This window comes from Chrysemys picta, chromosome 10 (assembly GCF_011386835.1).
Source record: "Chrysemys picta bellii isolate R12L10 chromosome 10, ASM1138683v2, whole genome shotgun sequence".
Classification (NCBI taxonomy): domain Eukaryota; kingdom Metazoa; phylum Chordata; order Testudines; family Emydidae; genus Chrysemys; species Chrysemys picta.
Window position 1 is genome coordinate 19,374,783 of NC_088800.1, and position 118,009 is coordinate 19,492,791.

Here is a 118,009-nt window from a genome sequence, read left to right on the forward strand (position 1 = left end):
AGCAAGTTTGATATAACGCAGTTTCACTAATATGTGGTAGGATTTTTTGGCTCCCAAGGACAGTGTTATATGGAGGTAGGTGTAATTGTTCTTACATGGTTCCCCTAAGGACACCTATGGGGCAGATCAGTGAGAGGGAGAGAGATTGATTCCTTCCTTCCTGCTTCAAAACCTACTGTGTTGGGTGGAGAAAAAGCAGCAACAGAGCCCCTGGCATGTATGTAGGGGGCAGGGGGGAATGGAGGAATGCAAGAAGCTCCTGCTTTGTGCAGTAAGTTTGACCTATCGACAGAACAGCATGCCCTAGTTACATGTACTTAAATTAAGGGAAGGTAACCATTTTAGTACTACCCAAACCATGAATGCCATGAGCAAACTAATGAATAAAGGAAGTCTCATCTATCAGTATTGCACACACAGCTAAACTTCCCCTTTCCTGTCATTTTTTAAATCTGGCTCTAGACTTGTCTGAACTCCAGTCAGGATGAACAGAGGTAGAGAGGCCTGTTCTGTGATTAGTGCTGAAACTAGAACTTCCTCTAACTTGATAGGAACTAGATCATGCTGATGGGTGAATGACAAACTATTAAGTCACTTAACTAAAAATAGGTTATTTATTCTATGCTAGATAGATATCCAGTGTTTTGAACTGAAACACCATTTAGATCACTAGTCTGCATATGCAGACTAACAGATGTCTTACAATAACAGAAGTTTAAATGATACATTTAATATTGGAAGGTATATAGCAGTTATTATGTAGCTCCTATTGTTTCCATGCTGACTAAGTGTACAAAGTAACAATCAGATGCAATAGGCTTTAGTAAGTAAACTTACATAGAGTGGGATCTTAAAGAGACACAATCAGTTATTTAGAGTTGGGTTCAGACTCACTCCTTTGTGTTACGATACTCTCGTATGGTACCTATCATCAGTAGAAAACTATCATTTCCACCCCACTGTTCCACCATTAACCCCAATGACATTTTAGTAACAAGACATCTTACATTACTTTTAAATTCAAGGTTTAATTTTCACCAGAAGCAAAACCTGGTCTTTGATAAATCAAGTACAATATCCACAGAAGTATGTGCTATTATTTTTGAGAGAACAGGTGTGTGTTTTTAAAAGTTGTTCCTTTTCTTAGACTTAGTTCTGGCCAGTAAGCAAAGTTGATTGGATCATCATTTGAAACCAAGATGCATCAGATTTCTTATAGGAGCAGGACCTCCCCAGTAGCCTCTAAGGGGTGGAAAAACAAAGTTTTAGCCACTGTATACTACATAAATTAGACAACCTTTCATTGTAACTGAGTAAACTTTACTATTGCTTCTAGCTAGCACCACAACCATTACAAATACAATGCTTCAAGTTTTCTTTCAGGGAACAGGGGTCTTTTTGGATATAGTTTCATGGGTTTACTAGTAGGTTGCAAATAGATGAGCAGGAAATTAAGGAGAGTTCTAAGAGCATAATGGGGTTTCAGTATTGGTAATGTTTTATCACCAGCACTGATTTGGGGAAAACAATTCTTGACTGCATAAAATGCTTTGGATGATCAGAAACAGTCTTGCTCTTTTAATGATATTAAAAGTCAGAATATTTAGTATTGCTGGATGTGTCAGCCAAAGTAATTCAGATATGTTAGATCGGGGTGGCCAGCCTGAGAAGGAGCCAGAATTTACCAATGTACATTGCTGAAGAGCCACAGTAATATGTCAGCAGCCCCCCCCCCCCCCCACACACACACACACCAGCACCTCCCCCTCCCTCTCAATCAGCTGCTTTGGTGTGCAGGAGGCTCTGGGGCAGCGAGGGCACTATAGGCTCAGGGAAGGGGGCAGGAAGGGGTGGAGTGGGGGCAGGGCCTGTGTCAGAGCCAGGGGTTGAGTAGCGATCCCCTCTGCCCCCCTTGGCACATTGGAAAGTTGGCGCCTGTAGCTCCAGCCTCGGAGTTGGTGCCTTTACAAAGGAGTCACATTAACTTCTGAAGAGCCCCATGTGGCTCTTGAGCCATAGGTTGGCAACCCGTGTTAGATGGTGGTGACATGAAATGGAAGCATTCTGATGAACATAATCTGCTCATTTTAAACCACAGTACAACCTGCTGCATGGGTATTGTGTATGTTTTGAATGGGATCACCTCAGAAGCCAAAGTTAGTTTGTATACATTGGGAGTACTTACTTTAGTAATCCATTCCAGTAAAGAAAAGGCATTAGATCAGCTTTCATGTAGTACATGAGTAGTCTCTCCTTACTCTGGTCAATGGGAAACGTTTCCAGAGGCTGAGAATTGTAGTCAAATTCTGCTAGAATCACTCTATTGTAGTCTGTTACAATGGGACAGGAAGTGTATCCATCGTACTACAATGAAAGGTATCTTATCATCATGTACATTTTGCACAAAGTGCTACAAACAAGCTCTACCTAAGAGAGTTTATCCAAAAACCACTTCAAAGTGAATGCTGAGCTTGTGAAACTGTAGTTTCGCACTAGAAACTGTAGTTTTCAAAATCATAACAGATGCAGCAATTAAAGTTTCTCTATAAAACACTGTACCAACAGGCCTCAACCCTGGATCTAGAGCAGGAACCATTCAATCCTTTTGGTGCTGCCAAAAAATGGAGGTAGTTAATGACAGCATGTTTGTGGTTGTGAGGATATTTAACTACCTTTTCCTCCCTCACTACGAATTTGAGCCAGTGGTCGCTAGACAGGAGCTTCTGTTCTCCCTCACACAACAAGAGGACATAAAATGTAACTGTGGCAAATTCAAAACTCACGAAGGATATACTTTTCCAGTCCAATAGGTAATTAGACTGTTGAACTCATTGAGACCAAGACTTTAGCATGATTCAAAAAGAGATGGGACATTTATATGGATAACAAGAGTATCCAGAGAGATATGGTGAATGCTAACAAATCTCGGAAGGGTATTAAATCTCAGGTCTTAGACTGAAATGAAGGCACAAGCCGATCTCTATTTAGGGTTCTTGAGACAAATTATTTGCTGGCCTCAGTCTGGCCACCAACTCTTGCTGGTGGCTGTTTTCACACTCTTTTCCTAAAATTCCTAATTAGCTTTAGGAAAAACAATTTATGCACATGTATACATCCAAATAATTGTAACGTATTTATTCCTACCTAGTAAGTCTTTATCACTTTTTAAAATAGACAAGTATCACTTTTCACAGCAGACTTACTGAGCCCTGGCAAGTCTGGGGACAAATTAAGACCTGGATGGGGGGGAGGGATGGAGCCTGAAGCCACACGGCTGGGGGACAGAGCCCCAAGCTGCATGTCTGGAGAACTGGTGCCTGGGGCTGAAGCCCAAAGCCTGAGCCCCACCATCCTGGGAAGGTGGGGAAACTCATCAGCTGTCTGCTCCTCCAGCTGTATCGGGGGGTGGGGAAGGTGGCAGAGCCCAACCCCTGCTGGCAGCCCCAGCAACCAACACCAAGGTGGTGCATCCAGAAGCAACAGGGAGAGGAAGAGGCTGCTGCTTTGTTGCCCCCCAAAAATCACACCCCAGGAGGCTGTGGCTGCAAGAAAAGCCCCTCGTGGCTGCATTTGAGAAACATGACTAAACTTTTCAGGGGCGGAGATTATCTTTTCTGTGTTTGTACAGTATCCAGCACATGGACCCCCTTCTTTGGTTTTCCCTTAGGCACTACTGTAATAAGTGGAATAAATAATGACTATTAGAGAACAGGATGAGACCTAATGGGGGGCGGGGGGGGGGGGGGGGGGGAAGCAGCAGCTTAACAGCTGCCTACAGTGGGAATCTTACACCTTCCTTTGAAGCTGCTGCAGCTGGCCACTAATGAAGACTGACAAACCTCCCAAATGCAACAGGCATGTCTTTGCCTTCTAACATCAACATATAGCAACTTGTATATTCTATCAAAAATAATGTAAATCCTACCAAAACAAGACATTCCATTGCTCACAGTTCTCCCACAGGGAGTGGATAATAGAGCAAACAACATATGATAGTTGTGTAGTCTATAAGCTATAAGTCTGTAGCTTAATGCAGTGCTTGTAGGCAATCATACTACAGTGATGAGCAGTTTAAGACATAAGAACGACTGTACTGGGTCAGACCAAAGGTCCATTAGCCCAGTATCCGGTCTACCGACTGTGGCCAATGCCAGGTTCACTCCCTCTGGGGCACCTAACAGGTAATGATCAAGTGATCTCTCTCCTGCCATCCATCTCCACCCTCTGACAAACAGAGTCTAGGGACACCATTCCTTACCCATTGTGGCTAATAGCCATTAATGGACTTAGCCTCCATGAATTTAGCCAGTTCTCTTTAAACGCTGTTATAGTCCTAGTCTTCACAACCTCCTCAGGCAAGGAGTTCTACAAGTTGACTGCGCTGTGTGAAGAACTTCCTTTTATTTGTTTTAAACCTGCTGCCTATTAATTTCATTTGGTGGCCCCCATGTTCTTGTATTATGGGAATAAATAAATAACTTTTCCTTATCTACTTTCTCCATATCACTTATGATTTTATATACCTCTATCATATTAGTCTCCTCTTTTCCAAGCTGAAAAGTCCTAGCCTCTAATCTCTCCTCATATGGGACCCATTCCAAACCCCTAATCATTTTAGTTGCCCTTCTCTGAACCTTTTCTAGTGCTACTTTATCTTTTTTGAGATGAGACCACCACATCTGTACGCAGCATTCAAGATGTGGGTGTACCATGGATTTATACAAGGGCAATAATATATTCTCCATCTTATTCTCTATCCCTTTTTTAATGATTCTTAACATCCTGTTTGCTTTTTTGACTGCCGCTGCACACTGTGTGGACATCTTCAGAGAACTATCCACAATGACTCCAAGATCTTTTTCCTGATTTGTTGTAGCTAAAATTAGCCCCCATTATATTGTATGTATAGTTGGGGTTATTTTTTCCAATGTACATTACTTTACATTTATCTACATTAAATTTCGTTTGCCATTTTGTTGCCCAATCACTTAGTTTTGTGAGCTCTTTTTGAAGTTCTTCAGTCTGCTTTAGTCTTAGCTATCTTGAGCAGTTTAGTATCGTCTGCAAAAACTTTGCCACCTCACTTTTTACCCTTTTCTCCAGATCATTTATGAATAAGTTGAATGGGATTGGTCCTACGACTGACCCTTGGGGAACACCACTAGTTATCCCTCCCCATTCTGAGAATTTACCATTAATTCCTACCCTTTGTTCCCAGTGTTTTATCCAGTTCTCAATCCATGAAAGGACCTTCCCTTTTATCCCATGACAACTTAATTTACGTAAGAGTATTTGGTGAGGGACCTTGTCTAAGGTTTTCTGGAAATCCAAATACATTTTGTCCACATGTTTGCTGATCCCTTCAAAGAACTCTAATAGATTAGTAAGACACAATTTCCCTTTACAGAAACCATGTTGACTTTTGCCCAACAATTTGACTGTGTATAATAGAATTATTGGTCAGTTCAGACATCTTTTTTGTTCATTCTTCCTACTTAGTGAGTCAGTAAAGCAATTGTATCGTTGGGGCTAGACTAGGCTTTGTGCACGGGGGAAAATTTAAGCTTAACACGCATTGTCAATTTCTTTTTAAAGGGTCTTTCTTCCCCGTCCACTATGCCGCTTGTAAGCCTTTAAAAAAAAAAAAAAAAAATAACCCCCCCCCCCACCAAATTACGAGATTCTTGTATAAATACTAGTTAGTTTTAGTATCAAATAATAAGTCCCCTTAATTATTTTCAGTTTTCTTGGATTCTCCATAATTTTAAGTATTCTTTTCCCAGAAAGGCTTAACATAATAGTGGTTTCAGGGTAACTGACAAGGTTTTGAAGTTACACTAAGTTTTTTCTTTCAGTACCTTTCTCCTTTAGAAAGTCAACTTAAAAATTCAGGAGTGAAAAATTGTAAGACTGGATGGAGAAGAGTGGTACCTGTCTGTTCTTCAGCACCTGCTACTGAAGACAGGGACAAATATAACTAAACTAAGCTGCACATGAACAATTAAAGTGCTGTATTTTAAGAGTACAAACACCTAAAATATAAGCAATACTCTCTACCCACTTTTATTATTAAAAAAAAATAAACTGCTGGAGGATAATTCTAATAAGGCAATTTCTTAGAAACATTAAAATACCTTTTTAGTTGGCAATTGGCTCTTCATTACTGAAGAAATTGTTTTATCAAGCACTGCAGACTGGGCAGCTAAATAAGAGATAAAAAGTTAGTTACACAACTTTGGCTACATTGCAGTTGAAGCATTTTCCTGCTATAAATAGTATTTACACTATAATATGATGACAATAATACAGTACATGGAAACTATTGTACAATTCAGTTTGTTTAGTAGAATGGGAATAATTCAGGTGGGGTGTTTTTTTAGGTTGTATATTCTCCAGTATAATAATCTAGTTGGACTTCTTCACATTTGTTTAATAAGTTTTTTTTCTAGTTATTTCTACAACAGATAAGATATTGGTGCATGTTAGTGAAGTCTGAACTTCATGTTTTGGGGAAAAGGGAGGGGGAGTGCCAAAATGTTTTGGAATTAGAGAAGTTTCATACTAAAGTTCCAGCAGGCTGATTATATAAAAATATTGTATAATGTTAAAAAGGGAGCTGTGACAAGCTATGGCAACATTGCCTGTGCTGAGTTAGTTCAATACACCACTCATTTTAGGTGCACATTTTTCTTATACCAATAACTACAATTTTAGTAGCCTTAATCCATTTAATTATTGTATTTCCATATTCTACAGCCACAGTATTTAACATTCAAATTTTAACTATGATAGGCATATGCCTAATGTCCATTTTGTACAGTTCAAATTCAGGGACTGCAAGAACAGAACATGGGATCATTTGACTATGAGAGTCTTAGCACTCAGATAGCATATGCATGTACTTTGAGATACAATAAAATGTTGCATAACTGAAGATTGAATAAGTGAATTAGTGTTATGTTCATTTTCCATAGCTTGTCACACTCCATCTCTGTGCCAGAGACACAAATAAAAACTCAGATCAGAGGTGTGGGGTCTGAGAGTGCTGGAATTGCATGTTAAGAACAGTTGAAACCTGTTATCCGCAAAAAGAAGAACAGGAGGACTTGTGGCACCTTAGAGACTAACAAATTTATTAGAGCATAAGCTTTCGTGGACTACAGCCCACTTCTTCGGATGCATATAGAATGGAACATATATTGAGGAGATATATACACACACATACAGAGAGCATAAACAGGTGGGAGTTGTCTTACCACCTCTGAGAGGCCAATTAATTAAGAGAAAAAAAAACTTTTGAAGTGATAATCAAGCTAGCCCAGTACAGACAGACAGTTAGATAACAAGTGTGAGAATACTTACAAGGGGAGATACAAACATTGAATCTAATGGCTCAGCCATTCCCAGTCCTTATTCAAACCGGAGTTGATTGTGTCTAGTTTGCATATCAATTCTAGCTCAGCAGTTTCTCGTTGGAGTCTGTTTTTGAAGTTTTTCTGTTGTAATATAGCCACCCGCAGGTCTGTCACTGAATGACCAGACAGGTTAAAGTGTTCTCCCACTGGTTTTTGAGTATTTTGATTCCTGATGTCAGATTTGTGTCCATTAATTCTTTTGCGTACAATTGTACATTGGCCAAACCGGACAGTCTCTACGCAAAAGAATTAATGGACACAAATCTGACATCAGGAATCAAAATACTCAAAAACCAGTGGGAGAACACTTTAACCTGTCTGGTCATTCAGTGACAGACCTGCGGGTGGCTATATTACAACAGAAAAACTTCAAAAAACAGACTCCAACGAGAAACTGCTGAGCTAGAATTGATATGCAAACTAGACACAATCAACTCCGGTTTGAATAAGGACTGGGAATGGCTGAGCCATTACAAACATTGAATCTATCTCCCCTTGTAAGTATTCTCACACTTGTTATCTAACTGTCTGTCTGTACTGGGCTAGCTTGATTATCACTTCAAAAGTTTTTTTTTCTCTTAATTAATTGGCCTCTCAGAGGTGGTAAGACAACTCCCACCTGTTTATGCTCTCTGTATGTGTGTGTATATATCTCCTCAATATATGTTCCATTCTATATGCATCCGAAGAAGTGGGCTGTAGTCCACGAAAGCTTATGCTCTAATAAATTTGTTAGTCTCTAAGGTGCCACAAGTCCTCCTGTTCTTCTTTTTGCGGATACAGACTAACACGGCTGCTACTCTGAAACCTGTTATCTGTAGTCCATATTGTAAGTTTTGGGAAACAGCATTGTTACTTTGCAAATAAACAAAAAACTTTTTAATCACTACAAGCCAACAGTACTTTGTCAGAAGTTTCTCTCTTACCACAAGGGTTAAGTTGGTTTTCTGAAAAATGGTCCAGCGGGAACATGCAAGTTAATTTTTTTTTTGTTTTGTTTTAAATTGTTACCTTTAACCATTAAAAAACAAGACACTGAACTATACCTATAGCTGCAGCTGTTTTTGATGTTGGAAGGTTGGTGCAGTCTCCAATACCAAACACATTGGGGTATTTCTTGTGTTGCAGAGTTTCCTTATCTAGGTCTAACCAGCCAGCTGCATCTGAAACAGGACTGTTCATGAGTACATCAGGTGGTCCCATAGGTGGTGTGACATGAAGCATTTCATACTGGGCAGAGAAAGAAACAAAACAGCTAGATAAATGGAATTCAATGAACAGGATTAAAATTGATACCCTTATTATAGCAGGTCAGATCTGCATTGGGATGAGGGGGAGAAGATTAAAAAGAGTGGGGGAGAAAAGGCTCTTTTGCCTTGTTACAGTCAAATGTAAGGTTCAGCTTCTAAGTATTTTTGAGTGCGTCCTTGCTACGTGCTTTAAGATCGCTAGCCAGTTACTGATCCACTCCAGCTGTGCTATTCACAAACAAACAATTTTAGTCAGAGCAGAGCTTCTTTTAACCACTCAGCTACATCTGCTGAGAGTGCAGATCCTGCTCAGAGTTTTGAGGGAAATGACAATATTACCATTTTAGCTGGGATAGCCCCAGTTTCTGTTTCCATATTTGAAGTTACTCACTTTTCTACATTCTGGGAGGTGGAGGGGAAATCTCAGTATTTAGTATTTCAGTGGACAGTAAATAGTGATGGCAAAAACAGAAGAAGACCAAACTAAAGGCCTGAAAGCTTCTATATTACTGACCTGATAAACCTCAGTCACTCCAGGTGTGTCCAAATTCTCAAATACAGCTTCTTGTTTGTCTGCTCGAACCTCAATGAGATTGCATTTGTAGTTAACAACAATATTCCTAGCCTTAATTATCTCCAGCAATCTATCAGCATACTTCTGAACAGTAAAAATTGATCCAAGCGAAGTATTGAAGATGATGTTGGCTTTGGATCGTTTTCCTGTCTGGGTAGAAAGAAATTAATTTCTAACAGTGAACAGAGTACAAAAGCAGTAGAACTGGATAGCAACACTACACTATTGTAAATGAGAGCATATACTGTGTAACTAGCAACTGTTTTGAATTTTCATATATTAACATTCAAACACTTAAAATGTGTATTGGAGCCACACCATCTCAAGGTTTGATCCTCTCAGTTATCTGGTCAGAAAATAGGTAAGTATCTTCTTTGGGTGAGACCTCCCAGGAGGGCATTGGTGCCACGTGAAGTGGGGTAGTAGTCGTTTATTGGGTATCACTATTATTTGACTGAGAACTAAGCAAGTGCCCTAGCACAGAAAAAGGGAGCACAGCATTTTGGATGACATGCAAAACTGAGGGTTTAAATACTTGTCTATTAAAGGTCCCCTGGCACGGTTAGCCTTAATGTCTTGGCCAAACACCTATCTGGATATTGCATTCTGTCTACATAAGATTCCCCTTGTACTTTCAATTGGGTACAATCATATTGTTTGCTTTACTTCCTAAGCTGTGTGGTGTGTATTTTTAATAGCTAGTGCATTTAAGTGGCTCCTGTCAGGGTGGGTGTGTGTACTATGCACACTGCTCTTGGAATCCCTTAACATGGAAAGTGTTATATAAATACACAGTATTAAATCTTTAAAATACCTGTTCTATGTACTAAACATTACAGACAAGATCCTTGTCCTGCAATAGCCCCTTTGGTACCACAAAGCTTACTTTACTAGCCAGCTGAGTATTCCCACAGCATGGGAAAGTCACCAGGCCAACTCTACACCACCCCTCCCTCTCAGCCACCAACCTGGCTGAATGGAAGGGAGCATGGTGACAGTGCTTCTGCACTCCGTCTATTCCAGGCAGCTAGAAGGCACCAAACTGGAGCCCATACTAGCCAGTGCAGATTAGGGCAATCCTGACACTGCTGTAAGTTACATTGGGGACTGAATTGGGTCTCTGCTAGCCACAGAAACACGGAGCCGCAACGGTAGCTTAGAACATTCGTTCCTCGGCTGCTCTGAGCCCTAATGGTCTGTTTCATATTGACAGACGCTCAGAAAAGTTGATCTGTAAACCAATTACCTTATTAAGATTTAAGTCACAACATCTTTTTCACCTCAGGGCTTATTTTTGTCATAATTACAACATGATCCCCATAAAATAAGTCTGATCTCTAGCAGTGGTAACAGGCATCATCAGTAGGGGATGTGATGAAACACATACCTTTCTCAAGTAGGCCTCTGACAAGTACATGATTTTCTGAGGAGCCCCTCCACATTTCACTGGAGTGTTTGGAAAAGTGAAGATGGCGTTTCCTTCCTTGAAATCTTGCAAAGCCTTCCAGGTTTTCTCTACTGTGTGGACTGAATAATTGGAACCTATTTTAGGATAATTAAAACCCTCAGGCAAACCTTTAATCTACAACAAAACAAAAGCTTTTATTAAAACATAGCTGGAACAAATTGATGTAAAATCTTCCCTTGTCTTCAGATATTTTGTAATCTATAACAGATCATTTGGGAAACCAAAGTTTTAGCTGAAGGTAGAGCTATTTTCCACTGCACCCACAGACTGCTTAGTTTTTAAAAGGGGCTCTGTCAGGGGGTGAATCCCCTAAACTAGTTTTTGTGAAAATAAGCTGTACAAAGCAAAAAGCCCAGTATTAATGGTTCCATGATTTTTTTAAAGAAAGTATAACAGTTGTAATCATAAACATTGCCAGCAGAGTGCGTGTGTTATATAAAATACTGTATCACTGGGCTCGTGCCAAGAAGGCATGCATGTTCACTCTGATTTGCAATCAACTCCCTGGGACCACTTGCAGTGTGTTAAATTACACCCACACACACAAATCCTTGCAGGATAGGGGCCTCCCCATACCTGTCTTGTGGGCTTTAATTTTAATCATGATTTTATTATTTTTAAACCCAAATAGTTTGCTATCTAGCTATAAATAAGTGGTGACTGGTTTTGCCACACTGCACTTTCCCTGGGTATTCATTGTACTTGTCTTTATCAGGTTGTGCTATAGAAGAGCTAACAGCAAACATTGACAATCATTAAATACTGTGCAGTTTGGTTTCAATAGAACTAATCTCTGTAGGAGGTAGTTGACTTTAGATAAGCAACAAGCTGCTTCTCATTCACAAGTGATGGCTCAAGTAATTGTTTCCACTGTACCTTTAGAACTACCAGAGCTCCAAAGAATAGCATTTTCCCATTTATCAGAAGCTACGCCACATGCTCACCCAGGCTTAGGACAACAGTTGACACAGATCCCACATATGCCTCCCACCCCAGTATCTAGGGGACTCAAGGCTTTAGGCTGCGCTTGCCTGATACAATGTAATGAACTTTAAGAAGAAAAAGTGGCACCGGAGAAAGTCCTTGCGCCAGATTTGTTACCAGCGCCAGTGGAAACTACTGCACCCTAACACTACCACTTTCCCCAATGCTCCACTATGGAGGGCAGATTTAAGTTCCAGAATAGGCTCTATGATGCCACCCCCCCCCCCCCATCCATCAGCAGAAACTGCCCCCAAAATGCAATGAATCAATGTCTTGCTTGGGAGGCCTTGCCAATCTTCCACATCTGGCCCGGGCTAAACAGAGTTGCAGGCAACTGCACCACTTGCAAACCCCCTCTTCAGGCAGAAATTCTGCCAGTAGGGGCCTGAAGGCTGGGTGCTGCTGATGGAAGCTAGACTGCGATTCAAGCCTCTTTTCTATATTAAATTATTGGACCTCTTGAGATCCCTTGCAGTCCTACATTTTTAGGATTCTATAGTTTATTCAGCCAGCCAATCAAGAGTTATTTCTGTGTGTGATCAGATTTGTGTAGAAAACGTCTCTCTGTGGAAAGGCACAATGGATAAATAAGATGACAGCTTTGCTATGTGATTAGCGAGAGGTTATTTATGCTGAATGGTTTGAGAATAGCCCCAAATTGGAGCCCCTACTATCCAGTGCAATTTAGAGCCTCTATAGACAGAAAGACATGAATATTCATTCGTTACTGCGAGAACTAGTAGACACACTTTATATACTGTATTGAAAAGCCACTAAATTTAGAGGATCACAAAAGTATATAGTGCAATTTCTATGCAATTAACACCAGTAAAAATGTATTTGGTTTAAAGCGAATACCTTTTCGTAATGCAGTTGAAGCCCAAGGGCAATTATCAAATATTTGTAAGATATCTATAGTATAAAGAAAAAAAAAAAAACAGATGTCATTTATACATAATGAACTTTGCCTCAAAAGGTTAATTTAAACAATCTGACAACTACTAATGAACACTAACTGTGAAATAATGCAAGGTATGGAAAACAAACCAAGCCATGTATTATAAGCCATATGAGGTAAATACTAAAATGTGGAATGATTAAAAATGCATCATGAAATAAACAAATTACACTGAACATCCAAAACATTTACTCCATTGTTCAGCAAGGTAATTACTCCTTATTTTGCAGTATTCAGTTCATTAAAACAAGTGCTGAAAACATGCTGGTACTTGCTACCTGGAGAGAAAAGCATCTATTGATCTGGAGGGTTTTGTTGTCCTGGTTTTTGTTTTAAATAAATAAATAAACCCACAGAAGCAATTGTTATCATACTATCAGTGTAACAAGTGTTTTCAGTACATTTTCAGGACTTGTTGGATAGTGTAGAGTATCCGTTTCATGGCACCCATACAGGATGGGAAATTCATTTTGTATTTATGGGAACCCTTTGGAGTGGGAAATCAGAAGTAAGTTTCTCTGACACTATCTTAAGGCTCACGGATATCCATCATTATCACGGTTACCTTTTTGTCATCCGCTAAATGGATGCAGTTCTTGTCTGGATCCAACTCTGTAACACTGGATTTGATCCATTTTACACCTGAAGGAATCACGCTGGCTGTCGGACGTCCAGATGTTGCCAGCTGTTTTGCACCAGCGCCAACTAGTGTCCACATGGGTTGATAGTAATGTTTCTGAAAGAAAACTCATCTCCATGAATCGGCCTCCATTTCACAGCTGACAGGACTGCAGAGGTAGCTCACTGAGGCCCAGGGAAAGGGAAAGTAGGACAAAGTGCCTCTGATGATCCCCTATAGTGATAGGGGTATTGACTGCCTTTGGAGGGAGTCTGGAGCAGACAAGGGCTGGCTGTGATGCAGTGCATTAGGCATGTAGCCATGGAACCCAAGAAGATATTTCACTTCATAGAAGATAAACTCTTCAATCAGGTCATGAAGTTCATAAACATAAGGGCAAGATTGAGTAGTTGCCCACTAATCTATTGGTTGCACAACCTAGCCCTAAGGGTGAGAGTAAGGTGACTAGATGTCCTGATATTATTGGGCCCATTGTCTTATATAGAATACCTATTACCCCCCAAGGCCTCCTCCCCCAATCCAATTTTTCACACTTGCTATCTGGTCACCCTAGGTGTGAGGCTTCTGGCTTCCTCTCTGAAGCAACAATAAGTTGCTTTTTGATCATTTGAACCTTCAGCTAGAAGGTCGGTCACATTTTGTTCCTAATGAAAGAAGCTGTATAGACAGATATGTACTTTGTAAATGTCGCCTCATGCATCATAGTTAAAGGCAGTTTTTTATGGTGCATTACACAGTATTCTCTTGCTGGGAGACCAGCGTGGATTTTAATTCTAAATTGCATAACAGAGGAAAGGAGCAAGAACAAACACAAACCAGCTTTTCAACCAAGGAAAGCTAGTACCTCATTCTCTAATTTTAAAAGGATTTTTACCTCATTTGGTTCAACAACAGCCACGTTTTCAGCTCCCACTTTCCGCTTCATCCGAGCGCTCATGGTGATTCCACCACTGCCCCCGCCAAGCACCAGCACTTCGTAGTGATTCTTAGCAGCACACCTGGATGCAGTGTGCATTTGGAAATAGCCCATTTTCTGCACTCCCGGCCTAAGCAGGTGTACAAAAGAACGGACACAGAAGCAGGTGGACATCACTCCCATGTTTGACATCTTCAGTAAGTATGAATCTACAAGATAAGGAAAGGCACTGGTGAGAATGAAAAGAAACAAGGAAATGAATTATTGTTGGTTGGTAGTGGATTCTAGAGTTCACCATAATTGACTGTGTTGTTTTAAATATTATAAGCACCACCCAGAGCATGGGATAGGTGCTCACAGAATATATATTTTAATAACCAAATAAAAAACATACAAGCATTTTATTTTTTCTTACGTGCTGAGACTGCTCAGGCTTCACAAACAATTACACCGGGAATTTCCGCTTTTATGCTGCTTTTGGGATGTGTGTGTTGCTATCAACTCTTGCAGGAGAAATGAAACACTCAGCTTGGGTCTTGGCGATGAAGAAAGCCGAGGGAATTCAGTGGAATGACAGCGTGGCCCTTATCTGTTTTAAGATCCTAAACCTATTATGTATTTTAAAAAGTTTCAGTTCCCTGTCTACAATCACTTTTTAGCATCTAGGTCAACAAGTTATTGAGATGAATGTTACCAGATACAAAGTTCAAACCTGTGACCATCCACTCCTGAAATGACTAAAACAAATGTGAATCAGAATCATAAAAGACAGTGTTCCAGTCTAAAGATATGGCAAGTTATAGAGCATTACCAAGATTTATCTGATCTTTTATTGCAGTTAACCCAATATCAATATACATGACTTTAACCAAGAAAAAAAAAAGCCAACTATGAGAATTTTTCTCTATAAGTGCAACACCCTTTGATATTTTGCATCTAGTAAACAGATGGGGGGGGAACCCCTTTTAAATAGTTTAATCAATCATTTATAACCACAATTTACTTTTTTTTTTGCTCTGCATATTAGTAGGAAACATTTTGCTATTCTAAGCCATAAAGTTGGTGACAGCAGTGTTGCCAACTCTTACAATTTTAATCACGTCTCAATATTTATTTATAAATATATCCCCAGCTCCTTATTTATTTAGCATGTGCACAGTTATCTAGCCAAGTGATGGCATCTTCAGTGGCGTGATGCAGTTCTTCTAGGCCACCGCTGACTGGCTGCAGAGACCTTGCCCGGTCCGGAACCTGTTCAACCGGGACCACTGACAGGGCAGGTCAAAGTCAGGCAGGCAAACTGTGGGGTCGGTGACGAGGGACCAGTTGGGGATTATAACAGATATCCATTCCTTGCGCCAGAGTGTTTCCACCCTAACATATTGGAGTTCAACGATGCCTGTGACCCAAGGTAGCAGGACCCGTGATACCTTCACGAGCAGGCCAGTGTGCCATACGCCGCTGTTAGATCGATGAAAACAGCACCTGTTTTCAAGTTTCTCTGGAAGCCATTTTCAACAAATGTGGTCAGCACAAGTACTTGGTCAATGTGCAACGGCCTCAGCAAAAGCTCCTGAAGTCATGTCGTAAGATGAAAATCTCAGCATTCATTTTTAAAAAAAAGGGGGGGGGAGGGCTGGGGAGCAGGAGGAGTATGTTTCTGGCCACTCAGCGTTGCAGAGAAAAGCTTGAAAATACAAACCCCAAAGGCTCAAAACCCAGAAAGCAAATAGAAAAAAATATAATAAATGTTGGGTTAATATTTCATGACTTTCAAATGCTTGGAATTGGCAATACTGATCCAGTCACAGTCTGCAAGAGATAACACCGCGTGCTAATAGTTTTGAAACAGAGATTCACTAATCTATTTGCCCTTGAAAATATCCTACTTTTTTGAAGGAAATTGAGATTTTCCCCATGGATAACAAAATCTTATCTCAGATTTTCACTTTAAGTACTGTAGATCTCGGTTTGGGAGATTTCAGGGACTACATAGTTACTACTGGGTGGTATATTTTAGGAGTCTGATTTGCAGAAGATTTTCAGGTCTCAGAGAGAGAGAGATTCACTGGAATAATAAACCCTACTTTCATTTTACAGGACTATTTCCTGTGCGTATGGCACAAATAGCAATTTTAAAAAGTGGACTAACAACCCAAGTAAGGGGGACAAATTGTTTTAAGCCTTAAAAGAAAAAAAAGATTACCTGGGAGTGGCAGTTCCTGTTCTCTCCAAGTCACCAAGGAGGATTACAGGGAAAACAAAGTTGTATAACTTCCTGATAGAATGCATTTAACTGGGAATCCTGTTTCTGGAACATCATGAACTCAGCATATTTAGACTCTACGTTTTTTAGGATCCTTGTACACAAATAGTAGCCGTGGGTTTGCTGGATATATTTGTTAAGTGGTAATATCCAATATATATTTTTCCATCAGGGAAAAGACCAATTTATGTAAGTTGCTGTGTAACGATAGTGTTACCCTCTATTTAGCTGAATGGAGTTTAGGAGGAGAAGCAAATTTCTACCCTCTTCCCCTCCCATCCCCCAAAAAATCTTTTCTAGCTCTAAAAACAGAAAAGTGTTTTACTTTTAGTCAGACATGTCCTACTAGATTAAAGTGTAATATTAACATATTTTCATATTGTTATAGAGACCATAAATAGAAGAGGATTCCATAGATATGTACTGTGTATTACCAAGTGCAAATCCATTGATGCTATTTGTGATCAAGAGTCTAAAAAGAATGGAGTTCATGAATAAATGAATGTGGGAGAAATTCCACAAGGAACTGCAGAAACAGACCCTGGCTAATAACATATCAACCCTAGGATTAGAACACTGGCAGAAACTAGTGGCGAGCAACGAAACAGAGGAACTGCACAACACATGCGACAGATGAAACTAAAGCAACAGTAGTCAGACTACTTAAAACCTACTGAGCTGGAAATTTAAAGGACATATTACTATTTGCTGAAGTGTAATCTGCGTGTTTTAAAAACAATTTGAAATAAGCTACTGTAAACAAAATATTCAACTTCGCACAACACATCAAGAAAGCTACGATTTATGTACCCCACCAGAATTTAATCTGCACCTTCAAGAATGCAGTATCTAAAATATTTGAAAATTAATTTCAAACTCAATTTTAGATAAAGCTATTCTATTTCTGCCCCTTATAGTGCAAAACTGCCTAGTCAAAGAAACTACTCATTGCTTTATACTTCCAGTTTTAAAGTAGCTGTCACTCTAAGAAAAATGAAGATCTATTTTAACAGTGTTTTTAGTAAGATTTTAGAATGTCTTGCCTGCCTTTTCTGTAGTTTGTCATTTTGCTGACATGTTTTTTGTCACTTACTCAAATACAGCACATTTAGAACCATTACAAAATCTGGGTCACAATCTGAATTGTATACTAAAACTTCATTTCTGGTAAACTCTACTATAGTTGTACTAACAAAAATGTTTAAACAGCATTGACATGTGCTCCTGGGAATGTTTTTCTACAGACTTTTAGAAATCTCAAAACAATAAATATTCCTTAAAGCTTAATTATGCTGCTGATGTACCATAATAAATTTCCCCTTGACAGTTTTGTATTTTGTTTCCCAATTTTATGATACAAAATTAAACAAGAGGGATGAGTCTAAGAGAAGCTAGTTCATATGACTGATGGAAACAAGACATTTGTCTCTGCACTGCTTAAATAGCTACAGGCTTTTGGAATGCACTGATCACCAGAAGACAGTAAAGCTCAGTGGATATGCTGAACTTCCATAAAAAGTTAATGTTTGAAAGCCCCACCGGTGAGCTAAGACAGTATGAATAATTAAACGGCAATGCGTTTTCAGGTCTTGAGAGGAGCAGAAAGGGGCAATTGGTCTATATTCAGGATTTTAGTTACTGGGAAAATAAGATCATGACTGTGAGAACTGGACTCTATTTGTCATTAGAAAAGTCGCTCTGTGTTCTAAGGATTGCAGATTTCACAAGTACCATGGAGGAAAAGGGGTTTGTTACCGTATGGGCCTCCCCAAGGCTACAGCATGCCAACCCACATCTCTCCCAAACTGTTACATCTCAAGCTCCCCTAAAATTGCTTCAGTTAAATGATCCCACTTCTGGCCACCCCAAAATGTCTTAACATTAGGCCTATTCCTGCTGCCTGACAAGGTTTGCTATCAACACAACAGAAACGGAGGTAGCCTCTTAGTGCTGCAGCAACTGGTTTTCAGAAGAAACAGACTAAACAATTGATCCTGCAAACGCTTATTGATGTAGATACAACTTACTCATGGGAGTAATAAAAATACCTAGACCTTCATCAGAAAATCCCAAAGTACTTCACAAAGGAGGTCAGTATCATTAACCCCATTTTACAGATGGGGAAACTGAAGCACAGAGATGCAGTGACTTTCCCAAGGTTACCCAGCAGGCCAGCGGCAGAGTCAGAAACAGAACCCAGCTCTTCTGAATCCCAGTCTAGTGCTCTATTCACTAGGCAACACTGTTCCATTTAAAATTATCAAGACCCCACTGGTGTGTGGCCTTTTCTTTGTTTTTTGTTTATTTAAAGAACCCCTGGTTTACAAAACCAGTGCTCTAACCACCCCTACGGTATGGTAGTCTCAGAACTACTCCCACCAAGGTCATTCACAGGAGCCGAGGTTTACAGGATTGGGCCCTAGCAGTTCTTCCTTCCATCGTTTTGCAAGGCAAAAGCACGGCCTCTGAAAGGTAAGAGGGGCAGAGGGCACAAATGCTATCTTAACAGTGAATCAAGGGACACATTCACACTCGCATAATACTGTCAGTTTACGCTAAACATTATGTCTGCCCCTTGCAGACATATGCAGCCATTTAATAAGTATTCTGAATATTGTATCTAAGGCCTGGTCTACCCTACAAGTTTAGGTCGAATTTAGCAGCATTAAATCGAATTAACCCTGCACCCGTCCACACAACGAAGCCATTTTTGTCGACATAAAGGGCTCTTAAAATCGATTTCTGGATCTGATCGCTGTATGGGGAGACGAATCTGTGCTATCGGAACTCTGTTCCAAAAGACAGAATGCCAAAACATTTTAAAAAAAAAAGTCTCCAAGGCCATGATGGACAGACTATAGGCTGAGCAAGTGCAGAATGGCGGTTCACTCTACTTCCCTATAAGTCAACCACCCTCCCCTCTCCCCTTTGATCTCTGCTTGCAGAGGCAATAAAGTCAGTGTTGTTTCAAATTCATGCATTCTTTATTACTTCATCACACAAATGGGGGGATAACTGCCAAGGTAGCCTGGGAGGGGTGCGGGAGGAGGGAAGCAACGGGTGGGGTTATTGTACGGGCACCCCCCTAGAATGGCATGCAGCTCATCATTTCTGCGGGATGTCTGGGGCTCTGACCCGGAGCGGCCGCTTGCATCTGTGGTTCTTTAGTAGGCTTGCCTGATATTCTAGGCAGCACTGAATCTCTATTAGACAAAACTTAAGAGCATAACCTGGGGAGTCATTCCCATTTTTGTCTAGTCACCCCCGACCGACTTCACGGAGGCTGGCCAGGAGCACCCATGACAGTAGCAGATGGTACAGTATGATTGGTAACTGTCTTTGCTAACTTGCAACGGCAAGAAGCTGCAGCTGTGTAGCACTGTAATACGCATCTGTCAGCAGCATCCAGTAGACATACGGGGACAGTGAAAAAAGGCTGAACGGGCTCCATGCTTGACATGCTATGGCGTCTGCTCGGGCAATCCAGGGAAAAGGGCGCAAAATAATTGTCTGCCGTTGCTTTCACGAGCGGGGGGGGGGGGGGGGGGGCGTTGACTGACGCCATTTACCCATAACCACCAGCAACAAATTTTTGGCCCCCCATCAGGCATTGGGAGCTCAACCCAGAATTCCAATGGGCAGCAGGGACTGTGGGATAGCTACCACAGTGCACGGTTCGGAAAGTCGACGCTTGCCACGGTTCTATGGACACACACCACTGAATGAATGTGCTTAGTGTGGATGCGTGCACTCGACTTTATACAATCTGTTCCCAAAAATCAACTTCTGTAAAATCGGAGTGATTTTGTAGTGTAGACATACCCTAGTACTCCACCACCACCCCATATGCACTAGCTAATCCACCAAAGAGCGAACAACTCTAAACGACATGTTTGGTATTAATTCAGTATCATATAAACAGAGATAGGTCCTTTAGGAAGGCAACAAACTGGTCCCTGGTATCAAAAAGGCCGAGAAATGTAAACTGTCAAGGAAATCTCGGGGACTGGCCCCAGTCCATGGATCAGTGGTTGAGAAACCCTGCTAGAGGAGTCCTAGCTCAGGACCGAGGAATATCTTCCAGCAACAAACAGAACATGCAGAACACAAAATGCGTAAAGTCATCATATTTATAGAGTGGATAAATTTCACATCAACAGACTGCGTGGGCACTGTCTGTCAGAACAGCTAACAAACACCATCACAGAACAAATACTTCTGAAGCAAGCTGTGAAATCCAGGGGAACTCAGGGATGACTACGCACCAGAAGAATTACTACTTTATGTGGGGCAACCAAAGGTCAATTAAAAAAAAAAAATAGAAGCACTAACTTGATTCAGAAACAAAATGAAGAGATCTGCTGCACAATGAAGAGCCTGCTAGAAAGGAGTGCTCTCTTAACAGCTGGCCACTGATTAACACTGTTAGGACAGAATGCTGATTCTACACTGTACACTCAGCTCAGATTACTGAATTGTACATGGCACACTCCTATTATCAACATTCATTAATCTTGTGCATACTAAAGCCTGCCTCTGTGTGAGAGTTTTCCCTATAGCTGGGGTACTTAACCCTAGTCACATACATGTCATCATAAACATTTATGGGTGGTAGTCTGTAAGAGCCAGCACCCGGGAAGGGTAAAGATGAACAGAGCTACTCTTCCTGTCCTGATAACTGACTCCCCTCCCCCATTCAGGAGCTATGGGCCTGAATAGGAATATTACACATTCAGAGTTTGTAATAATCTCACAGCCACAACCTCCCAATGAGCCAACACACCAAGGTCTCTGCTAGGGTTGCCAAGCCTCTAGGACTGTCCTGGAGTCTCCAGGAATTAAAGATAAATCTTTAACTAAATATTAGGTCGTGTAATTAAACTTCCAGGAATAGATCCTACCCAGGCTGGCAACCCTAGTCCCCGCCCGCCCAGGGCTGGCAGTTATTTCACAATAAATTACCCCTCCCGGGATACTTTGCAGAGACTGGGGGGAGGAGATACAATCCTGGCCAACGCTCCCTCTGACTCAAACAGGTCTAATGCCCCAGGCTGGGAGTCAAACGCTGCTGGGCAGGGCAGGGCGCTGCCCGAGTGGCACACGGGCTTTGCACGCCATGACCTCTGCGGAGTCAGGTCTTCCCCGGGCAGTTCGGTTGCTCCTTTGCAGCGCAGGCCGGGTCCCGTGGGGAGGTGAGGGGCGTGCGCCACACACCTCGCAGCGCCCCCGGAGCCTGCGGCCACACAAGGCACGGCGGGCGGAGGAGATAGGGGTGGCGCAGCTGCTTTCTCCCTCCAAAGTCAGGCAGCGAGTTCAGCGGCTGCAGGGCTGGGCGAGGGGCCCGACCCCACCCGGCCCGAGCGAGAAGGAGCCCGGCGCCCTGAGGGAGGGGGAGGAGTTTTCACTCTGGGCAACTTCCAGCCGCCAGCGGGCGGAGCCCTTCCCCTGGCTACAGCCTTCTCCAGGGCAGCGTTAGCGGGCTCGGCCGGCAGAGCGGGGCTCCCCCAGCTACGAGCGGCGCAGGCAGCTCCCGCCGGCCCAGCACAGACCCCTACACCCAGAGTCCCCCGTGGCGATAACCCCGCCAGCCCCGGCCGGGGGCGCTCCGCGCAGCTGTGCGCGCTCGCTCGGGGCCAAGTCCTGGAGCGCGGCCAGCGCCGGACACAGGCTCCCATCAGCCCCTGGCCTAGCGGTACTGTCCCCACCCTGCCCCCCGCACTCGCCTGCCTATGGCGCTGGAGGAGCCCTGGATGCCCGCCCCAGCTGCGCAGCGCCGACAAGCTTCTACCTGGTTCTCCGCTGCCCCCAGCAGCGATCGCCTCTTATTCTTGCGCAACACGCGCGATCAGCTGGGAGGGGCCGGGCCAGGATAGCCCAGCTGCGCGGAGGCATTTCACAGCCGGGCCGCGGCGCTGCCTGCCAACGCTCCGGCCCTGCACGGGGTGGTGAGGACGTGAATCCAACAGGCTCAGGCCCCGAGCCGGCGCGTCCACCTGGCTCAGCCCACGGGCCCTTGACAGGGAGCGGGTAAGCGGCCCCAAAGCCAGGAGCTCTCCCGGTGCGGCAGTGCGGGGCTGCACACCCTGCGTGCGGGGCGGTTGTCAAGTGCTTTGGAGTCCGCGGTGGCAGGTGCGACCCACGGAGTGCGACAGCTGGAGGCAAGGAGTATAATGCAGGGTAATAGTGCAGAGCTGCAGCGCCAACAACTGCCAGGGCCTCCCTGAGCCTTTGAACAACGTGCTCTCCAGTACCACTGCACGCCGCTTCCTGCGAAAAACCTCCCCTCCCCTGCTGTTAAATAAAATACAACTGACCATCACTGGAGGAGAGGTTTTGCTCTCAGGAGCAGATCGGAGTTATTCTCCCCTCCACCCCTGCTTTCATGACTTCCTTTTGCCCCTACAAGCACACAGCTTTGAAATGCTTCAACGGCCACATAAGGTGAAACTCATTTCAGCTTTGGAGAGGTTATTCCCAGCTGCTCTATAGTTCAACTATCCTGGAAGCGCCTTTGTGCTGGAGCTGTTGTCTCCTCAGTCTTGCATTAGCGCTAACCTTTAAATGAATCACCCCATCATGCCTTTTGGTAAAATACATGAATTAAGCTTGATAAGAAGTGTCAAGAAACTACAATGCTAAGGGAAAGCAAGATCTAAATTGTAATTAACCAGTATCCCTGTTAAGTTAAAAACTGTTCTGTGAAGCTTTGGGCTGAGGGGAGGATGCATCTTGTAAGTTGACATTGCATTTTACTGAAGCCCATTATTGCCAGGCATGTCTACATTTGAAAAAAAGACACCTTCTAAAATTGTAGGAAGCTCTTCTCTTACCCTCTGCCCCATTGTCTCCTTTGACTTGCTTCTGTATGCCTCTTTAGTGTCAAGACATTATGAAATTATAATAATCAGTTGTGTTTAACTGTATGGGCAAAAGGAAGCCAGAAAAGTTTAGGGGAGGCCTAATATGTAAGGAAGTGATAATTCATCAGCATATGAGAGCAAAATACCCCTTAAGCAACCAACAGGTCCTAAGCTGATGTCAGTCTGTCTCCTCAGTATTGTTCTGACTTTCCCCTCTTGGTGCTAGGTTTTTGCCCTCTGTCTAGAGTCTGTTCAACTGCTGCATTGAAGCCCAGAGATGAATAAATCGTGGCTGGGGAGAGATACAGCGAATGTAACACTGAGGCAGGCCTCAACTGGTCAGAGATCATAGGGCTGTTCCAGTTTACTCATGCTTCTGGAAGAGGAGTAGATTAAGAGCTGGAGGAGAGGAGTATGAAAAAAAGGTTTTTTAATTGGTTAAGCACCCTCTATCCTTAACCATTTGCCATGGAATCACTGTACATGTAAATTCAGGGCATTTTAAAAAGGAGCCAGGCACATGTCCCGATTAGCTGTGGTTTATGCATATTTAGACGCAGCTTTTGCTATAGGACATGAATAACCTTTTCATCTCAGAACTACATCTGGTACATAGGAGTACTGCAGTTTGTGTCACTCCCACGTGGGCAGTCAGGGTTGTGAGTTCAATTCTTGAGGGGGCCATTTAGGGCTCTCGGGCAAAAATCTGCCAAGGATGGTACTTGGTCCTGTTGTGAAGGCAGGGGACTGGACTTGATGACCAGTTCTGTGAGATAGGTATATCTCCATAGTGTTCTGAGCTCTTTCTTGTAGTTTGTATCTTATTTTTGGTAACTTTGAGCTTCTGCTTGTAGAAAGGAGGCTCCAGATGCTTGTCACAGCTAATGGCTGCAACCAGTTATCGCAAAGTTAAGCAAAACAGCATACTCCTCTTCTCATGAATGTTCTCTGCCAGGTACAGAGGACGTCTGTGATTAGCTGTAACACTAAAGATTTTGGTTGATATGCTGCAATTTTGCCTGCTTTATAAACCTATATTGTACAAAATTAGTAAATGGGATTTTTTTAGCAAAAACTAAAAGAAATAAACCCCAATAAACATCTTTATTTATATCAAGTTGCTATTAAGTTTGATGGAATACAAGTTGCACTTGCAATTGACCAACCTTCTTTGTATTTTGCATTTCTCTGGTCTTTTGCAAGATTCTGGGGTTCTATTAAACTGTGGGACTACAGTGTATGAATTCCCATATGAAACCCTTATCCCCCAATAGTCAGTGTGCATTCCCTCAGGTACCTACTAGAACCAGAGCAAATTCTTGCGGGGCTTTTTGTTTTTTAAGCACAATAAGCTTCTTTTTTCAGCTGATTGAACTATCCCTAGTTCCAGCCAATGCATGGCTCTTCTTGATAAGAGCAATACAATGCTTACGAAAGTATTGCCTGCCCCAAAAATATCAGAATGTGTAATCTCTTCTACTTTGCTGATACATTATCTGTTTTAAACTTTACAGGTTTTAGTTTTCTATCCCCATGCATTCCCCTTGCTCCCTTTTTAGTTAGTCTAAAATGAACATTTTTAGCGGCACAAGTTTCTAAGACTTTCCTTGTGATAAATTCAAAAAAGAACCTTTGACAGGTTTATTTTTTAATTGGTTAAGCACCTTGTACCCTTAACCATTTGCAGTGGAATCACTGTACATGTAAAGTGAATGATTATTACTGAATTTATCAATTATGGCTTCACTAATTTTACTCTTTTCATTAACAGACACTTGAGAAAAAGAGAGAGGAAATGTTCACACACGCCCATCCTCTCCCTTAGACTAGGAATGTAAGATGCCCGTGTCTGCTTAGACACAATTATAAAAGCTTGTCTCTTTCACCAATAGAACTTGTTCAAATAAAAGATATTACCTCACCCACCTTGTCACTGAAAAGGTAGTCATTCTCTGCCTTCTGGTCCGAAAGGACTGATCTTCAACTGTATCTATTGGGAAAAGACTTCATTTCCCCAATACAAGGATAGTTTGAGAATTAAGTCTTTTATTCTGCGCCTCCCCGACATACCTGGGTGGGGGTTTTCCCACAGATTTTCCCACTGGGCATTTTACTATCTTAACAAACAAGTCATTTCAAATTGGTATGTGAATTATTCTGATTGATCAAAATGTTTCTAGAAGCAGCAGATATAAGCTGAGCATGAAGAAAACACTTACCTCTAGCAGTAAAGGGAAACTCTTCCAGCAGCGAGTGTTGCCAGAAGTGGCTGGCAGTTGTAGTGTCCTAGCAGGATTAGTGTGCAGGCTGGAGAGGGAAAGACTGATGTATGTCTGGCCTTAACACACTGCTACATTGTCTGGGCACCTGATTGGCTGCAGTTGGACAACTCCCTCACAGAGACTGGTCCCCTGACTAAAGCTGCAAGTGAGGGCTAAGGCTATGTTCATCATCCCTTTTCTGCCTTCCTAGGGAGTCCAGACCACACACCCCAAAGAGACTGACTGGCCTGATGTTCGTATTACCCAGTTCCATAGAAAAATTGGGTGAGGTTTAGGAAAAACGGGTTTCAATTTAGTTATGAACAGATGGTAGGTTACATTTGCAACCACCTGTTGCAAATGTTGTTGGATCTGAGATGCTGCCCCATAGGAGTATGCAATCTTTGAGGATAGGAGGCTCATTCATCCCACTTTAGCCCTACTTTCTCAGGGACAGCTCAGGATCTGCACAGCCAAATATCTCTCAGCAACATGTGCCTATCCCTGTGGTATAATTTTCTAATATGAATAGTTATAAATTGTGCCAGTCCATAATACAGAAGTGGGAGAGGAAAGTATGTGTTATTTCCCATTCCTAAATAAGTCTAAGCTTAAATTGTGAGCTCTGGGAAGTGCCTAGCAGAAAGCAAGCACTACCATAAACAGATTACAACAACAGGTGGAGATAGGCAATGGAGAAGAAAAGCAACCGTGAAGTCATGTCTGATTTCTTCAAGTCTTGTTTCTTTATGGAGAAATTTAAAATACACTTCTTCCTGGAGGCCTCTAAATTGCAGCAACTCCCCATCAAAAGTAGAACTAACAAAAGAGACAAATCAGGAAAATACACAAAATATAGTAACAAATATGTTCCCAAGCAGGCTACCAATGCCATCCTCCATCCACTTTTGAAGCTTAGGAGGGCAACAAACATGGGTGAGCAGTTAAATTTCTCCATGCAGGTATGAAAGATCATGTGAGGTATATTTTATTTGTAGTTATTTTTCCTAAATTTGTAACTAGACTCAGGAGCAATTAGAGAGATTGCCAGTAGTAAAACCACCATAACTGCCACAAGTGTGAGTCATTTACTTAATTTAAATCTCTTAAGCACTTAGACTTTGACTGGAATTTCTTCTGTGTGAGCCACCCTCTTCCCACCAATAAACAGAACTTGCACTCTAAACTGCACTTTAAAAATATTGAAAAATCATTCATGTCCTACAGTTACTATAAGAAAAGATGAACTAAGACATCTCTTTTCTACACCATCTATAAATCATTTTAACCTGCAATTATAAAGCAGAAATCAGAACAAATTAATCAAAACAAAACAAAAAAACTCCACAAGGAAAAAAAAGGCCCAGAATCTGTCTCTCTGCAAAATACTTATACGCGCATATTTAGTAACTGAAGAGTAACCTGATCAGAAATCATTTCCTTTTACCTCTAACCATGTGGTCCACATTATACAGTGTGTGAAATGCTATATCACACAAAAGTAACAAACTGACAACAAACCTCAGATCAACTAATCTATTAAAATTTCATTGATAAAACAAGTTTTGCATAATTTTAAAATAAACAATTACTGGGCTTTTCAGAATATCTGATGCTCATTAACTAGAGACTATTGTAACATACACAAAGAAATCAGAACTTGGTTTAAGATTAAGTACAGCTTTAGTGGGTTTTAAAATTTCATGTCTCATATTTCATTAATAGCGCAGTATAGGCCTGCTTGTGTTACCACTTAAATCCATATCAAAACTCTGATTGACTAAAATGAGATTAGGGTCAAGTCCAACATGTAATAATTTTGTTGATATTCAACTAACTTGTTTGAACATGTGATGTCAACATCACATAAATACAAATGACTTACGTGACTAGTAGTACGAGGCAGTTGGTAATATAAGTGGGCCTACTGCAGGGTCTGAATCTGTTGAAAACCAGACACATGCCATGAGACAGAAGTATTTATATGCGGAGCAGCTAATTAATATATCTTGAAGCTATGGAACTCACAATTGTGGACTCAGCAAAATATAAAATCCCTGCTGTGGGAATAGATGAGGTTAAGCAGCCTGAGGATCTCTAACTCTATTACATATTTAACCTTAGGGAAGGGCTTCAGTTTAAAGTTCTGGCCCTGGTTATTGAACCCCTAAAATCTATAGTTACACCCTATCTGCCCACATACTGGCCTGTATGATGACTGTATTTGCTGAAAAACAATTGTAGCCATCACTTTCTTAACTGGAGACTGGTTATTATTACATCAGCTGATGCTTATGGGTCATCTGAGAAAAAGAGCTACTAAAATCTCAGTAAAATCAATCATAATTAGGAAGAGTAAATGAGAGAGCAGGGTAATCTCCAAACAACGTATTTTAGATTTCACATTTATGCATTGGGGTATTAGCTTCAAGTTGCTGGCATCCTCGTGCTCACGTAACAAATAGTGCCTTTTATATAGAAATGTATGGCTAGAAGAGACCTTGGGAGGTCATCTATTCTAGCCCCCTGTGATGAGGCAGGACCAAGTATATCTAGGACCCTCCACTGTAACCTATTTCAGTACTTAACTATCCTTATAGTTAGAAAGTTTTTTCTGATATATAACCTAAATCTGCTTGCTGCAGATTAAATCCATTACTTCTTGTCCTGCCTTCTGTGGACATGGAGAACAAGTGATCACCAACCTCTTTATTAACAGCCCTTAACATACTTGAAGACTTATGTCTCCCCTCAGTCATCTTTTCTCAAGACTAAACATGCCCAGGTTTGTTTGGTTTCTAACCTTTCCTCAAAGGTCAGGTTTTCTAAAACTTGTATCATTTTTGTGGCTTTCCTCTGGACTCTCTCTGATGTGTCCACATCTTTCCTAAAGTGTGACGCCCAGAACTGGACACAGGACTCCAGGCCAAATCCTGGAGACTTTTCCCCAGGCCAAGTCCTTTAGACTTTGCCAAATCATGTCAACTTCCACTGACTTCAAAAGGGACTCTCTCCAATTTGTCCACAGTGTGATGCCCAGAACTGGACACAGTACTCCAGCTGAGGCCTCACCAGTGCTGACTAGAGAGGGACAATTACCTCCCATGTCTTACATACAACATTCCTATTAATAACACTCTCCACCCACCAAATATTAGCCTTTCTTGCAACTGCATCATTGCCTCCTAGCTAATTTGTGATCCACTGTATCCACCCATTTCCTTTTCAGCAGTACTTCTGCCTTGTCAATTATCCCACATTTTATATTTGTGTATTTGATTTTTCAATCCTAAGTACAGTATTTAGCATTTTGGAGGGGTCCTGGACCCAGGGTCTCCCACCAGCCGGGGGATGCCCTAACCATTGGACTACCGAATCAGTCTTGCTCTCTGACTCAATGACTATTTAAGTATTTACCCACACAGTCATTAGGCCAGAAAGCAAGACTGATTTGGTCTGACTCACTCTCTTGATAAGAGGGAAACCCCACTTCAAATCCTTTCTCCCCTTCTCACGGGAAAGTGGAAATTGAACCTGGGTCTCCCTCATCCCAGGCAAGTGCTATGATCACTGGGCTAAAAGTTATAAGGTGGGCAGTGCCTTCTCTTCCTCTTCCACCAGCTAGATTTTGAATAAACCCAATCTGGTAGACCACCTCTGAGCATGTCTACCAGCCTGGGCCCTGCCCACAATTTAGGCAGCTGAATGCCTTTCTTCCCCTAGTTAATGAATCACTCTAGGGCCTGGGCTTAGGCAGGAGATAGGTGTTGAGGGAGGCAGCAGTGTAGGTGCTTGGAAACATACACACCTAGGGAACTTTTACTTTGAAAACCTGGGCACTGGCTGAGTTTAGATGCTGATGAAGTTTGACAGGAGTTTTGTGGATTGCTGTGGGGCCAAAACTGGGATTTAGGGTAGATCTACACTTACAGTAGCATGTAGAGTACAAGTATCAGGGGGTAGCCGTGTTAGTCTGTATCTACAAAAACAACAAGGAGTCTGGTGGCACCTTAAAGACTAACAGATTTATTTGGGCATAAGCTTTCGTGAGTAAACCTCACTTCTTGCTTTCGTGAGTAAAAACCTCACTTCTTCGGATCCATCCGAAGAAGTGAGGTTTACTCACGAAAGCTTATGCCCAAATAAATCTGTTAGTCTTTAAGGTGCCACCAGACTCCTTGTTATTCATGTAGAGTACAGACACGGGATGCTCAGCTAGCATGGGCATAAATAGCACTGTAGTTGATGATGCACTGGTTAGGCAAGTAGAGTACAGGCACACCACAACCCTAGGTATATACCCTTCGTGTCTCTACATGCCCAAGCAATACCTCCCCCATTCACACTGCTATTTTTAGCAGTGTAACATCCCTCACTGCAGTGAAAGACTCCAGCTGCCAGGAAAGGCTCTGGGTGGGGGGAGGAAGCGGGGAAAGGCTCTGGCAGATTCCTTCTACCTCCTGCCTGCCAGAGCCTTTCACTGCAGCATGTAGCTACACACTGCAGCGTGGCTGCAGGCTGCTTTTCCCTGCAGAATGTAGCTACGTGTACCCTACATGCCACCAAAAGTGTAGACAGGGCCTTAGGTGCCTGAGTGTCTCTGTGGATCTGGGCCCAGAAATTCAGACCAAATGGTGCCACATAAGTCACCTAAAGTTGGAAAAGAAAACCTGTTAATGATGTTTGAGGCACTCCAATGATTAGCAGAAGTTTGTTCTAGAATCAATATATGAAACCCTTTGAAAAACACTGCAAGAGGGAGCCAGAGTCAGGACAAAGGCAAACCGTCATGATGGAGGTCTCATAGTAATAATGAATACCAGTCATTTATAGCAAAAACATATTACTGAGGAATGACCTCAGTATTGAACTGAGTGAATTAGTACATTTATGAATAACTTAGATACCACTTTAGAAAGAGGAAAAACCCAAGGAAGGGTGCTTTATTATGGCTGATGTGTAAACAGCTTTTTCCAATTACATGTACTGTAGGCAGGGGATCTGAGATTAGACAGTGACTATTAGAGTCACAAGTTTTTTGGATTGATAATGAGGTCTTGTCTACTCTAGAAAGTTATGTCAACAGAACAGTGGCACCGTACCAGAGACCAACCAACCTATTTTGGTAGAATGCGCTCAGACTCTGCCCCTTGTGGCCACACAGCTCATGTTGCATCACCAAAAGCACACTGCATTGTGAGCAGGCATACCACTGCCTCCATGTTGCCTTCAAGTACACTATTTTGGGGGAAAATGTTGCTGTGAATTAGGGGGGGGGGGGGGAGAGTCAAATGTTTCTCTCTCTCTGTTATCTCTAACTCATCTGAAACAATACCAATGTAGCTCCCATCAGTTCTTCCTTTACAATCCCTTCTTGTTCATACCTCAGTCATTTTTCACCTCAACTGTTACAATCTCCTCCTCTCCGGCTTCCAAGTTTCCCACCATGCAGCCTTCTATCCAAAATGCTGCAGCACAAATTATCTAGCTATCCCAACCTATTTATGGGTATCCTTTTTTGTTCCAAATTCTGACTCTTTCTTTAGACTTTCAAAACTCTGTCCCTGCCTACATCTCAGTCCTCACCCCCTAGTATTCCCCCCAGCCTTCCCATTACTGCTCTCTCTAGTTCTTATTCAGAAATTGGTTGTGTGTGGGAGGGCCCCTGTTCCCACATGGAACCTGTTGTTGGGGATGGTCTTAGTCTCTTTTACTCACTCACACCTTTGTAATTTTTCCCCCCATGCCACCCTCTATGCCTAGAAAGTAAATAGCTTCATCAGTTTCCTTCAAATCCTTCATCAAAACTCATTTTCTTTCAGCTAGTTTCCACCACCCTCAATTGTCAGCTGCCACTCACCCCAACTTGCCAAATAACTATGATGGAAGTCAAAATTTACAAATTCAGTAATTGTATCACAATCTCATGATATTTGGTGTTTTCCATGAAACCCCAGCTCCTAGAGTCATGGGATTGTAAAATTTTCAGCATTTAAAAAAAAAGATGTTTACCTCTGATAGTTGTAGAGGAAAACTTAAAAATATAAATCTTAGATCAAAACCCAGAACACCCCCTCACACACACCCCATTTATTATTTTTTAAATCTCATGATTTTTGCACATGCCTCATGCATGGTTTCTGAATATTTGAGATAGGTAACACTGGGAAATTGGCAGGTTTATAAAAGTATTTATGGTTTCTTTTTGTTGCTCGGCTATTTTTGGCTAAGGGGAGATTTTTGGGAATTTAAAATACTGTGTATTTTAAAATATATATAAATTACAGCTCCCTAGAGCCAAAGACAGTTACTCTATTTTGATTTATGTAAAAATACAATACAGGCATTTAGTCAAAGGAGCTATACCACAATAAACACTCACATAAGAGCTTTTCTTCCTTCCTCTTCTTTTGCCAACTCACACCTTTTCTATTCTCTTCCTTGGTTTGGTGACATTATTTGCAGGATCAGGCTCTATATTAACACTTACTACTAAACCGTTCTTACTGGCGTGGATAGTCCCATTAGTTTATCTGATTACTCTCTCTCCTATGGTCTTGCATGCACACACTGTTAGCCTCAAATTCTGCAGAGATTTATTGATGTGCTTAATTTTACTCATTGAAGTCAATGAAACTACTCACATTAGTAAAATTAAGCATCTGAATAGATTTTTGCAGGACCAGGGCCCTAGCTGTTGAATTTTAGAATGAACTTACAGAAGACACAGCAATGGTAGGACATGAAGTACTACATATGCTCACTACGTGGCAGTAAAGTCTGTTTACAGAAGCATTATGAATTAAGTACCTTCTCAGATACTGAAATTCTGAGGAGTTTAAAAAAAATTATTTGAAACCTTGCAAACAAATGTTACATTGATATCAAAGTTGTAATTAAGAGGAAAGAAGTGAGAATAATTTACCTGAATTTTAAAAAAAGCATCAGTTTCCCTTAATTATCTTTAAGGAAAGAAAGGAGACAAAGTGCAAAGTCTAGTTGTGAATTAAAAATTGATTAAGGAAGAAGAAATTGAGCAAAAAAAGGAGAACAGTGGGGTACTCTAGGGATTGGTAAATAGGAGCAATGTTAAGGGAATTTTTTACGTCTACCATTCGCTTCTGTGATGATACTCTCTAAATGTATGGACTCCTCAGAAGATAAAGGCTAAAGAGCAATTGAATAGCTGAATGAAGACATGCACCTGATGTACATTAGTAGTTTAAAAAGCAAATTGGATACTTGTGGCAAGTAATAAAATAAAAGCCTTGTATAACACACAAGTTGCAACAATTTAACAGTATGGGTTTCTAAAAAGATAGTTAAATTGGTTGCATCCCCCTAGCATAGCAGGTTCACATTTATACCAATAAAAAGGTGTTTATCAATACAGATTTTACCAAAACACACTCGATATAAACAAATAATCAGTATAACTGCATACACAATGTGGGGTTGTATTGATTTAGAAATTAAAAGTTACAAATCAGTCCAACTTTGTGTTTAGACAATGTCCACAACACATGCAATTATACATCTTCAGAGTGCTTCACATATGTTAATCTCAACAGGTTTGTGAGGTAGTCAAGTAGTATGATCCCCATTGATGCAATTGAGAAAAAGACACCCCAGCACACACACACTTACCATAAGGATGATGGAAAAAACTAACTAGAATTTTACTTGCTTATAAAAGGAAAGTTTCTTGCTCCAGCCAAGTAGAATTTTGCAAGGCTGAGCTCTAGAAAAAATGGTTAGGTTGGATATTTCCTCTCTCTGTCATATTGGTTTAACTGCAACAGGACAATTTGAAAAAGAAAACCCCATCCATTAATAAAGAGATTTTACAGAAGTCTGGGCAAAAATTATTACATTCCCTGTGAAGATGCAATTTTGTGAGGCATAATTCTCTGCTCTACAGGATCTGAGTTACAGCTCTGACTAGTATCATATTTTTTTTTTAATTTCTATGTAACCAAAGTTATATCAAATTCCACACTTTTCAAAGTTTCCATTTATCCTATTTACCCCACTATATCCGGGGTCTTTGTTTAAAAAAAAGTCTCAGCTACTTATTTGCTGCTTTTTTCCTTTTTGGCAGTGGATGGATGTCCAGTACGTTTTTACTTTTCCTCTCTCCAAGTGCCATTGAGGTTCTTCAATAAAACACGGTCAGGTTAACTTTCTTCAACAGATGACAAGTTAATCCAAAATGATGAACCATGTAAATTGCTTACTCATTAATTTCAATGTTTGGATTTCTCTATTCTGCATAATAGAGAACAATCACAATTTTTTAAAACAATTCTTCACTATTAGAAAGCTACCATAGCCTGAAACAATGTATTTTTCCCCTCTACTAGGGAGCAAAAAAAAAAAAAAAGTTTAGCAGAGGAAGTTAATTTTGATTTGGATGTGTGACTGACGCATCTAGTTTCCTGCTATAAAAATAGTTCTTATTAAAGTGTATTTTCAAAATCTAATTGTGCAATACATTACAAAATAAAAAAGAGGTTAATATTTAAAATTATTTAATTTATTTACACTGTTTCAAAAACGGATTTTAGCATTTTTGTACATATTGTTTTAGAAATGCATTAAAAAAACCCCACACAATATAGGTCAACAATTCTCCTGCAAAGTCAATTAAAAAAAGACAAACAAAAACACCTGCCTGAATTTTTTTAATCTATTATTGCTACAAGTATCTACTTAATTACTGCAACTGAAAAATTAAGAGAGTTTTGTCCCCTCACCTCCTTGTTTACACTATGAATTGGATGGCACTTTACATATAGTTAGTTTTGCTATTTCCCTGTTTGAGAAGGTCATTCACATAAGAAAAAGGAAAACCATTTAAAAAATAGAAACATTTAGTTGTAACATCATAAATATTGAGGAATCAGGGCAGGCGTATGTAGCATTTGAAACTACTTTTAATTATTTTTTAAAAACCAATTTGATTTCAAGCTGGCATCCCTTTAAATGTCTTGCCATCCATTTTTATAAATAGCTTACACAAAGTTTACACTTAATCTTACTTACTTCCTGATAAGCAAGTCAGCTCAGATGACAACATATATTTTACTAATATTGATTCAAAAGGTACAGATGTAAAATAACTACTTTGTTTATCTAGACTGTTAAACAGTGTATATATTCATTTGAACAGGAGGCTGTACCAAATTCTATAAGAAAACAGTTACACATTCAGAGAAGTTGTAGTTAATCCCCACCCCACATTCACTTAAGAGCATCCCCGATACAATTTTTCAGTACTAGTTGTCATCAGCACTGGTAAAAAAATTTAACCATGTGAAGCAGTTTCTCTCATTTAAGTCTAAGAGTTAAAACTGGGTCAAATGCATGAAATAATATTACACTGCAAGAATTTTTCCTAAAGATGTAAATGAATTTAAAATAGTGTCTATTACATAGAAAGCAATGAAATCTACAGCTTTTGAATCCTTTGAGATCTGTTTAACAATACAACTGACTTGGCTTCATAATCTCCCTCTCTAACCCGTACCTTAGTTTCAATTACTTTGGTCTGAATCACGGCCATCCAAGAAAGCATTTATCCAAGCACAAGGGCTGGCAATTCCATTATAGGATCACTCTTGTACCATGCATGCATTGTTATGCCAATCTTAATTTAACATGTTTTTCACATTCATCCTGTCGGGCTTGGGGAATAGTCAGAGGTGATCATCTCAAACCATGTAGTTATAAGATCCAAGGAAGATTGCTGAAATAAAGGGAGCTTCACCCAAATAAACTGGGGCCATCAGCCTAAGTGTGTGGAGGGAGTGGGGGGGAGGAGGGAAGAACGGAGGAAAGAGTCCCAACATAAGGAGGTCATTTGTACTTCTCACGCATGATCAGTAATATCATATGGCTTTAACACTCAGTTATATAGCAATTGGGGGAGGGAGATCCACTATACCTAACTGGCACAGATATTTGTGACCTGTGGACTCAACAAGAAGACAAAGACATCTGAATTGAAGCAACCTCAGAAGGGTACAGAGCTGCGGATGTCCCTGGATCATAACTGAACTCCCAAACTGCACCAACCACATTCAACATTTTGTCTGAAAGAATACACAGCCTACTATTTCTTATCCAATATTTCAAACATCAGAAAAAACAAATGGAAAATTAACAGATATGTAATTAAAATTATGACATTTAAATTCCTCTGCATATATCAAAACTAAATTTACATTATGATTAATATCAAATAGCATAGCATTAGAAAAGAAGGCATCCTGAATGGCTGAAATGGAAAAGCGGCAATTTACCAACTGGTTCTTAGCATTCTGGAGTTTATAATACTGTACAAGAGACTCTTTCCCCAGTAACAACTTTAGCTCACCAGTATAACAGAGTCTGCCTTAACAAGTCCATAGAATTTAAAAATAATTAATTTGGACAAGTTGATGTATGCTCAGCTTTCATGTCCTTCTAGCTGGTTTTGCTGTTAACTGTTTCTCTCTTTCAAGTTCCTTCTCACGTTGCTGTTCTCGTTCAAGTTCTTCTTTCTGTTTCTTTTGCTGCAGTTTGAGTGCTCTTTTCTGAGCCAGAAAAAAAAAACCAAAGTTAATCAGAAGGTCTGTGGTTTTTGGAACCTAACTTAAATGCAAGACACATGCACACATGACTGAGATCTTGCCAAAACCCTCTCAGGCCCTCTTAATCCAGAGGACCCCTCCCTCTTTCTTACTATCTTCTTTCCCTGCCCTTTACCCCAGGCCCTGCATCGTGAGGATGTATTTAGGGGAGGAACGAACTGGATTCCTCCAAATCCCACTATCACTGCTCTTTAAGAACACCAGAGGAGTATATACTATGCAAGTTATTGCCTCCACAGAGGACTTAATTTTTTGCTGGCTAAGGACTAAAGGACCAAATTTAACAGCTGAATGAAGTCAAACATGCTATATACAGCAGCCCACCAGGTTGGTAGAAGTTATGCCATTGTTGGTGTTATACTAAAGGATGGAGAGGCAGAAGAAATTCTCAGCCTCAGCTTTTAGACAGAATCTAGCTTTTCTTAATAGTTCAACATCACCAGTGATGCTAGCATACAAATATATTTTAACATAAGGAAATTTAAGTGAAGGTTAAAAACAGCTATGGTTAGTTTCAATGCCATTGGAAATACAGGGTAAACAAGTTTACACAAAGAGAGGGGATATAAAGAACCAGGTTTTTCTTACAAATTCCTAATGTATTAAAAATACTGATTAAGAGTATGTGATAGTATGCTGTTAAAATTCTACATTGATAAGCAGCGGAAACAAGGAAGCAAACTCACTCCACTCACTTTTAACTTTGATGTCTTTTCATGGAGCATCATCATCTCTTTTCTAATATTCACTAGCTTGCTGTGATAATGTTTAGCTTCTGAAAACTTTAAAAATACAAGACAGTGGAATGGTAAGATTCAGTGGATCAAAATGTTTCTTAGTCTGGAGTATAAAGCTATGCCCTAAAACAGCAACTTCAAAAACAGGCTGAAGACCAGTCAGTTTGAGACTGGCTTGAATATTTTAGGGTCTTAATTCTAAATACTTAAAACAATTTTAATATAACTACTATGTATCAAAGGGTACAGATTACTATAATTATGTAAATATTCATTAAGGTAGAAGAAAGCATTTTATCACTTGCATGCTCATTAGTTTTCAGTTTTATATCCCAATGTGGCTGAAGCTTAGCAAGTGCTAGTCGTAAAATACAAGCTCTTATGGTTCCACACTTAATTAATTCTCAAGCCTACCTTATAATTTCCTGAAGTTCTTACAAACACAAAGTTAGCTTCATACGTCACAACTGCATATGCAATTTCTATAAGACACTGTCACTTGCCTTAAACTATGGCAATCATGAAGTACAGCTGTGAATTTTTGTTGTTGTTGTTAGAATATTCCCTCAAGTTACCACTAACAAACTCAAACTCAAAAAATATGCAACTAAATTAAAGGACCAAATGCTGGTCCCTGTGCACAGCCTGAGTAAATGTACGAAAGTGAACCAGAATCCTTCCACCAACCTGAGGAGTAGGACACAGAGTACCATGGGTACCCAATGGCTGCTCCTGGAGCCTCAGTAGCATATGCAATCTTTATGCACTGATTTTGGCTTCTAGATTTATATAGCTGGACCGACTGTCTATGCCTGCTAATCCCTCATCTGCAGGCCAGTAAGGGTATGTCTACGCTGCAATAAAAGACCCATGGCAGGGCCGCAGCTGGCTTGGGTCAGATGACTTGGGCTCACAGGGCTTGGCCTGGTGGCTATAAAATTGCAGTGTAGACACTTGGTTTCGGCCTGGAGCCTGGGCTCGGAGACCCAGTTAGTGGGCAGGGTCTCAGAGCCCAGGTTCCAGGCCAAGCCCGAAAGTCTACACTTCAATTTTATAGCTTCACACCCCACGCATTGCAAGCCCACAGCTGACCCAGGCCAGAAGTCACCATGTTGCAGATCTTTTATTGCAGTGTATACATACCTGTACAGACTTGAGCAGTTCTCCACGTTCTCCTCTTTCCATTTAACAGAATCATGTTGGTTCTGTTGTAATTTCCAATTTACAAAGAACAGACTTATTGATGTAATGATTATTAGTAGTCTATTTATAACATTTTCTCTGGGGATGAAAAACAATACATGTACATATAAATTTTTTTGTTAAAACATAGGCAAACTTATAATAGAATACACTTACCAAAGCATTGATATCAAGAATGGAATTGCATTCTCTGAATTTTGAAATTTCTTGCTCTAATGTGTCTAGTAACACTACTTGATTCTGTCTGAAACAAAAATACAAAGACTTTAAGACACACATCAGAAGTCAGATTAAATCAGTGGTTCTCGAACTGGGGCCGCCACTTGTGTAGGGAAAGCCCCTGGCAGACTGGGCCGGTTTGTTTACCTGCCCCGTCCGCAGGTCCGGCCAATCGCAACTCCCACTGGCCGCAGTTTGCCACTACAGGCCAATGGGAGCTGCTGCAAGCGGTGGCCAGTACATCCCTCCGCGAGTGGGAGCTGCGATCGGCCAGACCTGCGGATGGGGCAGGTAAACAAACCGGACCGACCCACCAGGGGCTTTCCCTACACAAGCGGCGGCCCCAGTTTGAGAACCAATGGATTAAATAGACTATGTTGGATTTATTAAAGAGTACTCACAATTTTGAGTTTTACTACTGTTCTCTTCACTGAAATCTTAACATACTGATTGTTAATGAGGATATAATGCCAGAAATAAGTTGTATAAAAATCAACTTTCCAAGAGAATTTTTCAGATTAACTATTTCGTTTGTACTAAATAGTTTTTCCCGCATATTAGTAGATGAGGAATAATCAGGAAACCTACAGAAATAGATAAAGGAACTGAGTCTTTGCAGATTTTTTTTTTTAAACTGACATTTAAATGAATTCTAATTAAACAGTTATAAAGGACTTGCTATCTCTCTTCCTGTTACTAAAATGTTCTTGTGCACTATTTGGAAAATTCTAAGCACAGCAAAGACATTTGCTGGAAATCCCAACAGTGTCTTAGAGCAATGCACACGGAGGGGACTCTTATAAATGTTAAGCAATGAAACAAAACAGTGTATGCTAATTAAAAGTAGAGTCTGGGAGTTTCATACCTGCAAGAAAAAAATTAAAAATATCTTTCTTGCAATCACCGTTTTAACAGAACATCTCAAATACTGGATTTTTTCTCCAAATAAAGTTGTACAGCACAAGGTTATATCTCTCCAGAAAAAGAATGAGCACTTAGAAAGTTGATGTGTCTTTTGCTGTGACTGGGTGCATGGATTTCAGTGCTTTAATTTTAAAATTGTCCATCTTAATGGCTGGCAATTCTTTTAAAATTATACTTATAATCTGCAGAATATACACTCACTGTTCAAAGTGCTGCACTCAAAGCACAGAAAAGTCTATTTTATATGTAAACTATACTACAGGAAAATATATTCCACTTACACAGAAGAAGGGAATTTGACTGAAGAAATTCTAGAGAGGAAATGCATGTATTAGAAAGAGTTGTTTTTTTTCAGTTTGCTTACGTGAGCTCTTGGAGGGCTAGTTTTGATCGCTGAAGATCAGGTAAATAATGAGAAATCAATCCTTCAGTTAGTTGCTCCACAGCTTTCTTATCTATAATAGCCAAATCTTCTATTAGTCCCTCATCTGGAGATGCCTCACAGGAATCTGTAACAAGAAGTAGCCATCTTAAACTGCTAAGAACTATTGCAATCCCTTTAGCTGTTAGTACTAATGGATTTTCTATTTTGAAATAAAAGTTGGGAGTCTCAGCAATGGAGTGTAAATTGCAGTTCCTTGCACTTCATCAAGTGAGTAATGCTCCTTTCACCTCCCTACATGATGAGGTTTCAGTTGCAAAATCATGCCATGACAGAATACAGCAGACGAGTGAGATTTCAACAAAAACGTACACTGTGCATACAAGCCGCTCTAAATCAAGTAAACCAATTCAGACATGCCACATGCTCTTCCCTCACAGAAGTCAAACATACACAAGAAAAGGAAGCATGTCCACTTGAGTGCAGCTTCCCGAGTTCAAATTCCCAATTTGGACGCTCAAACGTTAGAGAAGAGCCAGGCAAAAAAGACCCCTCCATCCCCAATCTCCATGACAAGAACAACAAGGTTTGCACGATACAATACAGGGGCCGCCGCGATGCTAGCGATCAGTAGCCGAGCTCCGTGTGGCCGCTGCTCACATACCCAGCGCGGGTCCCGTCTGCCCCGGGGCGGCGGCCTCCAGCAGGAACCCCTCCTTCCCCTCGGGCTGCTCCATGGCGCTCCTCGCCGCTGCCAGCTGAGGGCACAGAGCGACAGCAGCATGAGCGCGATCCCCGGCAGCCGCTGCCTCCTCCCGAGGGGGGGCACCGAGGCTCCCCGCCCGGCTGCGCGCGGCCCCTACCCCGGGGCAGAGCCCATCGCTCGCGCCCCGCGGAGAGAGGTTGGTCCGGCCGGAATTTGGCTGAGGGGCGGGGCTCCACGGGGCTCGGCCCGCCCCTAGGAGTCGCGTGCGGCGGGGGGCAGGCCCCGGTGTCTGGTGGGAAGCGGCTCCTCGGCTAGACCCTGGAGGGCCTGGCGCGGGGAGGGCGAAGCGGACGGGGGAGGCTCTCAGCAGACCCGGGAGCGCAGCGGGGGCTGGGCCCACCTAACGAGCCTTCGCGTATTGTGGGGTGGGGGCAGTCCGGCACCGCGGCGCTCCGACCCGCTGAGGCAACCGCGCCTCGGCCCCTCCTGACCACAGAACCCGACACAGCGGTTGAGCTCGGAGAGGGGAACCGTCCACTACCCCGGATGTAGATGCGAGCCGAGCCCGGAAGTGACCCCGCTCCCAGAGAGGTAGTCAGTCACCTGACGCTGCTGGTTGCTAGGACGGGACCCTTAGCAACAGCGGGAGATGGGGTGGTCCAAGGCCCAGCACTAAGCGTGGGTGTCGCCTGTCACTACAGCAGATGCAGTGTTCAGACACATTGAGTTTCAAGTTGACGGTATCGCAGGTCTTGGGGAAGGTCCAGTTTTCAAATGTCAGCAGCACAGTCCTTTGCTGTACAGCCCTGTACATGAGCCTTGGAGGCATCCCCTCAGACTCCATTTTATTGCAGTGGAAGCTCAGGATGCTCTGACCCCTGGAAGACGAAGTAGTGGAACCATCACAGACCTCCACCTAGAAACAGAAACAAAGTGCAATGGGGAATAGAGAGAGTCTTCTGAATCCTTTCTTAGTAGATGGGGATAGGTTTCTATGGCTTCCTCTAAAGCAGTGGATACTCAGACAGTGGTTCAGGAGCCAAATTAGCAATCAAATTGCCCAAAAGAGCCACATTAGTATGAATGACAGGGGAAATATTTAGGTTTTTATATATTCTCACAGCAAATAAGTTACCAACTTACATTAGTAACTTGGTGTAATTGGTTAATAACACTAAAAGCATCCTGAGTGCTTAATAATTAAAATCACACCATGTTTTAATATCATGTGTTGCAAAGAGCAGCAGGAGACATATTAAAGAACCACTTGTGGCTCAAGACACAATCTGTGTATCACTGCGCTAAAGCTTGTCTTCAGGTACAGTGCTACGGCTACACTGCTGGAGCACTTTAATGAAGATGCTACTACATGGTGTTAAATGTTAATCCACCTCCTTGGGGCAGTAGCCATGTCAACAAGAGACTCTCTCCCATCCATATAACACTGTCTATGCAGAGGGGTTAGGTCAGTCTAACTAGAAGTTATACCGATATAGGTCTATAGTGTAGTCCTGGCCTAAGATTTTTCTCCCACCGCACTATTCTCTACACAAACTTCTATTTGTAATTACCAAAACAAATGCAAACTAAATTTTGAGATTATTATTTGTAGAAAGCAAATTTGCTTGTTCAAAAAAGTAGTATCAGCAAATTGCCATGTCAGGTACAACCATTATGGAATTTGAATAAAGGAAATGAGAAACAAGTGGCTAAATTCGTGGTTGGCCCCAGGGCTAGCTCCACAAAGGGGACTTAGGTCATGGCTACATGGGAGGGATGGCTGCTAATCAAAAGCTTTTTGATGCACATCAGGTAACTTGCGATACGCAAGTTGCACTAATTGTGTTCCCACAGAATGCTTGTTCCATTTGCAATTTGCATCACTTAAACACAAGGTGTTTGCTGCAAACTGAGGGCATTGTATTCTCCAGGGGCATCCCATTGTCCTTTGCTTCAGTGCTGAGCAGTGTGCATCCTCCTGGGACTGTTTTTGCTTTGAACTGTGCAAAGCTAGGCAGGTTCAAATTTAAAAGAAAAATCCCATATCTCTACCATACTACCCCATACTCTGTCCCATACTTCCTTTTTGGGCTGGCTCATGCTATTTTCAAATTGCTGTCAGTCAGTATGGATCCAACAATGCTCCATGTTGCTATGGTGACAAGTGCACATATGCTGCTTGGTTGGTACTACAACGCTCAGACCTGGATGAATTCTGCATTGGAGTTGGCCTGTTGTACCACTGAGCAGATGATGTGGGAACAGGAAAATATTCTACAGCAGCAGCTCCTCCTGGGCAGCAGGAGGATACTCCGCAGTCCTGGCAGCAGGATGAGGCAGGAAACACTGAGGTGTTGGAACAAGAGGACTGGTTCCTGGATCACATATACACCATTCAGCACAGTTGCTGGACCCAAGAAACCAGTGTGGATTGGTGGGAAAGGATTATTCTGGAGCCCTAGGGCGACCACTAGTGGCAAGAGAACTTCAAGATGGGGAGAGCTACCTTTCCTTGAGATCTGTGGAGAACTGACCCCGGGGTTTCCGTGACAGCATAGCAACCTGTGATGCACTATACGCACGGAAAAATGGGTCGCCATTGCCACCTGGAAGCTTCTCCCTCACCCCAAGAACGTTACCAGTCTGTAGCCAACCAGTTTGGCCTGGGGAGATCAACTATTGGGGCCATTGTCATGCAGATCTGCTATGCCATTGATAAGATGCTGTCTAACTGGGTCACAAGGCTCAGAAGATTATTGATGGCTTTGCACGCATGGGGTTCCCAAACTGTATTGTGGCAACTGATGGTCCCCTAGTGCCTATCATTTTCCCCACATATACAGTCCGGGCACTTAATTTATAAACAGAAAGGGTTATTTCTCCATGATGCTCCAAAGATGGGTTGACCACCATGGCAGGTTTACAAACAAATGCAGGGTGGTCTGTGAAGGTCCACAATGCTAGGAACTTTCAGGACTCAATACTATTTAAACTAATGCAGAAAGGACTGTTTGCTCGCAGGAGCACTATAGACATTAATGGTATGGAGGTTGGTCCAGTTATACTGGGAGACTTGTCTTATCCCCTGATGCCCTGGCTAATGAAGCCATACACCAGTGTCTTGGACAAAAAGAAGGAACATTGTAACTATCACCTGAATAGCTTCAGAAAGGTAGTTAAGTCATTTGGCCATTTGAAAGGCAAATGGCTCTGTTTATGGAATAGGTTGGAAGCAACAGAAAAAAAATGTTCCAACCATTATAACTGCATGTTGTGTTTGCACAATATTTATGAGCGCAAAAGGGAAAACCTTATCAATGGGTGGGAGGCTAGGGTGACCAGACAGCAAGTATGAAAAATCGGGACAGGGGGTGGGAGGTAATAGGAGCCTATATAAGAAAAATACCCCAAAATCGGGACTGTCCCTATAAAAATCGGGACAGCTGGTCACCCTATGGGAGGCTGAGGTGTGGAGACTTGCTCAGAGGTTTGAGCAGCCAGCAAAGCTCCCATAAAGAACACAAACACATGGGAATGCTGTCAGGGATACCTACTGTTCATATTTTGATGTTCGCTCATGGGCAGGTGGTTGGCGGTGTTGGGATACAGACTTTGCGAGCACTGCAGTGTTGTGTGTGGGTGGTTGAAATTTAACATTCCCTATTTGCTTCTGCAAAACCCTATGAATGATTTCAGCATTATTTAAAGGATTTTCTGTGTTAAATGCAATGATGACTCACAAAACCATTTGCCATACATCCATTATTATGAAAGAATTAAAAAAAAAAAGTTAATTAAACCAAAGGAAAAAAAATCTTTGTATTTGGAAGTACGTTTAACAAAGCAGTATTCTTAAGTAACCAGCTATACACAACCCTTCAAAATCAAACACAAATCAAAGTGCAACAGTAAGAACATTTCAAATATAACTTTTTTTTGGGGGGGGGGCATAAAGTTAAAGGTCATATATGTGGAAAACCCTGTAGAGCACAGATTAGACTCCTCAGCCATCTTAAGTCTCATCAATGAACTTTTCCCTGGCAGACATCATCCTTGTATCAAGGGATAACTGACGACAGCACATTAGGCAAAGGGAGACTTGAACCCAGTTCTCCCACATCCTGTGGGACTGGTCTAACTCCTGGGGCATGTACACTGGCACCACCACCAATGGCATTTTACATGTGACCTGATCTGTTAGGCAGCCTCTGAGAATGCCTTACTGGATCAGGCCCTGCAGGAGACAGGTGGGGCAATGCCTAATTTGAGAATCCCATTGGGGTTTAGGTGTGAGCTAGGCATCTGGACTGAGATGGCTGTGCACACGCCCAGCCACAGACTTTGAGGTGTCCTAAGAGACTTTATTAGTGGAAACTTAGGCACCCAGAGAATTTAGGCACTTACAAGTTTAGGCGACACTAGGCAGGTGTTAGATCTGGATTTTGGACTTAGGGGCCTAAAGCGGTACAGACCTAGCTCTGTATACTCTCTGCACAGGGGACGTCAGAGTGTCAGAAGCAGGCAGAGAGCCTTCCAGGAATGGGATGAGTGTGACCTGGGTGTTCCTGTGCCCCAACTGCCTATTCTCCAGCTGTCACAAGACCCATAGGAAACATAGCAGTCATGCACAAATTAAAACGGCCTTGCCAGCTGTCCCTATTGCTGTCCCAACCAACAGGGGACAAAATGTCTCCCAGCAGTTCCAGCATCAGTAGGGTGCAAGCCTCCTTTATCCACTGCCTCCTCCCCCACCCCCATGCTCTGCACCAACACAAGGATGAATTCCATCCAGGGTCACTTCATGGATTGTTTTCATTAAAGAAAAGTCATCTCATGATTCGGAAATATTCTGAACTGTGACTATTCAATTGATAGTGCAGCTTTTGCTCACTATGCAGTTCAAATGACTGCATAAGAAATGAAAACGTTCCATTTAGCCTTTTCACACAGTACATATGAATATCTACAGCAGGAGTGTCTTCCAATTCACATCAGGAAAGGCTTGATTTTTTCCCATATGTTAAGGAACCAATGTTATAACAAAATTTGCAGAAGCCTGATTTAATCTCCTGTGATAAAATCACTGGCAATGAACAGGTAAATTTCTCTTGCTGGCACTTAAAACGGCAGATGCTTTTGAGAAATTGATGAATTGCTAATTAGAGATTTCAAGTGGTCATAATAAGGTTGGTGCACTTACAAAGTTTCTTGTGGTTTGAAAGCTATTAGCAGTTTCTGCCACATTCTCCATTTTATGTAATCTTCAAATGGGCGAATTTTTCAAATTTTTTAAAGCTTGACCACTGTACCTTGCATTTATACAACACTTTTCAGCTTCAAAGCACTTGACAGGGGACATGTCAGAGGTGTCTGGAGCAGGCAGAGAGCCTTCCAGGAGTGGGATGAGTGTGACCTGTCCTCATCAATCTAATCAATCACTTATTGGCTTTGAATATGCTATTTGAAACCACTCCTTCCTAATAAGGCCCTAGTGACCCGAAGAGTCCTGCCTCTGGCTCCTTTGGAAGGATTAATTCCTTATACCGTCATAAAGGGTGATCCCGCTTTCTAGAGCCGTCATGAATCTTATGGCAGTACCACGATATGTGTAAAAGTGATATGAAGTTGTTTAACATCAATGTAGAAAGCTGGGAGGAGTGCACAGAATCCTGTTCAATCTGGAGGGAACACCTGGCACTGGATGCAGTTCAGCCTGAAGCAGCTTGGATCCAGAGGATGAAAGCAAAGCGAGAAAGAAGAAAGCAGTGTGCCGTAATCTTGAATTCCAACTCAGACAATATATGGAGCTGTAAAACTTGTAACAATCTGTGTTGGTCTCAAATTGGGCTTCTCAGCCATAAGCAGATTCATCAGGACCTGACTAGACCTCTTACATGTATACTATGGTCCAGCGGATCAATGGTTGCTATACAAGTCCTTATATCTGCAAATCAACCCACAAATTTTTAAGACCACATAGTACGGATTACCACAAGGCTCAATCAGTACCTATCCAGGGGTGAAAATAACGTAAAGGACTTACCGGTACTCTGGAGTCCTTATGAGCGGGCGGGGCCTCTACCGGAAGAGGCAGGGCCTTTAAGTCCCCAGGCACTTTAAATCAGGATTTAAAGGGGCTGGGGCTGTGTTAGCAGCAGCTGGGAGCCCCGGGCCCTTTAAATCACCATGGGAGGGGGCCCTGGCCTCTGGTAGAGCTTTAAAGGACCCGGGGCTCCGCTGCAGTAGCAGCAGCCGGGAGCCCCTAGCCCTTTAAATCACCTCCAGAGCCCCGCTGCCACTACCCCAGGGCTCCCGCAGCGGGGCTTGGGTGGTGATTTAAAGGGCCCTGGAGGATAGCAGCAGTGGGAGCCCCAAGTCCTTTAAATCGCCACCCGAGCCCCGCTGCTGGAGCCCTGGGGTAGCAGCGGCAGCCGGGGGCTTGGGCGGTGATATAAAGCATCCAGGGCTCTGGCTGCCACTACTACCCCGGGCCCTTTAAATTGTCCCCGGAGCCCTGCTGCCGGAGCCCTGGGGTAGCGGCGGCGGGGCTCCAGCAGCAAGTTAAAGGGCCCAGGGCGGTAGCGGCAGCCGAGCCCCTGGCCCTTTAAATCACCGCCTGAGCCCCGCAGGGCTGCCCCGGGGTGGGGGGAGCAATTTGCCCCAGGCCCCGGGCTCCACAGGGGCCCCCACGAGAATATAGTATTCTATAGTATTGCAACATTTTTTAATGGATGGGGCCCCCAAAATTGCTTTGCCCCAGGCCCCCTAAATCCTCTGGGAAGCCCTGGAGCCCCGCCGCTGCTACCCCAGGGCTCCGGCAGGCTCCGGGGACGATTTAAAGGGCCCAGGGCGGTAGCGGCTACCGGAGCCTCGGACCCTTTAAATTGTTCCTGGAGCCCTGTTGCCGGAGGCCTGAGGAGGCAGCAGTGGGGCTCTGGTGGCTATTTTAAGGGCTGGGGCAGTAGCGGCTGCCGCAGCCCTGGATCCTTTAAATAGCCACCGGAGCCCCGCCGCTGCTTCCCCAGGGCTCCGGCAGCAGGGTTCTGGTGGCAATTTAAAGGGCCTGGGGCTCCAGCCACTTTAAATTTCTGCCAGGGGAAGCCAATCTGCCCCTCTGTACCTATCCCACCGATGCCATTCAGGAACTTCGCGAGGGAAAAAGTTGGGTATTTGAATCATAGGATTGGAAGGGACCTCAAGAGGTCATCCAGTCCAGTCCCTTGCACTCATAGCAGGACTAAGTATTATCTAGACCATCCCTGACGGGTGTTTGTCTAACCTGCTCTTAAAAATCTCCAATGATGGAGATTCCACAACCTCCGTAGACAATTTATTCCAGTGAGTGCTTAACCACTCTGACAGTCAGGAAGTTTTTCCTAATGTCCAACCTAAACCTCTCTTGCTGCAATTTAAGCCCATTGCTTCTTGCCCTATCCTCAAAGGTTAAGAAAAACAATTTTTCTCCCTCCTCCTTGTAACAACTTTTTATGTACTTGAAAACAGTTATCATGTCCCTCCTCAGTCTTCTCTTTTCCAGACTAAACACACCCAATTTTTTCAATCTTCCCTCAAAGGTCATGTTTTCTAGACCTTTAATAATTTTTGTTGCTCTTCTCTGGACTCTCTCCAATTTGTCCACATCCTTCCTGAAATGTGGCGCCCAGAACTGGACAAAATACTCCAGTTGAGCCCTAATCAGCGCCGAGTGGAGTGTAATAATTACTTCTCCTGTCTTGCTTACAACACTCCTGCTGGTACATCCCAGAATGATGTTCACTTTTTTTTGCAAAAGCGTTACACTGTTGATTCATATTTAGCTTGTGGTCCACTATGACACCCAGTACTCCTTCCTAGGCAAAGTACTAAAACAAAGAAGTCATTAAGCACCTCTGCTATTTCCACATTTTCTGTTACTATTTCCCCCCCTCGTTGAATAATGGACCTACCCTGTCCTTGGTCTTGCTCTTGCTTCTAATGCAGGGGAGGGCAAACTATGGCCCACAGGCCAGATCCGGCCTGTCAGGCTTTCAATCCAGCCTGTGAGATTGCCAGCCCCGTGGTGAAGTGGGGCTAAGGCAGGCTCCCTTCCTGCCCTGGCTGGCACCACTTCTCTGCCAACCCTGGGCAGGGTGGGGGGGGGGGGGGGGGAAGAGGGCTCCATGCGCTGCCCTCGCCTGCAGGCACTCCCCCCCTGCAGTTCCCATTGGCCAGACACAGGGAACCACAGCCAATGGGAGGTTTGGGGGTGGTACCCGCAGGTGAGGGCAGCGTCTGGAGGAGCCGCCTGCCCCACCACACTCCAAGGAGCCACTGCTGGACATGCTGGCCACTTTTAGGAGTGGGCGCGGGATCACGGCAGGCAGGAAGCCTGCCTTAGCCCCACTACGTGCTGCTGCCACTCTGGAGCCACTCGAGGTAAGCAGTGCTGGGCCAGAGCCTGCACCCTGAGCCCCCTCCTACACCCTGCACCCCTCCTGCACACCGCCTTGCCCTGAGATCCTTCCTGCACACCTCACACTGCACCCCCTCCCACACCCCGCACTCCCTCCCGCACCCCAACCCCCTGCCCCAGCTCTACATTCATGGCACTGCATACAATTGCTCCACCCAGATATGGCTGTTGGGCCAAAAAGTTTGCCCTCCCCTATTTTAATGTATTGTTCTGTATTCTAATGTAATGTTGCTTAATATTACTTTTATTAACAGCACTGGTGATTAATAATGGTAAAATAGTCTACATATTTGTCTTCACTTACAGATCACTATTAAGAATTGTTATGTCCTCAAATTAAAAACTTTCCCCTTTGTGCTTCAAAAGGAGTCCCAGAAACCTGAAAGACAACACCAGAAATCTCATCCGAAGCCAAGTGAACTATATGATTTAAAAGATTAAACAAACAAGTTAGTTTTACTGCTGTCAAAGATTTACCAAATCATTGTTCCATGGGAAGAATAGGCAAGGCTTTCTTCCAACTAAAACAAAAGCATGAAAGTGAAGTTAAGTGAACCCTACAGCTTGGAATTTAAACTCTTTCTTAGATAAAGTTAACAAGGACAATTACTTGCTGGCTTGATTGTCCAATTCGAAAAGTTGCTACAAGAAATTCAGAAGGACAGAGTTAAGGAGTGAATTGAGACAAATTTAGTAAGAGCACTACCGTTACTATCTATTCAAGACTGAATTTGAGGATCAGTAAATGTATGCAAAAATACCAACCCCCTTCCCCATGACACACAAAGTTCTTTTCTGTTTCAGTGAAGGATCTTTGTGTGTGTGTGTGTGTGTGTTTTAATACAGTCCACCTCACTCAAATGTTGTAAACATACAGTTAACCTCAAAAGGTGCCTTGTGTAGGGAGACCCTTTTAGCTAAAATTTAGGAAAAATCTTGTTCTTTTCATCTCACTTACTGAAGATGCATATGACAGATTAAATTAAGAATAATCCTTATTAAAAGTGTGCATACTTGTATAGCTTGGGAACACATTTTGTTCAAACTCTGTAGTACTTATTTTCGAGATAAAATAGTTTTTCTAATGTTTAATATGTTTTAATTTAATGTAGTGAATATAGGCTCCTTCTGAAGGCAAAAGTGACCAATTTTCATGGATGTTAACCACTAGGTTAAACAGCTCAATTCTTCTCCTACTGAAATCAGTGAGTCCAACTCTCAAAGTCCCTACATTTTACTTTGATTTGACTGGAAATTTTGCCTGAGTGAGGACTGATGAGTATATAGTGAGCAAAGTCTTCAGGATTTGGCCAATTGGGAGTTTTAACATTGGCTTCAATAGGAAAGAGGAGTTGGCTCTGTGTCTGCCACTAAACATAATGAATTCAGATCCTGTTGTAGATGCAATTTCATTCATAGCTCTTCATGTCTTTCTTCTGTCAATTGTTTTGCTGCATTTTCAACAATTAATTTTGCTATGCAAAAATATTCTACATTTAAAACAAAACATTTTAAAAACTCATTGCTAAAGAAGCAAAAATATAACACATAGTATTAGGCTTTTATCCTGCAAGTGACTCCACACAATTATCCCCCCTTTGTGATTCATACAGGAATTTCCCTATGCTGAGAGAATTCCTAGGTTTCCAGTTCAGTTGGATTTGTGGCCCTTTTACACCAGCACAGCTAACATGGGTTTGCAAGGAGTCCTGAATCCTAACCTGATCCCTCTTCCAAAAGCCCATGAACAACTGTGTTCCAGCCTGACTCCTGTATTTCATGTCCAGAGGTCTTACATTCCCTCCCTTTGTTCTCCACACAAAATTATGATCTTCCATGTCCCATTTCCCATCCTCTATGCCTCCTGGCCATTCCTGCACCGCCAGATCTTATTACAATTCCAGAGTCCCCTCTGTACCACCAGATCCCTGCCCAAGAGATGTGATACTATGTAAGTATCTCTCTTGATCTACACACACAATTCTTTATATCTCTTACTTCTCCAGCAGGTGTGCAGGGCCTCAGCTGTTAGAACACTGGCATGTTTCAGACTGCTAGCCACACAAATGCTTACATATTTGTCAGTGCAACAACAGAACATTAAGTCAGCTTTTCACCTGCATAGAAATTTCTGTTCAGATGTTTACATGCATCTACATTACTTATAGATTCTGGGTTTTACTTTATACATAACTATGCACAAATGAATTACAGTAGCTTTCCCAAAAAGGACCGACTGAAAGACTGGAGCAGTCATACACTCCGACTGAAAGACTGGAGCAGTTATCTTGAGCTCTACAGCAAACACTATTTTCTTTCCTTTGACAAATTGTGTTCTTGGAACTAAATCAGATGAGTCTGGTGGATGATTGTATCTGTACAATCCATGTCTGTTGGATAGAGATAAGGGGAAACCACATGAAATGTAAGACCATGCTTTATTTTAAGGGAAATTTCAGGGACACACCATTTCCCTTAGCATATCATGTATTTTTCTCTCACATGTACATTTCTACTGCCCTCATCTATACAATGAAATTATCATAAGCTTCGATTTAATGTTTAAAATGGTACTTATCAGTTTAACACCTTTGTTTTCTGAAATCAATTAATAAAACATTTATATATATACACACACAATTGAAATTAACTTTAATTTAAAGCTCAGACTTAACAGACTCAATATTTAGCAGGTTTCTTCAATCTGCCCAAGTCTGTTCACAAAGAGAAAATATTTTTTTTACTACTGCATTTGAAGTAGAAATGGACGTAAGTTCTGCAAGTTAAGAAACTGGGAGAACTAGAAATGGTCTAATGCTCGAATACAATCAGACTCCTGAAGCATGCACACACACTCCACTAATCTCTCCATGCACAATATTGCTTGTACAAACAATCCATATCAAGCCTTTTGTCAAGCTTCAACTCTTCAATAACACTTACAATTTCCTGGAAAAAGTCAGCATTTTTTCTGAGAAAGTAGCTGAATCAGATTAAGGTGGTTTTGTTCACTGAAATCAAAATATGAAGTACCCCGGTAATATATACCGCTGAATGAAATCCATTTCCATTTTTTCTGCTTTACCATGATTTGTTTTTAGATAAGATTTACATTTATGACTAAAGAATTTGTCATCGATCCTTTGTTATAATGCATTAATTGAAGAGTAAGTTATGTCAGACTCCAGCACATACATGACCAGATTGTTCTAATTTTAAGACTGTATCATAAAAAATAAGTTTTAAGAACATGATGAAAAAATATAAGTAGTATTTAGTCACTAAATATCTCTTCATCATCCCCATCTTCATCATCCTTCAAAATTGTTACTGGGCAATCCTCACCAAATCTATACAAGTAACTTCTAATAGCTGGAAAACTTTAAGATCCTTTCAACTACAGGTATGTAATTAAGCATCTTGTGAGGACATAGTGTTGAATAATGGAAATGTTGAGGTAACAAAATGAAATATCTCCTGTAGTCTGGAAACTCTTGGCAAAGGAGGAAAAGTGATTGCGGCCAATGGGGGTGGGGGAAATGGCGGGAAGTGGCACAGGCCAAGAGATGTACTGGCCGCCGCTTCCTGCTGCCGCCATTGGCCTGGGACGGTGAACCACGGCCAGTGGGAGCCGCAGTTGGCCAAACCTGTGGACGCGACAGGTAAACAAACCGGCCCGGCCTGCCAGGATGCTTACCCTGGCGAGCCACGTGCCAAAGGTTACCGATCCCTGATTTATAGGCTGCTAAGCCTGAACGGAAATTTCCAGAGAGCTCTGGTAACTTTAAAGCCTCCAGCTTAAAACTGCCTGGCCCTGCCAGAAGTTACCACCATATTTCAAAGCCCCACCCCTTCCCCTGTGTACAGTACTCAATGACCATTTGCAATAAAACATATTAGTGCCCATATGTGGCAAGCATTAGCTCTTTACTTGGTTCATCAATGAACTTTTTCCCTTTCCAGAAGTTTTCTAAATTCTTCCTAGCATTCCCTTATCTCTGTTAGAAGTGGAAAAACAGAGGCGTGGGGTGGAGATAAAATGTGATATTATATATTCAGAAGTAACAGGCGGAGTCTCAAACAAGAGACCATATCCATGATTTTTATTTCAGATGTGCAATTCACTGCAGTCTTAGCATGACACAAAAGGAGAACTTTTTTTTAGCTTTGTGGTTAGGTTTTGTTAAAAGACTAGGTTTCTTCAGGCTGAATTCTACACTGAAAACAAGGTTTAAATCAACAGTTACATTGCTTAGTGCTGCTCTGCAAAGGTTTGATTCAGCCTTCCCTTACTCATGCAATAAATCAGTGAAATAAGGGAACTAAGGGATGTCCCTTACAATAAGGGACAAGTGGTCACCCTAACAATTTCCCATTATTTTTGTTGATTTAACTGTTTTCTACCAATATAATAATAGATAAATTAACTCCTACCACCTTTCTGAAGTAAAAGAAGAAATAACAGGTGGTTTATATATTAAAAAAAGCCCATCCATAAATATCTAGACACTCAGATTTTTGCCATATTAGGAGGGAGGGGGAAAAAAAGTCATCTCAGTAAAAGCTTATATGGTCAAAAATAATAATAAAAAAAAACATTTGGAAAGAACCTGTTTTTTACTTTGAAACTCATAATCCTATGAGTGACTGTTGTTTTTTTTAAACACATTTTTATTTTTCTCCTCCACTTTTCCTGAACAAATTATATTAATAGCATGTTCTGAATACAAAGTAACCTAACTAAAGATGAAACTCAAATATGTTCAACAAAAAGATAGATATTACTTTAAGTGGTTTTACAAAGTACAGATAAAGTTATTTCTGGAGATACAACAGTTTAATAGTTTACCCCAGTCCTCTCCCTCTCCATTTTAGAAAATATTACCAGATTCAGAGTGAAAACAAATTAAAGTCAGACAGAATCAGATCTTAAACAAACATAAAGTGACATTAATCTGACCCATAGATTGAAACATTTATACACTCACTCTTTCCATTCAGTTATTTTTGTAAACCTGACCTTGGATGCCCCCACTGAAACCAACATACATGCAGTTAAAGGCTGAAATATTTGAGTCAATTTACTGCATTTCCAAAGGATTCACTTTAAATTAGCTGCTATCTTTTCCAAAAGCATTATTGGTTCATCCACATTTACAGCAAGAGTGAGCAAGATCGATTTATATCCTGCCAAGTAGTTATCACTCTTAGCTGGAAACAAGTATTCTGTCTGAAAGTCAAATGGAACTAGGATGGGTCAGCCTTATCACTTCATTGTCCCAAAACAAAGTTGATCTTCTGCCTCACTTTTTATAGAGCCACTTTTTTTGTTGTGTTTTGCCACACTTGCAGCTACTGGCCCATACTTTCCCAATCCGCCACACACACTAATAAATTTGTATTCTTTCATTCAAATTGAAAGTAAGTTTTGTTCTTCAAATCTCTATTTCTGCTTTCTGAAGTGTCAATTAGTTGTGCACAGGTTTCCCATTAATCATGTTTTTTAGGCCTGAGAAAACTGGAGAACATGATAAAGCTTATAAAAGGATGAGTTTGTGGGTCAAATTCGTGACTGGCATAGGAAAGAACAACTCCCTTAACTTCAATGGAGTTGCGCCCACCCATGACAGCAGTGAATTTGAATTACTTTCTACAACTTCTCTTTGCTCCCCTGCAATGCTACTGTAGCTGGTAGTTTTTCTTTCTGAAGAAAGGCCGGTTTCTGACAAAGGTTTTCTTGTTGTCCTTAAATGAGCTGGCATATAGCTCAAAGATCACCTCCTTTTCCAGTCATGTGTTTATTTATAAAAGGCCTGGTTTTATGGCCAATTGGCATTCATTCGCTAATTATCAAAGTTACTAGCTTTGTCTTCCCTAGAAAAAGAATATCATTGAATCATCTGAGAAATATTTTGGAGTTAATGTGTGTTCTCTAGCTCCTTGGGCTAATCTGTCTGTTACCAATTTAAAAAACCAAACCAAAAACCAATATATACACTAGAGTGAAAGGAGTAGCCCCCTTTTTGCAAGACCTGAACACTGTCTACACATCCAATTGTTTATAACCTTTCATGTAGCTATGCAACAAGTGTTAAAAAAATTACACTATCCTAATTCTGGGCATAGATGCCTGTAGCACACCTCAGGTCTACACACAACATGACTGCTTGTAGTGCACAGGCATTTGCTTCACTATTTGCATTAATCCTGCTCTCAGCAAGGTTAACCACCATGTTGTCCTCCATGTATCAACCCTCACTGATGTAGTGCTAATGTAGACAGCAAGTGTTGCCATTGCAGCTGCATGTTTGGTCGTCCCTGTGCAATCCCAGAATGGTTTGGCAGCGGTCTACAATGTAAGAGAGATAATCTCCCTACATCCCAAAGGAAATATGACCAAATCTAAAGGAATGAACAGTCTCCTAGAAAATCTTCACAATCAGGAGTGATCTGCACATAAGAAAGTTGAGGCCTGTGTCTCAATAGACCTGGGACATCACTTGGCTTCCTTCTTGCCTACACCATCAGCTTAATTACTTTGAAGTAAGTACTGTTGAATTTCAAAAATGCTTAGTCAGGAAAGAAAAAAAAGCTACTATTAATGGACAGATGGTCAATGGCAAAAATCTCTCTCTCTCCCTGATTACTTTCCTAGTTCACAGGCAGAGCAGTGATTACATAAGTAAGCAGAACGTTACTTTGAGTTCGATTTAAACAAAGAAAATACTGTCCAAAGGGTGATGATGGCCTTGCCTCCCATGCTCAAAAATGGACTGCTAGAAAACTCATTGGTAAAAAGCTGCACTGAATACAAATGCTTATCTCTAGAAAAATAGTCAAACATTTGGCAATGTTATAGATTGGGTTCAAACCCCTTAAAAATGGATGAGTTTAACAAACACCATTCATTCAGGTTAAAAGTAAGAAAAAATAGCAGGCTCCAAGACAAAGGAACACCTATGGCCACTCAGGAACTCTAATGATTCAGGCATAGAGGTTTTCCCTGAGTAAGTTTCCACTGGAGGTGTATGTTTAGGTGGGTGGGACAGACAGTAACAGGAGAGAGAAGGAAGAGAGTCAGAAGCAGACACAGCCTGCAAGAACAGTAATGTGGCCCTGAAATAAAGCGGACAGAAAGATTTCTGGGGTGAGGGGGTAGAGTGCTGTTTGTAAAGGTAGGCTTGGAACAGCGAACAAAAGAGCCATCTCCTGCTATTTGGGGATTCCTACTATGTTCAGAGAAACAGGAATCTGTACATTCTTTGTACATAAACAAGATTGCAACAAAAAAATAAATACATAAATTTTTTTAAAAAAAGCCAGGCTCCATCAATTTCTGCTCCTCACTGGAGCACCTGCAGAGCCCCGAACTTCGACTAACTACTCAAGTCAAAAGTGATAACAGTAAAGAGATACCAAGAATTATTTGGTTAGGTCTAGACAGATATGTAGGTGCTTGGGGACAGGGATCTGGAGGTACAGAGGGGAATCTTGTAGTACCTGGAGGTGCAGGAGAGGCCAGGAGGAGATGTTGAGGATGGGAAATGGGTCATAAAAGAGAATTGTAATTTGTGTGGAAAACAGAGGGAGGGTAAGACCTGTCTATAGACATGAAATACAGAGATCAGGCGGGACCACAGTTGTTCAAGGGCTGTTAGAAGAGAGATCAAGTTAGGAGGTGGATTCCTGCTGGCCCTCTTACAATGGCTCTATTGGTCTAAAGGGGCCATAAAGCCAGCTGAACTGGTAACCTAGGAATTTTCTCAGCATAGGGAGATTCCTGTATTAATCACAAAGGACGGACCATTGTGTAGAGTCAATTGCTGGGTAAAAGCCTGACACTATATATTTATTTTGCTTCTTCAGCAATGAGTTTATTTTTTAAAATTCTGTTTAAATGCAAAATATTTTTGGATAGCAAAATGAATGGTTGAAAATGCAGCAAAACATTCAACACAGAAGAAAAAGACATGAAGGGCTATGAATAAAATTATGTCTACAACAGGATTTGAACTCACTGCTTTTACTAACAGACACTGAGCCAGTTCCTGATCCTATTGAAGCCAATGTTAAAGCTCCTAGTTGGCAAGATGGAGATGCCTGCGTGAAGTAAAGGGGTTAGAATGGCTCTAGCCACACCTATTCTTGGCTCCTTGTGCCAGCAGCATGTCAGAGCCTGGTGGTGAAGAGGCTGGAGGGCAAGTGACCAGTATTAAGATATCAGCCTCTGAGTATTGTGCACAACATAATAAATGACAGTTTCAACAACACTGTTATTGGTATTTATACTATACAACTGACATATCAGTACATAACATATTGATGTTCACATTTCTGATTACAAATTAATAGCTTTATTTATCAAACCTTGTACTAGAAGCGAATTCTTCTGTGATGGGTGGCACTTACTTCTTGAGCACCTCCTTGTGGCTGGGTGCTGTACTGCAGTCCTTTTCCCACTCCTGGGGTCCCCGACAGATTGCTAACCGACCTTGGTGAGTTCTTCAGTGGTTTGACCCTCCAGTCAAATCAGAAAGTTCCCAGGCACCCCTTCTGGGACATTAAAGAGTCCAATAAATGGACAGAATATTTGCCCTCGCTAGGGTCTTCAGCCCCAGCTCTGGGCCCTTTAAATTCAGCCCTTTGGTTGGGTTCCCAGCTAAGCCCTGTCCCCTCCCTGAGGTTTATGACACTTCACCTAGGGGTGGCACTGGAACCCAGACCCTCCCACTACTCCAGATACCAAACTAAGGGCCCTATGCACAGCAGCCACGTACTTCTTACTCCAATTCATTGTTGTTCCTTTCCTGGGCCTCTCCCTACCAGACCACTTTTACCTCCAGACCTATGTCAGTGCAAGGATCATCAGATTCTTCTCTACCTCCAGGCCACAGAGGAGCCCCTTTCTTCTCTCCTCTGGTCCCAGAAGAAACAGATCTGCTAACCTCCCCCACAGCTCCTTTTATCTGAGCCTGCTGGGCTCTGATTGGCTGCTTCTGTGAGGCCTCTCTAGGCAGGGCTGGAGCACCCTCTTTTGCTGCTCCTTTCCTATCACTTCGCTGCTTCCTGGGGCGGGGGAAGTGGAACTGCGGGACATCCTGTAGGGAGCTGCAAAGGCCAGGTGCACCCCACCACAATTTCCCACATAAACCATTGGTAAAGCTCTAATCAGCTTCAAAGGGAAGAAGCTCAGACCCCTTATTCCTTTAAGGAGAGTCAGGAAAGGGGTGCACATAGCCTTCCCCAAACGTACCAAAACATGAGGATATCACTGTGCCTGATCATATGAACAGGAATGTGAAATAGAATGTAAACAACACTGCCTTTATTGCCACAAATACTAGAAAAAAAAGAAACCAGATAGATGCAACAGTCAAGAAATTTTTGACATGATGTCAGACTTCAGTACTGTACACTCTAGTCATCTCGAATAGAACTCTGATATGTGCAAATCTCTCAAGTCTTCTGGGCTTTTTAAAATTCCACACTTAAAATAAAATATAGGCTTTATATATAATTATCCCTTATGTAAAACCTACTTGTGTGCAGATCGTGTCGTATAGTGGGCTTGCATATAAGTAACTGGTTATATAGCAACAGAAAATATTTTAGTTTTATGTTGTGCCGTTTATAATAAAAATCTTTCAAACCACATTACAAATATGTGAAATATTAATGAGTATGCTTACCCAGAATTGCCATTTTCCTATCCACGTAGTCGCTAACCTTACAGCTGATCAGATAACAAGGAATAAATTGCATAGATGTTTGCAAGATTGGGAGAAACTAGAACCACACTGCTGACTAGCAAGTTCCAGCACTTTCACTATAAATGAGATTGTACAGTTATCTTTTGGAAGTGCTGGCAACAGGTGCATATTAATTTAACAACAGTATTGTGGGGTTTTAATCTATGTGGGCTTGCAGTAGAAGACCCTGATTGTGCAAAGACTTTAGTGCATGTCCAGTGCCTAAAATTAAGCATGTCTTTGAAGGATCCAGGCCCAACATATAAAGAAGCACAACTAGAGAAGCACAACTGTATTTAAAACTATAGCAATAAAATAACATTGCCCTTCTACAAAAACAACAAGGAGTCTGGTGGCACCTTAAAGACTAACAGATTTATTTGGGCATAAGCTTTCGTGGGTAAAAACCTCACTTCTTCAGATGCATAGAGTGAAAGTTACAGATGCAGGCATTATATACTGACACATGCAGAGAAGGGAGTTACTTCACAAGTGGAGAACCAGTGTTGACAGGGCCAATTCAATCAGGGTGGATGTAGTCCACTCCCAATCTATTATAATAGATGAGGAGGTGTCAATTCCAGGAGAGGAAAAGCTGCTTCTGTAATGAGCCAGCCACTCCCAGTCCCTATTCAAGCCCAGATTAATGGTGTTAAATTTGCAAATGAATTTTAGTTCTGCTGTTTCTCTTTGAAATCTGTTTCTGAAGTTTTTTTGTTCAATGATAGTGACTTTTAAATCTGTAATAGAATGACCAGGGAGATTGGAGTGTTCACTTACTGGCTTATGTATGTTACCATTCCTGATGTCCGATTTGTGTCCATTTATTCTTTTGCGGAGGGACTGTCCGGTTTGGCCAATGTACATGGCAGAGGGGCATTGCTGGCACATGATGGCATATATCACATTAGTGGATGTGCAGGTGAATGAGCCCTTGATGGTGTGGCTGATGTGGTTGGGTCCTCTGATGGTGTCGCCAGAGTAGATATGGGGACAGAGTAGGCAACGAGATTTGCTACAGGGATTGGTTCCTGGGTTGGTGTTTCTGTGGTGTGGTGTGTAGTTGCCTACCCTAGTCACGAGCCAGCAGCATGTTGACCAAGGGCGCAAGGCAGAGGCCCAGCGGGAGAATCCCCGTGTGTCGCTAGCGCGCGGGGGGCGGGGGGATTGGTACCAAGCGGGGCAGAGCAGAGGCGGCGGCTGCAGCCCGCGCAGACCCCGCGTCCGGAGCCAGGAATGCGAACAACGCGCCCGGCCAGCCCCCGTTCAGTGCCGCTGCGCCGCCCCTCGGCCACGGGTGCCCGCGCACGCGCACTGCGTGACCGGCGAGTCAGCAGCAAGCCTGGTTGTCTCGAAAGCAGGAGAGAGGCAGGGAGAGATGCAGCTCCCCGGAGCAAAGGGGTGACCGCCCGACGCCGGCTTTCCCGGGGGAGGTGCGGTTCCTCCCTACGCGGGGGTTGCATGCTCCGGCGGGAAAGCCCAGCTCCTGGTGGGGGTTGTGGTTCTAAGCTGGCTTTGCCCGGCCCCGGAGCCGGGGGCAGAGTGCAGGTATTTCTGGCGAGCTGTTATCACTTACAAGGGACTCCAGAGAATGACCTGAGCCAACCTCCGAAGGATCGGAATTGCGTGGGGGCAGCAGCCATACAAAGGTACCGTTCGATTTCTGTATAGTAGCTTCCCCCCCTGTATATTTCAGCCATATAAACCCGAGAGTCTTGAGCAACAGTTATTCCGCGTTTTGCATAATCTTAAAAAATGACAGTGTAACAACGTGTTACAGTCTATTCTGGGTTTAGAGTCGGTCAGTATCAAACACGTCTTTGCTACTGTAGTCCCGGCTCTGTGTTCAGCTGCATAGCGAGTAGGCCAGTGGGCATGAAAGTGGCTGTTTAAGATAGATTATTTTTGTGCTCCTATTAGCTGTTTGGCATCCTGGAGGGGGGCTGTCCAGCCTAAGGGTTAGTAGAGCTGTCTTGGAAGAGGGCTGGCTTGCTTTAGTAGGATTACCTGGAATAACCTCCCCCCGGTGCCTTTTAACCTGAATTTCTATCCATTGATGAACTGAACGTGTTACTCTGATTTCCTCAGGCTTGGAGGAAATGTTCTGAATGGACGATTAAATGAAGCATTTCTGCCTGCAAGGGGAAGTAGCATGAGAAGAATTTGCTGTAGCTAAAAAGCAACACCCCGCTGGGCTCCTGGCTCCAGCTACTATGGCCCAATCCAGGGTCTGGAATAGCATCAAATCCATGCTGAGAAAGAACGATGACCCCTTGTTCTTGAACGACTCCAGTGCCTTTGATTTTTCAGATGAAGTGGGGGAGGAGGACTTCCCCCGGTTTAACAAGTTGCGAGTTGTGGTTTCTGATGACACTGCAGATGCAGCTCCGGACAGACCTGTCAATGGGGCTCACCTAGGTCTGCAGCCCGATGACGACTCCTTGCTGGACCGGGATATTGCTCTGCGGAGCACACAGACTAGCTCCCCCAGGACGGACCCTTGTAGCAATTGCAGTAAACAGAGGGAACTATCAAAACAGAGGAAGGTGAAAAAACAGCTGACCCTGGCTGCCGTTCTCTATCTCTTCTTTATGATTGGAGAGCTCATAGGTGAGTTGGGCTTGTTTTCTTACTCCGTCAAGGGTTAATGGAAAAATGCCTCGGTGCTTTGTAGGACTTTTTTTTTTTATTACACAGTTGTCCTTTAATTATTTGCTAAAGGAGACAGTATATCAGTTACTGAGACGCACAGATTTCAGCAAGTCCAGAGAGTGCCCACAGGACAGAAAGTCAGCATGCAATTAGCATCTAAGGAAAGAAAGAGTTTAAAGGGACACTGCCAACATTAACTCTTCCCTGGCTGATGTTTATAAGGATCTTAACAACAAGGAAGAAACTGACTATTTGAAATTAACAATTAAATTGTCCATATGCTGTTAAATGAGGAAAAATACAGATTCCCCCCTCCCCTCAACTTGTTTCAATTATTGCCATCTTTTTACTTGTAATTATAGTAGGTGCAACATTTTCAGAGAAATGTAATTTTTTCAAGTTAATGGTTCTCTTTAATAGCAGAATACCAGTGTCTGTATAAGATTTTAGGGCCTTCAAACCTTGTTATTTATGGTCTTAGTCCCCAAATACAGGAATATAATTTAGTTCTACCATTGAAAGGGGAAAAACTCCTCATGAAACTGAGTTATAGATAAAGATCAATCACTTACAGCTTCCTGTTTTGCTTCTCCCTACTGGACTAACAGTATCTACACTAGTCTAGCTATTTCTGTATCTTAAACCAGGGGTTCTCAACAAAAATTTTGGTGGCCTCAGTATGCGACCACCAACTCTTGCTGGTGGCCGTGCTGGCTATTTTTCCTAAAATACTTAATTAACTTTAGGAAAAACAAATAAATATGCACATACACACATCTAAATCATTGTAATTTATTTATGTAGGTTTTTTCCAGAGTCAGTAATAAAAATAATTTACAGTTGTCTCTATTCTTTACTGGGCCTAAACAGAATAGAAACACAAATAAGATGATTTGCATGTTCTTGTCTTGTTGTTGTTGTTGTTTCTTTTGCTTTTTTGGTTGCACTTTTTTTTCTTCTAAGACTTGCTAGCTGGTAAATCTTCTGCTGGGTAAGGTGATATTTGTATGTTTGTTAATATCACTTTTCAGACTTACTCAGCCCCGGCAAGCTCTGGGACAAATTAAGCCCTGGATGGGGAGGTGGGCAGGGAGGCAGCAGGGCCCAGGGATGATGGCGGGGCTGGTGAGCCTGGGGCCGGAGCCTGAATCCAGAGCCTGCCACCACATGGACGGAGCCCGCAGCCCTGTGGCCAAAGCCTGCCCCCTCAACCCCAGGGAATGTGGGGAATTCACCAGCTGCCTGCACCTCCAGTGTTTGTGTCTCTGGAGGGGGCCTTGGGAGAGGGACCACTGCTTTGCATGCCCCCCCTTTCCCCTCCAGCCCAGGAGGCTGTGGCCGCAAGAAAAGGCCCTGGTGGCTGAATGCAGCCACTGTGGCCACATTTGAGAAACACTGTCATAATAAGCAACATGAAAGTCTCTATAGTATATTGCTTAAAAGCAACAAATGATTTTGAGCTACTCTGATCATATGATTTACTGAAAATTCCAGTATACTGTTAATAGTTGGGAGAAACCATATTGATTTTTCACTACAAAATTACTCCTGTTATGGATTCATTCAAAACAGTAACAAACTCATTTTCCAAGTTCAATTTTTATTTATCTCTGACAAGCTTTTTTGATATCAAAACATGTTATCGCCTGCAGTTCATGTTCAAGAGAAACTAAAACAGCGTGATACAGCATTCTGTAAATCTAGAAACACATGGCTGTATATTACAGTGGCGCAGCAGCTCCAGTATAGTTAAGGTTAAGGCCAACTTTCTGTTTAAAGCTTGACTATTCTAAGTGCTCTAATATCTGGACAGTTACTTGGATTCACTTACAGTGAAAAAACACAGTGCAAGTAAGAGACAGGTGCTGCCTGCACCTGCCCTGTGCTCAAACACTGAGCCTGTTCCCCCAACAGAATACCACACAATTCTATATTGAAATGATGCAGACTGGAACCTCAAGGTACACATGCACCTCCTTCCATTGATAACATACATGGGGTGATTCAGACCCAGATCTCTGAATATCACAGTCACAGCTCCATGACACTCCTCAAACTAATCGCCAGATCTCCTCATATCACAAACACACCTCTACCAACCTGCTCCACCGGCTGCGTCCACCATTCATTACAGCTACACCTACAACTGTGAAAGAAACTAGAATGCATGCAGATAATTCCCAGTGGCTATTGCCAGCTCCAGGCAGAGTTAAGGTTGTGTGGGCATCTACCTTAATTCTGTATTTTCTGGTTTTCAGAAGTCTGAGTTTTGCTGAACTTGAGATTTTGGAAGGGCACGAGCTATCATTAGGCATCTTTAACTCTGCATTAATGAAGGTTTTTTTTGCTATTTATTCTTGGAGAGCTTATTGTGATATAACCATGAAAGAAACTCTAAAGTTGAGAGTCTCATGGCTGTAGACACAAAGCTATTAAAAACGACATCACCAATATTTAATCATTATTAAGAAGCATAGTATTTACCTTCTAATCACTATTCACTTTTCATTTAAATAGCACAATGTACTACCATGTCTTTTGGAGTTGTTCATGCCCTTTAAGTGCCTACTTGGTGCCACTTAAACTCTTGAAGAACACGAAGTATTTCTGCCATCCACTTCCCCCTGACTTGTTCTAGTGCCACTTTGTTTTCAAAAGTGGGGAATGTTATGATGTTAGTGCATCAATGTATCTATCAGTCATTAGACTTTCAGATGCGCTGAACTGGGTTTTAACTTGTGACCGCACAACTTCTTGTAAATACTACTTCGTAAATATTGTAATTTCAATACACAACTGTAAATCTGGAAGCATGAATTAGTTATAATTTAAATTCACTAGTAAAAGGGAAAGTTAAAAACTTTTGAAAGTACAGAAACTGATGACTCAAGGGACAGGTAATAAACAGTATAGCGCAGTGGTTCTCAAACTTTTGTACTGGTGATCCCTTTCACATAGCAAGCCTCTGAGTGCACCCCCCCTTATAAATTAAAACCACATATTTAACACCATTATAAATCCTGGAGGCAAAGTGGGGTTTGGGGTGGAGGCTGACAGCTTGCAACCCCCCATGTAATAATCTTGTGACCCCCTGAGGGGTCCTGACCCCCAGTTTGAGAACCCCAGTATAGAGAACTTGCTGCCATTTGTTCACCATTCAAATTCATTTCAGTACTGACAGAGTCTGCTGGCTGTTCAATGGCTTCTGTGAAATGAATTAGTGGTCTCAGGAGAGTTGTTCACATCATTAAACTCGCTTCCCTCTCATCCGGTGAGGTGGTCTCCCAGGAGAGGTTAGTGTTACATTGGGGAGCCAGAAGTTAGTACAAGATGGGCAGTGGCAGTGCCTGAACTATGGATAAATAAAGAGTTTAATTTCTGACAATCTGGTACCTGTCAAGAGTACTAAATTCATTATTAAAAAAAAAAAAAAAGGTTGGAAATTGCTGTGCCATTTTTTCCGTGATCAGCATAGCCATGGCTTTCAGGAACATTTTATCTGTATCCTGAAGTTTTAGCTAAAACAGAGGTCCCAAAAGTGTAGGGTGCCCCCCTGTAGAGACATGCAGAGGAACACTGGGAGGGCGCGGCAGGGACAGGCCTGTACCCATGGGGAGCAGGAAGGGAGCATAACCCAGCTCCTCCCCACCCCCTGCTCTGCTCCAGTCCTGCCCCTAGCCACGTCCCAAGCTTCCGGCCCTGCACCTGACCCTGTCCCCAGGCTCAGTGTAGGTCCACACCTGGCCCCTGCCCCAGTCTTGGCACCTGTCTGTGGCTCTGTTCCCAGCCCAGGGACAAGACTAAGGGGAAGGACAGGGATGAGAGTGGAGTTGCAGCTGGCCATGGGTCCAGCTGCTGGCCCCCACCACAGCCCAGCTGCAGCTCCGCTTCTGCCCTCGCTCCCAACCTCGGACCCTGGCTCGGACCCACTCCCGGCCTGAGACCTACCCACAGATGCGGCCCCAGCCTTGGCCCTTACCGTTGTCTGTGTCCCCTATCCCCAGCCATGGCCCCACTCTGGGCCCCAGCTCTGGGGGTGGCAGGGGAGGCACACAGGTGTAAGAGGGGTGTGACCCTCAAAAGTTTGAGGATCACTGAGCTAAAAACAACATTTTAAAAGCAGGAAGATTAAACTTTCCTTGATTTAGCTTTCTAAAAATAAAAGTGTAGAAGATGGTGGTGGTAAAGCAGCTTCATTTTATACAGTGGAAATTGTAATTAATGTGCCATAACAACTACCTTTTGTTGACCTTATACCTTTGAATAATGACTTTATCTGCACTACATCTGTGGTGTATTTGACAACGCCATTGTTCAAACTAAAAATATATATATACTTTACCAAGCTTCTCAGGGAAAAACTAGGAGAAAGTCCATTTGTCAGACATACAGTAGATACTTGACATTTGTTATCTACTCCACTTAGTTTAATTAGAGGCCTTATCTCAGGAGCACATGGTAATGGCAAGCAGTGACCTTGCCCTTTAGCTTCTGCTTCAATGGTTAGTCATTGATAAGACTGCCACAATCCATGAACTAATTATGGATGAAGCTCTTAACTTTGAACATACACCTCTACCCTGATATAACGCGACCCGATTTAACACAAATTCTGATATAACGCGGTAAAGCAGTGCTGGGGTGGGGGGGTGGGGTGGGGGGCAGGGCTGCGCACTCCGGCGGATCAAAGCAAGTTCGATATAACGCGGTTTCACCTATAACGCGGTAAGATTTTTTGGCTCCCAAGGACAGCATTATATTGAGGTAAAGGTGTATTAGAAAGACCTGGTTGAATGACAACCTGCCCTGTCAGTTGGTTCTGCTTTTTCTGACTGTGTTTGTGGTTTGGCATGATTGAAAGGTGAATTTGGCAGAGTCTGATCTCAGGTGTAGAAAATGCCTCATCACAAGGACAGATTGATGTAGTATGAGACTCCCGGGATAAAATGAATTTGGGAATTTTGGCTATGTACCAATCTCACTACTCAATGGAATTCCTGGCTGAGCTTGTTGAACCTGCTACCGGAGTCACTGACTGACACCCAGATCCTCAAAGGCATTTAGATGCCCAGCTCCCATTGATTTAACCTTTGAGGATCTGAGTCTGAAATTTCTTCATGGGGGTGACTTCAGTATCATTCACCATGCCTCTTGTGGATTTGTTTGAGACTTCCTGGCTTCTAAGTGGTGTCTGACTCAGCTTATGCTCATGTGTACACCACACATCTGATTTAGAGACAGAACTGGAAATAGGGTGGATTTAAAATAAAACTACACCTTAATCATGATCAGATCATCATTGCTTTTTGCTTGAGATCAGAACTTTTCTAAGCTCTGTCAAGGTGGTGGATCTTTCCAACTAAGGTACTTAGATGGCCCCCATCTTCATAGTAGCTGAGTACCTCACAATCTTTTGATTTATTTATCCTCACCTCCCTTGTGGGAAGTATTATCCCCATTTTATAGATGGTGCACTGAGGCATAGAGACACTAAGTGACTTTCCCAAAGACCCCAAGAGTCTGTGGCAGAGCAGGAAATTGAACCTGGGTCTCCCAAGTTCCAGGCTAGCCCCCTGAACAATCGGCCTAATTACCTTAACCAAACTTCCTCTCCTGATCTGTTTCTGTGGCCCATCCTCTGGGCCTAAAGTTTCAGAATATTCTGAGGAAATTTAGTCATCTGGGGAGCTTTGTATTTGATCCTATAGGGTATTAAAGCTGTCTGTTTTCTGTGACCTTTGACACACTGGGATTGTGATCAGATTTGCCTTTGCAGCACCCCCTTGTGGCCCATCAGGGCACGACTCACCCAGCTGCATGTCTCTGTAGGTCGGTTCACTCTCTTCTGCAGGGGTTGATGTAGCAGTGCTTTAGCCATCTGGCCAAGGCACACATCAGTCCTTTTGGGATGTTAAGGTCCAAACAAAGTCAGGAAAAACCACAACTCAAAACCAGGCTCATCCAGTGAACCTTCAGCAGGATCTCACCCATATGTTTAGAGCTCATCTTCAAACAATCAGTATTCCAGCCAGTCTCCCAAGGTCTGGTTGTTCCTTCTGCCAGGAGGCTCAACAAACCATCAAGCTATCTCAGGCTACACTACAGCTATTGTTGGCATAATTTATGTGGCTCAGGGTGGGGGTTTGAATAAATCACCCTTCTGAGCGACATAAGTTACACCAACATAAGCGCTGGTGTGGACGGTGATATGTCAGCGGGAGAGCTTCTCCCGCCAACATAGCTTCTGCTGCTCGCGGGGGCTGAAGTAATTAAGCTGACAGGAGAGCTCTCTCCCATCGGCGTAGAGCAGTTACATTACAGCCTCAGAGGAATTTGTCTGATAAAATGATGAGCAACCAGTGTGGGAGGGAAGCTAGATTGGAAGTTGGATCTCCAACTTAAGTATAGAATGATCAATACCACCACCAACTATAATGTACGCTATCTGTGCGTCCGTGTATTTGTAGGTAAGTATAGATTTTTGTTGTTTTTGTTGCTCAGGCAATCAACCAATTTGTAAGCTTTCCTTTGCTATACCTGGCCCCTAATGGTCTGTCCAATAGGATCCTCAGGTTTTCCTGTAATGCAAATTTTTAATATTACACGAAGACCAGGCAGTGAGAAATGATGGAAACAAACGAGCTCGTATCTGAGATATTTCATTTCTAAAACTGGAGATTCAGGCCTGCAAGGGGGCATTTTATATTTGGTGGAAGCTGCAGGTTCAAGGACAATTTCAGGCTGCTCCCAGAGCAGTGGGGAAACCTGACCCATTGCTGAACTGACACTGAAGACATAGTCTCTTTTGAGTGCCTGTGCAGAACTCCCATTAGCATTGTGTATGAAAGGAAGACTACATCTTTATTAGGTTAACCCCTTCCATGCATCTATTACAGATATTGACATCTGCTTCAGGGCAAATTGATCATTTTGACCTTCTCATCTGAGGAAATTTATCTCAGCACAGCCCACAGTTATGACAAGGGGGTTAAATTACATAGAAATGGAAAGAAATATTTCAGAATGAAGGGGTTGGCAATGGCTGCTGAGACAGGGAACAATGAGGCTTAAGATTTAATGTTAAAAAAAGGAGGACAGGCTGAATTTCTTTGCCATATAGTCATTGGAGCTCTGCCCATGTTTCAAAATGTCAAAAAACTTTGCAGTCTTGGCTTAATAAATTAATCAGCTGATTAAACACACACAAAATAACAAAGAAAAGACACTAAGCTACTTTAGGCCTGATCCTGCAGAACCTTATTCAAGCAAGTGGTCTCACTGACTTCAGTGAGACCACTTGCGTGAGTAAAGCTTGGAGGACTGAGCTTTTTCCACTTACCTAATCGGTTTAAGTATTTATACTGTATTTATCACCATGGTAGCTTTAAAAAATAGCATGGCACATTGATTGCAATGGGAAAAACCACCAGCTCCATTACCACACTTCATTACTTGCTCAATGCACCATTCTGAATACACTTTGTTGTAAACTACACCCAAAGGATGTTTTGCAGAGTGGTTCATATCACATGCCCTAACTTTTCCAATTCCATTTCAGGTGGATATGTTGCTAATAGTCTAGCAATCATGATGGATGCACTTCATATGCTAACTGACCTCAGTGGTATTCTTTTGACTCTGCTTGCTTTGTGGCTGTCTGCAAAATCTCCCACAAAAAAGTTCACCTTTGGATTTCACCGCTTAGGTACGTAACTGCCAGAGTTTACTGTTATAGCAGTGTTGTAAATGATAACTATGAGGAAAGTTTGACTGCAGAGCTGTAGTGTAGAGCATTAAATAACTATCAGAAATGAGGTTATGTAAATCTAGAAATTTTAGGGGCCTGATTCTTATTTACACGAAGGGCCCTTTACAATGCTCTGTCCATAGCAGGCGGCAGAGAGATGGCTATGCTGGTTTTATGACACCTGGGAGTTTCCCTAGGCAGAGTGGCACAAAAGTGACTGACGGGGGCCCATGATTTGACCTGGTCCCCCCAGCCCAAGGTTGTGTTACATTGGTAGCCCTTCCTGGGAGAGGTTCCACTGCTCCTACCTGTGCTGTAGCTATTTGTAGGTTCAAATCGGAGACTACGTTGTCCTTGGCTGTCAGACCGTAATCTTTCATGAGAACTAACATCACTGAAAAGTTTAATAAAATACCCAAAGTGGCAGGCATGTCTTTTTTTCCCTTTCTTTATTACTTTGCTGTGAATTCAGATGAGTGATGTGGAGAAGGCTCTATTTCTGTTGGTAGTATTTTTTTAATAACTGTGCATTAGAGGCCTATTTAGGAAACTCATGCCACAGTGATTATTTCATGTTAAATTATGTAGGAAAAGTACAGCCTTTTCCTTGCAAATAACTCAGCATAGTGATGCATCATCACCTGAATAAGAATCTTCCAGTCTAAAGACTTGTCTACAGAGAGTATGTTGAACATATATGGCTACTGAAATAGCAGCATTGATGTATAAAGCCTTCAGTTAGGTCTTCACTTCAAAGAATGTATTCTTAACATGGGGTAACTAACCCCAGTTAGCTGACTCAGGGTAAAATTGCAGCAAAGACAAGGCAATTTTTAACTTGGGTGAGCAGCTCAAGTTAAAGCCTGTAGGGGAGCCTAGAGTTGAATTTGAGATGCTAACACAAGTTAAAAGCCGAGTTGTTATGTCTTGGCTACTATTCGAATCTGGGCTAGCTAACCCAGCTTAAGAATGCTTTCCCCTCCCCCCCCCCCCCCCCCCCCAGTGATCACGTAACTTTGGTGGAGACACAGTGCACTTGCAGGGATGCTGTTAACTCCAGATTGAAACTCAGGTAGACTAAGGCCTGGTCTACACTGGGGGGGAGGATCGATCTAAGTTACGCAACTTCAGCTATGTTGAATAATGTAGCTGAAGTCAGCGTACTTAGATCGACTTACCTGTAGGGTGACCAGACAGCAAGTGTGAAAAATCGGGACGGGGGTGGGGGGTAATAGGAGCCTATATAAGAAAAAACCCCAAATATCAGGACAGTCCCTATAAAATCGGGACATCTAGTCACCCTAACTTATCGTGGTGTCTTCACTGCGGTAAGTTGATAGCTGAGGCTCTCCCGTCGACTCCGCCTGTGCCTCTTGCCCTGGTGGAGTCCTGGAGTTGATGGGAGAGTGCTCAGTGATCAATTTATCGCTTCTAGACTAGATGCAATAAATCGACCCCCGCTGGATTGATCGCTGCCCGTTGATCCAGCGGGTAATGTAGACAAGCCCTAAGGCCTGAAAGGATTAAAGGAAAATCCAGAAGGATTTAACATCACTTCTCTTTTAATCCCAACCTGGTTTCCATGGAACTTGATGGCAAAACCCTGTTTACTTCAGTGGGAACAGAACCTTGTGTGGAAATGGAATCTGGCAAATTCAGAGTTAAGTTTTTAGTGCTTGACTTAGCTCTTAGGAATGAAAGTTTATTTAGCTTTCTGTCAAGTTGGTTCTGATGAGTGGGTGATTTTACAGCTTGTATTCTAAATGCTGCTTGTTGCTCCCAAGACATGGGCCTTGCCTAAGGAATCTAACAAGGGTAGGACAGGAAATTTATCCTACAAGCCAGTGACAAGGCTCAGAGTGGATGTGCAGCCACTCCATTGTCCATAGCAATAGTGGCTGTCCAAGCAATTAGGACCCCTGTGCACCCCTCAGTTTTGAAAGATTAAGTTTAAGATGACGAAGTCTATTGAGCCAAATAGACTACTCCGCTGGCCCATCACAACTCCTATCATTATATCAATGTTATCTGTATTGCAGAAGCACCTGGAGGAGCCCCATGTGCTTGGTGTGGTACATACACACAGTGTGGTAACAGGCAATCACTGTCCCAAAGTGCTTACAATCAGTGGGCCAGACTTACTTATGCTGAGTCGTACTGTGATGGGGCGAGACTCACCGGCACAGCACCTCCTGCTGGTTGTCCAGGGAATTAGCTCTTTTCCAGCTCCGGAGTGCCCTTTGCCAGCTGATGTCTCACCTGCCGCTGGCCTTTGCCCAGGGGTTCTGCCCACCGCAGCAACCCACAATCTGGGTCTCCCCACCCAGGGGAACCCCTAACTCCCACCTTGCCTCAGTGGCTACTGCCAGTCACCATCTAGCTCCTGCTCACTGGGCGGACTGCAATCTGTAAACCACTCATCATTGGCAAGGGGGGTTGGACCAGCTGCCTCTGCCTATTCCTGGGTCACCCCTCTGCAGCCCTAGTACCCTTGAGGGCCCTTAACTCAGCCTGCAGCCTGGGGCTTAGGTAGGCTGGAGCTCCCCAGCTCCCTCTGCCCTTCCCCAGTACTGTGCCACCCTCCTCAGCTTCCCAGGCAGCCAGGGCCTTCTCTCTCAAGAGGCTAGAGAGAGCAGGGCTGGCGCAACCCATTAGGCGACCTAGGTGGTCATCTAGGGCGCTACAATTTGGGGGGCGGCGACTGCGGCGGTATTTTGGCGGCGGGACCTTCTGCTGCCTCTGTGGGGGGCGGCATTTCAGGACCTTCCGTCGTCTAGGACAGCAGAAAAGCTGGTGGCGCTCCTGAGAGAGAGAGAGTTTCAGTCTCTGCCCTCAGCCCTCTTATAGGGCCAGCTGTGGCCTGATTGGGACATGGCCCCAACTGTGGCTGCTTCCCCCAATCATTTCGCCACCACAGCCCTCTCCAGGGCTGCTTTAATCCTTTCAGGGCCAGAGCGGGGTGACGACCCCGCTACAGGTACCTTACTTCATGAGTAGTCCTATTGACTTCAGAGGGGTTCCTTTGGAAAATAAGGCACCACTCACTGTGAGTGATAGTCACCACAATCTAGCCCTAAATACACAAGGCACACAAAAAGAGTGTGAGAAAGGAAGTGTTGACCTGTTTTACAGAGGAGGACGTGATACACAGAGAGGTTAAATAACTTGCTCAAGATCATACAGGAAGTCTGTGGAAGAGCTGTGTCTCAGTCCAGTATAGTCTTGCCAGGTATCTGGTTTTTCACCGGAATGCCTGGTCGAAAAGGGACCCTGGATGCTCTGATCAGCACTGCTGACCAGGCCACTAAAAGTCCAGTTGGTGGCACAGCGGGGTTAAGGCAGGCTCCCTGCCTGCCCTGTCTCCGTGCAGCTCTCAGAAGCAGCTGGCACATCCAGCTCCTAGGCTCAGGGGCGGCCATGGGGACTCCACATGCTGCCCTCGCCCTGAGTGCTGGCTCCACAGCTTCCATTGGCAGAGAATTGCGGCCAATGGGAGTTGCGGGGATGGAGCCTGTGGGGGTGGGTAGCGCACAGAGCCCACTGGCCCCTCTGCCTAGGTGATGGACATGCCGGCCACTTCTGGGAGCTGCCTGAGGTAAGTGCTGCCTGGCCAGAGCCCACACCCCGAACCCCCTGCCCCAGCTCTGAGCCCCTTCCCACACCCAAACTCTCTCCCAGAGCCCGAAACCCATCCCACACCCCAACCCCCTGCCCCAGCCCTGAGCCCCTTCCTGCACCCAAACTCCCTCCCGGAGCCTGCACCCCACACCCCCTGCCCCAGCCTGGAGCCCCCTCACACCCCAAACCCCTCATCCCCGGCCCCATCCCAGAGCCACAACCCCAGCCAAAGCCCGCACCCTCCCTGCACTCCAACCGCCTGCCCCAGCTCTGAGCCCCCTCCTTCATCCTGAACCCCTCATTTCTAGCCCCACCCCAGAGCCCGCACCCCCAGCCGGAGCTCTCACCCCCACCTCCTGCCTCAGCCCGGTGAAAGTGAGAAAGGGTGGGGGAAAGTGGGGAAGGGGCCTCGGAGAAAGGGCAGGGCAGGGGCGGGGCCTCTGGGAAGTGGTGGGGCAGGGGTTGGGGCAAGAGCGTTCAGTTTTGACTGATTAGAAAGTTGGCAACCTAGTCCAGTGCCTTAACCACAATACTATCTTTCCTCTCTACTCCATGCTACTGGGGAGAGAAGAATCTCAGAGAACTCTCCTGTGTGCATGGGTTTTCCTATACAACCTTTATTTCCCTGTGCAGCAGCAATTCTGTTGTGTTGAGGACCTTCCAGGACCACAGAGGAAAGGAGACAACATTTGTCCTAGTATGTGCTACATATTCTTGAGTTCTAATTCTGACTCTGATATGATTCTTTCTGTGGTCTTGAGCGAATTACTTAACATCTCCCTATTTTAGGCATCTGTAAAGTATAAGAATTATTTACCAACCTCAGGTGTTGGGAGGATTAATTAGTTCATGGTTGTATATAACCATGAAGATGAAAAGTGCTTTTTATGTTGTAACTGTATTAATTAATAATGTATGATTGCAGGTCTTGAATTGTAAACATTTTAACAGGAACTTTAACTTTTTATGCTTTATGAAATATCAGGCTTTACTATTTCTGCTTTACTGTGGTTTAAAATACAAGCTTTTACGATGAATTCCAAAGTCTATTTTAGCTCAGTACTTACATAATGTAATGAAGTTTACAATTCATATTTCAGATTTTATAGCAGTAGGTAGCAAATTCATTAGCTTCATCACCTAACCTTACAGCCCTATGCCATTAATTAGTCACTCAAGCAATACTGCGTAATACGATACAGTAGCAAGGTTCATTGGGGTTCTAACAAGAAAGGGTTTGCCAGCATTTCCATTAGAATCATTTCTTTCAAGAGTTTTTAATTTTGTTGTATGAGTTACCTTTACACTGAAACATGACCTTTCAGGTTTGTCCCAGAGCACTTTTGGGGCAATATGAATACACACAGAAGTCTCTTGGGTACTGTTTTGAGTTATTAAGCCTCATTTAAAAAAAAAAGTAAAATTTGTTCAGAGCTTTTGTATGCACTTAGAGCTCAAAAACTAATGTGTATATAGAAAGTGACCTGAGACCAACCTAAGACAAGAATGAAGGGTCAGAGAAGTTCATTTTAAAAAAATGGAAAGCTATTTTTTTTTAATCATTTTCTTGAAAATATTTGACAATCCTGGAAACTTTCACTAAAATTGCTCTGGGCTCAGCAGAAGACTTGCATCTCATTGGGATTTTTTTGCACTAGCAACAAATATTTGAGAGTTTATGTAGCGGAAGAACAATTGTGGCTCAGGGATTTTTCCACAGCTTTTCCATGGGAGCTTAGTTGGCTCTAACTCAATTATTCTGCTTTCAGCTTATGTAATGCTTCTCATTCAAGGATTTCGAAGCACTTTACAAACATTAATTCAAGGAACCTCAGAGTACCTCTATGAGTGATCTAAGTATAGTTTTCATTTTACTGCTGGGGGCACGTAAGAGGTTAACATATACAGTACAAGGATTTACTTGCTTAATCTGAGGCACCCAAATTTGATCATTCTGTCCTAAGTGCCCAATGCCACACAAATCAGTTGTAGAGCTGGTAATGGAACAAGAGATTCCCCAGCTCTTCATGATACATTCTCCTAAAAGTCTTATACATGTAACCCTTGTGCCCATCTAAGTTGGCAGCAACAAGGGCCGGGTTCTGTATCTAGAGGTTCCGTTTCAATAACGCAATGCAAAACCAGCTCGAGCCCCCACCCAGTGACCTGGGACAATTACATACCACCCCCTGGGCGCCTCTAAGAGGCAATACTTCCCCTCTCGCAAGCACGGAGTCTGAGTGTAGCAGAAAATGTTTAATAACATGAGGTAAACAACATCAGCATTAAATTGGAAAAACACCACAAACAGGATTCATAACACAAACCATGAGCAAAAGACCCACCCCAGCAAATTGGGCTGTGTCCTTTCCCTTTGGTTCTTGAATCCAGCAACCCAAAAATCACCCAGAGTCCCAAAAGTCCAACAACCCCCAAAGTCTCTGTCCCTGGTCAGTGCAGCCCCAGAGTAAAATGGGGGCACACAGGGTGTTAAGGGGGACCTTACGTGATCCAAGGCTGGCTGGCCGTCTCTCCGTGGGGTTCCGCCGCAGCCTTCACCACGAGGCAGTCCACTTCCTGCTGTCCCACGAGCTGCTCTGCTCTACGAGCTGCTCCGCTCCGCTCACCGACCTGTGAGCTGCTCCAGCCGTCTCCGCAAATGGCTCCGCTCACCGACCTGTGAGCCGCTCCAACCGTCCCTGCAAACGGCTCCGCTCGCTGTTCCTTGGGCCGCTCCAACCGTCCCCGCAAGGCTCCGCGCCGCTCGCTGCTCCTCCAGCTGTCCCTGCAAACTGCTCCGCCAGCCACTTAGCAATATAGCTTCAGGCTCCCCCACTATTTAACACAGCTCTTAATAACTTTAGCTCTTTTGTGATTTCAGCTCTTACTGATTTCAGCTCGTAGTAGGGGAAGCACCAGTGCTGGTGCAGCATTGGCCTAAAGTGAATTCATCTTAGCAGCCTGTAAGTAGACTCCTAATGGAATCAAAGTTAGCTCTGACATTCAACAGTGGAGAAAGGAGATGGTGGAATTGGTGTTTCAAGCCCTCAAAGGGGGGCCATACCATCAGGTACAAATACCTGTCCCCATCCTCTCCCCATTCACTGGGTTGTGGAACCCATGTCCCTTGTCTAGCGAGTGCTACTTAGGTGATGGTGAGACACTGTGTCATAAAACAGTTTCATTGTCCTTGATTCACATAATCAGGGTAACAACACTTTATTCCTCCTGCCCCAATAACAGAGAAACTGGGGATCCCACCCCATCCAAAGTAACCACTATCAGTTGCTGTTGTCTCATGCCAGGCGGGTGGGTGTGCCTATGCAAACAAGATCAGCCCCTGGAGTTCTTTTCCACACTTGCCATAATTCACCACCAGATGTCAGGGTAGAGCTCATCCTGACTCTGCTTATATACATTAAGAACCTTGTTATCAAATAATTTAACCCCACCATTAGTCTGAATTTCATGAAAGATATTATATAGAGAGAGCAGCGAATAATAAAAATCCAGCAAAAGAGAGTGAGCTTCACGGATTCTGAATAGAAAGGACCCTTTCCAAAAAAGCTGAAAATATACATTCAAGCCATCTCATGGCTTCTTAAACTGATGCACTCTGCACTTATTTTTTTAGCTCTGTACATACATCCGAAGATGTGGGTATTCACCCACAAAAGCTCATGCTCCTATACGTCTGTTAGTCTATAAGGTGCCACAGGACTCTTTGCTGCTTTTACAGATCCAGACTAACACGGCTACCCCTTTGTTATTTTTTTAGGTTACCTCTATAGATATTAAAGTAGGCAACATTACAAATACAATTAACAGTATTTCTAAAACTCCAGCTTTTAGAGCTCTGAATTTCCAATACTTGAGAGAGCATTTTCATTTGTAAAAGGATTCCAGCAGCATCTAGCACATTAGCACTATTGATTATCTGTTTGCATTTCAGAGGAAATTAGCACTGCTATCACCTATTCCAACGCTATTTAAATGCAGAATGTATGTTGTGTTTTAGGCTTAATTCTCTTTGCAGCAATGAAAAGGAAGTGGATAAACTCAGAATCCTAGAATGGTTAGAAAAATGGGGATGAAATATGGACAGAACATGCAAGTTTGGAATGGGTTACACTAGGGGTTGGCAACATTTGGCACGTGGCTCGCCAGGGTAAGCACCCTGGCGGGCCGGGCCAGTTTATTTACCTGCTGACGCGGCAGGTTCGGCCGATCGCGGCCCCCACTGGCCGCGGTTCGCCGTCCCGGGCCAATGGGGGCGGTGGGAAGCAGCGGCCAGCACATCCCTCGCCCGCGCCACTTCTCGCCGCCCCCATTGGCCCAGGATGGCGAACCGCGGCCAGTGGGGGCCACGATCGGCCGAACCTGCCGCGTCAGCAGGTAAATAAACTGGCCCGGCCCACCAGGGTGCTTACCCTGGCGAGCCGCGTGCCAAACGTTGCCGACTCCTGGGTTACACCTTTAAAACCAAAAGTACTTCAGTTTATCCATGATTTAAGTGGAAATGTCCCTTTTCAGCTAACTGATTTAACCATAGATAGAGAATTTGACAACTCTCCATTGCTGGTGAGATTATGTCAATAGTTACTGAATTGATTGATCCATTTAGACAGTGCTTGGTTAATTTAATGAGAAATGAAGGATTGCAGCCAGATCAAATTTACATTGCCAGCAAGAAAGGGATCTCATTATAATCTGTTGCCAGGAAAAACACTGGTTTCAGGCAGCTACAGAGAAAATTGCTTTGAATTAAAACAAAAATAATAAGTACTCTGCTGGTGTATGGTAATGGAATGTGATTCATATGCCAACATTTCACATGACTGACGAATCTATGAAACTATGTTGTTTTAAGGACATCAACATGAATAATTTGTTTCATAAAGAACTCCAGAAATTGCATGGATAACTCCAGGATTTTTTAAGATGAGTATCTTTCTGAAATCATCTGAGATCATGATGGCTGCCTCTCAGAGCCTGGCTAGAGCTTTATAATACTGATTCTTATCCAGGCAGTGATAAACTGAACAGCTGAGTGCGTTGGTTTGAGTTTCTTCCTGCCAACCTGATTTTAAAATTCAGCCTATGGACCAAGTGATTCTGTTGACATCAAAAGCTCTTTCAGAGGACACTTTTTACTATCATGTTGAATGAGTAAAATTAAGACAATTCCTTGGTAGAAACAATACATTCTGCAGCCATCAAAGAAACATTGTACATGCTGACAGATCTAAGACATGGGGAGAACTGAGGCAGCTGTCAAATGCCAACACAGAACAACACTGTTGAAGTATATTATGCATCTGAGGCTAGAATTTTGCTCCAGCTGTGAAAGAATCCATAGCAACATGTGTGGAACACAAAGAAATAACAGCTACACGTCTACATCTCGAAGAACAAATGAATATCAACTCTGATCTTTGAGGTGTTGATACAGAAAGATAGAGGCTCTGGTAATTAACTGACAATGAGATTTTATCAGCAGTCCTGAATGACATTTTTAATTATTACAAATAATAATGATACAAATCATGCATACAGTCCTGCAGATTTATATGCATTATAGGCTGGTCTGGTGGCGCCATCTCTTAAGATTTTCCCAACACTACCCATTATAAGACCCCGTTTTCAGTTACTTATGAAACTTTGCCAGACTTGACCAGTTTTCCATGCCAGGGATCTGCCTCAGGCTGAATATTTTGCAGTAAATAAAGCCTGTGGCCATACACTGAACAATGAGGAGAAAACAAAATACTGAATAGCTGATTATTAAGTGAACACCATCCATCCTGTGCACTGAATTAGGCAGAGGTCCTGTGGAAAAAAAATAGCATATGATCATGTTATTAAAGATTGTATTATAATGCATACAAATAAGGATGGCAAATTAAGATTGCACAGGCAACTTAATTCCCCAACTTCTGAGTGCTTGACTTTGCAACCTTAATAATGTTCTTTTAACCTAGTTATTTTGTGTGTAACATTAAGCTATCTTTACTGACAGTCCAAGCTCCTTGAGCAGGTAATAACATTACAAATGAACATAAGAATGGCCATACCGGGTCAGACCAAAGGTCCATCTAACCCAGTATCCATCTACCGACAGTGGCCAATGCCAGGTGCCCCAGAGAGAGTGGACCTAACAGGCAATGGTCAAGTGATCTCTCTCCTGCCATCCATCTCCATCCTCTGACAAACAGAGGCTAGGGACAAGGAAGAGGACAAAATTATAACAAAATTCCAAGGAATTGTGAAGCAGTGGATTGCTTCCAATAATATGTAACCTGGCTAGAGTTAAATTGTCCATCTCCCCCACAGTTTCAACCAGTTTTTAAGAAACAGTTTAACTTTGCTGTAAAAACTGTTTTGCTAATATAGTTATGCAAACCTGTGTGGATGGGGCTTAGAATGTTCAGCTGTTGTTGAGACCAAGCAATTATGTTAACAGCAAACATATTTTAATAACAATGTTTAAATCCCGTTTCCTAATATGGGAAAAATTGTCGTACAGATGGTGCCAAAGTAACACAGGTTGTTTACAGTTTCTGTTATCAGGGAATCAGGAGGAACAAAAAAAAAACCCCAAAACAAAACAACAACAACAAAAGAATGTAAAGAACAAGCCTCTCTCATTGAGTTCTTCATGCTGTAGTTACAGTAACATGCAGATATTCTAAAAACTGCCTATGTGGATCTTATAAAATGCACATTCTAAGATAATCAGCTCCGTGTTTTATAGGCTAGTTGAATTACAGTACCTACACACTAATTGCTCCTCCTCCGAGGAAGTCCCCCAGGCAGTTACACCAGTGAGGTTCCTCTGTGCAAGGCTCTGTGTAGGAGCATGCAGACACTCTATGTGGCAGAATGCTGAGCGGACTCCTCCATTGGATAGATCCTTCCATCCTCTTCCCTTCCTGAGAAAGAAAGATGCATCAGGACCCACTGAAGCAGTCTCTGTGGAGTGGCTGCAGACACACTTCATAGCTTCAGTGTGCAAGGAGATTTTTCTCTCTACATCCATCCAGTGCCTGGCTACTTGGCTACTTCTACAGCATGGTAGACTTCCAATATGGTTAAACAGTTTGGGCTTACAATTTAGACAGGAAAGAACTGTGTCCCTAAATTATGCTACAGCCTTCAACAGCTTTTGATTCCTTCCTCCCTAGTCCCCATCAAGGCCCTATGCGCCAAGCCCTGCTGCTCACACTCAGTATTTGGGATGTGAATTTGCATAAAACAGAAATCTCTAAAGGGTCCCCAAACCCTAAGGAATGGGCCTTTCAGTAACTTATATATATTAGAGCAAATTTATTTTAAAAGTTGGAAATGCTACTTCAAAATCTTGCATGATATTTGTTGTTTGGGATTGGGGCCTGATGCTCCACTTTCTTGCATCCTGTGTGTCATTAACACTTTCGTAAAGCGGCTGTATAATGTCACCAGATCAGCATAGCAGTGTTTTACACCCGCTTTGTACAGGCATAATCATTACAAAAGCTGCCAGGCACTGCAGAATCAGGCCCTTTGATTCATGTGTTTGTTCATTTTTTTAATTTTCTTTTGATTTAGAGTAAATGAAAAGCACTCATATACAAACTCTGTAGGCCCTGCCAGTTATTTAAAATTACAATACCAAAATGCAATACAATCAAGGTTAACGATACTCTTATCTCTCTGAAAAGTAGAGATTCGTTAGCCATTAGGTAACAGCATATCATAGGAAATACAGCAGATTCGTTTAACACTTTATAACAAGACTGTACAATAAATAATATATACACAGCTCTCAAGTGTTTTGCTCCCAGTATGTATTCTGATTTTGTACTGTGCTGCAGTGACTATCATCTTCTTTTGTCTTTGTCTCTATCTAAAGCACAAAACTGTGCATATAGAAATCTTTAAAATTATACAGCACCAATTAATAGTTCATGCAAAATATTCAGGTTGATAGAGTGTACATTTAAAAAGTAACTGTGTCTAGTTTACAAACAGGTCAGACTTACGGTTTCAGAGCTCCTACCTTTGGCTACATTGGATCAGGCCTTTATCTGCAACTGCATTAGGCACAGCTTCCAGTTAGCTTGGGAATCTCCTGAACCCACCTAGACATTTTGACCTAAACAGAGGAAATATATTTCCAGGAACAAAGCTGACATGAGAGAGTGTATTACCTGATTAGCACAAATTGTTCTGTTTGCTGACTGTATCTTCTGAATTTGACTTGATTCACAACATATTTTAAGGCATGAGAATCTACTGAAAATCAATTATTGCCTGGTAAAAAACAACAAATGAAATTTTAAATAGGATATAGTAGATCTATAAGTCACTCTTATAATGTTGTTCCCTTTTTGTTTGCAGAGGTGTTGTCAGCCCTTGTTAGTGTATTGCTGGTATATATCCTAATGGTGGTGTTCTTATATGAAGCTGTTCAAAGAACTATCCATATGGACTATGAAATTAATGGAGATATAATGCTCATTACAGCAGCTGTTGGCGTTGCAGTAAACTTGATGTAAGCTTTGTTTCCCTACATTGATATTCCTTGTATACATTTACAAAATATAATATATAGATGAATTCATTCACAGTCTGTAATATTTATTTTTATTGAATCAGTCTCAATCACTTGGGAATTTTATTTGTATGCTAGCGTGGTTTGTTGGGTCTCTTCATGCTCCCAAAATGAGACATGCAGTAGTAATGATTGTAATATTTTTCTCCATCCTTTGGTCATAATATTTATAAATCGCCTCACTCTTATTCCTTTTCCTTTCATTTTCAGAATGGGATTTCTACTGAATCAGTCAGGTCACCTTCATTCCCATTCACACTCCCAAGTACCTGCATCAAACACTCCTAACACAGCCCACGGGCACACCCAGGGACACAGCAGCCTTGCAGTGAGAGCAGCATTTGTACATGCCCTGGGGGACTTGGTACAGAGTATTGGTGTGCTTGTAGCTGCGTACATCATACGTTTCAAGGTAGGACGTTGCTAGTCTTTTGTGACTGTGGACATTTCTTATGTTAACTCCTATACTAGATTAAAGGACCTTTTTTATAAGATAAAGAAATATTCAGTGTTAGTTGTTGTTTTTTAGTAATATAAATTCATCCAAAATGAGTAAAGATTAGACCGCTACCATGCACATATTTTCTAAATATTCTTCAACAGAATATAAAATAAAGTGAGAGGTAAAAGTGGCTGAATCTTACTGGACCAAGTCTTTTTTGAATCTTTACAAGAAGCCTATTTCCTTACATATTCTTAATCTGTACCTTGCAGCCAGAATACAAGATTGCTGACCCTATCTGTACTTACATATTCTCAATACTTGTGGTTTTTACAACAGTCCGAATCATACGGGACACGGGCGTTATTATACTGGAAGGTAAGATCTGTATGAATTCTGTGATACTCTTATTTAATTTTACATGTCAGCTAGCAGTGAAAGTTACATTTTGTGGTAATGGCTAATTCTTTGTTATTTCTCTGTTGTACAAAATGTTCACTCAGTATATTTAAATCATATTGAATAAGTGATCACAGACATCATGGTCCAGATTCTTGGATGGGTTACAACCATTTACATAGCACCACAAGCAGAACCTGGCCACAGAGCCAACTTATCCAGCCATCAGAGGATTGCCCCAGTGTAGGGGGATTATTAGTGGCACAGAGGTGTCTTAATGGCCCTATGCCTTCCCTGCTGCTATATAGGGGGCATGGCTGTGGCTTCCCTTTGCCCCACTTTTGTTTAAGCCGTTGGGGTCACTGGGAGCTGGTATAACTTAGAGCAATCTTCAGGCTACTTTAACTTATGCCAAATTGCTAGGTGTCTGCCTGGCACACAGCTTGCCCAGAATTTGGAAGGCAAAATTGAAATTTGCAGCACCCATTCATGCTCCCTCCTCCAGCCCCAATCCTGTACTATATGCTTCTCTGCCATAGCCAAGCATCTGACTTCACATTGTACTTTAACTTGAAAATTAAATGCTTACAAAACACAAAGAGACAAACCTGGATCAAAAAGCTGTACACACAGGCTGTGTCTACACTAACCCTTTCCCCCCTCAAATTTCCCACCATGGTTATTGCACCATTGGTGCAGTTCTACTGGTGATAGCAACAGTGGAAGCACAGGTGTAGATTGATCATTGCTTTTTAACTATTATGTCTTCTTAGCCTGTGCAGAGCAGATCTAGACAACATGGTGGTTAAAATGCCAGCAGCCTCCAGTGCATTGTTTTAACTAGCAGTTCGACTGTTACTACCCCTAGTGGAAATGCAACTATGGTATCAGTGAGGGAAGTATTAGGGAGAAAGGGCTAATGCAAACATGGCTGTAAAGTTGCCGGGTATCTGACACTCTGCTTTGTTGAATTATGGTTCAAGTCAAAAACTCTGAACAGGGCCTCACCAATCTTGATTGTCAAATGTTTTTTCTTCCTTAATAAATAAATAAATAAATAAATAAAATAATAAAAGGTTCATCGAGAGGGCAAAAATGGTGAACTGTGCCTACAATTAAGACATCTCAATTAGTTCCAGGTTAGTGGTGTTGAGATTTAGCCAAAGAAAATAGATAAGACAACTAACATGTATATCAGATTTTACTTTTGAATTCTAGTTGTTCGTGTAGGCCGCCTGAGGGTACGTCTATACCCAGCCGCTAGTTCGGCGGCTGGCAATCGAACTTCTGGGTTCGACTTATCGCGTCTTGTCTGGACGCGATAAGTCGAACCCGGAAGTGCTCGCCGTCGACTGCAGTACTCCAGCTAGACGAGGGGAGTACCGCGGAGTCGACGGGGGAGCCTGCCTGCCGCGTGTGGACCGAGGTAAGATCAAACTAAGGTACTTCGAACTTCAGCTACGTTATTCACGTAGCTGAAGTTGCGTACCTTAGTTCGATTTGGGGGGTTAGTGTAGACCAAGCCTGACTGTGATGAATATATGTCTGAATTAACTATATTATTACAAGTGATGAAAGGTACTTTTTAGATCTCGTGTACTTTTGGGAACTTTTTGCACTCCATTTTAGCAACTCCAAAAAGGTAGATATGAATTTGTATTGGTTTGTTCTATCAGAGACCATTGCTAAACATCAGAGTCTGTGGGGCTGGGTAGGTTTTCAAAATACATTTAACCTAAGCCACACTGTTAAAGTGGGAATATTAAATTTAAAACATATGTGATTACCTAATATTAGCAGCTAGATTCTATTTTTTAATATAGATTTAAAAGTTGGCGGAGCAGTCTAGTGGCAGCACAATGTGCGGGATTAGAGTTTAGGCCCAGGCTCCTTGGGGCAAGAAATGCAGCAGAAACAGCCATCAGGCACTTACTTATTTAACAAGTAAGCAACTTTGCAACAGCCTTCACCAGAAAGGTCAATGGAGAGTTACTCACTCTAGAGCTGCTCTTTGCATTTAATAAATGTGAGACAGTCTCAGGGCACGTCTACGCTACGGGGCTAAGTTGACCAAAGTTACGCAACCACAGCCACGTGAATAACGTAGCTGGAGTCGACGTACCTTAGGTCGACCTTTTGCGGTGTCTACACCGTGCTGTGTCAATGGGAAAAACTCTCTTGTCAACTACCTTATGCTTCTCGTTCCAGTGGAGTACTAGAGTCGACAGGAGAGGGATCGGCGGTCGATTTAACGGGTCTTCACTAGACCCGCTAAATCGACCCCTGATGGATGGATCGCTGCACATTGATCCCCGGGTAAGTGGAGACAAGCCCTTAGATACTGAGCTCTCAAAAGAAGAGATACTGGAACAGGATCGGCAACCTTTGGCACGCAGCCAGTCAAGGTAAACTCCTGGCGGGCCAAGCCAGTTTGCTTACCTGCCGCGTCCACAGGTTTGGCCGATCGCAACTCCCACTGGCCGCGGTTCACTGTTCCAGGCCAATGGGGCTGCAGGAAGCCGTGGCCAGCACATCCCTCAGCCTGCAGCCCCTTCCTGCAGGCCCCATTGGCCTGGGACGGCGAATCGCGGCCAATGGGAGCCGCAATCGGCTGAACCTGTAGACGCTGCGGGCAAACAAACTGGCCTGGCCCGCCAGGGGCTTACCCTGACGGGCCGCATGCAAAAGGTTGCCAATCCCTGTACTGGAACAAACTAGTTATTTAAGTTGCGACAAGACACCAGTTCCAGAGATAATTCATATAGGAATCCTGAAGGAACTTAAGAATGAAGTGGCTGCATTGCTAAATATATATAATTAAAATCAGCTACTGTACCATAAGACTGGAGGGTAGCTATATTATACGTATATTTTAAAAAGGTGCTAGGGATGGTTATGGGCATTATTTTAATAGTAAGATTATTGGTTGGAAAAATATAAAAATAGCATTAGAAAAATATAGAGTTATAACCATCTACAGTAGATAAACATGGTAGGGACAAAACTACGTCTTGTATAAAAGAAAATCATGTTTCTCTAACATAGTTTTTTTGAGAGCGTCAACAAAATAGTGGATTACTTCTACATATTGATGGGTTCTCAATTAATTACAACCCTTGAATTGAAAGACAGAGGAGTCAATGGAAATAGATTAATGAAAACATTGCTCAATCCTTGTCATCCTATTTGTAAAAAGAGAGCAGAAATAGAAAAGGTTCAGAGAAGAGGAACAAAAATGAATGAGATCCATGAAAAAACTGGTCACACTTTATATTAAGCTTCCATTTATAGTTTATGAAGTATTAATACTCGATTAATAGATGTTTTACTAAATGGTTAAATTGGTTGTTATAAAGTCCAACAGATCAAAAGTTTTTTGTAATCATGTCTTATAATCATCTCTAACACCATCTATACTCCTCATGTCTGTAACATGTAGAGCTGGTTAAATTTCCCAGTGGAAAATATAATTTTTGTCAAAATTGAAAGCTTTCATGAGAAATTGTTCATTCTGGCAATTTTTACAATTTTCTAGTTGTGAGAATCATATTGAAGAATTTGTTTCAAGTTGAAGTTTTGAAATTAAGCAATGCTTTTTCTTTCAAAAGGTGAATTTGAAACATTTTTTCATTTTAAAGGGTTATTTGAAAATAAAAGTTGTCATTTCAAGAGGAAAAAATGTTTCAACACGTTGAATCATTTTGATCAAAAATGCCAACATTTTCATGTTGACATTTCTAGTTTGAAATTTTTGGAATTGTTCATTCCATGTATTTTTTTTAAATATTTTGATTTTCCATTCTGATTCAGAACAGAAACAAAATTTTGAAATGTCGAGACTTTCCATGAGACAAAAATTCCAGTTTCTGACTAGTAACGTGTTCCTAGAATGTTAGTAATCATTTATTAACCTTTATAAATTATTTACGAATGGAATCTTAATATAAAGTGTGACCAAAAAGCTTCCATAGTAGGTTAAAAAGGCAAAGAGTATTTAGAAAGGCTATTAATATGTGGCATGTTGGATCTGTAAATTATTTAGTGACTGGTGTAGGAAGGTCATTTGGTGCTTCTATTCTTTTCCCCCATGACATGATGAAATTAAAAGGCAGCAAATTTCAAAAACCGATAAAAGGAAATATTTTTTATACAACATATAATTAACCTGTGAAACTCACGGTCTCAATAAGATCTTGTGGCAAAGAACATATTAGGATTTTTAAAAAAGGATTAGAAAGTTACATGAATAATATCTGCAGTTACATTAGCTAGAATGAATATTTATAAGTGATATCAATCCTCATGCTTCCAGATGTAAACATCCACCGACTTCTTGGGTTGGGAAGAAACTTTCCCCAGAGGTATGTTATTGCATAATTGTCCACCATGAGGGGGTTTTACACCTTCCTTTGAAGCATCTGGTGCACAGCACTGTCACATGAAGGATTCAGAGAGGGTTGGGACAGTTACCTGGAGAACAAGAATATCCAGACTAATGACAGTAAACACAAAAAATGAGTTTTGGAAGGGATGTGCTTCAAGATCTAAGCCAGTCTCTAGCTAGCAGGAGGTAGAATGAGACTGTCAGGGGTGACTGACTATTCCATAGATGCCTGCCTTGGGGTTTCTTACATTTTCCTCTGAAGCAACTGGTCAAGGCAATTCTTGGAGACAGGATTCTGGACTGGATGGACCCAGGTCTGAGCCAATAGGGCAGTTCTGATGTTACTGGACTGGAAGGATTACTGTCCTGATTCAATGTGGCAATTCCTATGTTCTTTGCTGATAATTTAGATACCACTAGACACTTTAAATGTTACAAGAACTGTTTGTTTGTCTTCTTGTGACCTGTCATAATATTTTACTTTGAAAGTCAGTGTGTATTAATTAGAAACAATTAATTTCCCCTCATTCTTATACTGTAGGGGTTCCAAAGCATTTGAATGTGGACCGAATTAAAGAAGACTTAATGAAAATTGAAGATGTTTATTCAATAGAAGATTTGAATGTTTGGTCTCTCACAGCAGGAAAAACTACTGCCATAGTCCACTTGCAATTAGGTAAGTAACTACATAGTATAGGGGGGGGAGGGATAGTCTCCTAAACCCAGGGTTCTGAGTTCAATCCTTGAGGGGGCCACTTAGGGATCTGGAGCAAAATCACTACTTGGTCCTGCTAGTGAAGGCAGGGAGCTGGACTCAATGACCTTTCAAGGTCCCTTCCAGTTCTAGGAGATAGGATATCTCCATTATTAAATACCTACAATGATACAGCTATAGATAAGATTTAGCTGCAGAAAGAACTTTGACTCTGTCTTTATGTTTCTGATTAAATTGAGCTGTGATGTATGCATTTTGGGAACAAGGCTTTTAACTATCCTTTGCATAGAAAATGGCTTGCTTATAAAATACATAAAACTTCTCCTATCGTGGGTATATTATAGAGAACTGTGCAAGAAAACTCACTGCTGGAAAGATCAGGAGCAAATACCGTTTGATCAGATTCATTAAAAAGGAAAAAGTTGATGCTTTTGCACAGATTGTTTGCTGGCATAAAAAAACACAGTTTTCCCACAGTAGGCGGTAAAACAACATAAGATGCTTTGTATAAAAAAATCAATACAGACCTCTCTAGGGGCTTCATGCTACCCTCCCAAGCCTGATATTGCACCCAGGGAAAAAAATAGTGGGTGCTCAGCACCCACCAGCCATATCTATTTGGCAGCACCCCCGATTAGCTGATTGGAGGGGCTGCCAAACAGCTGTTTGGTAGCTGGGGGAGGGGCGTGGGGGAGGTGGAGAGCAGCAAGTAGGCAGGCGCCTCGGGGAGGGGGCAGAACAGAGGCAGGAAGAGGCAGAGCAAGGGGGGGCACAGGGGAGTGGGTGGAGCCTTGGGGCAGAGCAGGGATGGAGCACCCCCAGGGAAAAGAAAAACTCAACGCCGCGGCCTATGTGCAACACTGTTGTAAGCCTATGAGCAGAAATTCAGTGCCTGGCCAGAACAGCCTGATGCTGGTACAGGTTTGCTAGGTCTCGGAGTGGCTGGTAAGACCGTATGCTGTGCCTGTGTTTTTCCAATGGTGAGGTTGCAAGTGAAAGTCAATGCCAGAGACAGAAGCTGCATTTTGTATCTTTGCTGTTCTGTTCTCTCCCCTTTTGTGTGTGTTTGTCTTGTTTTGTCTTTAGGAAACGGGTTCAGACTTTAACAACAAGAGCAATGACAGCTCCAGCCCATCTTAACTAACTTCTTTTCCTCAAAAAGGACAGTTCTTACCCTCTTTGAAACTATCTTAAAGACTGTCAAACAAGGGCCCTTTTCCTTCTAAAAACTTTATCCAGCTAAAGGGGAAGGGGACAAGGGATGTTGTTAAAATGAACACCTTACTTAATATTTTACCTTTCAAATGCTTTAACTATTTTTCTTATTTTTGGTGTCTTTCATAAAAAAGTTTAAAGGATTTTTAAGGGTGTGTTTCCCATGATATTAAGCAGGCTGAGGTCTCTATATACCAAACCGTGAAGCTTGTTTAAATCTGTTTAATGTTGGACAGTGACTGGGCTATGTTAACACCATTACTCGTTGGGCACATATATTTCAGCTAAATTGAAACAGCAGATATCTGTCCAATACAACACATGAGGGTTTATGTTTAGCAGCTATGTAAAATGTTATATAATACAGCAGTAATGTATTTATCATATTAATCCCTTTTTGTATTGTCCATAGAAAGCATAGACAAAAAATCTTTATCTTTTTTGGCTGACTATCAGATTCTTATTTTTATCAGCGTTAAGGATCTGAGTGCAGGATCAGGGCTGAAGGGCACACGATAATGGGGCAATCATGCCAGCTGTAATGCCTAGATTGTCAGATTTTTGAAGGATGACATGTATTGATAATTTTCTTCCTTTTCCAGTTCCAGGAAGTTCACGTAAATGGGAGGAAGTTCAGTCCAAGGCCAGACACTTGCTGCTGAACACATTTGGAATTTATAAATGCTCTGTTCAGCTTCAGAGTTACAAGCATGAAGTAAACAAAACCTGTGCAAGTTGTCAGAGTTCCAGTGCCTAATTTCATACATTTTGGGAACTGCTGCCTTATTCTTTATCTTGTAGTCAAAGACTAAAGAGCAATAAATGAAAAACTAACATGATTGAATGGAATCCCTTATGTGTGGAGTTGTACCAGTATTTGATGCCAGAGGGAGAACTGGTACTGCAAAAAGTGCAGGAGGTACCCTACAGATAAATGTATTTGCTCTCTCTCGCTCTGACCAATTTATTGTCAGTTCGATATGATTTTCAGACAAAGATGTTTCCACAATATTGTTTACAGGTTGTGATATGGCTCTGCAGATACCTCATCAATTACACTTCAATATTGTCCTTTGTCAATTGTGTACCACTAATGTACCTGTGTTCCAAATGGAGCATAAAGAATTCAGTATTTGACTTAAAAACTTTTAAAAAGTTGATTACGTCAGGGGTCCATAACACTTAAAGATCCCTAAAGTAGTTATACAGTATTTTTGTAATACAGTTTTTAATATGTTATCTTGGAAGGTGGTGCGTACAGTGCTAGCTAAACCATTTGATAAACTGTCTTCAGAAAATTGCCAAATATAGAATTTACTGCACCCATACCAGACATTTAGATTTAATGCAGGCATTCAAAGGTCCAAATCAAGAGGTCCTTACCCAGGCAAAATTTCCATTGTCTAATTAGAGACGTCAGAACTGGACCCAAAATATTTTAAGTGATCAGTTATCTTTCATGTATTTTAGTATGGCATGTATACCTTAGAAGCACTTATTTATTTAATAAAGTTTTGACTCTTAAGATGATTTTATTATTAATGAAATTGAATGTGTAAAACTTTTTAACTTGATTCAAGGGCCAATTAATTAGCATTCATTCTAATTAGAATTAATAAATGTGCTGTAGGAAACATTTTTCATGAAATTGTGAAAAGAAAATTATAGAAACTATGTAACTATAAGGATACTGTCAAATAATCAGACATGTAACACACATAGATATTCTAACAGGAAAGTAGAGAGGAGAGATTTCAGATATATTCCCCAAATTTAGAATTTTAATAATCTGTTAATTTCATTTTTGCATTTCCTTTAGAGAAATACATTCTGTGCATGATGTATGATGTTCAGGTTCCCATGGAACTGAGTCTCACAGGCTCTCCATAAATCCTCTGCACTTTGACTTTATAAGGGGCAAATTTAAACTCAGTCTCTCTGATCTGCCTGTGGTTACAGCCACCATGTATCCTCCTCACTGAAGGCCGGAAGAATATAGACTGCAAAAGCTGAAAAGAAAACCAGAATTTGGCCTCAGATCTCTGTTGCACTTTGATCTCTATCCAGAACTTCCACTGACATCAATAATAGTTCTGTGCATGTATCAGAAAAGATAACTTTTGCCCTACATTGACAGCTTTGCTGCTCAGCTGTAAATACCAAGGCAACCTACTGTTTTAAGACCTGCTACTGTTTCATATTTAATTTCATCAAACTGATTTGTAGCTGCAATTAGGATTAAAACATGGCTTGTTTGCTTTCTCTTGAGGTAGGGAATCAGATGATAAAATTTCAGAGATACTAATTAACAGCACAGTATTAGTTTGGACAAAGTGCACATAACACTGGATTATGTTTGTATTTCTTCCAACAAAGAGGGGGAATGCGACAATACAGTATGCCAGCACCTTCAGCTCAGAGGTAGAGTACCAGTGTCTTTGGGAAGCTAATGCTTCAGTACATACAGTATATCACCAGTAAAGCCATATCACAATTTATGAAAAATTGTGTATCCTTTCCATAAGAACTTTCTGAAAACCAGGTATTTTGCACATACTGGCTATTCAAGTAGGATTTTATGAAGTTGCGGTTTACAGTCAATGTAGTTAGAAGTTGGAGTATGATAAACTTGTATTGTATTTGGAGTTTTTTATTGTAATGATATACTATACATTTGTTTAACTGAAAAAAGCAGAAATATGTTGCTTTACTGTGGGATTTATTAAATCAGTTATTAAACTACACATTGCTGTCTTATAAAATATTTATTCATACTGCTGGCTCTAGCCTATTTCTTTTGATTCCCCTTGCAGTTATGTTTTGTAGTATTCCTTACATGAAGTCGTAGGTGAACTCAGTTTTGAGGTACTATATTTAGATCACTGGCTCACTTCCTTATACAGGGTTGTCATAACTATAAAGGGAAGGGTAACAGCTATCCTGTGTACAGTACTATAAAATCCCTCCTGGCAAGAGACTCCAAAATCCTTTTCCCTGTAAAGGGTTAAGAAGCTCAGGTAACCTGGCTGGCATCTGACCCAAAGGACCAATAAGGGGACAAGATACTTTCAAATCTTGGGGGGTGAGGGGGAGGCTTTTGTTTGTGCTCTTTGTTTGGGAGTTCGTTCGCTCTTGGGACTGAGAGGGAGCAGACATCAATCCAGGTTCTCCACATCTTTCTAAACAAGTCTCTCCTATTTCAAACTTGTAAGTAAATAGCCAGGCAAGGCGTCTTAGTTTTACTTTGTTTTCTCAACTTGTAAATGTACCTTTTACTAGAGTGTTTATCTTTGTTTGCTGTACTTTGAACCTAAGACTAGAGGGGAGTCCTCTGAGCTCTTTAAGTTTGATTACCCTGTAAAGTTATTTTCCATACTGATTTTACAGAGATGATTTTTACCTTTTTTCTTTAATTAAAAGCCTTCTTTTTAAGAACCTGATTGATTTTTCCTTGTTTTTAGATCCAAGGGGGTTGGATCTGTATTCACCAGGAGTTGGTGAAAGGAAGGAGGGGGAATGGTTAATTTCTCCTTGTTTTAGATCCGAGGGGGTTGGATCTGTATTCACCAGGAGTTGGTGCGAGAAAGAAGGGGGGATGGTTAATTTCTCCTTGTTTTAGATCCAAGGGGTTTGGATCTGGGTATTCACCAGGGAATTGGTGAAGGTCTCTCAAGGCTATCCAGGGAAGGGAATTAGTTTTGGGATGGTGGCAGCGGACCAGACCTAAGCTGGTAGTTAAGCTTAGGAGTTTTCATGCAGGCCCCCATATTTGTACCCTAAAGTTCAAAGTGGGGATACAGCCTTGACAAGGGTCATCACCAGTCTTTTGTCTTCCACCATGTAGTGCTTATGCTTTTAAAAACACACACATTAAAGGTTGTTCTGTTATCCACACTTTCTTTTAAGTACCTAGCAAGACGATTTTTGGAACACTGTATTTAGTTTTGGGCCTCTTGTTAGCGGAGCAATATAGAAAAAAATGGAAGGAGTGATAGGGGAATGAGCGACAGGGGATGGATCACTTGATGATTACCTGTTCTGTTCATTCCCTCTGGGGTATCTGGCACTGGCCATTGTCGGAAGACAGGATACTGGGCTAGATGGACCTTTGGTCCGACCCAGTAGGGCCATTCTTATGTTTTTATGTTCTTAAAAAAGCAACAAAAGGCTAGAATGTTGATTCCATTGTCCCATCTCAGGGAAACTCTCAAATATAAATTCCTGTAGCTCCTTCTAACTAAACTCAACTATAATAACTGAGTAGGGATCACTAGATGAAAATTTAGATTTGATTGTCCTACCTCCAGATCTCTACTTTGTCCTTACAAAATACTCAGGGTGAAGGGCTTTCTCTTTTATCCCTTTGTATTTCACTCGAGAGAGCAGTGTATTGAGGGCAGCCCATTATTAGCCTTCAATAATGTAGTTATCCCAAGGAAATAGCAACAAATCTATTGTATTCCTATTTTTAATGCTCAGAACAATGGAATAAATTAAGCACAATAAAAAACATCAGAGTAGGGATGTATATTACAGAAGGTAACTGGGATGTTCCCTGGAGATACCCAGGACTGTAAGGTACCTTGCTACCACGTGCCCTTAGCATGAGGAAGATCTGTCTGTTTCTGCCAGGGGTCAGTTCCCTGACAACCTTGGCTGCAGGCAGCTCAATTGCTCCTTTCTCAGCCCATGCAGGCTCCGCTCTCTCTTTACAGATTAACAATTGGTACACTCCAGCCCCCTCTCCCCCCCAAGCATCCCTTTGGGGTGCCCAGCCCCTGTTCCACTGGACACACAGAATTCACAGATCTGCTACTCCCAAGGGAAGAGCACACACGAGCTTATCCATTTCACCTCAGGACACAGCTCTGCTTCACACACAGCACTTGGATTTATTTAGAGAGAAAACAAGGATAAGTTTATCTAACAAAGAGCAGAGAGCCAAATGTTAGCAAAACAGATCTACTGGAAACAAAGGGTTCATAAAAGATACAGTCGCTTTAAGCATTCTAGAGCTTAAACATAATGAACAAGAGGCCTTCTTGTCTAATAAGGTACTGATTACCCCGACGTCTTTGCACAGCGTTTTTCAATCTGGATGAGTAAGGCCCTCCTTTCAAACCCACAGGTAGCTTGTCTGTTTTCTCTCCAGATGGAAGGAGGCCTGGGCATCTTTCTGCATCCTAGATAAATTAGATAAGTCTTTTGTTCTTTACCTGTATACAGGGTTCCCTCTTTTCTGTTAATTTCTCTCTTGAAATCCCTATAATCTCGTCATTAGCATTTAACACAATAAGCAAATTGACTTCAGTTGCAGGACACAATGGTCAGCTAGGGAGATAATGTCTTCCACAACTAGGGTGATCAGACAGCAATTGTGAAAAATCGGGATGGGGGTGGGGGGTAATAGGAGCCTATATAAGAAAAAGACCCAAAAAGCAGGATTGTCCCTATAAAATCGTGACGTCTGGTCACTGTATTCCACAACCTGTCTTAAGGCATGCTACCTCTAGGTGACCGGCCTTTAAATTCAAGGCCTTAAGAACATAATTTCCAGTATATATCCACCTATCTCCCTACACATACATTTGCACAAAGAATGTATCTGCACACACATTTCACAAAGATTATGATGACCAGTGTGACACAGGCTTTCAGTTAGGATGACCAGATGTCCCGATTTTATAGGGACAGTCCCGATTTTTGGGTCTTTTTCTTATATAGGCTCTGTGATGGGTTGGGTCACAGAAACCCCCTTGGGAACTGCCAACTGATGTGCCAAGACTACTTCTGCCCCTGCTTTCCTGCCCTGGCAGATTAGGACTCCAGCACCCTGTCTTGTTGAGCCAGACACACCAGTCTGCTCCAACACAGACCCAGGATCTGAACCACATGCCCCAAAGCTGCAGACTTAACTGAAAGCAACTTACAGAAGTGTTCCTGTCTTTAACACTCAGATGCCCAATTCCCAATGGGGTCTAAACCCAAATAAATCTGTTTTACCCTGTATAAAGCTTATACAGGGTAAATTAATAAATTGTTTGCCCTCTATAACACTGATAGAGAGATATGCACAGCTGTCGTCCCCGCCCCCCAGGTATTAATACATACTCTGGGTTAATTAATAAGTAAAAAGTGATTTTATTAAATACAGAAAGTAGGATCTAAGTCAGGGGTTGGCAACCTTTCAGAAGTGCTGTGCCGAGTCTTCATTTATTCACTCTAATTTAAGGTTTCGTGTGCCAGTAATACATTTTAACGTTTTTAGAAGGTCTCTTTCTATAAGTCTATAATATATAACTAAGCTATTGTTGTATGCAAAGTAAATAAGGTTTTTAAAATGTTTAAGAAGCTTCATTTAAAATGAAATTAAAATGCAGAGCCCCCCGGACCGGTGACCAGGACCTGGGCAGTGTGAGCCACTGAAAATCAGCTCGCGTGCCGCCTTTGGCACACGTGCCATAGGTTGCCTACCCCTGAGCCAAGTGGTTCCAAGTAGTAACAGACAGAACAAAGTGAATTACGAAGTGAAATAAAATAAAACGCAAATCTAAGCCTAATACAGTAATGCAACTGAGTACAGATAAAATCTCACCTTCAGAGATGTTTCAATAAGTCTCTTTCACAGACTGGACACTTTCCTAATCTGAGCACAGTCCTTTCCCCTGGTACAGCCATTGTTCCAGCTCAGGTGGTCACTAGGGGATTCCTCATGATGGCTCCTCCTTTGTTCTGTTCCACCCACTTATATATCTTTTGCATAAAGTGGGAATCCTTTGTCCCTCTCTGGGTTCCCCCCCTCATTCTCAATGGAAAAGCACCAGGTTAAAGATGGATTCCAGTTCAGGTGACATGATCACATGTCACTGTAAGACTTCATTACCCACTTGCCAGCACACACACATACAGGGAGACTTACAAATAAAACAGAGCCATCTGCAGACAATTGTCCTAGTTAATGGGAGTCATCAAGATTCCAAACCACCATTAATGGCCTACACTTTGCATAATTACAATAGGCCCTCAGATTTATTTTTCATATTTCTAGTTTCAGATACAAGAGTGATACATTTATACAAATGGGATGACCACACCCAGTAGATTATAAGCTTTGTAATGATACCTTACAAGAGACCTTTTGCATGAAGCATATTTCAGTTACATTATATTTAAACTCATTAGCATATTTTCATAAAATCATATAGAGTGCAATGTTACAGGTTCCTATTACCCCCCCCCATCCGATCCCGATTTTTCACATTTGCTGTCTGGTCACCCTACTTTCAGTAGACACCTTACATGACACTCTAGTGAAGTAGGATGCAAATACCAGACTCAGGGTATCCCTGAAATCCCTATGCACCCCCGTGCCCTCTGCCAGCTGGCATCAAGAAGTTCTTGGGTCACAATAACATTTTGTATATAAGAAAAGCCATAGAAAATAATGCTAAAAAAACTTGTTTAATTTGCAAACCAAAACTGTCACGAGCATGAACAGACACACAGGGCCTGACTATCCTTTACACAACTCTGGCACTGTGACGGGTGCCATACGTTGGATCTGAATTATATTTATACCCACTGTAAGATCTCGTTACACTGCCATGGTAATGTAAAGAAACCTTATTGTAAATGAGAATCAGCCCCAGAATCTCTCAATCCAAAAGACCAGTATACCTACAAAGAACGACTGGATATCCCAATGATTACTTCTAGTGCTATCACAGGAAGATTTGTACAGCATTAGCCACCACAACGTTGCATGCAAAATCCTTCCACCACCACAGTGAGTGGAAACACATCTGTTCAGCATGAAGCCAGTCGCTTGCCAAACTCCATGTCAGTTAGACAAGTTTAGAGCCTCCGGAGTCTGCATCCCTATTTTCTGGGGTGATGCTGGGAGGTTACTAGCCTAGTACATAGCTAAAATTCTATTATGGTATTGTACGGGGAGACTTTGGCAAACCAGTAAAGTGCCTAAAACCACTATGGCTTATTGTTAAAAAGCAACTTAGTCAGCAAGCTGTAAATTGGCCAGTCAGCAAACTCAGCTTGACCAAGGCAGGAGGGGAGGGGGTTTTGGGGTGCCACAGAAGGGGCAGCTTGACCCCACGTCCTTCCTGATAAGAATTGTGTTGAAGTTGCTGATACATGCATTTTAAAAGAGCAGGAATGTCTATTGGGATCTCAGAGCTGCAGACTCTGGAAAAACCCACGCCTGGTTAATCAATAATCAGAAGGAACCTCTTGCTTGAAACTGCTTACTTGACAAGTTTTCTTTAAGGGACATGTCATTGTATTACTAATGTATAAATAAGGGGGGGAAAGCGTGAGCTAGGTGGGACTCGTTTTGGGACTGGTCTCTCCCTCTGGATGCATCTCGTGTTCCCCAGCGGCAGACGGGCTGCCACTGTGCCACTCGAAAGCCACACTCAGCTTTGGTAATTATCAAGGGTTGGGGGTGTTTTACTAACTTGTTGCAGACGTGTGTAAGTGCTTGAGACTAGTAAAGTTTAGCTTTAAGTGAAAGCACTCGTGTGTTGTCCTGTTTGTGCCAGCCATCTATCGGTCGGACGGCCATGTCTCCCCTGATTTATTTCCGACACCTCCTCGCACAGAGTAAAGTTACCAAGAGCTCTGGGTTGAAAGAACCCCGGGTAACAGTATTACATATATCTATATCCTTGTACAATGGACATGCCAGAAGATTTATTACTGCATGAATCTTGCTGCTTTCCTTCTTGGGAGTACGATACAAAACCATGGGGAGGTTATTCCATCTGTTGGGCTGGAGTAACCTTTGTCTGACACCACCAACCAACCTATACGCTTGTCCAACATCCTGCCAGCTAATGAATAAAGTGGGACATGACATTAGCAAGATCTTGTCATATTTTTGTGACATTAGGTAAGAGTGGCCATTCCTATCACTGAAAGTCTGCTTCACCTATCTTTTAGTGCCAGCTTTAGGGCAAAATTTGCTCAGATCTGCATTGTGGGTGCCTTATTCACACAGTATTTATCTCTATTACATATCCTGCACTTACTCCTTATGCAGAAGTTCCACATGTGAAGCTAGTGCAAATGCAAAAAATGCTCTCCCGTGCAGATTGGAGAAAGGCGTGTCCTTAAAGCACAACTTCCTCTTTAACAAATACATTTTACTTCAAATGCAGAAGGAATAGATGTAAACCTTCATTCAACAGGGCATAAACCAACCTCTAACTGCCTAGCATTGGGGAAAAAACTTCGCCTATGGGCTGGTTATTCCAAACTGTTCATTCCTTCCTCTGAGCATAAATACTGCTCTAGTTGGGGCCCACTGTGTGATCCAGGAACTCCCATGTTCCTGTGGAGAAGAATGAGAACACTGATGTCTCTCTCCTATGAAACTCATGATTTATTCCAGGGTCTTTCCTATCCTAAGAAAGAAATGGAGAGAAATCTATCATTTTCACCAAAGTGATGGTGGTTTCACTGCCAAGTCTAAAGAAAGCATACAGTGTTGTAGCCCTGTTGGTCCCAGGATATTAGAGAAACAAGGTGGGTAAGGTAGTATCTTTTATTGGACCAGAGCTCTGTGTAAGCTCGAAAGATTGTCTCTCACCAACACAAGTTGTCCCAATAAAAGATATTACCTCACCCACCTTGTCTCTCTGTCTAAAGAAAAGTATTTAACAAAGTTATACGCCCCATCCACACCCTCATGTTATTGGGTTAGCAAAATCAGTATTAAAAACTATGGGCCCGAATCTCCTCTCGCAGTTTTACTTCAGTATAGTTCCACTCACGCAAAGTCACTCCTGATTTACAGTAGCATGACTGAGAAATTAACCAGGCTGGTATCCTAACATGAAAGACAATCTAATGTAGACTGGGCCTTTTGCTCAGTCATCAGGCTGTCTTCTCTTGTTTGTAACAACTCTTTTATTGAAAGAGCTTCTTGGCGGTTAAATTATCTTTTAAACAGTTCTGCAAGTGGTACTGGATGGATTAGAGGGTTGGTCATAGAATACAGAACCTTTAATATCTGGGTCACCAGTTCAAAGCCAGTCGGTAGTAACCAAAGGTTGCTATTAGGGCTGTCAAGTGATTAAAAAAATTAATCAACAATAGAATACCATTTATTTTAAATATTTTTTGAGGTTTACTACATTTTCCAATATATTAATTTCAATTACAACACAGAATACAAAGTGTACAGTGCTCACTTTATATTTATGTTTTATTTCAAATATTTGCACAGTAAAAAACAAAAAATGTATTTTTCAATTCACCTCACACAAGTACTGTAGTGCAATCTCTTTATCATGAAAGTTGAACTTAGAAATGTAGAATTATGTACAAAAAAACCTGCATTGAAAATAAAATAATGTAAAACTTTAGAGCCTACAAGTCCACTCAGTCCTACTTCTTGGTCAGCCAATCACTCAGACAAACAAGGTTGGTTACAATTTGCAAGAGATAATGCTGCCTGCTTCTTGTTTACAATGTCATCTGAAAGTGAGACCAGGTGTTCGCATGGCACTGTTATAGCTGGCATTGCAAGATATTTATGTGCCAGATGCGCTAAAGATTCATATGTCCCTTCATGCTTCAACCACCGTTCCAGAGGACATGCTTCCATGCTGATAATGGGTTCTGCTTGATAACGATTCAAAGCAGTGCGGACTGACGCATGTTCATTCTCATCATCTGAGTCACATGCAACCAGCAGAAGGTTGATTTTCTTTTTTGGTGGTTTGGGTTCTGTAGTTTCCGCATCAGAGTGTTGCTCTTTTAAGACTTCTAAAAGCATGTTCCACACCTCGTCCCTCTCAGATTTTGGAAGGCACTTCAGATTCTTAAACCTTGGGTCGAGTGCTGTAGCTATTTTTAGAAATCTCACATTGGTATCTTCTTTGAGTTTTGTCAAATCTGCTGTGAAAGTATTCTTAAAACGAACATGTGCTGGGTCATCATCCGAGACTGCTGTAACATGAACTATATGCAGAATGTGGGTAAAACAGAGCAGGAGACATACAATTCTCCCCCAAGGAGTACAATCACAAATTTAATTGACGCATTATTTTTTTAATGAGTCCTCTGGAATGGTGGCCGAAGCATGGAAGGGGAATACGAATGTTTAGCATATCTGGCATGCAATACCTTGCAACGCCGGCTACAAAAGTGTCATGTGAACACCTGTTCTCACTTTCTGGTGACATTGTAAATAAGGGCTTGTCTACACTGGCAATTAACAGCGCTGCAACTTTCTCGCTCGGGGGTGTGTGAAAAAACACCTCCCCGAGTGCAGCAAGTTGCAGCGCTGTAAAGCGCCAGTGTAAACAGTGCCCCAGCACTGTGAGCCATGCCCCTTGTTGAGGTAGTTTTTTTAGAGTGCTGGGAGAGCACTCAACATGCACACAAGGCATGTTAAAGTGCTGCTGCAGCAGTGCTTTAGCATTGCCAATGTAGACTAGCCCTAAGAAGCAGGCAGCAGTATCTCCCATCAATGTAAACAAACTTGTTTGTCTTAGTGATTGGCAGAATAAGAAGTAGGACTGAGTGGACTTGTAGGCACTAAAGTTTTACACTGTTTTGATTTGAGTGCAGTTATGCAATGATAGCAGTGAACCAGAGTCTGCATCATTCACCTCACACATGCTTCTAATTGGCATTTATGCTGAATGTCTCAGCATCAAGGACAAGAACTGATTGGGCACAGAGACAGAAATAACCTCTCATCCTCAGAACACAATGAGGCATACTGGCAGAAGCTTGTGTGCAGGCTGCATTGCTGCTGTCTATGCTGTACCTCTCCTGGAAATAAAGGGCTTCGCCAGGCATGGCTGTGTCCTGGTAACTTTCATGAGTATGATGTTCTATCAGAATTCTTTGAAGGGGTCAACAAATGTGGACAAGGGTAATCCAGTGGATATAGTGTACTTAGACTTTCAGAAAGCCTTTGACAAGGTCCCTCACCAAAGGTTATTAAGCAAAGTAAGCAGTTAAGGGATAAGAGAGAAGGTCCTCTCATGGATCAGTAACTGATTAAAAGCTAGGAAACAAAGGGTAGGAATAAATAGTCAATTTTCACAATGGAAAGAGGTAAATAGCAGGAACCCACAAGGATCTGTACTGGGACCAGTTCTGTTCAACATAGTCATAAATAATCTGGAAAAAGGGGTAAACCGTGAGATGGCAAAATTTGCATATGATTCAAAATTACTCAAGATAGTTAAGTCCAAAGCAGACTGCAAAGAGTTACAAAGGGATCTCACAAAACAGGGTGACTGAGCAAAAAAATGGTAGATGAAATTCAATGTTGATAAATGCACAGTAATGCACATTGGAAAACATAATCCCAACTATAAATACAAAATGATGGGGTCTAAATTAGCTGTTACCACTCAAGACAGATCTTGGATAGTTTGGATTGTGGATAATTCTCTGAAAACATCTGCTCAATGTGCAGCAGCAGTCAAAAAAGCTAACAGAATGTTAAGAGCCATTAGGAAAGGGATAGATAACAAGACAGAAAATATCATAATGCCTCTAAATCCATGCATGCAGATCTCATTGCCCCATCTCAGAAAAGATATATTGGAATTGGAAAAGGGACAGCGAAGGGCAACAAAAGGATTAGGAGTATGGAACAGCTTCCCTATGAGGAGAGGGACTGGGACTTTTCAGCTTGGAAAAGAGATGACTAAGGGGGTATATGATAGAGGTCTATAAAATCTTGACTGGTGTGGAGAAAGAAATGTATTCCTTCACATAACATGAGAATGAGGGGTTGCCCAATTAAATTAATAAGCAGCAAGTTTTAAACAAACAAAAAGGAAGTATTTCTTCAGACAACATACAGCCAACCTGTAGAACTCTTTGCCAGGGGACGTTGTGAAGGCCAAAACCATAACAGGGTTTAAAAAAGAACCAGATAAGTTTATGGAGGATAGGTCCACCAATGGCTATTAGTCAGGATAGGCAGGGATGCAACACCGTGTTCCAAGTGTCCCTAGCCTGTTTGCCAGAAGCTGGGTGTGGATGACAGGGGATGGATCACTTGATGATTGCCTGATCTGTTTATTCCCTCTGAAGCATTGGCCAATACTGGAAGACAGGATACTGGGCTAGATGGACCATTGGTCTAACCCAGTATGGCTGTTCTGGTGTTCTTATGTTCTGATGTTCTTGTGCCAGCAATGCCCCTCTGCCATGTACATTGGCCAAACTGGACAGTCTCTACGTAAAAGGATAAATGGACACAAATCAGACATCAGGGATGGTAACATACAAAAGCCAGTAGGAGAACACTTCAGTCTTCCTGGACACTCAATAGATTTAAAACACTTCATCAAAAAACTTCAAAAACAGACTTCAAAGAGAAACTGCTGAGCTACAATTCATTTGCAAACTTAACACCATCAATTTGGGCTTGAATAGGCACCTCCTCATCAATTATTGGAAGTGGACTACACCCACCCTGACTAAATTGGCCTTCAACATTGGTTCTCCACTTGTAAGATAACTCCCTTCTCTTCATGTGCCTATATATATTTATGCCCATATCTGTGTTTTCACTCCATGGATTTGAAGAAGTGTGTTTTTTACCCATGAAAGCTTATGCCCTAATAACTCTGTTACTCTTTAAGGTGCCACCGGACTCCTCATTGTTTTTGTGGATACAGATTAACATGGCTACCCCTCTGATACTTGATGTTCTTATGACATTCATACCCAAATACTTAAAGAACCTATTACATAAATGAAGATGGATTGATGACCTGTGAGACATGCCATAGATCTTGTTTTAAAAGAGATTAATTTACCTTGGTTTGCAATCAATTCTGGGAAGTTATTTCCTGCAGATGTTTTATGCCTGAGTCAGTTAATCATTGTTTATTTTCACAACAGATTACCTGAAACCTCTTCTGGGTGTGTCTCACCTCCTGCTTGGCAGTGGTTAACACCTACTTTGTTATGTCTTTATGTTTGTTCAGCTTGCTATAAAAGCTTCTCAGAAATAGGTGATCTTTCTTTATGCTAGTCTGTTCTGTTCTTCCCTTTAAGAGTATATCATCCTGGGCCTGATTCTCATGGGCATTAAGGCTCCTTCACACCACTCTGGCATTGTAAATGAAGACACCCACTTTAAGGCCCCTACACACTGCCAGAATGGTGTAAATGAGAATTGGGCCCCTGGATCTAAATCCCGATTCTTCCTCCTGCAAAGCTTTTCTAGAATCCCACCTTTGCAGTCTGGAGGACTAAAATGCTTGTCTGGATCCTTGTCAGCACCATCTTGATGACTGCACCCTCCTCCACCCATCCCCCCTCCACCTAGACAAAGTGGAGCTACCAAGATCATCCTGCACCCTATGGTCCTGCTACTGGCTCCTCATTCTTCACCGCATCAAGTTCAGGCTTCTTGTTTCACCTTCACGGCTGAAGGCCCTGCATAACTTGTCCCCTCTCTGCTTATCTGACCTCTCTTGTATCACACCCCGATCTCCTCTTCACCATAGATGCCAGCCTGGAGACCTGTTTGTCTGCTCCTTCTGCTGCTGCTCCTGCACTTTCTCTTGTGCTGCGTAGAAAACTCCCTTTCTGAGCTGGTCTGGAGACCGCTTCACCCTCCCCATTCAACCTCCTGACCCCCAACTCGCTTCCTCTATGAGATCTACAAGAAACTAATCATCTAGGGGAAGATGGTCAAAGGCACAAAGAGGACTGAGATACCCAACTCCCCTAGAAAGTCAAGAGCATATTGCAGCACTATAGACCTTTGAAAGTCTCCTTCCTGTTTACTGCTCTAAAGCAAATCCCCAGAAAGCAGTTTTCCCAGAGCACACAAAAGCCTTGTTGGAACCTTCCAACATTAGGAACCTTCGTTATTTTAAGTGTTTAAATGAGAGCTGAACTCACTGGTGGTGGGACAGTGTTTCTGCCCAGCCTGCTAAAAGCTGAAACTCACTAAGAGACTGACCTGCAGAGGTCACAGCAGAGAGGTGGCAACAGTAGATAACGGACAGTCAGCTGGCGGGAACAGCGAACAGTCAGCCTGCAGAAGCAGCAAACAGGCGGCCGGTGGGAGTGGAACGAGCGGCTGGCACGACAGCCAGAAGAGAGGGACCGGGGCTGGCAGAGCAAGCCAGGTGCCTTCTTCCCCGGTGTGACGTTGTGCAGTCTATATGGTTTTATAAAAATATAAGTGAATGTAATGTAACTGGGATATGCTTCATGCAAAAGGTCTCTTGTAAGGTATCATTACAAAGCTCATAATCTACTGAGTGTGATCATCCCATTTGTATAAAGGTACCACTCTTGTATCTAAAACTAGAAATATAAAACATAACTCTGAGGGCCTATTGTAATTATGTAAAGTGTGGACCATTAAGGATGGTTTGGAATCTTGATGACTCCCATTGTCTGCAGATGGCTGTATTTACCTGTGAGTCTTCCTGTATATGTGTGTGCTGGCAAGTGAGTAATGAAGTCTTGCAGTGACATGTGATCATGTCACCTGAACTGGAATCCATCTTTAACCTGGTGCTTTTCCAGTGTGGGGGGTGGAAACCCAGAGGGACAAAAGGTTCCCGCCTTACTGAGCCACTCAGTAATCTTACTAAAATTGCGTGCGCCCCCTACTGTCTTTTTACTCTCATTGCACCATGTCTGAATCTAGCTAGTACACTCCTCAGTATGGGACTCATAGACACTTATTTATATTGGGAGGGGTCTATCACACTTCTGGGAGCTGCTAAAAATAATAAACAAACAAACAATGACCCTTTCTGCTTTGTTATGTATATAGCAATGAGCAATATAGCCTCTAGAACAGTGGTTCTCAAACTTTTTTTTCCCCACGGACCACTTGAAAATTGCTGAGGGTCTCAGCTAGGGTGACTAGACAGCAAGTGTGAAAAATGGGGACAGCGGGTGGGGGTAATAGGCACTTATATAAGACAAAGACCCAAATATCAGGACTGTCCCTGTAAAATCAGGACATCTGGTCACCCTAGTCTCAGCGGACCACTTAATGGTCTTTCCAATTGTTGTTTGTACCGTTAGCTATTGTAAAGAGCTTTGGATAAAAGCGCTATATAAAAAAACCCTTCATAATAATTAAAGTTGTTTTGTTCTACAAATAAAAGCACACAACTCATATTTTAATATCAGTAGTCTTACCTTTCTAATGTGATGGATGTGCCCTCTCTCACAGAGCTGAGGCTGGGAAGGAGTGGGGGGGTCTCTCCCTCTCTCCCCCACCACAGCAGCCACAGAGCTGAGGCTGGGAAGGAGGGCTGTCTCTCCCCGGCAGCCGCAGCCCTGGAGCTGGGGAAAGTTGCCTCTTTCTCTGGCCGCCGCAGCCCTGCACATCCCAAATTCCCCCCACCCCCTTTTTTCACTCCACTGCCCCCTCCCACCTACTCCCTCTTCCCCCCAAGGCCACCACCTCACCTTACATGTGCGTTTTCTCCAGGGTCCAGGCACCTAATTAGTGGAGCTATGTCTGCGGGACTCCACTAATTAGGTGGGTGGCCCTTCATTCTCTTGTGTGCGGCTGCCCAGGCACGCTCCTTAGAGGGAACAATCCGCAGACCACCTGAAGGGAGCTCACAGACCACTGGTGGTCTGCAGACCACAGTTTGAGAACCTCTGCTCTATAAAGAGGGCCCCAGTTCAACAATCACTGCCAGTCTGGATCTCAGATTTACATCTCACCCTAGAGAGCACTTCTTTCCCGTTCTCTGGCCAGTTACTATATTTTTGCTTTTTCTCCATCCTGTTCTGTTCAGCACTCCAATGAGAGGGCAAGAGAACGCAGGCAGTTTGCTCTTTTGAAAACAGCTGGTGATAGCTGTATAAGATGAAGTTACTTAAGTGCTTACTGAAACAGCTACTATGTGGCTTCTAAGTAAGCTTAGGAAAATAGGCTACTTGTGATTATAAAATGGCTTAAGGGCCAGATCCTGTTCCCATTGAAAAATCAGTGGACAACCACCCAGGGACAGAGCAAGTGCTGGCCCTATTCAAGCAATATAATCAGTTCAAAACTATAGCAATTGGAGCACACTTTTTTTTTTTAATGGAGATATCCTATCTCCTAGAACTGGAAGGGACCTTGAAAGGTCATCAAGTCCAGCCCCTGCCTTCACTAGCAGGACCAATTACTGATTTTGCCCCAGATCCCTAGGTGGCTCCCTCAAGGATTGAACTCTCAACCCTGGGTTTAGCAGGCCAATGCTCAAACCACTGAGCTATCCCTCTTTATAACTACTTTGTAGTTCTCTTAATATTGAGGGCAATGAATGCATGGACTACGATGACACATTAACGCATGTTGGAGCCTGTTTTGGCAGCCATTTCACATAACTCCACAGTCTAGTATTTCATGCATGCTGCATCAATGGAGCATGTTGACTAGGTAGGGTGTGTAGAAGCAGATCAATATGAACAGAAGCAGCCAAATAACAAATGGATTAAAAAGCTCTTCTACAACCGTTACCCTGCAAGAAACTCACCCACACGCAAGCCTCTTGTAGCACTGCTGTGTTTGGACACTTTCAAGATATAATTAATAAACCTCCAAAGAAATTGATGTGATGTAAGCAATTAAAAGGACCTGGCTAATTACACTATAGTTAAGGCTGCAAAACTGTCATGGAGGTCATGGAAGTCACGGATTCCGTCACTTTCCAGGACCTCCATGACTTCTGCAGCTACTAGGTGCAACTGACTCCAGGGCTGCCTGAGCAGCTCAGGTGGCCCCGGGGCCAGCCACTCCATCCCTTCCCCGCAACAGTGGCAGTCCTGGGCCACACCCTGCCAGCAACAGTGGCTGTCCTGAGCCATGCCCTGCCAGCAACAGTGGAAATCCTGGGCCGCCACCCACCAGCAGCAGCACAGCAGTCCCGGGCCAGCGGGAACGCCCCTCCCCCCACCAGCAGAAGCATGGTGGCCCCGGGCCAGTGGGGCTGCCCCTCCACCAGCAGCAGCAGCAGTCCTGGGCCGCCCCCCACCATCAGCAGTACAGCAGTCCCAGGTCAGTGGGGCCACCCCCCACCAGCAGTAGCTGCTAGAGTTGCCAATTTTGGTTGGACGTATTCCTGGAGGTTTTATCACATGACATAAATCTTTAACTAAACATTCATCTTTAATTCCTGGAGACTCCAGGACAATCCTAGAGGGTTGACAGCCCTAGCAGCGGCAGCAGTGGTCCTGGGCCACCCCCCCGCCCCCAGCAGCGGCGGTCCCAGGCCACACACCCCAGCACCGGCAAGTGCCCCAGAGGCCCCCCCCCAGAGCAGCAGCCGCACCCCCAGAACACCAAAGATTTAGTCAGGGGTGTATAGTAGAAGTCATGGACAGGTCATGGGGCCATGAATTTTTTTTTTATTATCCATGACCTGTCCATGACTTTTACTAAAAATGCCCATGACTAAATCTTAGCCTTAATTATAGTAATTCATCTTTTAAAATCTGATGGTGCTTCTGTGTAAAATATCATCAGTAAGAAATCTCCATGATAAAATAGACCCTACAGGAAGTTCCTCTCTATTTTGTGGATATTATTCCTTTTCCTCCCTCCCTCCATGCCATTGAAATCATAGTTCTGAAGTAAAGCCCAAGTGGACTTAAATATCAGTTGTGAATTTAGAAGAAAAATCACCCAAGAGCCAGATCACGTCTCTTCTGTGTTTACCAGTAGATGGTGCACTAATCCGGAGTTTTAAAAAAAGGTGTGTACTGGGTGTAACCATGATGAATCACTTCCCCATTCATTAAAGAAAATGTTCTCATTTCAAATTTTAAGGGTGGATTAAGTTGTAAGTCTGAATCCAACAGGGATATTTTGTTATGACATTTCAGTCATACTGACTGTACTTTAACTTGGATTAAATTAGTATTGTGGCAAACATGACACTGAATTGCTAACCAGAAAGTAGGAAGGATTAGGTTTACATATTCATAAACACAATTGTAAAGAGTCTTCCTCCAGTCCCAAGTACACTAATGAAAATGGTGTGGGTAGGAATAAATTGTGGCTACGGGTAATTGAAATATAATGACAAATGTATTCGTGTAAATGACAACTTGCTTTGGTCTGAGTCATCTGTGTGGAAGTAATTGTTGTTGCTATGTGATGTTAAATTCATATTATGTATTCCTAGCACAGTATAGCCTTTCCTTTGAAACATCCCGATTTTTCTTCATTTAGAAGAAACTGACAACATACGGATCTGAAAAGACACATCTAGAGAAGCATTTTGAGTGATAATTCTGCTCGGAGTTAAACAAACAACTCCACTGACTGGCCTGGAGTCCCTGTGGATTTACATTGATGTTATGAATCTGTCTTCTGCTAGTCTGTAGTCACAGACTGTACCTACAAAAGCAAAATAAAAGGTCAGACTGGGAGGTTTGAAAGACTCAAAACCACAGCTTACTTCCTGTAAAATGTTCTTTCATTTCTTTGCTTCAGTTTCAAGAGATTAAGCAATCCTGTATTTTACAATAGTGGGGAAATCCAAGCTTTTCTAGAAACACACCCCTCATTTAGAAAGATTAAATTGCGATATCAGACAGAAGGATTGGTCATGTAATGCTATGGTGATTTCTTTCATTTATGAACTGGGCAGAACAAACAAACAGTTGCTTTGACTTGCTAAATGTCTGTGACTCCATATAGTCCATCATCTTCTATTTTACATTATAACAAACATACAACAGAGAATTAAATAAACTCACAAGATTTCTTGAAATTCATTTCATCAAGAGTTGCTGCAAAGTAAGTTTCATTTTCTAGACAGCTGTACATGAGGACAATACTGCAAAATACCACAGAATGTCATCTGCACGAACTGTGTTTGCAATGCAGAAATGAAACAAAACACCATACACAGCAGTCTACCCTCCATATTTATTGCAATCAAACTTCTCAAGGTTGTCTCACAGTAATAGAACTAATATACTCAGCTACAGCAGTTTCCAGGTGCATTATAAGAAGTGGAATCTTGACTGTTCTGTCCTGGGGCCTGGAATTGCTGTTGGCAGGCCTGACCTTGCCCTTAGCATTTATGCTTCTCTGCTGCTTCTTTCTTGCACTGACAGCTGAATTTAACCTCCTACTTCTCTCTGTTCCTTTTACCCACATAAACATTTACATTCTTCTGCTGGTACAAGATGTGTATGTGAGAAAGAGCTGGGGACAGTGCAGATAAAATTGGTTCACTGGGAGGGCAAGATACCAACTGAACAACATTAGACTCCAGCATGTTAGTATGCATTGCAGCCTGGCATGAACATCTTAATATTTCTGGGCCAAATTTTACCATCTTTAATCGAAGGCAATGAGAGTTTTGTTTAATGACTGCAACATCTGGCCTGGTATTACTAATCATTTGTGGAGTCCAGATCAAGTCAATGGACAGCAGCTCTGATCAGTGCTGTGATGTTGGTTATATTGCCATCTTTCACTTGACTTGGTCAAAACACAAACTAAACTTATGCCCTATCCACTTATGCCAGACCATGCTCCTTTATGGTAACCAAGGAACTAGAGGACTGTCACTGTCTGTGCCCCTTATGCCCCCGGCCTTGGGCCTCCATTTGATTGACTGGATCGTTGCTTGGGAGGATAGAAAAAACAAGTCATGAGGCCCTTTAGCTTTTGATTTTAGTTGAGTCCTAATTCTCCACTTTGTTATATATCCATTCTCACCAATATAACCCTTCTAGTTTCAGCAGAGCCACACTGGGATAAAAGTGGAGTAAGGGAATGGAAGATCAGATCCCTAAATTACCTTTCACTGGTTCTACATTCTGCATATGAGCTTTTATTAAAACTCACCTCATTGAGAGACTTTATTTCCCCCAACTTTGAAACACCTGCAAATTACTTCATCACATGTTCATCTCTAATCATGTTAATCCCTCACCCGTTAGTCTCTGCCGAACTATGCTCATCATGTCTGTGGTATAGTAGAAGATACACACTGAATAGAGCTTTAAAAGTGGACAGGAAGGTCAAATTCTGCTGTCCTTTGTTGAGCAAAACTCCCATTGACTTCAGTAGGAGTTTTGTTTGTTTTAGGACTGCAGGATTTGGCCCATAGAACCATACAGGAGGGAGTGTCTCTGTCTCTCTCCTAGACAGGTTTTTACATTATTTCTATTTCTTAACAGCTAGACCAACAGGAACTTAAAAGTGACTCCTTGTTTTGCATATTGCAATAGGTTTCACTTCAAGTTAACGCACATGTAAATACTTGAATAGGAAGACATCAAAATCTTAGATTTCCACTGTATTTTTCTAAAAAAAATTTAAAGTATCAGTATGAGATTTGTGATACTAACTCAGTGTGCTCACTGAAATAAATGGGAAAACTGCCAAAGACTCACCTTATCCTTTTAAGTGTAGTATTATATTTCATTTATAATAAGTATCTGTAAGCATTTGGTACAAATGTGAAATACAGAAATAACTGACTATGATTTTCCTTCGTATTTCTGTTGCTGCTGTTATCAAGGCAGAGGCTGCAGTCTTTTACCAAGCCAAATGCTCTCTGGGGATTTTTCTGACAATAACACAAGCTTCCAACAAAACAGAAGGGAGTATTGCATCATTATAGGGAATATTCTTATATATAAACTGTTGAGAAGAGCCCTCCCCAAGTCAGGTACTTGTAGTAAATCAGTGCCTCACTACAGCATAACCATGTTTTGCTTTGGCAAGCTGATAAGAGTTTTTTGTTACTGACAGAGCTTAAAATGCTTTTTTGTGTTTACTTCCTTGTTTGTACACTAGCATTATCAACTATGAGAATAGTGTTTGGTAGTTACCAGCTCTTGCAGATCCAGGAGATGGAAAGAGAAGAAAAAAGGCTCTCTTTGCAATCCTGCTGAAATACATTACACAAAATCGGTGTAAATTATTACTCTTCTGATTTAATAGTAGTATTTTACACTCACTTTGCACTCATGTAAGTGATTATACATGGGTAATGGAGAATCTAGCCCACTGACATCAATGGAGCTATATTTATCTAAAAGAGCTGAGGATCTGGCCCAGAGATATTAATCCACCCATTGATTACTGTCTTAGGACAGGTTACACAATTACAGAAAACATTTCAGCTCTTATTGCCTATAGGAGATAAGCAGCAACAATCCTCTCCTCCATTTTAAACATTTGCTACCTTTTAAATGAAATGAGATACATGCCTGCACTAACAGGTAAACATTGCACCACGGACTGAGGAGGCTCCAGTGAACCATCTGAAGAATTAATTCTACCCCTGAGACTCCTCTACCAAGAATGGAAATCACCAGAAGCACCTCAACCAATCTCAGCAGTCAGGATGGTGCATAGGGAGAGTTCATTTAAATGTTTCTCCCCAATCCCAAATATGTTTATTGGAATTAAGAAGAGACAAATATTAGATTCTCAAAAACCATGCCTCCCCAATTGAAAAAGAAGTTTAGACACATTTATTTTTAAGTAGTAAGTATTTGAGATGCTGTGGTTTTCCAAGTCCCCAGCTAATCAAGTCGCATCCAGAAACTCCTGCCTGATTTCTCCATCTTGCACAACTCAATGTTGTTTGTTGAGATAAACCAAATCTGATAACAATACAGCACTTTGATTCTATAGGCATTTCTCAATTAAAAGTCTGCTTACCCCAAAACACTGAAATAAGCAAGAGTTTGCATAACAGCTCCTGCTATTCACATGCAGCAGGGATAAAAACATGATTAAATAAATAAATAAAAATAAACCTATTTAAAATTACATCTGAAATAACAACCTCTTTTAAGGCCTAAACTTATTACAATATATTAAAATCATTGAAGTTGAATAAAAAAATATTAAGTAGTATATGTTTGCTGTTAACATTTTAAAGAAGTCAAACCACTGAACTGGTGGAAGTCAGTGATTAGGCATCTGGAACCAGAGTCTGTTGAAATGCTAAACCAGCTTAGTTTTGACAGCAGTAGTGCAGGTGCAGAGAGAATATTTCCTTAATTTCAGTTTATTCAATTAGTTCAGTTCAATAACAAGTTCATTCAAAAGAAACGTATTGTCAGCTGAAAAAGCAGAAACGCTTGTTTCCCTCTTCCAATCTGTAAATGAAAACTAGGTATAAGAGGACAAGATCTATCAGTTCTCAAATCCTGAAGGACATGGTAACCAGAAACAATCAGTTCAATTCACTACCTACAGATAATGCTTCCTTTGTTTAATAAATCAGTTAGTTTTAATTGTTTAACTGTTTTGATAAACTTTTTTCTCTTATGTATCCAGCACATTTAAGGTAGTTTTATTTAATCTAATAAAATCTAATAAAAAGAAATTTAAAATGCTGTTTTTGTGCATTATAATTTAATTCCAATTTTCATCCAAATAGATCTTGACATAAATCTTACTAAAAAAATTAAATCATCTAGTAAATAAGAAATGCATCATTCAATATTTTCAAACATAATAGAAAAAATGTAAAAATAAGAATCTGAATAAGTGTATGTTAAATTATATAATTGCTTAAATAAGTGTGTATGTGTATATATAGTATATCCTATATAAAAAGTATATTTTACCATCAATTTTGTGCAGCACTCCTCATTCACATAAACAGGGAGTTCTGCTTTAAACCATTGCCACAATATGGCTCCAATTTAAGAACCTTAATCTACGGCTCTTGCTTTAGCAAATTCGAGAGTGACATTAATCAGAGTTTGTGTTGAGAAAAGAGTTGGAACCTAAGGAAATATCATTTGCAGAATTAGTGTAAAAAGAAAAGGGAGAACACAAGGAAAAAATGATGTTTTCCAGCTCTTCTTTGGCAGGATGTCAGGATCTGCAAAGCAATAAGGATGTGCTTTGCAGCCTATAAGACTGGCAGTGTTGGAGGACTCCGTTGTTACTGCACTGAATTGCTGGATCAGCTCTGGCCTTTGGGGTCGGGGATGTGGAAAATGTACAATTCCCTTTGCAGTTTTCCTGTCAGGAAACTAACCAGGTCAATCAAATTTCACTAGTGAAAACAGGGCTTGGTCAAACTGCAGGATCATATGGTAGAAGCAGATAAGGAGCAGACTTTCATACAACATCATTGGTAAAGACATGGCTTCTGGTTGTCTTCAGCCACACAATCAGGAAATAGCTAGCATTGGACAGGTGCCGGGTCCCTGAGATTTCCCTGACACTATTTAGGAAGGCAGCAAGCCAGTCCCTGGTATAAAAAAGGTTGAGAAACACTGCAAACACAGAGAAGCAAAGCTGCAGAGAACCTTCAGGATTTCTGCTATTTACCCAAAGAATAACATTTAACAATAATGTTGGGACGATGAAGTACGGAACAACACAGAAACGATATAGTTTTCCAAAATATATTTATATGGAAACCTGCCGACTTCATGGTCTTCTTTGAGCTTGCTTGCTAATGGAACTGGAGTCACATCCTTACTTTTTCTTGGGATGCAACTGCTCTAACTGGAATCCATTTCAGTTTCACTCTATGCTATAATCAGGACACCAGCAGGCTCTCTGTCTTGTAATTCAGTTGGAGAACCATCTTTATTTATTGAATAAATTAAAAAAATTAAAATAAATTAAAACCAAATCTTGTAGTTCTTACTCGCCCTCAGTAAGTCAAATGTCCCATTTAAATCAATGGAACTTTTGTCTGAGTGAGGACTGTCTGGTTTATCTCTACAATCTGAAGCTAAATAGATTAAAGGTGGAAAGTACAAAGGTACAAACACACAGCATGCTACAGGTTAAAAAACCAAACATATCACTCTGTCTTTTCCCAACAATCTTTCTTGTTGCTGGAAAGTTAATCACTGCTTAAAAATATAGTGAATCTGTGCCTTTTTCAATCATCTCCTTGGGATTTTCTTGCAGAAAGCAGTTATGAGACTCACTAAAACACAGAGCAATTACCTTTCTTAGCCCTTTGATCCAAGGGACTGCTGGGGGCTTAATCAACCCCAAAAGTTGGAGCAGCCTCGGGGCATCTCTAGTATGCACCCACAGATAATAGTCCCTAAAGAACTCTTTCACCACCCAGGATCACAAGAGTGCATAACACTCTGTCCTTGTCCCTTTTCCTCCCACTCTGTCTTGGTAGGTCCTATATGTCAAGAAAGGCCAGGTGGGATTGGTGTAAACTTACTTAGTTGAGCTTTGCTTGAAGAATCCTCCTTAGCTGTTGTCTTAATGCAGCTCTCAGTCCCTTTTGTTGTGCAAGGGGGACTTGAGGGATGCCAAAGAGCTGGCCCTAACACTATAAAGAGAGACTGCATCTCAATTAACTGCAGCAAGCAAACACATATTAGGAGGACATTTAATAATATCAAATTCTTCAGTTTTTGAGTGAATGTAGTGCTTGTAAAAAGTTTTGGCCTGGCAGCTCTGGAGATCAAAATCCTCTGTTTATCTATAGACCAAGTGCAACATGGGCTGCGGTGGTGCAGGTTTCACCATGTGGCCCGTTGAAATTGTTTCATCTTTGATCTGGAGGGGAAATGGTGCCTCAGACTCCATGTCCATTCACTCCTTGGAATTTTTCTGTGTGCACCAGTTATAGTGCCAGTTACAATAGTGGTGGTTTTGAGATGCAAGATAATTTTCAACCATTGTTGTGCCTGTTGTGGACTCAGCACCCTGGAGGTAAATGGTTACCTAGCCCAACTCCAGTGCTTTGATGTGTCCAGTTCTTCGTAGATTTATTTTCCTTTCCATTTGAATGATTTTTGTAGGCCACATTGTTGTATTGAAACACTCCCCATATGGCAGCAGAATGCTGTAAATTAGAAATCTCACATTGGAATATGAATTAAAAATGCACTGAATAGCAATGCCATATTTAGAAAGCTTTCTTGGGAAACATCCAACAACAAGGTACTGCCAGAATCAATCAATGAATCATTCCCATTACTGCTGTTTGTACTCTACAATTAGTCTTAGGCAAAAAGCCTGTTTTATTAAATGGGTCAAATGATAACTGTAGGATGAACAGCTTGTTTCAATGATTGCATCACCCACCTTGCAAGTTATTTACTTCAAAAACCACATGCACAAAAGAAATAGCTATGATAATAGAATACTGGTTAGTAGCACCTTGCTGTAGAAAAGCACAGCTGTTCTGGCAGGAAGTCGAAGATAACACCAGGGAAGTGCTGACATGCATAATTGGGTATATAAATCTTATATACTTTGGATTAGGGTGGCAACAACCCATTGTAAAAGTATCAGAGAAATGACACGCAATAAACACCAGATCCTCCATTTTGTTCCATTGCCTCTCAAAGAACGACACCAATTTATACCAGCTGAGAAACTGGCTGACTGAGTGACTAAATATTTATCAGAAATTTAAATATAAGGGTTTTAAAATCCAAACAAAGTGTATTCTCTGGTAAGAATACAGCTCTAACCTATACATCTTTAACCCAAACAAAAAGATGAAGAAAAAAGTACCCTTGCCCTACTGTGTTTTAGCTATAAATTTCTCCATAAATTGAGAATCTCTTAAAACAATGTATAGTATGTGATATTGGAATATGCAGGAGAAATTAGCCCCCCCCCCCCAATTTAACATCAATATTTATAGGTATTTAGCATTAACTTTCAACTGTGTTGCACCAGTTTTATGCTGGTGCAACTCCTTTGAAGTCAAAATGTCAAGCTCACATACTCTGTATTAGTGATCACATTTACAGGTAATTAGAAGTATTTACTGAGGCTTTTCTTGTCTGTTTAGATAACTTTGAATTAAGAAAATTTATAGAAATTGATACAGATGAAAAGAACTGACTCTGGGAAGTGAGTTAAGACATTTGTTGATTGGTTTTAAATAATATTTATGAATTATTAGGGTTTTTTGGGTATCCAGCTCTCCTAAGAGCAAGCTAGTGTTTTGGTAATTTGCCTGTAAGAGTATTTTCATCTGAAATTAGCAATAAGAGCCAAAACTGCACAATAGTCTTTAGTTATTGATGTCCAAAGTTTGAAATATCAGTTGTCCCTGTTACATCTTTCATGTAAAGGCACATAACTGACACTTTCAAATCGGGACATTGATGGTTCAGAAATGTTCTCCCTAAAAGTGAGAACTGAAGGAATATAGGAATTGCCATGAGATTTATCAAGTTCAGTATCCTATCTTGGGCAGTGGACTATACAAGAACTATATGATGGATATACAGCCTTGTGCAGGAGCTCAAGTTGTCCATGTATTATTGTTTCAGTACTGATTCTTGCTTATAAGAGTTTAAACCCAGCATATATATATATATATACACACACATTTGTCTTTTTCTGACTAAATCAGGAACTTCATTACGTAAGTAAGTACACATACAAAAACCTAAATCTGCTTTCCTAACAAAAATATTTACATAGTCTCTTGTCTGCCTAAACAAGCACTACTATTTCTGGAGATGCAGGACAGGAGGTTGGCCATACATTAAATGTTCCTGATTGATTGAGCTTCAGTCTAAACAGTTACTTGCTGAACAAGCATCTTTTTCTATGAAAGCAGATAAAGCCAGAGTTGAAGACTGCAGTGTGCTAATTTGTTCAGCTGGTATTTAATTCAAAGATGCCTAACTTACTATGCCAGCTATGAAAAGCTGACATTTATGACCATCTACATCTCCATCGATACTAGGGAAAGTAGAGACCAGCAACTGGCACAAATACACCCTAGAGTCCTCATGTGCTATTTGCTTAAATCGGCTCTGCCAGTCAGGCTGAGAGAATCTGAGACTTGGTCAAATTCAGCCCTAGTGTAAACAGGCAGAGTTCCCTTAAAGTCAATGGAATTGTACTTGCTCACACCAATACTGCATAAGATTTTTGAGGAGCAAAACAAAAGCGCAACTGACATCTTAATTCCAGAGCCCAGACACCAGAGCTACTAGCCTAGGTGAACTGCAGCACTTCTGTAGGCCAATTGCTGTGGAGGCCTAGTTTCCTCTTGATTTAGTCTCTATGCATCTCTTTTAAATAGCTCATTTTATTTTTACTTTAGGAGGCAGCCTGGTCCGATGGATAGGGCAGCAGACTGGGAACTGGAAGACCTCACTTCTATTCCTGTCTGTTTGACCTTAGACAAATCATTTCACCTCTCTGTGCTTCTGTTTTCCCTTTCACTCTTTGTGCATCTTACCTATTTACATTGTAAGCTCTCTGCAGTAGGGACCGTCTTTTACTATACGTTTGTACAGTGCTTAGCACAATGGGGATCTGATCTTGGTTGAGGCCTCTATTATTATAATAAAAATAGTTAATAAATTAAGAGCTTATTTTATAAATGATCAAATACAAAAGAATAGAGCAACATGACAGAACGTATAAAACGATTGGGTCTTTGGTTGCTGGGCTTCATTTACATTTTTACAATGGAGTTTTTCAGAGTAGTGTACATTTTACTTAGGAAGATTGTGTACTTGTGGATTCATCATGGTGAATCAAACACATGAGATACACAAATAACTGCAGATAGCTGATTTGGCCACAGTTGATGTGCAGAAAAAGGATCTCCCAGCAGATGGGCAGCTTGTATAGAGCATTTTGTTTCTTGGGTTTTGCTGAGAGTTTCAGCTGGCTGTTTTGAAGTGATGAATTTGTCCATTTATTTACAGAGTTGCACGAAGCAGCTAATGGAGTCTCAACAATGAATTATGACTCTCAGTGAATATGGTTATAATTCCAGTTTGCATACTTCGTGTAAAACCAGTCTCCTTTCTTCTTTCACTTCCTTTTAAACGTGTATTTTATATGATCAGCCACCTGTGCTGAGAAAACCATGACCCTGAACTCCAATTATGTAGGCCTGATGTTAGTACGGCTTTTTACTTGCCTATTAAAATTAAACAAACACAGCATTACACATTTGATTCAGGTTTGTAATTTAGATGAAAGCTAGAAATGACTGTTCTAGGGTCGGGGCTAGACAAGGGGCCAGGTGTGACAAGACAGTGATTCATTTAAAAAGGAGGGAGAAAAAGAGGTGGACTTTGAGTTCTGCAGTCTCTAAAAAAAAAACAAAGAGGCGTACTTGTGGCACCTTAGAGACTAACAAATTTATTTGAGCATAAGCTTTCGTGGGCTAAAGCCCACTTCATCGGATGCATGCAGTGAAAAATACAGTAGGAAGATATATATACACAGTGGACATGAAAAAATGGGTGTTGCCACACTAACTCTAACTAGAGTAATCAATTAAGGTGGGATATTATCAGCAGGAGAAAAAAAACTTTTGTAGTGATAATCAGGATGGCCCATTTCCAATGGTTGACAAGAAGGTGTGAGTAACAGTAGGGGAAAAAATTAGCTTGGGGAAAACGGGTCATTACACAAAGTAAAACCTATCCACTCCCAGTCTTTATTCAAACCTAATTTAATGGTGTCCAGTTTGCAAATTAATTCCACTTCTGCAGTTTCTCTCTGGAGTCTGTTTTTGAAGTTTTTTTGTTGGAATATTGCGACTTTGAGCTTTGTAACTGAGTGACCAGGGAGGTTGAAGTGTTCTCTGACTGATGTTCTCCGACTGTAGTGCTAATAAGCGATGGTCACATAACCAGCACCCTATACCAGAAACCTACTGACCGTTATACTTACCTACATGCCTCCAGCTTTCATCCAGA

The 118,009-nt window shown here is 42.0% G+C and overlaps 3 protein-coding genes and 1 long non-coding RNA gene across 20 annotated transcripts; 1 reads left to right on the forward strand and 3 right to left on the reverse strand.

Moving 5' to 3' along the window:
* Positions 1–1,008: 1,008 nt before the first annotated feature.
* SQOR (sulfide quinone oxidoreductase) lies at positions 1,009–22,925 on the reverse strand. Of its 9 annotated transcripts, none has more exons than XM_065559380.1 (10): positions 22,786–22,925; positions 14,164–14,414; positions 13,215–13,385; positions 12,550–12,603; positions 10,627–10,821; positions 9,180–9,389; positions 8,462–8,645; positions 6,135–6,202; positions 2,186–2,364; positions 1,009–1,242 (listed from the first exon to the last, which is right to left on the reverse strand). In XM_065559380.1, the coding sequence occupies exons 2-10, from the start codon at positions 14,395–14,397 to the stop codon at positions 1,185–1,187; spliced, it is 1,353 nt and encodes a 450-aa protein (XP_065415452.1). In that variant the 5' UTR covers positions 14,398–14,414; positions 22,786–22,925; the 3' UTR covers positions 1,009–1,184. The 9 variants fall into 9 exon arrangements, with proteins under 9 accessions (XP_065415452.1, XP_005307326.1, XP_005307325.1 ...); XM_005307269.5 differs by having other exon boundaries at positions 22,260–22,807; XM_005307268.5 differs by lacking the exon at positions 22,786–22,925 and adding an exon at positions 22,195–22,756.
* An 11,187-nt stretch (positions 22,926–34,112) lies between these two features.
* Positions 34,113–41,280, reverse strand: BLOC1S6 (biogenesis of lysosomal organelles complex 1 subunit 6). Of its 6 annotated transcripts, none has more exons than XM_065559384.1 (6): positions 41,001–41,280; positions 40,356–40,449; positions 39,674–39,818; positions 38,323–38,410; positions 36,922–37,008; positions 34,113–36,169 (listed from the first exon to the last, which is right to left on the reverse strand). In XM_065559384.1, the coding sequence occupies exons 2-6, from the start codon at positions 40,426–40,428 to the stop codon at positions 36,050–36,052; spliced, it is 513 nt and encodes a 170-aa protein (XP_065415456.1). In that variant the 5' UTR covers positions 40,429–40,449; positions 41,001–41,280; the 3' UTR covers positions 34,113–36,049. The 6 variants fall into 6 exon arrangements, with proteins under 6 accessions (XP_065415456.1, XP_005307330.1, XP_042701616.1 ...); XM_005307273.4 differs by lacking the exon at positions 41,001–41,280 and adding an exon at positions 40,798–40,970; XM_042845682.2 differs by lacking the exon at positions 41,001–41,280 and adding an exon at positions 40,807–40,939.
* A 7,729-nt stretch (positions 41,281–49,009) lies between these two features.
* LOC135973916 (uncharacterized) lies at positions 49,010–57,794 on the reverse strand. Its single transcript, XR_010590983.1, has 3 exons — positions 57,627–57,794; positions 57,259–57,402; positions 49,010–49,228 (listed from the first exon to the last, which is right to left on the reverse strand). It is a non-coding gene; the product is annotated as an uncharacterized LOC135973916 (long non-coding RNA).
* Positions 57,795–59,901: 2,107 nt separating this feature from the next.
* On the forward strand, positions 59,902–91,135 carry SLC30A4 (solute carrier family 30 member 4). Of its 4 annotated transcripts, XM_005307274.5 has the most exons (8): positions 59,904–60,247; positions 60,687–61,208; positions 68,809–68,955; positions 80,995–81,148; positions 81,419–81,620; positions 81,923–82,028; positions 86,975–87,109; positions 88,966–91,135. In XM_005307274.5, the coding sequence occupies exons 2-8, from the start codon at positions 60,812–60,814 to the stop codon at positions 89,118–89,120; spliced, it is 1,296 nt and encodes a 431-aa protein (XP_005307331.2). In that variant the 5' UTR covers positions 59,904–60,247; positions 60,687–60,811; the 3' UTR covers positions 89,121–91,135. The 4 variants fall into 4 exon arrangements, 2 of the variants coding, with proteins under 2 accessions (XP_005307331.2, XP_065415458.1); XR_010590984.1 differs by lacking the exon at positions 81,923–82,028 and having other exon boundaries at positions 59,902–60,247; XR_010590985.1 differs by lacking the exons at positions 80,995–81,148; positions 81,923–82,028.
* Positions 91,136–118,009: the final 26,874 nt, after the last annotated feature.

Coding starts and splice junctions, on each gene's coding strand:
- SQOR (XM_065559380.1), bottom strand. CDS start 14,397: ATGTCAAACATGGGAGTGATGTCCACCTGCTTCTGTGTCCGTTCTTTT. Junction 2,365..6,134: donor GCCAATTGCCAACTAAAAAG/GTATTTTAATGT, acceptor CTTTCATTGTAG/TACGATGGATACACTTCCTG. Junction 1,243..2,185: donor TACTGGAATGGATTACTAAA/GTAAGTACTCCC, acceptor TCCACCCCTTAG/AGGCTACTGGGGAGGTCCTG.
- BLOC1S6 (XM_065559384.1), bottom strand. CDS start 40,428: ATGGAGCAGCCCGAGGGGAAGGAGGGGTTCCTGCTGGAGGCCGCCGCC. Junction 38,411..39,673: donor CTAGCCCTCCAAGAGCTCAC/GTAAGCAAACTG, acceptor TTTTTGTTTCAG/ACAGAATCAAGTAGTGTTAC. Junction 36,170..36,921: donor AAAAGACATCAAAGTTAAAA/GTGAGTGGAGTG, acceptor TTTCTGGCTCAG/AAAAGAGCACTCAAACTGCA.
- SLC30A4 (XM_005307274.5), top strand. CDS start 60,812: ATGGCCCAATCCAGGGTCTGGAATAGCATCAAATCCATGCTGAGAAAG. Junction 61,209..68,808: donor TATGATTGGAGAGCTCATAG/GTGAGTTGGGCT, acceptor ATTCCATTTCAG/GTGGATATGTTGCTAATAGT. Junction 81,149..81,418: donor GGCGTTGCAGTAAACTTGAT/GTAAGCTTTGTT, acceptor TTTCATTTTCAG/AATGGGATTTCTACTGAATC.